A 142114-nucleotide genomic window follows, 5' to 3' on the forward strand; every position below is an offset into this window, starting at 1 on the left:
GCTATCAAGCAATGTCCAAAATTGGTAGCACTTCCCACCTATCATCCCTTTTTTGAGGTGGCCAGATCTTTATGGGCTATACAATGCCATAACTTTCTGGCCCTCCAAGTGCCAGACCCCAACCGATACACCACAGAGGCCCAGAGCACAGCCGATGAAAGGAAATGCCATTCCTATCTGATAACCTGATAAACTTCTCCAATCCAATGGCTGCCTTGGTAGATGAGTAAGGCTTCTGACACTGTCTCCCATAAAACAATCACAGAGAATCTGCTGAAGCAGAGGCTGGATGAGCAGACAGTGAGGTGGATTGAAAAACTGGCTGAATGGCCGGCCCCACAGAATGGTGATCAGTGGCACGAGGTCTCCCTGGAGGCAGGTCACCAGTGGTGCACTGCAGGGGTCAATACTGGGTCCAGTCCTGTCCCTTCAAACCTCAACTCTACTGTAATTTTGTGGTCCTATGATACCCTTTGAGGAAAATCAGTGCTGCCGGGCACCTCTCTAAGGTGTCAGTGCCTGTGAATCAGCAGGCCTTCTCCATCTCCTAGGCATGCACACAACATGGAAAAATCTCTTTCATCCCTGACTTGCAGAAGAGGGGTCTTCCTTCCTGACATCTTCCGAGGACACACCTCCTCCTCTTCCCCATCCACAGACATCCACTGCTTTCCATTTCTGGGCTCAGATAGGGTTTAAGGATTTGCTAAAGCCATCAGCCACCTCCTTGTTTCTCACTGACATCCCTCGACCCTCTCTCTGAGCCCTACACATGGCCAATCACTGCTGCTCAGAGCCGCTCACTCTTCAGAAGAGGCCTTGATATTCTCACATATTCCTGGTGCTCATTAACTATCTTCCTGACTCCCTGCAGAGCTCATGGCAAACGTAGTTGTCTACAACAGGGCCTTTATGACCATCTTTTATGAAATGATTGTCTTTTAAAGTCTTCTCTGCAGAAAGAGTAGTTACAGAAAAGCACCAAATACAGAAAGGCAGAGTCTGAGTGAAGTGCCAGTAAGAACCAAGTGAGCAATACCCAAGGCTGCGGCTTCCTGGCAAGGAGTCTCTCCTGTTTGTCACCTTTTTTCATGAAAGAACCAGGAAAACTGTCCATCCCATGGAGCTCTGCAGAAGGAAGTTGGAGCTGTACGTTGTGCGAGGTGATACAAGCAGGATCAGCAGGTAGAGAAGACTCCTGTAGGGAAGGCTTTACGAGGGAGCACCCTGACCTCACCCAGATAAAAAAGAGACCAAGTAGAGTGCTGACATGATGGTTAGAAGTGTCCTGGGATAAAAGAGTGTGGATGAGAGAATGTGGGAGAGATTTGGTTTACAGTGATTTGAGGTAGTACTACCCAGGTCTGAGCAGTCTGAGGTTTGGAGCTGAGGAAAAACAAAGAAGCTCTCAAGGACCTTTTGGAATTAGTGGAACTATCACTACTAGCAGTAAGAGGACAGTGCTGAAAGGAAATCCCTTGTTGTCTCGATGTTGAACTAAAGCTTTTTAATTTTCTTTTTACTTGACAGAATAGCTCTAAGTTCTCCTGCGATGAGCCTCTGGTATGCAATTCTTAGAACAAGTGTCCATGATGGCACCTCCTGGCAGCTGCTTCATGGCCCCTGTCAGCACCCTGTTCTTGTGCTGGCCCAGCCCGACTGCCCATACATAGTCCCACTCTACAGCCACAGCATGGGCAAGGGGAGAGTCGGGGGTGGGGTAATTTCCCCAATTTGTGATCCCAGTGGTGGCCTTCAGATCATAGCTCCCCCATGACCCTCCTACTTTTGCAGCCTCCCCCAGCACCCGACCCCTCCCCTGCCCCAGCCTTGTCCCAGGTGGGGCTTTGCAGAAAGCTCTGCTCCAGGGTCTGCCAGGGTCTGGGGAAGGAGAGAGGCTGGGCAGGGCTGTCCCTTCCCCCACACCAGCCTTTGGAGCACCAGGAAGATGGAGGTGGCCTCACAGGAAACCTGTAAACCTGGTGACGTGCGGAAAACAGACTCCACAATCAGTGAGATTGTAAAGTAGGTATGTTCATTCAGCGCTGGGCAGCACGGGGGTTCGTCCCACCAAAGTCGTGCGCGCCTGACTCGGCAGTTCATTTCAAATTTATACAGTCAAGTGTTACATATTCACAATATGCCTATACATATGCATGACCTTTCCCCGCTTCATATATAAAATTACCTCTGAGAGGTCATTTCCATAGTCTCCTCTCAACTGCGCTTGCGCAGTGCCTCTTTATGGTGGTCGTCTGGTGGTCGCAGAGATGAAGATAGATGACTCTTCGTCACCGCTAGTAACCTCTTTTCTTGCTCAGGCTCAGTGGTTTCTTGGTATTTACCCAAGCCACAAGACCAGTCTTAGCTGGCTCTTGGGGCCTGCTCCTGCTTCTTATCAGGAACTGTCTCTGCCTCATTGGCTGGTTCTTGGGACCAGCTCTTCTTATCAAAGACTGTCCCTGCCGCAGCTAATTTCAACAATGTAAGTGCTAAACATCATCTCTCATTCCCCTTTATTATGTCTACTGGGAGTCTTTTGACTCCCCTTGTCTCAGTGGGATGACTGGCAAGTGATGGAAATGGACAAAAATTGGGATGATAAAGGCCCCAAGCCACCTTCGCAGTCTGTCCACACAACCAAGGGCACAGACCAGCCTCCTCCTCTCTCCTGCACCTGCATGTCTTCCATGCTTGCCACAAGCCCTGCCTCTGCACAACGAACCCCTGGTGTCAGTCCTCACACTGCATGGTCACACACTGCAAGCTATACAGTGATATTTTTCTCTCCTGGGCACATTCCAGCCCAGACCAGCTCCCCCTAAACTCTCCCCACTGCCCCTGACCTCCCTCCAACTCCCCTGCCCTCTCCCCAGCACAGCCCAGTCTGGCATGGCCCCACAGCAGTGCCCACCACAGGGTGCTGCAGAGCTCTGGGCACTCACCCCACAGCCCCAGACCCTCTGAAGGGCACAGCAGCTCCTCGGGGGTGGAGAGGGGTGAGCCCCAGGGGTGGGGAGCATCTGTGGCACAAGGCCTGAGGAGATCCCCTTGTATGATGGAAATGCTGCAATGGAGGCCAGCTCTGTCACACAAGTGCCCACTGCCTGTCCTTGCCTGCGGCCACAGGCCTGCCACACAGCACGACTGTAACCATGCTGGAAGAGCACTCAGGCCTTCCACCAACCAAAGGGTTCAAAAGGAAAATATGGAAGTGGGAAGAGAGCAGCTCGGGAAAGACCAAGCGCTGGTGCTCCCTGGCAGTGCTGCTGTGGCGGGACTCTTTTCTTCTTCCCCTCTGCACACAGGCACTGCTCCCTGCAGCTGCAGAGAAGGTCTTGGAGGAAGAAACTTGGAAAAACAAGTCACTGCAGGGACCTTTATTTTGTTTAAACTCACAGAGGGTATGGCTCATCATTTGCACAACCTCCAGGTCACAAAAAACCTGGATATATTGTGAATTAGAAACCAGAGGAATAAAGACATTTCTTTGTGGAAAGCATTCAGATAAGTAAAATAAAACAAAACAGCAAAAAAAACCCCAAACCAAAACAATTAAAGAAGCCATGAAACCCAAAATCTTCGTACAAGAAACACCAGAAGAGGCTGGGCCTGTGATGAGATATATTATGAGTCCTATGCAAAGGACAACAGGCAGTTTATTCCTTCTCAAAAGCATCCAGTGATGAGTTTTCTCAGGGCATCCTTGATCTCATGGTTTCTCATGCTGTAGATGAGGGGGTTCAAGGCTGGAGGCACCACCGAGTACAGAACTGCCACCAGCAGGTCCAGGGATGGGGAGGAGATGGAGGGGGGCTTCAGGTAAGCAAACATGGCAGTAGTTAAAAACAAGGAGACCACGGCCAGGTGAGGGAGGCAGGTGGAAAAGGCTTTGTGCTGTCCCTGCTCAGAGGGGATCCTCAGCACAGCCCTGAAGATCTGCCCATAGGACAGCACAATGAAAACAAAACACCCAAATCCAAAACAGACACCAACTACAAGTACCCCAACTTCCCTGAGGTAGGCATCTGAGCAGGCGAGCTTGAGGATCTGGGGGATTTCACAGAAGAACTGGTCCACAGCATTGCCTTGGCAGAGGGGTAGTGAAAATGTATTGGCAGTGTGCAGCACAGCATAGAGGAAACCAGTGCCCCAGGCAGCTGCTGCCATGTGGACACAAGCTCTGCTGCCCAGGAGGGTCCCGTAGTGCAGGGGTTTGCAGATGGCAACGTAGCGGTCATAGGCCATGACAGTGAGAAGAAAATACTCTGCTGAGATCAAAAAGATTAACAGAAACACCTGTGCAGCACATCCTGGGTAGGAGATGGCCCTGGTGTTCCAGAGGGAGTTGGCCATAGCTTTGGGGACAGTGGTGGAGATGGATCCCAGGTCAAGGAGGGAGAGGTTGAGGAGGAAGAAGTACATGGGTGTGTGGAGGCGGTGGTCACAGGCTACCGCGGTGATGATGAGGCTGTTGGCCAGGAGGGCAGCCAGGTAGATGCCCAGGAAGAGCCAGAAGTGCAAGAGCTGCAGCTCCCGCGTGTCTGCAAATGCCAGGAGGAGGAACTCAGTGATGGAGCTGCTGTTGGACATCTGCTGCCTCTGGATGTGGAGGACAGAACAGGGAGGCAAGGACAGTGACAAGTTAGGGCATTATTCTCTGAGTAATATCAAAGACATTTCTCACACTACATACTCACTGCACCTTTTTCATTTCAACGAGATCTATTTTGAGCACCATTGCTGGAGCTCTGGATGGTGCTGGCTGAGTGTGCCATGAGGATCAGGACCTCTGCCTACTGCCTGCCAAGGAATCAGCCCTGCTCTGCAGCGATGGGTTTCTGGGAATGGTGTCAGGCAGGGGGTTAGTTCTGCTGTTTGAATTGGTCAGATGAAAACACTCCTAATATAAAAGTGTTTGTCAACATCTGCACTCCCAGTGCTAAGAAACCACAATCAAAGCATTGTCTGAGAGGGGTTGTTTTACAACTCTCCCCCATCTCACCTGGTAATAGTCTTGGATTTCAGAAACCCTCATCTTTTCTGCTGCACTCAGAGAAAATAAAGTGGGTCCTGCGGGGAAAGAGTAGTGCCTGCACCGCAGTGCAGAGCGAGGGGAGCTGGTCTGTCACTCTGTCTTGTTGCCAGCTACCCTGGGCTTGCTTCTTTCTGAGACGGGGGGTAATCACACACCCATGTTAACCTGAAAAGACTCCAGGCACTACTGAGAGCAGAGAGACCCACTGTCCAACACCAAGTGACTCCCCCTTTCTCAAGGTCTCTGCACCACACATCTTGCCAAGGACACACATGGTTCATTTCACAAACCCAGCAGCATTTCCTCAGTCGTGGTGACTCTGTGCTTTTGCATGGGGCATTCAGGTAACACCAAGACGCTATGGGACAGACCTGCATCCTGGAGGGCAGCTCACAGCTTGGAAGGTCACCCCAAGAAAATAGCCAAGTGTCCTGATGATGGTATCTCAGGAAGGGAGAGTCAGGTCATTTCCTGGGGAATGACACAGGCTGCATTGCCCACAGCTTGGAGGAGAGCTTGGACACCTGTAACCTTGTTCCCATGGACACAGCTGCATGGGAGGACCCACAAGATCAGTGTGTGACTCTGCAGCTGAAACTCCCACCCCCAGAGAGCCTGACAGCAGGAACAAGGTAACAGTAGCAATAACACAGACTAGTGGAGAAACAAGGAAAAAAAGAGTGAGGATCTGGCTCAGAGAGGCAAGGGAAGAGGCAGCCGGGCACTCAGGAAAGAGTTACCCTTACCCAGCTGTACATGCCGCCTCCCAGACACCAACAGAGCCAGGCAGTTGTTCTCAGTCCCTGTGCTCTACTTCAGGAGGTTCGTATCAGACTGACTGATCCCTCAGAGTTACAGCTCAGGAGTCTCAGTGACTTGTTCAAGCATGACAGCTCCTTTTCCATTTCTCCTGAAAATTCCCCAAGAGTAGGAAACATAATGTACAAACTCAGGAAAGCTCCTTATGTTTATAGTAATCCCTGCTTTGACCTTGCCCTTGAAAAGTGCCCTTGGAGATGTCTTGGGGATGATCTGGAGCTGTGAGCAGCCTTGACCCACACAGCACCCTCTTGTCATCAGAAGGACCCTGCCCTGCTGCAAGTTGTTTTTCCACCCACAGCTTCTCCCCACTCTGCTGTTAGAGCTCCCCAGGCAGGCAGAGTACTTACCCTGACCAGCGGCAGAGTCCCTGCCCCAGCACACAGCCCCCTGGGGTGCAGGGACCCTGCTCAGAAGGACAGCCCTGGGCACCCCTGGCTGCACACCCAGCTTCACACTCCGCAGCCATCCCCGGGTGAAGGCAGCTGACATGCCCTGTCCCTCTGAGGGTGCAGCAGGGAAGCTGTGCTCCAAAGCGCGTCCTTTTTCTCTACACTGCACAAACTGTGAGAGTCCTCCTGAGAGATCTGCTAGGCTGTGGGATGTGCCAGCTTCAGGATATCATTCCAGGAACCACAGCTACATTGCCCTGCAGCAAGACGCTTACCCTGTCAAGGGCTGTGAGAAATTGTCTCCAAGTGAGCTCTTCTCTGTCCTCCCACCCCAGACTGCCTTTAACATCTCTCTCTGCCTCACTTCTCTCCCCTCGGTGCCTGCAGGCAGTGCCCTCAGCCCTGCTGCGCTTTGCAGAGGAGCTGCTCCTGGGCAGAGCTGTCTCTCTGCAGTGCTGCCTGCTTGCCATGAGCTCCCTCCAGCCCAGGAGCCCAGCCCAGCTCAGCAGCAGAGGACCAGCCCAAGGCAGCACTTGCTCTGCCCCCTCTGGGCTCCCTCTGAGTGTCCCTGGGGCGCCAGGGGAACCTGCTGGAAAACAGGCTGAAGCAATCACTGGTGTTGCCTCCCTCAGCTGGGGAGAGACGCTTCTTTCAGCAGTGACATTTCTCCTCTCTGAAAGAGTGTGGTACAAGAATCGCCTTTTAATTCTCCCTTCTTTAGACAGGAAGAACATCACACTGGGGTCACCACGCATATGCCTGCACTTTCAAACTTCTGTTTTTTCTCTCCTCCTACATTTACTCACCCCCTTGAATACATAGTCAAGGAAATGACCAACAGTTTTCACAGGGGGCCTGTCAGTAGCACCTTGTCATTCCTAGAGATCAGCATCAGCTCCACCTACGGCCCTCAGGGGCAGCAGAGCCACCACTGACAAAAACCCCATTCCCTGGCAGGGCTGCCCTTCCCAGCCCTTCTTCTTTCTGTCCTTGGGGATAGCAGAGTTTGCTCACTGTCTTGGCATCCAGTTTCAGCTTTATGTTTCCATCCGCCCACCACTCCGGCATGGCTCTGAAGCCAAGCCTTTGCACACACGGGGTCTTAGACGCTTGGACCAGCTTCCCTAAGACAAGTCAGAGCCTGGCCTGGTGTTACAGCTGAGGTGCTACAGCCCAAATGTGCAATGATGCCCTCAGCCAGGGGTGCAACGAGGATGAGCTGGAGCCTGTGCTTTTTGACATCCATAAAGGAACTGCCAAGGCATGGTGGGACAAGCGACACAGCTTGGGGTGCTGCAATGGATGGGTACCAGTTCTCAGGAGAGACAGGCTGGAAGGATCAGGAGTGGGGTTCCCTCAAAGTGAAGAAGTTGCTTGGATGTATGGAGCTCCTTACTGGGGCCAGTGAGAAGTTGGGTCAGCCCTTGTGAGTGAGGGTCAGAGGAGGGGCCAGTAAAGGTGACATTGTGGTTGGAGTTGAGGAACCCACAGTCAGGGTGAGGAAGTGGGCACGGTCTTTTCTAAGCACCCAAAGGAAGTCTCTGGATGTAGAAGCCTGGGCCTCACTGGGGACTTTAACGACCCTGGCATTTTCTGGAAGGGGAACACAGCAGCATGCAAACAGTCCAGGCAGTTTCTGGAGTGTCTTCGGGGAACATCTTCACACAGCTGCCAGATGGGCCAACAAGGGTAATGCAAACCCGGATCTGATACTTGCCAGCAAGGCAGAGCTGGCCAGGGAACTGAAGGTCAGTGAAAGCCTTTTCAGTAATGAAAATGAAATAGTGAGGTCCGAGCTCCTGAGGGCACTGAGGAAGGAAAATAGAAGACTGCAGATGCCGGACAGTAGAAGAGCAGACTTTGGCCTATTCTGGGGAGTTTTAGTGGGGTCTCATGGCCACCAGCACTGACGGGCAGCAGAGCTTCATACAGTGCTCCTCAAGGACAGCATCCTCCAAGCATGGCAATAACCTATATCGACACTGAGTTGAAACTTGAAAGTAAATTCAAGGGCACCATAAAGAGCTGTTATTACTTCAGGGACAGATAAAGAAGAAGTAAAGATTATATGGGATAACTCCTACGTTTAGTAAGAGTATGTATAGATAGATCTGAGAGATTTTATGTGCTCTTATCACCAGCAAGGTCGCCCAGGCCTTGGTGCCTCAAGGCAGGACTCTGGTGGAAAACAGGCAAAGGTGGATAGGAATCAAATCAGGGGCTACTTGAGCAAACTCAAATGATACTATTCCAAAGAGACTGGATGTATAAATATGTATTTACATAGAGGGAGAGAATGTGTCATCAGCTTACTGGTCCATATCCACGGCCTGTGAAAAAATAATGAGAATTTACAGGTCAGTGTCAAGGTTGTCAAAAAGAATACTTACACACGTATTACACGACATCTTTTCTGCATGTTTCAAATTCTGCCTAAATCTTCTTTCAGGGGTTGACGCAGTTGCCCACATAGAGATGGCCACAGCCTCCAAGATTCCCAGGGGTAGCTGAAGACCCCACACGGCACTGGGAAATGTGAGCCAGGGCTGTCAGGAACCTTTCTGGAGCAGGAGCTGGTGGACAGGCAGGGTAGGCCAAAGCATCTCAGTTGACACAACTGATTTTTCTCCCTTGAGTAGAAAGGCAAGCCTGGAGAATTGCACCCGACGTGTCCAGTGCTGGAGAAGAATGAGAAATGAGTGGGTCTAGATGCTGCAGACTCTACTTGATGATGCTCTTGTAACCCAGATATGTTGTGTTTACTGCAGATTTGGCTATTCAAAAGATAACATTTTGTTCACTTTGTCTCTTTACTTCCTTCTGTGAATAGAGGGAGCTCCTGACTTCAGCGTGTGACTCAGTGTGAGTGAATATGGACAAACAGAGCCTGGGGCAGGGAAGTCTTTTGGGGTTCTTGGGATCTGTGCTTGACACAAAAATGTGTTTTCTATTGCTCTAAGACCATCCACTGTGGAAAGCAGACTTCAGATGAGGTAAGGTGGACTTAATACACAGCAGAGGAGGGTGGTTTATTTTTTATTGAACCAACCTTCCTTTGGTTTTGGTTTTTGGCAATTAAGAAACATCCTTCTGTGTCTGTGTGCAGCCTGTTCTCCAAGTGAAGCAGGTGTCAATGGGCTGAAACATGCAGCTACAGACTGTAGTGGAGAAAGCTCAGAATTGAGCAAAGGTGCTGTAAGTCCCAGGTGGCTGATGAGAGAAGTGTTGGGGTTGGAGGCAGGGACAAAGACTGCCCATAGAGTGTCTGACATAGAGGGTCTTGGCTTCTCTGCATATTCAGAGTCCATTAGGAGATGCTGAGGGTCAGTATCAGTTGGAGTTTGCTGGTTTCCCTTGATGTGTAAGCAGAAAAATAAGAAGTGGAAAAACATGAAATTGTTTCTTACTGATATTTGGTATTGAAACTTTTCACTTGGACTGCACTCCAGAAACCTCTTAAACTAACCCCGTAAGAACTGAGGAAGGAAGGAAAGTTATACCCAGAGGCTTGGCTTGTTAGGGCATTTGGCATGTTAATGAGCCCTCTGGTCCCAAGTTCCTGAACTGCGGATACTGAAAGAAGATTTCACTGGCCTCTAGAGAAGCACAAGTCAGCAGCACGTCTCCAAGTTCCTGAAGGTGTTATTTAGTCCCACTGAGGGCCATAGTGAAGCGATCATGGAGGGAATGAGATGACAAGGTGACTGTCCCTGGGGGCTGGTGAAGCAGGGACGCAGACGCACTGGTTAGAGGTTGAAAATCAACCGTGCAGGCAGCTGTGAATGGCCTTGATGTGTTTCATCAAGCAGGATGTTCAAGCGCTGACCCCCATACCCTAGGAATGGGGATCCTTTCCCTCACGGCATGCTCAGGACTCTTGCAGGGAGCAGTGAGATGTGGGGGTGTGCGATGATGCCAAGTGCAGGACAGCGATAGGACTCCTCCCAGGCTCTACAAAGCGTGGGGGTTGTAAGGAACTGGTGTCCTCTCAGGGGCTACAGTGGAACAGTCAGCAGCCAGAGGCAAACGGACAAGGATTTCCGTTCTGCTGGGGTATCCCTGACCCCACAAAGGGGCCATCCCCACCACAGCCTGTCCTACACTGTTCTAAGCCTGTGCCTCTTTCGCTGCAGATTTTAACCCCCACTCCTGCTTCCTCACCTCGCTCTGACCCCATAATGTCCCAAGCTTTAAGGATGACTTTCTGTCCTCACTGACTATTCCTTCAAACACAAAGCTGTGGTTTTCTGAGGTTTTGCCAAAGGCTGTGCATTCTTGATAACCTGTGCAGCTTCTTCCAGAGCCCTGCTAATGCTCCTCAGTCACTCAAGATGTCCCAGCCCCCAAGCTCAGTTGAATCCTCTATTTATTTCCACATCCTGTCAGTAAACTGCACATCCTCCTTCTGCTGCCTCAAAATCAAAACTCAACCTATTTCACTACAGCATGACACCCTCCCATTCCCCGCTCTTTCACGGCATCTTCCTGCCTTTAACACACAACCCCCCCACTCTCTCCCTGCATGCCCTTGTGTCTCAGAAACCCTTCCTCTTCCCCTGCAGTGATGGGACATCAGCCCAGGAGGTCTGTGCATTCTCCAGGCTCATGGATGTTTTCTGGAGGTCCATCCAAGTGTGGGAAGTGAAGGAAGAAAAGAGATCCTGTCAGCTCGTGGGGCATTACTGAGCACTTTCACCCCCAGCAGTGGGCATTGCCCTTCTGCCAGGCTGAGCCATGCACACCAGATGGAAAAGTCTCTATCATTCCTGTTTGCAGTGGAAGGGCCTTCCTTCCTGCCATCTTCCCAGGACAATCTTCCTCTTCTTCTTCATCCACACACAGACATCAACCCTTTCCATTTCTGGGCTCAGACATGATTGTAAGGATTTGCTAAAGCTATCTGTCATCCCCTTGTGTCTCCCTGACATCCCTTGACCCCCTCCATTGACCCATGGATCCCTTCCCTCAGCAGGAGTAAGGGAGATCCCTGCCTTTCACTCTAAGGGTATCCTGTCTAATTATAAGACCCAAAAGTTGGCATATAGATGTAACATTGTCTCTGAGAGCAGAATTTTATTTCTGGAAAGAAGTGTCTCTCCCCAGCTGAGGGAGGGAACATCAGGGATACCTTCAGCCTGTTTCTCAGCAGGTTCCCCTGTGTCACCACCCAGACTGGACAGACCAGGGAGTCAAAATTCCCTTGGGCTAAATTTAGGTGAAAGGACACCAAACGATCAGTTAAAGATTTTATTCCTGACAGAAGCAAACTGAACTGGGGAGGCATGGTAGGAGGTGGCCGGGTTTCCCACAACAGGAATTGGCATAAGGCTATTTCTGTAAACCGATGTAACCCAGGGTAACCATATACATCAATTGAGGGAATAAGGAGATCCCTCCCATTGAGTCCTGAGGTTCAGAGCAGACCCCCTTGCTTTCTAGACTCCTCCTCAGAGAAGGGCCCAGGGGCAGCTGGATCCACTCTTAGTCTCAGACTTGGTCAATGGTTTATGTCTTGAAACGGATGAGATGTAGGGATTGTGGAAAAGGAAAGAGAGAAGAAGACAGAGAGAGAAAAAGGAAGAGAGAAAGATTTCACCCGTCCTGGGTCCAGCGTTGGTTCAGTCAGCCGAGGGGTCCCGTCCCGGTGGGCTTGCCCACCCGGGGCTTCAGTTTCTGTCCTTTTATCATCCTTGTCCCTCCTTCGGGCGGGCACCAGAACTCATCAGGTTAATGAGCAGTTTTTGAGCCTTTGGGCTTGGGGGTCATTTGTGGAGTAACTACTCCTTCCCTGCAGATGTGGCCATTGTTTGATCTTTGTATCAGAACAGCTTATCAGAACAGGGAGCTGAACACCCTCCAGCAGGCCCTCTCCCTCCTGTTGCTGATGCCTGAGCTGATGGGCTTTTCACCTTGTTTCCTTGCTGTGCAGGCTTTGTCTTTGAGCAGAACTTGCCCCACCACAATGTTTGAGACATTAACTCTTTCAGTCTCTCACACAGTACAAAACCAGTAACTCTTTTTATTGTAGTGCCCTGCAACTCCTCATGCCGTTCTCTTGTGGTGATGGCTCACCACAACCAGGGTGAGCCACCTCCATGCAAACATTAAGAGTGGATAAAATGGAACTTCAGTCCAGGGGCACCTTGAGAAACAAACTCTGGGAGTCAACCAACAGAAACCTCTTAAGTTTTACAAGAAGTGACTGGTCCTGCACTGGGGGAAGCATAACCCCATAAACCAGAGGCAACTGGAACCTGAGTGGGTGAGCAGTGACCCTCAGGAGAATGGCCTGGGCACTAGAAGGGACACCATACAGGCTAGTGGTGAGCACTCACCGTGAACAAAGCCAGCTGGTTAGGTGAATGTAGTAGGATGAGCGTGGCCACCCAGACATCTGGAGTTTTCATCCCTCTCCAGGGAGCATTGGTGTGGCCACACCTGGACTAGTGTTTCCCTTCGTGGGAATTCCTGCTGTAGGCAGGTGGGGATGGAACAGAAGTGTGCCCAGAGGAGGTCTGAACATGCCCTGCTGTATTGTGTGGCAAGGTTTTGGTAACAGGGGGCGTTACAGCGGTGGCTTCTGTGAGAAGCTGCTGGAAGCTTCCCCTGTGTCCGACAGAGCCAATACCAGCCGGCTCTAAGACAGACCCACTGCCGGCCAAGGCCGAGCCAATCAGCGATAGCGGTAATGCCTCTGTGATAACATTTTTAAGAAGGAAAAAAAGTTGGGACAGACAGAAATGGCAGCCGGAGAGAGGAGTGAGAACATGTAAGAGAAACAACCTTGCAGACACCAAGGTCAGTGAAGAAGGAGGGGGAGGAGATGCTCCAGGCACCGGAGCAGAGATTCCCCTGCAGCCTGTGGTGAAGACCATGGTGAGGCAGATTGTCCCCCTGCAGACCATGGAGGTCCACGGTGGAGCAGATATCCCCCTGCAGCCCGTGGAGGACCCCACGCCGGAGCAGGTGTTTTCCCAAAGGAAGCTGTGACCCCGTGGGAACCCCGAGCTGGAGCAGGCCCCTGGCAGGACCTGCGGATCTGTGGAGAGAGGAGCCCACGGAGCAGCTTTTCTGGCAGGACTTGTGACTCCGTGGGGGACCCACGCTGGAGCAGTGTGCTCCTGAAGGACTGCACACCATGGAAAGGACCCATGCTGGAGCAGTTCGTGAAGAGCTGGAGCAGTTTGTGAAGAACTGCAGCCTGTGGGAAGGACCCACATTGGAGAAGTTTGTGGAGGACTGTCTCCCGTGGGAGGGACCCCACGCTGGAGCAGGGGAAGAGTGTGATGAGTCCTGCCCCTGAGGATGATGAAGTGGCAGAAAATAACGTATGATGAACTGATCATTAACCCCATTCCCCGTCCCCCTGCGCCATTGCGGGGGTTGGTAGAGAATCCGGGAGTGAAGTTGTGCCTGGGAAGAAGGGAGGGGTGCAGGGAAGGTGTTCTGAGATTTAGTTTCATTTCTTATTACCCTACTCTGGTTGATTTGTAATAAATTGAGTTAATTTTCCCCAAGCTGAGTCTGTTTTTGCCCATGACTGTAATTGGTGAGTGATCTCTCCTGTCCTTATCTCGACCCACAACCCCTTTGTTATATTTTCTCTCCCCTGTCCAGCTGAGGAGGGGGAGTGATAGAACGGCTTTGGTGGGCACCTGGTGTCCAGCCAGGGTCAACCCACCACACCTGCACTTTAGGTCCTGAACCCCACTTTTGAAGACCACTTCCATCTCCACACAACCCCAGGAACATGCTGACACTGGGCAATCACCATGCTCTCCAGGCAGCTCCAGATGCCCCTCCTAGAGGATGGCTGTCTTCAACATCACCTGTGGGAAAGCCCTGGGTACATCCCTCAATTATACTCATCACCTTACCTGTCACCAGACACTGAATGGTGACTCCTAAATCCAGTCCTATGTCTTTAAAAGGCTTCAAACCTGGAGCTTTTTACTCCAGAAAACATGGAGGAAGAGGAACTTCAGAGGTGCAGTTCCTCAGGCATCTTTGTGGAACGAGCCTCGCCCGAAAGCAGTGCACCGCGGGCATCCCATATAATTACAGAGATGCTATGAAAGAGGCCAGCTCTGAGCCACTCTTAGACACTTTTATGAGGGAACCAGGTGAGACAAAGTAGGTTCATGCCTCCGTTGAAGTGACACAAATCCAAACATTTGTGTATTAACATAATAACCACGAATGACAGTAATAACAGCCATAGTGATAATAATAATGATATTAAAAACAAAACAACAGAACAAAACAAACAAAAAGAACAAACCAAGAAATCCCACCCTAAACAAACAAACAAACAAAAAGAGCCCAAACCAATCTGGAATCAGACACTTTGTGAATCATTTGTGGAGAGAGGTAGTAGTTCCACCAACCCCACCCTTCTTCCACCTTCAGCTTTGGCAGCTGCGTGTGTCTGGCCTGCCCACTTGCCTTCACCACTCACCTTTGTAACTGAGGCCCCACACATATCTTGGCACTCCCACTGTAAGCTGGCACCCACCCCACACCTGGAGTCTACCTGGCCATGGAGGCAGGGAGAGGCCAGGTCCCCTCTGCCCGGCGCTGGGCACAGCTTTTCCCTGGGAATGTCCCCAAGGAGCTCTCTTCATGTGAGTGTCAGCCTGTGGCCTGGCAGGGGTGGAACTGGAACAAGGGCTGCTGGGGCAGGGCTGAAGTAGCTCAGCTGGGAGAGCGTTAGACTGAAGATCTAAAGGTCCCTGGTTCAACCCCGGGCTTCATCAATGATTTTCTCCTGTAGATTTTTGCAGACACTGCCTGCCTGCCTTCTTCCAGCCTGCCCTGGCCCTCCTTGCTCCTTCACCTCTTGCCAGAGCACTGCCCATGCACTGTAGCTGCAGATCTGCAGGTTAGAACGAGCCTTCCTCTTGCACTGCAAGCCCCCAGCCTTCCCCTGGACAGGACTCTCCATTCAGTGCTTCTTTGGGGTGGTCTCCAGCCATCCCTCCTTCCCTGCTCCACAGCACTTGGCATCTCTCCTTCACGGGGTCTCTGCAAAGACCCTGTCTCTCTCCTCTTTGTCATTCTCGATGGTGCACAGACTGCTCCCCTTGTCATAGATGCATCACGGGAGAAGAGCGTCTATCCTGCTGGCAGGCATCAAGGGGATGGAGCTCAGTGGAAGAGCGCCCGCTTCACGTGTGGGAGGTCCTGGGTTCAATCCCTGGCATCTCCAGGCAGGTGTGGGCTGGAGCTTGGGCACTGCTCCTCTCCAGGCCCTGTGGGCCTGCCCTGCCCACCCAGGGCTTGGCTGTGAGCTGGGCAGGGCTGTGGGACTCTCAGCTGGAGTTTTCCTTCCACCATCGCCACTGGCTTGAGCAGAGTCTCAGCTCAGGAAACCTGGATCTGCTGAGGTCAGGCACAGCCCTGCAGAGGTGGGACTGCTGGGGTTGTTGCCCACCTCTTCTTCCTGTGGTGTTCGGCGACTCCATCTACCCTGTGCTGGTAGGATCAGGGAGTCACAGGTCTGTCCACAGCCATGCACAGGCAGTGAGGGCCAGGAGATGGTGCCTCGGCTGCTCCCTGGCAATAACCCCCACAACCAAAATGGGGCATGAGACATGGACTTTCACTGCAGCGTGCCCAGCACCCTGGTGAGCCAAAACTCAGAGAAATAAGGCTGCTCTCCTATGGGCTTTAAACAGCCAAGCTCTGCCCAGCATGGGGCCTGCAGTGCTGAGACTTGGGGGTCTCACTGTGACCCCCCTCAGGCAGGTCCTCGGGAGCTGCAGGAACAACCACAGATCTGGGCTACAGCGACAATCTTGCTTTGCTGCAGAGAATGGACCCAGCCTGCAGGGCCAGACTGTTCAGGTCCCCAAATGCCATGAAACAGGCTCTTCCTGCTCAGGCCTGCTGCCCCCCTCAAGCACACACAGGCCTGTGGCTCATCTCCCCAAGGAGGAAGAGGAAAATGTCTGCCAGGTGCCAGAGTAAGGGAGAAATATTGCACCTGTGGGAGGGCAGAGCTGGCAGCAAGGTGGCACAGGACAGGCACTGGGTTCCTCTCCCCAGTCCCCACTTGGAGCACCTTGAGTCTGCACGTCAGTGTCCATAATGTCCATAGCCCCCACCATCCTGTGTTCAGACGATAACACCCCCCCCTTCTTTACTTCACTTTTATACCTTCCTTCTCTGAGATGCAGGACTGGAGCTTGCCCCCATGGGAGTTTTCCAGGGGCTGGAGGCTGTGTTTGCAGTGCCCCTGTATGTCACGAATCATCATGGGGGTCTCACCCTGGGAATGCTGCTCTCCAATGGGGTCTGCCAGCAGGAAAGCTCTGGGGTATGGGGCAGAGGGATACGTGTGCCTGGGCTTCTCCCAGATCCCCCCAGGATCACTCCAGGGGTGGAGGAGCTCCCAGCAGGGAATGGGGCAATGCTGAAGTGGGAGAGGATGTTGGCGACAGGCACCTCCTCCCCGCATCTCCTCTAGGGCCAGATCCTGCTGCTTGCAGCAGTACTGAGCTCCAGCAACTCCCCACAGGGAATCCTGCCACAGACAGCCAATGCACCTTCCAGCCCACAGCAGAGGAGCCTTTTGGGGAAGTGCCGGAGGGGTGTGGAGACCCACCAGCAGGAGCAGGGAGGGCAGTTTGGGTGCCACGTCCTGCCCAGGTGTCACTGGCTGCTACATAAGAAGTTTCTCTGCCCATGGCCACTGGGCAGGTGAAAGCCACAGCCAAGGGAGAGGAACCCTGGCTCAGCTCCCAGCAGTGCCTCTTCTAGGGGAGGGACACAAAATCTCCTCTGCCATGGAAACGTGCCCACGTGAGCATCCTCCCAGATGAGCCCTTCTCCAGGCCAGGGACTGGACCACAGCTTTTGGCTGTAGCACACATCTCCGGGGGATCTTTTCTCCTCCCCCTGGCCCTCCAACAGTGCTGGGGGAAAGGTGCCCCCGTCCCCCCCTGCTCCCATCCCTCTTCTTCCTGCACACAAGTACCGTGCTGACACAAACCCAAACTGACATCCCTGGCGAGGCAGCAGGAGGGTGGGGGTGGGGGCTGGAGGAGAGCAGGAGGAGGGAGTCCCAGGGCTGCCGTGGGGCCTTACAACCTCTGCTGAGGAAGATGGCAGCTCAGTGCCTTGACAAGAGTGCTCAGGGTCTGCACGGGCCCAAGGCAGCAGGAGCAGCCCATGGAGACTGGGGTCCTGGCAGAGCATGAGGAGAGGGAATCCCAGCCCCGTGTGACCCAGAAAGCGGCTCTGCACCCTGTGCTGGGGCAGTGGGGAGCAGAGCTGCCTCCTAACCATGGTGGGAGGTAATCCATGGGCCATGTTCCCCCCTGGGGCTGGCTGGGGTGTTCAGGGCACTGCGGCCACCTCAGGGCTCACTTCTGTGGGGCCGCAGGACAGGGCTTACCCTGACACGGCAGCTCTGTCATGGCCTCTGCACTGTGGGACCAGCCTGGGGCAAAGAGCAGCTGGGAAACCCTAGGGCGAGGAAATGGGTGCTCCCACTGCAGTGCATCACGGGACCTATCAGAGAGCCATTTTGACTAGAAACTGCCTGTGGCCAGTAGGATGGAAATGTCTCTGTCAGCAGGATTATTCCCCAGCGACCATGGGCTCTCGCAGCCCCACAGCCTGACCCCAAGCCTGCTGTCCCTGAGACATGCCCATTTCCCCACCTCTGTGACTTTGTTCTCTTCTCCTCCTTCTCAGCCTCAGGAAGATGCCCTGACACCTGGGCAGGCAAGCACCAGCTCTGGGTCAAAGCTGAACACAGCTGTTGTATTATGAACAAAGATGATGCACAGCATAAAAATGGGAATAAAAATAGAGGAAACTCCAGGCGGTTTCTGCTGCCAATGGGACAAGGGACATGGTTCCCTGGTGCTCACGGCTCTCCCAGCTCCACAGACCTCTTCTCCCTCCTGGCTGCACCCAGCTGCACAGCAGGGAGGGGCTCTCATGGCCTGGGGCTCTGGGACTGTTGTGCACAGAGCTCCGGTGTCACAGCCCTTGTGTCCTCAGGGGGATGTGCCAGAGACACCTCTTCAGCATCATCATAGCCCATGCTCCCCAGGGACAGGGGCCACGTGTCTCCTTCAGCTCCAGGGACCCCAGCACTTCTCTGGGAGTGCAGGCTGGGCCCTGCAAGCAGCAAGGCAGGACAATGCAGTTCACCCCAGGGGGTCTATGCATCATCTTCCTCCCTGCTCCTCACCACATTCAGCTCCTTCTCCCACCCCTAGTCCCTCCAAGGAAAACTCCCGGGACAGGTTCCCCCTTCCCAGGAGACTGGGGTCTCAGGACAGCAGAGAGTTGAATGGCACCAGGGATGGCACCCCAGGAACCAGCAGTGCTAAATTTGCCTCTCACCTCTGGGGGCATCCCTGGGCTCTGCACCCTCCTCTGGCTCCCTGGGCATTTCCCTGCCTCCCTGCCCAGAGGCAGCATCCTCCTCCGGATGAGAAACCTCCCTGGCATCATCATAGCCATCCGCTGGGTCACCTCCAGGTGGGACAAGAACATCTGAAAGGAGAGGGGAGCTGGTGACAGTGAGAAGATACGTCCTGCGCAGCAGAGGATGGGAAGATGTGCAGGGACACAGGTCTGGGACACTGGTGTTGGCAGCACCACAGGAGACCCCCATGTCCTCCCCATCTCCAGCAGTGACACTGAGTGACACTTCTGTCCATCACATGTCTTCAGGGAGATCAACTCCTTCTTGCCTCTGTTACCTGGTGCTGATCCCAGACCATCCTCCTCCTCGCTGACCCCAGGGTAGGGCTGCAGCTGGGTCAGGGACTCCTCTGAATAGGAGCCTGGAGAGATGCACGGTGGGTATTATGAAGTGAGCCCCACTGACCTGGCTCGTGGTCAGTGCTACTGAGGAAGGGGGACCCACAGAGGTGGGGCTGCATGGGGAGGAGGGCTGGGAAATCACCCTGCCTCCCTGGGGCAAACCCTGTCTCAAAGGTGCTCCCAGAGCTGCCCTAGGACAGTCCCTTCCTTCACTCCACGGGTGTCAGATGGGGTGCAGGGGCAGGAAGAGAGGGGATGTCCAGCGGGACAGGAAAAGCTGGTGGGGAGAAAGGTCCCCTCCCAGGCCCAGGACCTGGATCGTCTCCCCACAGACCACATGGCCCCAGCGTCACAAGGACCACGGGTCGGGGGAATTCAGGGAATCAGCCCTGGGTTGGGGCCAGGGAAAAGGGTCCTGCACGTGTGCCTCCAGGGAGGACCCTCACCCACCTGAGTGACCAAACCTCGCCTGCTTCTCCCACACTGGGCTGTAACCAATCTCCTCGTACACAGCCTCAGGGAACATCTCCTGAGCACTCCTGGAGCCTGGGGACAGAGGCAGGGCTGGCAGAGGGACAGGCAGAAGGGTAATGGAATCACACTGCGCTCCCCCAAACCTGTTCCTTGGGCCAGCCCAGGACTGGTCTGACAGCACAGCCCCACTGCACTGTCCAGGCACATCTGCCACATCCCCAGTGAGGGCAACATCTCTGTGGAGATTGTCTGGGGCAGCGTCCCCCTCCCATCGTCCCTTCAGAGACAGTGCTCATGCCCCTCTGGCCCCAGGGTCATGCACCCCTTGTCTGACCCTGGAGCAGCTCCCATGTTTCCTCCACCTGGAGCTTTCCCCTATCTGCCCCACGGGTCTAGAGTAGGGCGCATGTCCTGCCAGGGGGTGGGCAGAGGGGACAGCCTGGGGGCCTGACACCGCGGGGATGGACCCTGCTGCCCTGCACTCCTCCCATCATCTCCCTTGTCCCAGAGCCCCCCCCCAGCACTACCCAGACCACTGCCAGCCTTGGCCATCTCCTCTCTGCTCACATGTCCCCCAGCCCCGCTCTGACATTTTTCTCCTCGTCCTATCATTACATCCCCCCACCTCTGGGCTCTCTCCACCCCTTGCTGCTGGTGCCCCATGGCCAGGCAGTCAATGGGGTGGTGCATGGGACAGGTGGCAGCACACGGTCTCATCCCCCCAGCTCTGCCTGTGCCCCTCACTGACACCCTGCAGCCCTTCCAGGAGGTATCTCCCCCTGGGACCGCTGTGGAAAGACCAACCTCTGCGCCCAGCCCTGGTGCTTAGTGCTTGCCCAGCCAGGAGGGCCAGGAGCAGGCAGAGAAGGGCCCCCAGGATGATGCAGATGATGACAGGCACTGAGACTCTCCTGCTGCCAGTTAGACGGCCCCGGGGGGAATCTGTGTGGGCAAGAATACGGAAAGGCCAGCACCAGGCCTGGGTGAGGTGGAAAAAGCACCATTCCTGACGCCCATCACACAAGGCAGCAGGGGGTGGATGGCCCCAGGGATGAGCGATGGAGAAGCTTCTACCCTGATGAGTAAATTACAACCTTCCCTAGCCCCCTCACCACCAGACCAGTGCCTTCTCCTGGGAGTTTCACACCTCAGCAAGGAGCCCCATCCACCCAGCTGTGGGTCACAGTCTGGCCCTGGGGATACCCAGCCGCAGGGGGACATCAAGTTACCTGCTTGGGGTGGGGATGCTGCTGTCCTGGGTGTAGCTGAAGAAGAGGAAAAGGAGAGCTGGGCTGAGAAGGTGGGTGTGCGAGTACCGGGGAGCCTCCTCCCCAACACACTGTGTGTGTGTCTGTGGATGTCCCTGACACATCCCACCCAAATTGCCCCTCCTGTAGTGCTAGAAAGAGAGGCCAGGAAAGGGCTCAGTGCCTCTGCTCCGGGTGGCAGGCAGGAGGGCACAGGCAGCCCAGGGGATAACCCTGGGGCTGCAGGACCCCACGGGCAATGGCCAGAACACATCCAGTTCCACCGAGGCTGCTCCCACTTGGCACCAGGCTCCTGCACTCTGCAGGAACATTCTTGCTCTTGGGAGGTCAGAGGCCATGCCAGGACCAAAGGGGCAAAAGGTCTTCCCCAGCACCCTGCCAATACCCGAGCAAGGGGTCCCAGTCCTGCCACTCACCTGAGCAGTTCACCGCAGCATCTTCCTTATGCCGGCAAGCACCACCATCCCCAGGCCGGGCCCAGCAGTCCTGCAGAGACAGCTCTGTCCCCCGGCACTCCACCTGCTCCAGCCAGATGGGGCCCGTCCCCATCCCAAATGCAGCCTCATGCAGGGCAGACACCGCGGGGCCGCAGCCCAGCTGCCTGCACGCCACCTCAGCATCCCGCATGTCCCAGGAGTCGTCGCACACCGTCCCCCAAGAGCCACGGTGCCAGACCTCCACTCTGCCTGAGCACCTGTCCTCACCTCCCACAGCACGAATCTTCTCCCTGTCTGGAGAAGGCAAAGACCTCCCATGGCACTGAGACAGCAGGCAGAGCCCTGCCAGACAAGGAGCATCCACAGAGGAGCAGCTCCCTACCTGTGCACCTCGTGGAGTTGGGGCACGGGGCCAGCGGGATCGAGGGCATTTCTGGGCGTCTCCCTGAAGAAGGAAACACTGTGGTGAAAGGGCTGGTTCGGGAGATGGTGCAGAAGAGAGCAGGACTGATCTCTGCTTGTGCCTCCCTCTGCCATCTCGATCACGGCAGCAACTGAACCCTGCTCATTGAGGGGACATGCACAGGACTGTGGGGGGACCCCAACTGCTCAGCCCCAAAAGGTCCCTGTTTAACAGAGCAGCAGGAGCGTGTGTGTGAAGGGGAGGCTCTTCTGAACCCTGTCTGGTCTTTTCTGAGACCTCACCTGCAGATGCCTCTGCCTCCCCCAGGCGCTGCTGGCAACCTGGGTGGCAACTGCTGCTGGACGTGTGTGGCTGTGATGGCTTTTCTGCCACCAGCAGCAGAAGGGACTGACATGGAAAGGAAAAGCCCCTCCAAGCTCTTTCTCTGCATTTGCCTGTGCTCAACAGGGAACAGGAGCTGGAGTGACACTGGGGTGCCCAGGTGGCTCAGAGTTACCATTGCAGGTGATGTGGATCTCCTCTCGTGGGTCTTCACATGACTGTGGGTTCCAGGGAGCAGAGGGACACTGCCAGAAGGAGCTGGTTTTCTCCCCACACTGCATGTTATCCAGCCACGTAGGGCCAGACACCCTTCTATAAGGCAGCTGTGTTTCCAGGGATCCTCCGTCCCCACAGCCCAGCTCCTTGCATGCCAGCGACACCGTGTCGAGAGTCATCAAGTTGGAGCAAATGCTGCCCCACGTCCCGTTGTAGAAAACCTGCAGGCGCCCGGAGCAGCCATCACTGTTCTCCAGCCTCAGGGCCACGAACTCTGGGAGGAAAGGCACCAAGAGGGAACAGGCTGGTCTGGGGCTGTGGGAGCCAGGACACCTCTGCACCCCCCAGGCCCACAGCTGGGTAGGGCCATGGCCAGTACGTCCCCCTTGCACCCAAGGGTAGAGAGAAGCCCCTGATGGACAGACACCCTGCCCTTCCTGCTAACCCTCGGGGATGGCTGAGCTCCCCAGGGACCCTCAGTGGGACTGAGGGTACCCGTGCATGGGTGACCACAGGACATGCTCTGGCAGGAGCTGAGAGGCAGCCAGGGACAGCCTTGGCCATGCCCGTCTCTCCTTGTGTCCTGGCCTCCGCGAGAGCCAGGCTCCCACTACAGCTCCCACCACAGACCTGAGCAGATGACTCCCGCATCCTCTTTGTGCCCGCAGTCGTGCTGCCCCCAGGGCCTGGCAGGGCAGTCCCAGAGAGCAGCTTCGGCCCCAGAGCAGTTCACGCCATCCAGCCAGATCTGCCCGGAGCCTTCCCCGAACTGAGCGGAGCCGGCTGCCTCCACTGCCCCTCCACAGCCCAGCTGGTGGCAAACGACGGCGGCATCAGACAGGTCCCAGCCATCGTCACAGACAGTCCCCCAGATGCCCTGGTAGTAGATCTCCACTCTCCCAGCACAGCACCTGGACCCGTTCACCAGCCGGACCCTCCGGCTCCCTGTAGTGGGCAGAAACCCCAGTTGCTGTCAGGGGCCGGCTGCCCACCCACCCCATCACCTGGGGGGCCCGTGCAGCGCCGCTCACCCCAGCAGATGACTCCCACGTCCTCCACAACCCCTGCCGCCGGTGCACTCTCGGGCAGGGAGGTGTTGCAGAGGGCCAGGCTGGCCTCGTGCCCTGCGCACCGGACCCCTCGCAGCCCCACAGGGCCGGTCCCTCGCTCAGGCTTTGGGGGGTTGTAGGCTGTCCCTGCCTCTCCGCACCGCAGCTGCCGGCACACCACGCTGGCCTCCTGCATGTCCCACTGGTCATCCAGGACTCTGCCCCATGTCCCGTTCTGGAAGATCTCCACTCGTCCATCGCACCGGCTCCCTCCACCCACCAGCCGCAGGGATGCAAAGCCGGCTGAGCCTGGGGAGAGCAGAGATGCCACGGCCATTGGTGGCACTGGGGAGCATGGCATCCTTCAGGGAGCGGGGCGAGGGGGGATTTTCCCACCAAACACAACAAGATTGAGCCTTTTGCTGATGAGAAGCGAGGGCAAAACCTGGGTCCCCTCTGCAGCTCACAGCCAGGTCTGCTGCTGCTGGGGGCACCCAGGCACCTGCTGCCTGGCTGGTGGGATGAGGCTCTGCAGAGCTCTCTCTGGGGATGGGATGCAGTTGTCTGCAGCCAGAGGGATGGAGCACAGCCCTGCAGCCCTGCTCTGGCCTTGTCCCACAGTAGGAGAATGGAGGAGCCCAGGCCTGGTGGAGTGCCGGGGCCTAAGCCACTGCCCTGGGGGCAGATGCCTGCCTCCGTTCAGCCCTCAGCTCTCCCAAAGTAGAGCGGTCACTCTGAGCAGGCAAAGCCCTCCAGATGGCTCCTGGGGAAGCCAGGGTTTCTCCAGGAGAAATTCAGCCTTGCACTGCTGTGGGACCCCTGCTTTGGGTGGCCACGTCACACACAAAGGGCAAATGGTGTTATGCAGCATTTTTCCAGCACTCACCTGCGCAAACGACAGCAGCGTTGTTCCCGTGGGAGCATGGTGAGGCCCCCAGGGTGATCACTGGGCATTGTCCCAGATGGGCTTCTGTACCGTCACAGTGGAATGAGTCTCTCCAGACAGGGCCAGTCCCTCTCCCAAAATGCTCTCCTCCAGGAACGGACTCAGCAAACCCGCAGTTGAGTTGACGACAGAGAACGTGGGCATCCGAGAGATCCCAGTGGGAGGCACAGAGGGTCCCCCAGGTCCCCAACACCTGGACCTCTACCCTCCCTGCACACGCTGTGCTGCTGTTCACCAGCCTGAACCCTGTGTATTCTGGGGACAGAGGAGGAGGAGAGAGGGTGGATTGGTGCTCCTGTACCCTCAGTAGCTGGCGGAGAGGCTAGATGGACAGCATGCCTTTCTTCTTCTGCACTATTTTCATGCTGCAGACAATCCCATCATCCCTCCTGTCCTCACACCTGGCCCAGCACGGTCCTTGATCTGTTCCCCAACCCCTGGCACAGCCCTAGTGTTCAGCACCCCTCCCTGAGTCCTTACGTGTGCAGGTGACAACAGCGCTGTTCGCGTGGGTGCAGGGCTGGTCCCTGGAGGACCCTCTGCGGCAGGAGAAGAGGCGGGATTCATTCCCCACACACTGCAGCTCTCCATCCCAGATGGGACTGACCCCTTCTCCAAAGTGAGCTGGGCCAGCGACAGGCAGGGCCACGCCGCACTGCAACTCCCTGCAGACCACATCAGCAGCTTTGGGACTAAAATGTGAATCACAGACACTTTTCCACTGGTCCCTGTCTTGGATCTCCACACGTCCTGAGCAGCGGCTCTTCCCTTCCACCAGCCGGACAAATTCTGGAAAAAAACCAAAACAACTGGGAGTTCCCAGAGCCCTCTGGCAGTTAAATGCCCAAGTCTCACATCACCGCCAAGCAACCTATGACCAAACTGCCCATTGCACATTGCAGAGAAAGTTGTTGGGGGAGTGTTTGTGACATAGGCACATCCAGACCCCCACGCACCCCATCTCTACACAATCACAGCACTCATGGGCATGTGTCTGTCGCAGACTCACAGCCACAGGCACTCCTCAGACAAACTGCTTCCACTCAAGGTCCCCTGCGTTGCCTGGTGTGGTCTCCCCAGCACTGCAGTAGTGTCAGCAGTTTGGATCCAGGAGAACTGGCCCAGATGATAATGACTGCTGCAGCCTGCTCAGCCTCTGCAGAGATTGGGACCAGGCAGGACCATCACCCTGATGCAACCGGAAGCACCCCCTGATCCCAGGGGTGTTCCTGGGGTGTTGGAACGATCATTTTAGGCAGAAGATGTCACAGAGCACAGAAATGGTGCAGCTGCCATCATGCCTGGTGCCTGTCCAGATCCCTTTGATGTCTGCTCGGGGGGAGGGTGTCCTCAGTCAGGGACACAGTGCTCTGCCTGGAGGTGTCCACAACCCAGATGGATGGCCGGACAGAGGGGCAGGAGACTCCCACTGGGTCCATGCCAGCTCTCAGAGACCAGCAGGCACAGATGAGGATCAGTAACTGCTGCCAAAGCCCCCATGACATGAGGCAGCACGGGGAACCATGGGCAGGCAGGAGGGCTTGGGCAGTTCATCAGTGCTGCCTGCACAGGGTCATGTCCCCACAGGACTACTCATAGCCCCAGGGATGTCTCAGTACCAGCCTGTGCATGCAGTGGGTAGGCTCCCTCTGGGCCTTCCCCAAGGACTGGGGACATCAGCAATGACAGTCCCAGCCTGGCAGTTAGACCAGCATCACTGGGCCCTACTCCAGTGTCCACTTGCTGCTCCCTGAGGGCACAGCCATGGTCCCTTCGCCCATCCCAGAGCCAAAGGTGAGGAACAGGCTGTCCACTTACCTGAACACGTCACTCCAGCATCGAGAGTGTGTTCACAGTTATTTTCACCCCATCCTTTGTGTTTGCAGTCAGACAGGGCAGACTCGGTGCCATTACAGCCAACATCATCCATCCAAATGGGGCCAGATCCTGGCCCAAAGTGTCCATACTGAGGAGCTCCAACAGCAGACCCACAGCCCAGCTGCTTACAAACCACTGCCACATCGGTCATGCTCCATTCGTCACCACACACCGTCCCCCACTGGCCCTGTTGTTTCACCTCCACTCTCCCAGCACAGCGCCTGCCACCATCTGCCAGCCTCACCTCCACAGCACCTTCAAACACTGACACAGGACCAGTTAGAACAGCGCCAAGCCCCAGCAGTGTGCGTCTCGGGGAACCCCCGCCCGGGTGGCATCAGAGGTGCCAGGGTGGGAGCCCACTCGCCTCCAAGTCTGTCCCCAGGGCAGTGCAGGGGTCCCTTCTATCCTCACGGGTGCTGCAAGGCTGGGGGCTGCAGTTCTGGCCCTGCTGGGTCATTTGTGGCCCCACAGCCTTTGGCACCTCCTTCTACCCCAACAGCCAGCTGCCACCTGCCCCTGGCCCATGCCCACCTAGGGCACCTGCTCCTCCCCTGCCAGCACCCTGAGAAGAGACCTGCCCCACCAAGGCTCCCCCAAGCACACACTGCTGCTTCTCCACAAAGCCCCCAGCTCCCCCGGACCACAACCTACCCTCCCCTCCTCCCAGCTTATAGTCTGCCTTCAGGCCTTTCTGTGTCCCCTGTGGAACAACACGATGATCCCAGTGAGCCCTCCCAACCCATGACCCCTCCTTGTCCTTGGGCAGCAGCCCAGCCCTGCCCTGTATAGGATCCCCCAGGAAGGTCACCTCTCTGCCAGCCTGTGGGAACAGACAGCCCACTTCTCTTGTCTCAACAGGCACAACCTGTCCCCGCTCAGGCTGGAGCTCACCCCAGCGTTCAGCACCCCTCCCTGAGTCCTTACGTGTGCAGGTGACAACAGCGCTGTTCGCGTGGGTACAGGGCTGGTCCCTGGAGGACCCTCTGCGGCAGGAGAAGAGGCGGGATTCATTCCCCACACACTGCAGCTCTCCATCCCAGATGGGACTGACCCCTTCTCCAAAGTGAGCTGGCCCAGCGACAGGCAGGGCCACGCCGCAATGCAACTCCCTGCAGACCACATCAGCAGCTTTGGGACTAAAATGTGAATCACAGACACTTTTCCACTGGTTGTCATCATGGATCTCCACACGTCCTGAGCAGCGGCTCTTCCCTTCCACCAGCCGGACAAATTCTGGAAAAAAACCAAAACAACTGGGAGTTCCCAGAGACCTCTGGCAGTTAAATGCCCACGTCCTACATCATCGCCAAGCAAGCCGTGACCAATCTGCCCAGTGGCCATGCCAGACGAAGTTGTTGGGGGGTGTTTGTGACACAGGCACATCCAGACCCGCACGCATCCCATGTCTACACCATCACAGAACTCAAGGGTATGTGTCTGTCACAGCACCAGGCACCACTCAGACAAACTGCTGCTGCACTGCACTGTCTGACATGGTCGCCCCAGCACTGCAGTAGTGTGAGCAGTTCAGGTCCAGCACTGGCCCAGATGATAATGACCGCTGCAGCCTGCTCAGCCTCTGCAGAGCTTGGGACCAGGCAGGACCATCACCTTGATGCAGCCAGAAATGCACCTTGCTCCCAGGGGTGTTCCTGGGGTGTTGGAGGTTCATTTTAGGCAGAAGATGTCACAGAGCACAGAAATGCTGCAGCTGCTATCATGCCTGCTGCCTGTCCAGACGCCTCCAATGCCTGCTTGGCATCCTCAGCCAGGGACATAGCGCTCTGCCCGGAGCTGCACTGGTCCCAAGCCAACAGCCAGGTAGAGAGGCAGGAGTCCTGTCTGCCCACCTGGCCTCACACTGGCTCAGACAGTGTCGTGGTTTAACCCCAGCCAGCAACTAAACACCACGCAGCCGCTCACTCACTCCCCCCCACCCAGTGGGATGGGGGAGAAAATCAGGAAAAGAAGCAAACCCCGTGGGTTGAGATAAGAACGGTTTAATAGAACAGAAAAAGAAGAAACTAATAATGATGATGATAACACTAATAAAATGACAACAGAAGTAATGAAAAGATTGGAATGTACAAATGATGCGCAGTGCAATTGCTCACCACCCGCCGACCGACACCCCGCCAGTCCCCGAGCGGCGAATCCCTGCCCCCACTTCCCCGTTCCTATACTGGATGGGACGTCACATGGTATGGAATACACCGTTGGCCACTTTGGGTCAGGTGCCCTGGCTGTGTCCTGTGCCAGCTTCTTGTGCCCCTCCAGCTTTCTCACTGGCTGGGCATGAGAAGCTGAAAAATCCTTGACATTAGTCTAAACACTACTGAGCAACAACTGAAAACATCAGTGTTATCAACATTCTTCACATACTGAACTCAAAACACAGAACTGTACCAGCTACTAGGAAGACAGTTAACTCTATCCCAGCTGAAACCAGGACAGACAGTAACAGCAGGCACAGATGGGAGCCAGTAAGTGCTGCCAAAGCCCACGTGTCATGGGGCAGTGTGGGGAACCATGGGCAGGCAGGAGGGCTTGGGCTGTGGGTCAGTGCTGCCTGTGTGGGGCTGTGGCCCCACAGGAATGTTCACAGCCCCAGGGATGTCTCAGTACCAGCCTGTGCATGCAGTGGTGCAGGAGGAAGCAGCCAGAGTCAAGCAGCTGCCAAGCTCCTAACCCTCAAAAATGCTGGTCCACACAGCCGAGCCCTGGGCACAGGCAGCAAAGGGCTTTGTGGCCACCCTGCTCCATTCCCCAGGGCCCAGCACTCATCCTCTCTGAAAAGCCCATTTGATTCAGTTGAGGTAATCACTCCTGTGAAGGGGAATGACCCAGGAGGATCAGCCATCTCATGCCATTCCTCCAAAGCGTGGCGTGCCAAGCAAGTGCCCCCGGGTGTTTCCAGCACAGGCACCCTCAGCATTGTTGGCTGCAAACTGGCAGAATGGGTGGAGATTGATGAAGCCCAATGGACACCCCAGGGAAGGGATGGAGGACTCATCTGCAGCCCAAGACACTGACTGAGGGTGACTGAGACACTCTGGCAAGGTCAGATCACCCTGGGGTAGGATCTCTCTGGGCCTTCCCCAAGGACTGGGGACATCAGCAATGACAGTCCCAGCCTGGCAGTTAGACTAGCATCACTGGGCCCTACTCCAGTGTCCACTTGTTGCTCCCTGAGGGCACAGCCATGGTCCCTTCGCCCATCCCAGACCCAAAGGTGAGGAACAGGCTGTCCACTTACCTGAACACGTCACTCCAGCATCGTAAGTGTGATCACAGTCATTTTCACCCCATGGTCTATGTTTGCAGTCAGACAGGGCAGACTCGGTGCCATTACAGCCAACATCATCCATCCAAATGGGGCCAGATCCTGGCCCAAAGTGTCCATACTGAGGAGCTCCAACAGCAGACCCACAGCCCAGCTGCTTACAAACCACTGCCACATCGGTCATGCTCCAGTAGTCACCACACACCGTCCCCCACTTGCTGTTGTGTTTCACCTCCACTCTTCCAGCACAGCGCCTGCCGCCATTCACCAGCCTCACCTCCGCAGCCCCTTCAAACACCAACATGGGATGGGTGAGGAGAGTGCCAAACCCCAGCACTGCAGGTCTGGGGGAACCCCCTACCTGGGCCGATTCAAAGGTACTGGGGCAGGAGCCCTCTCCCCTCCAGGCTGTCCCCAGTGCAGTGCAGGGGTCCCTTCTATCCCCAGGGGCCGTGCAAGGCTGTGGGTGCCCAGTTCCAGCCCAGCTGGGTCACTCGCCATCCCACTGTACAAGGCAGCTCTTTCCACCCCATCAGCCACCTGCCCCCACCCACACACTGCCCAGTGCTGCGCTGGGCACCCGCTACTCCTCAGCCCGACAACCCCTGCACAGCCCTGTGTACCCAGGCCTGCAGCTTCCCATGAAAACCACCTGCCCCAGCACCATCCAAACCCACCCCTACCCCCAGGGTTTTCCATGTTCCCAGGGAGCACTGAGATGACTCTGAGGATCCCCCAACCCATGTCCCCTCCTCGCCCCTGGGGTCAGCCCAGTCCCTACACTGGGCCAAGCTCCCCAGGAAGGATGTCTCTCTACTGTAGATGCCCCAGTCCCCTTCTCTCTGTGGGGTCCAAACTGCTCTCATGGAGTCAGGGGGCCCCTGGACCAAGGGGGCAGTGAACAGCACACAATCCCTCTGAGGTATCCTAGGGCTCGGCAGTGCCCTGGGCATCTCTGGGTGCTGCCATCACCAGCTAGGCCACCACCAGCTGCAGAGGTACAGTGCTGGGGAAGAGGGGATCCCAAAGGGGTACCCCAGGACAGGGTGTCTATGAATCCAGCCAGGCACAGGCTGCCCTGAACACTGGAGCCCTGGAAAAGGAGATATTCTTGCCCACCCAGATGGGCACAGGGTCCATGGACCTGAGCACCTTCTGCCCCTCATCTCAGGAGCACCTGCAAAGAAACCCCATTCCCAGACAAATCCCAATGACCACACTGGTACCTGCAGGCCCTGGGCTGTGGGACAAAGGAGTCGGCACTTACCCCTGCACAGCTGTACCCAGAGGAGCAGCCACAGCACCTGAGGGGACAGGAGTCCCTCGGTGCCCATCCTGAGCCTCCTGCCCTGCCAGCACATCCCTGCTGCGCCACACTCCCTGCCACGGCTGCTGGGGACTCATGGGGACAGTGACGACGGGAGGGCAATATATCTCCGCAGATGCCAGCCCAGCTACAGGAGGAGCCAATCGAAGCAGCAGCACCTTTTTAGACATTATCGGGAGCGATCTCCCCTCCGACACAGCCCAGCCCTCCAATGAACTTCTCCAGCGCCATTCATGACCATATATGAGAGATGGCTCCGCTACAGGTGTCACGTCACTGTGGTGGAGGGCCGTCACAAGACAGGGCCAGTTGTGGGGGGGGAACAGGTTTTTCACCCCCTGAACCGTGCCATGTGGACTAGGAGCACTGAGCACCTCCTATACCGGGCACATCCAAGAGCCCCAGGTGAGAGTGTCCAGCCACCCCTGTGCCATGGGAATCACAGGGCTGAGACTGCACCAGGGGCTGTGTCAGGAAGGGAAGGAAACAGCCCCTGCCCCTGCTTCAGACCCCGCTCTGCTGGGAGCAGCAGCTGGGAAAGGGCCTTAGCCCAGGCCAGAGCCCCATCCCAGCAGCGCTGGCTCGCCCCTCCCTCCCTGGAGAGCCCCACGGAAGGTCCCTTCCAATGAGCTGGAGCTGGGACACGTCTCTGTCCCGGCAGCAGACATGCAGCCCAGAGGCTCAGACACATCCCTGACTCTTGGCATGTCACCGAGGGGCCGTTATTCCCCGCGGATGGCTCGGGACCTGCAGCCTGCAGGTGCACAAACCACAGCCCACGTGACCTCGCAGCGCTCCCCGCGCTCCGGAGGAAGTCTGTGGTTTCCTCCTGGCGCCGTGCCCAGGCACATCCCTGCGGTGCCCCCGAGCCACCCCTACCCCGACTGCTCCAGCCAGGGCTGCAGGGGCTGCTCCTTCGGCCTCGCAGACACGGGGCCGGGCGGATCCCATCCCCTCTGATGCCCTTGTGACAGCACACGGCCGATCTGCGCCGAGTCCCGCAGCCATGGGGTGCCATCTGTGACGTGAACACTGCCATCCTCCCACGGCCACTGCTGTGTGCTCATGATTTATAGTGACAGTGACCTCACACCCCTCCTACTGCCACCACTGCGTGTGCCTGAGTTACAGTGCCACACGTGTGTGTGCGGTGTATGGACTTCTGCTAACGATGGTTCTTCCAAAAAGCCGTGTTTGGTCGTGGTCTGAATATTATTTTGGTGACACCAGAAGCACCTACCCAAGCTGTGTGCCAGCTCCTGGCCTATCAGCTCTCCAGGCACCAGTGACATCACAAGTTCATCATACACAGCCATGTGCATACTCCTAGCCTATCTGCTACTCAGTCACAGGTGACGTCATGGTATTTGCATCTGACATGGGCCTGCTCCTGGCCTATTGGCTATTCAGACACCAATGACCTCAAAACCACTGACACAAACTAGGGGCCTGCTCCTGCCCTAGCAGTTACTCAGGCACCAGTGACCTCACACGTACGTGTACACCCATTTGCCAGGTACTTGCTGTTGCAGTAGTCTGCCTCTGGTGACCTTACAAGAACCTATAAGGGCCATGCACATGGTCCTGGCCTATCAGCTCTTCAGCCCAGAGTGACAACACAAGTACATACCCAAGCCACGTGTCTCCCTCTTGCCTATCAGCTACTCAGGCACCAGTGAGCTGGCCACCACATAGCCACCTACTTGCTATCTGCTTGCCTGTGAGAGGCAAAGGCACAAGTGACCTCACAAGCTCTGACACAAGCCACGCCCCTACTCTTGGCCTATCAGCTACTCAGGTATCAGTAATCTCACAACCACTTAGACAAGGCATGTGCCAGCTCCCAGCCTATGATCTACTCAGGCACCAGAGACCTCACAAGCACATACCAGCCTATTTTCTATGTGCTCGTCTGGTGGGGTGACCCCATGTGGCAGCCCCCACCCAGTCACTTGCTCACTCCCACCAGGGGGTTGGGGGAAGAAAGTGGAAGGACAAAAGTGAGAAAAAAATCTCATGGGTTGAGATAAAGACAGTTTAGTAAGTGGATTACTTCTTCTACTTTGAAGAACGCCAAGCACTCCCCTAGTTCTATTGCTGACCATGACGTCATATGGTGTGGCATATCCCTTTGGTCCGTTGGGGTCAGCTGTCCTGACTTTGTCCCCTCCCAGCTTCTTGCCACCCCCAGCCTCCTCACTGTCGGGGCAGAGTGAGAAACAGAGAAGGCCTTGATGCTGTGCAAGCGCTGCTCAGCAGTAGCTACAATGTCAGTGTGATATCAGTCGACACTCTTTTGACCACCAAGGCAAAACTCGGCACCATAGGGGCTGCTAACAAGAAAACTAACGCCATCCCAGCCAAACCCAGTACAATCTTCACACCTTATTCCCTCCGGTTTACATCCTGCTCAGGTCCTACAGGATTCAATACTTTTACATCCACCGTCACCACCCCCTTCCCCAGCCTATGACATGACGTACACACAGCAGAGTGGATTTGGCTGGTGTGGCTCAGGTGGACCTGGACAAGTGCCAGCACACTCCTGACCTCTCCCCTCTCTCAGTCAGACAGAGCGGTTTGAAACATTCAATCAGGTTGTCAACCTAAGGACAAGGAAATGTGTACAGCACTAGTCTGCACCCCACAGTGGTCTTACAGGTAGCTGTGAGATCCCCCACAACCCCATGGGGAAAGGGAGTTCCCCACTACCACCCTCCCTCTCTGCTTGGAACCTCGAAAGCCGCTTTGCAGTTCCTGGGCTCACTGGCTAGTTCCTCTCATCCACATGGTCTTTTTGGAGATCCTCTTTGGGTCTTTTCCATATTGTCCCCATGCACGTATTCTTCTGAAGTTGGAATTTTGTCCTGCTTTTCCATGTTTGCAGATGGCGTTGCCTGTGTCTTGCATCTCCGAGGAAAGCTCAGAGTCTTCCCCAGTAACCCTGCATGGCCATCCTGCTGGGCTGGGCTGGGATGTGGGGGCCTCACAGGCCGGTTCACAGGATACCGGCGTAACCGTCAGCAGCATTCAGTCAGCGGCGAGGTCACCAGAGGCAACGGTAAATCTGTGGCTAAGCACTAGATTGAGGCAGACTGGGAGGTTCACGAGGCCCAGGACCCCCAGGGAAGAGCAGAGGGACCCATCCAGAGCCAGCAGCTCTCGTGAGAGAGGCTGACACGGCGGGGGTGTTGCCAGGGGGAACTGCGGGAGATTTGAACGGCCCTGAGGAGCGCCAGTGACCAGGAGCGTGGCGAACCGGGTGGGCAAACAGGGCGTGGCGCGGCAGAAAGGGCGTGGCGCTGCAGTTTGTGCGTCTGTTCGCGCAGGCAGGGCGCAGCCCCCCCCTCTTCCCAGCTCGAGAAGGCTACTCAAGCGGTGGGCATCGGCCCAGAGGGAGACCCAGGGATGGTTGCCACTCAGGTGAAAGCCATTGCTAGGAAAAATGTGGCGACGCAGGCAGAGCTCCCATGCAAACGTGCAGCTGTCCAGGTCTCTGGCTGCAGGGAGTGCCTGAGTCTGTCCCTGATGACGGAGGGCAGCGGGGGCACCTCTCGTGTGAGGTGTGACCAGGTGAATGATCTGCTCAGCCTGGTGGTAGAGCTGAAGGAGGAAGTGGAAAGGTTGAGGAGTATCAGGGAGTGTGAGAGGGAGATAGATTGGTGGGCCCACACCCTACCATCCCTGAGGCAGGGGCAGCAGATGGAGGCTCCGCAAGAAGCGGAGGTTCCCCTGCCCCCTTGCCACCAGGCAGGAGGGCACCTAAGAGTTGGAGGGGAATGGATACAGGTCCCTGGTCAGGGAGGCAGGCGAGTCCCCTCCCAGTCTCCCTCACCTTCCCAGTTGCCCCTACTCAACAGGTATGGGGCTCTGGAACTTGAGGACCAGGTCAATGAAGATGAGGGTGTAGATGAAGAGTGGTGCCTAGGTTCAGTCGGGCAGCCCCACACATTCTCACATCCTCTGAAAAAAGAAAAAGGAGGGTAATTGCCGTAGGCGACTCCCTTCTGAGGGGGACAGAGGGCCCATTATGCAGACTTGACCCATCCCACAGGGAAGTCTGCTGCCTCCCTGGGGCCCGGGTAAAAGACATTACCAGGGAACTCCCTGGTCTGGTTCGGACCTCTGATTATTACCCATTGCTGGTTGTGCAGGTTGGCAGTGATGAGACTGCAGAGAGAAATCCAAAGGCAATCAAAAGGGACTTGAGGGCACTGGGGCGATTAGTGGAAGGATCGGGAGCACAGGTAGTGTTTTCCTCAATCCCTTCGGGGGCAGGGAAATACACTGAAAGGAACAGAAAAACACACCCGGTTAATACGTGGCTCAGAGGCTGGTGCCATGGGTGGAATTTTGAGTTTTTTGACCATGGGGAGGTTTACACGGCACCGGGCTTGCAAGCGACAGATGGTTTCCAGCTATCTCAACCGGGTAAAAGAATCCTCGCTCATGAGATGGCAGGACTCATAGAGAGGGCTTTAAACTAGCTTTGAAGGGGGTAAGGGATAAAACTAGGTGCACCAGAGATGAGCCTGGGGGCAGCATGCCGATGTTAGGGGTGGATTCGAGAGGCCAGCTCAAATGCATCTATGCCAATGCACACAGCATGGGCGATAAACAGGAGGAGCTGGAAGCCATCGTGCAGCAGGATAGATATGACTTAGTCGCCATCACGGAAACATGGTGGGATGACTCCCATGACTGGAGTGCTGCAAGGGCTGACTACAAGCTCTTCAGAAGGGATAGGCAAGGTAGAAGAGGTGGTGGGGTGGCTCTCTATGTTAGGGAATGTTTGGACTGTACAGAGCTACACGATTGTGATGACAAGGTGGAGTGCTTATGGGTGAGGATGAGAGGGAAAGCCAATAAGGCAGATGTTGTGCTGGGAGTCTGTTATAGACCACCCGACCAGGTTGAAGAGACGGATGAATCGTTCTACAAGCGGCTGGCAGTAATCTCAGAATCGTGTGCCCTTGTCCTCGTGGGGGACTTTAACTTTCCAGACATCTGCTGGAAATACAACACAGCAGTGAGTAAACAATCTAGGAGGTTCCTGGAGTGTGTGGAAGATAACTTCCTGACACAGCTGGTAGGTGAGCCAACCAGGGGAGGATCCTTGCTAGATCTATTGTTTACGAACAGGGAAGGAGTAGTGGGAGGTGTGATGGTCAGAGGCCATCTTGGGCTTAGCGACCATGAAATGATAGAATTCTCAATTCTTGGTGAGGCAAGGAAGGTGGTCAGCAAACCACCACTATGGACTTCCGGAAGGCAAACTTTGGCCTCTTCAAGGCATTGGTTGAGAGAGTCCCTTGGGAGACGGTCCTGAAGGGCAAAGGGGTCCAGCAGGGATGGACATTCTTTAAGAGGGAAATCTTAATGGCTCAGGACCAGACTATTCCCATGTGCCGCAAGCTGAACCGCCGAGGAAAATGACCGGCCTGGCTGAACAGGGAGCTTTTGCTAGGAGTCAAGAAAAAAAGGAGAGTTTATCATTTCTGGAAGAAAGGGCGGACAACTTGGCAAGAGTACAGGGATCTTGTTAGATCATACAGGGGGAAAATTAGAAAGGCAAAAGCTCAGCTAGAACTAAATCTGGCCACTATTGTAAGGGACAACAAAAAAAAGGTTTTACAAATATGTTAACAGTAAAAAGAATCCCAAGGAGAAGATCTATCTTTAATGGACACAGAAGGGAACGTAGCCACCAAAGATGTGGAAAAGGCCGAGGTACTTAATGCCTTCTTTGCCTCAGTCTTTAATAGGGAGACCAGTTATCCTCAGGGTACTCTGCCCCCTGAGCTGGAAAGTGAGGATGAAGAGCAGAATATACCCCCCTTAATCCAGGAGGAGATAGTTAGTGACCTACTATGCCATCTGGACACTCAGAGATCTATGGGACCTGATGGGATCCATCCAAGAGTACTGAGGGAACTGGCGGAGGTCCTTGCCAAGCCACTCTCTATCATCTATCAGCGTTCCTGGTCAACGGGGCAGGTCCCAGAGGACTGGAGGCTTGCCAGTGTGACTCCCATTTACAAGAAGGGTCGGAGGGAGGATCTGGGGAACTACAGGCCTGTCAGCCTGACCTCGGTACCGGGGAAGATTATGGAACGGTTTGTCTTGAGAGCACTCACATGGCAAGTCCGGGACAAGCAGGGCATCGGGCCCAGTCAGCATGGGTTTACAAAAGGCAGGTCCTGCTTGACCAACCTGATCTCCTTCTATGACCAGGTGACCCACCTAGTGGATGAGGGAAAGGCTGTGGATGTTATCTACCTTGACTTCAGCAAGGCCTTTGACACTGTCTCTCATGGCATACTCCTTGAGAAGCTGGCGTCTCATGGCTTGGACAAGTGTACTCTTCACTGGGTGAAAAACTGGCTGGATGGACGAGCCCAGAGGGTTGTGGTGAATGGGGTGAAATTCAGCTGGCGGCAGGTCACGAGTGGTGTCCCCAGGGCTTGGTGTTAGGCCCCGTTCTCTTTAATATCTTTATCAATGATTTGGATGAGGGGATTGAGTGCACCCTCAGCAAGTTTGCAGATGATACCAATTTGGGAGGCAGGGTCAATCTGCTTGAGGGTAGGGAGGCTCTACAGAGCGATCTGGACAGGCTGGATCGATGGGCTGAGGCCAATCGTATGAAGTTCAACAAGGCCAAGTGCTGGGTCCTGCATTTCGGTCACAGCAACTCCATGCAGTGCTACAGGCTTGGGGAAGAGTGGCTGGAAAGCTGCCCGGTAGAGAAAGACCTGGGCGTGCTGGTTGACAGCCAGCTGAATATGAGCCAGCAGTGTGCCCAGGTGGCCAAGAAGGCCAATGGCATCCTGGCCTGTATCAGAAATAGTGTGGCCAGCAGGAGCAGGGAGGTGATTGTTCCCCTGTACTGGGCACTGGTGAGGCCGCACCTCGAGTCCTGTGTTCAGTTTTGGGCCCCTCACTACAAGAAAGACATTGAGTTGCTGGAGCGTGTCCAGAGAAGGGCAAAGATATTGGTGAGAGGCCTGGAGCATATATCTTATGAGGAGCGGCTGAGGGAGCTGGGGCTGTTTAGTGTGGAGAAGAGGAGGCTGAGGGGAGACCTTATAGCTCTCTACAACTACCTGAAGGGGGGTTGTAGTGAGGTGGTTACTGGTCTCTTCTGTCAGGTGGCTGGAGATAGGACGAGAGGAAATGGCCTCAAGTTGTGGCAAGGGAGGTTTAGGTTGGATATTAGGAAAAATTTCTTTACTGAGAAGGTTGTCAGACATTGGAATAGGCTGCCCAGGGAAGTGGTTGAGTTACGATCCCTGGAGGTATTCAAAGAGCACGTAGACGGGGTACTCCAGAACATGGTTTAGTGGGCATGGATGATGGTTGGACTCGATGATCTTGAAGGTCTTTTCCAACCTAAATGATTCTATGGATCTATGATTCTATGTTGAGGGCTTTCAGCCTTGCCAGAGCCCTCAGCTGTCTCCACACAGGAAGTCCTATGGTGTCCCACACCTGGTCAGGTCCTTGCTGGTCCTGGTGTATGGGCTGATTCTCCCCCCAGTGCAGGACTGGCCACTTCTTTTAAAACTTCAAGAGGATTCTATTGGCCAAATCCCAGAGTTTCTCAAGGTTCCCCTTGAGCGAAGCTCTGTTTTGTCAGCTGTTAATGTTTGTGTGCAGATGGAGCACCCTGATGGAGGTGTCTCACACAAGATAACAGCATAAGGAATTGCAGGGCATTACAGACAATTAAAGGAGGTACTAGCTCAATGGAATTTCTAACCCACGTGAGAACTACTGTGACAACCATCTCCGAAACAGCAAAGGGGGACACAAAGCAAGCAAAGCTAGGGCCAATGGAGAAATGGTAAATGAGAGTTGGGCTGTCTGCATGCTAGGCTGTTTAGTGTAAAATGAATACCTTTTTAGACACACAGATGTTGACGCGGAAGTCACGGACACTGCACACAATCAATATGATCAAGCAGATGCCACTTTATTGCCAAGATAGCTCGGTTTATATGCTCATTCTAGTTATTGTTCACGCATAAGCAAATTAGAGATTGGTTAGCATGTGCTGTCCACGCGCCTAGTTACACCTAATGATTGGTTATATCAACACTGTACATGCGCATAAACATAAGGCATAATTGGTTGTATTAACTAAAACATGCAAAACTTGTCTCAGGCTAATTGGTCAAGATAAGCTGCCAAATTGAGGTTCTTTGTGCCAAGTTCCCTTTATCATTGAATGCTCACCTGTGTTCTTCTAATTGGCATCTTTCTTTTTTTGTCTTCTTGTTTATTCTGTTCAAGGCCTTCTAAAGGCGTCTGGAATGCTCTTGCGACCGTTAGCTAAATATGTGTCCACAAGCAAAGCATCCTTGAAGCCTGCTGCCTACAAAACATCCTTAGCTCACAAATTGATCAATTCCATCGTGTCTGGATTGTTCACTATGTGCCCATTACTTTCCAAGTATCCCACACACAGACAATATGGATCCCTCCAAGGCTGGTCTTAGACATGCTGTCTAGCCACTTAGACACTCCATCTATCTGCCTTTTACATCCCTGACCAGTTCTTCCATTTTGAAAGTACGAAGTCCCGCAGGCCACCTCACCTCATCGCCTCCTCTGTCACCCTAGTCAGGAAGACATCATCAACGAGCTCCAAAAACCTCCTGGATGGCTTTCATCTCGCTATGTTGCCCCTTCAGCAGAGGTGGTAGGGATAGTACAAGCCCCCCATGAGGACCAGGGCTACAAACATGAGACTTCTTCCTGAAGAAGGCCTCATTTACTTCCTCTTCCTGATCAGGAGGTCTGGAGCAGACATCCACCCACCACAGCATTGCCCATGTTGTTCTGCCCTCTCACACTGACCCTTCAGCTCTCAGCTGACCCATTGTTTGTCCCCAGGCAGAGCTCCACGCATTGCTGCTGCTCTCTCATGTAAAGGGCAACTTCCCCTCCAGGTCCAGAACTATGGCCTTACCAGTACCAGACACCTAATACCCTACAGTTTTCCCATGAGGTGGTTTGGGCCACCTTGTCCTTCCAGTAGCCAAGTTGCAGACCCTCTGGGTTCTCCAGTGTCCAGTCCAGACTTAGGGTCTCTAAATACTGGGCTCCCAGGCTGCTGCTTCTACTCACTGGATGCTCTGGTTTGATGTTTGCTAGTGGTTATGCCCACTGACGTACACAGCAATGTTATATGGATGCTCTCCAATCGCTGTAGTTTCTGGGCTCCCGAAGAACAGGAGCCTGTATGACTTATGGTTCCCACTCTGGTGGCTGGCCATTGGACCTCCATCCATACACAAAACCAGAGATACTGCTCACCCCAGAAAATTGTGGGAAATTGGAGTTTAATAAGAACACAAGACAGACTGGGGTGACCAGTTGCAGGGCATGGCCAGACAAGTTTACTGACTGGCCACCTCTTTACATGTCATCAGCTCCTCTTATCCCCTTTTCTGTCAATTTTCCCACACTTGTTCCTCCCCAAACCACCATGATCCCTCCCTCTCGCTGCCCTTGATCCTTTCCTACACATTCGAGGTTGGTGAGACACCGGAACAGGTTACCCAGAGATGTTATAGATGCCCCATCCCTGGAAGCATTGAAAGTCAGGCTGGATGGGATGTTGAGCAACCTGATCTAGTGAAAGATGTCCCTGCCTGTGACAGGGGGTTTGGACTAGATGACCTCAAAAGGTCCCTTCCAACCCAAACCATTCTGTGATTCTATGACTCTGTGGTTTGTCGGTGCCTGCAGAGTGCCTTGACTAGTGTATAAAGTAAGCAACCATGACCAGGCCAAAGAAGACAGTCACTAACCTGAGGTATGAGGAGCAAGTAGAAAAGGCTTTGTGTCTGCTCAGAGATGAAGGCATTTTCAGAATAGCCCTGATAATTGCACTGTAAGAAATGACTACCAAGGAAAAGGGAAGGACTGCGAATACCAGGATGGTGGTGTGCAGTGTCACTTGGTTCCAGGAAGTGTCTGCAGAGACCAGTTCCAGCAGAGGGAGTGTCAGAGAAGAAGTGATGAAGGTCAGGGGAAGCCCAGAAGGGCAAAGTGAATACCTGATAGGTCTGCCCTACTTGTATTAGTATGGCAGCCACCTGTGACCTCACTACCAGTGTGACGCAGAACCCCCCACTCATGAGGAGGCCATAGTGCAGGGGGTCACAGATGGCAGATGCTAGAGAGGGGGCTCAGCCTCCCCATCAGCCCCAGGTCTGGAGGCTGGCAATGGCCTGAGCAATTGGGTCAGTCACTCTTGGTGTTTCTTGCCCTCCTGTCCAGGACAGCCCCCAAGAAGCCTGCGCCCAATCCTGTCCCTCCACACCGCCCCACCATTCCTCTGTGACATAGGAGCTGTCCCAAGCTGGTGCACAGAAAGAACTGATTGTCCTTCTCATATCTTGTTTCTCACAGGCACATGGAGTCCTGCTCTTCTCCAGAGACATCCCTGCTCTCCAGAGAGCCTTTTCCCAGGTGAGCAGGTCTGTGCTGTCCCAGCTGGCTGTTCCTGGCTCCCTTCCCGTGGTCCCTGCAGCGCCCCGAGCTGGAGGTGCTGCTCTGCAGAGTAAGGGGGCTGTTGTGCCCTGGGACCACAGGGTGACCCCAAACTTGCTGTGCTGGCCAGATGATTTCTCCTGAGCCCCTTCCCATGTTCTGCTTCCTGATGGGTCTGTGGCCATAGGAGGTGCTTGGTATGACCATGGGACATTTGCAATGTAAAAGAGGCATTTGGGCATTGCACTAGAGCTGGCATCTCATGTTAGGCAGCTAAGCCAAACATCTCTTCTCAGGACAGACTCATTGCCAGAAAGACACAGCTGTGAGGGTAGCTCACCTGGTTCTTACTGGCAATTCACTCAGCATCTCTTCTGATACATTTGGTGCTTTTCTCTGACTACACTTTCTTCACAGATGATCATAGAAAGACAACCAGTTCCTAAGAGATGGTCATAAAGACCTTGTTATGGCCAAGAAAGCTCACCATGAGCTCTGGAGGGAGCAAGTAGGATTGTAATAATCACCAGGAAATCCTCCTCCAAAGAGCGAGTGGCCCTGAGCAGCAGTGATTGGCCACACGTGGGCCTGGGAGAGAGGGTCAGGGATGTCAGTGAGAAACAAGCTGATGGCTTTAGCAAATCCCTACAACCATGTTTGAGTCCAGAAATGGAAAGCAATGGATATCTGCAGGCAGAGGAGGAGGAAGAGGGTTGTCCTGAGAATAGAGCAGGAAGGAATGTCCCTCCTGTGCCAATGACGGATGATACAGACCTTTCTACCTTGTGCGCATGCCTCAGCCTGGCAGATGGGGAATGCCTGCTGCTGGGGGTGGTTGTGCTCTGTCATCTGCGTGAGCTGACCTTGTTGACCAGCACCCTTGGATGCATCCTCTCCAGTCCCATGGACTGGTCAAGATGTAGTTTGCCCAAGTAACCCCTGGGTCGATCCCCATCCACCGCTGATTGTTCCTTTCCAGAGTCCTGCCTCAAATCTCAAAGGCCCGGGAGACCTTAATGGCAGTACCTGAGGCAAAGAGGTCATTGACTATCTCAGATCTGTCTACACCTACTCTTACTAAATTCAGCAGCGATCCCACATGCTCTCTGTTTCATCTTTAGCTGTTCCTGATGTAGCAACAGCTCATCTTGGTTCCTGTTGCATTCCCTTTTCAGTTTCAATTGAGTTCTTATAAGCATCATTGCTGTGCTTGGAGGATGCTGTCCTTGAAGACAAGATGTATTCAGGCACATTGTGAAAACGATTGGTGTGTTCCTTGACTGTATCAGCATGGGTGTAAGCAAAGACCCCAGTGTGGCGTGCTTCGTGTTCATGCAGTGCCTGCAGCTATTGGGTAGAGGAGGACCTCTTTGACAGCATCTGATGACTGATGCCTCTGACTGGAGGTAGCAGTCAATGGCACGCAGGCAGCAAATTGCACTGCCTGCAGTGCTGGCTGGGGTGTCTGTCATGCACCCGCTCGGAGTGGGAATGGCTTTCCTGTAAGTCCTCTGCTGTTCCTGCAAGCCCTGGCATCTCAGGTAGCTCTCTGGGCCTGGATTTGAACACTAAATTGAGTAGCTGCCCTGAATTCTGTAGGCATTGTGGTGTTGAAAATGAGACAACTGCCAGTGTAGTCAGTGGAGATCTGGTAAACAGCTGATGGAGAACGGGAAAGAGAGAGGCTGAGCTCTCCCTATGGCACAGGGCTCCAATTGTTCTGATGACTAACTCTATGAGCTGCCCTGAACATAATAAGTTCGGCTGCCCTACATTTGGGCATCAGCTGTCATTTCAGATGGCCAAAGGAAATTCCCAAGAGCCTCCAAGAGGATGCCTCCAGTTGCTGCCCTGTCTCTATGAACTGCTCCATTTGAGTTTGCAGGTGCCTGCACATACCTTTTACCACCTCTGACTCCTCAAATGTAACCAGACATTTGCATCTCACTCCTAGCATCCCTCTCCATTGATGAGCGAGGGAGCTGAGATGAGGAGCTTACATGCAGGTGCCTATCTGGTGCATGCCTGAACTGAGGCAAGAGGAATCCCACCTCCTGAGGGTTTGTGGCAGGCATAGGAGGGAGCCGAGTCCACTTCCAGCACCAGGACTACATACCCAGGATGAGATGCCTCCATTGACTCAGCTGAATCCCTTTGCTCAGAGGGGCAAAGGAGCTCCCTGCCTGTCACTGTCTGGGTGTCCTGTGTAACGATGGAACAAGAAAAGGTGATTCTCATGTCCAAATCTTTTCCTCATAGAGAGGAATTTCTCCTCATAGGAGAAATTACAGTGCTGGGAATAAGTGTGTCTCCCCAGCTGAGAGAGGGAACATCAGTGTTTGCTTCAGCCTGTTTCCCAGCAGGTTCCCCTGGAGCCCCAGGGACACCCAGAGGCAGCCCAAGGGGGCAGAGAAAGTGCTGCCTTGGGCTGGTCCTCTGCTGCTGAGCTGGGCTGGGCTCCTGGGCTGGAGGGAGCTCATGGCAAGCAGGCAGCACTGCAGAGAGACAGCTCTGCCCAGGAGCAGCTCCTCTGCAAAGCACAGCAGGGCTGAGGGCACTGCCTGCAGGCACTGAGGGGAAAGGAGTGACACAGAGAGAGTTTATAGGCGGTCTGGGGTGGGAGGATGCAGAGAGCTGATTCAAAGAGAATTCTTCACAGCCCTCTGCGCAATAAGTGTCTGGCTGCAGGGAAAAGCAGCTGTGTTTCCTGGAGGGATCTATTAAGGGTGGCACATACCACAGCTTATGGGATCTGTAAGTACAACTCTCGCAGTTCGTCTATTGTAGAGGAGCAGGATGTGCTGCAGAACAGGGACATTCCACTGCACCATCAGAGGGAGATCAAGAACATGATGGCTGCCTTCTCCCAGGGATGGCTGCAGGGGTGTGAAGCTGGGTGTGCAGCCAGGGGTGCCCAGGGCTGTCCTTCAGAGCAGGGTCCCTGCAGCCCGGGGGGCTGTGTGCTGGGGCAGGGACTCTGCCACCTGCCAGGGTCAGCACTCAGCCTGCCCAGGGACTCCCCACAGGCCTGTGGGGAGAAGCTGTGGGTGGAAGGAGCAACCCTTGGTGGGGCAGGGTAGGGCAGAGTCCTTCTGCTGCCGAGAAGGTGCTGCGTGGGTCAGGGATGCTCACAGCTCCCAATCACCCCCAGAATATTTCAGACAGGATGTTTCAAGGGAAGATCAAGGCAGGAATTATAAAGATAAGGAGCTTTCCTGAGTCTGTCTTCTCAGTTTCCTATTCCAGAGGGGTAGGGAGGGAGGAGGGAAAAGGAGAAGTGGAAAAGGAGCACTCAAGTTTTAACAAGTCCCTGAGACTCCTGAACTGCAACTTTGAATGATCAGTAGGTCTGCCAAGAGCTTCCTAAAATGCCTTCAGCCACTCCTCTGCCCATGGACAACACCAGTATCACCTCTTGCTGGACCTCCCAGTGTTGTTCTGATCTGCCCTTTTCCAGCTGCAAAAAGGAGCCTGTGCCTGGCCAGTGCCCTGCAAACAGGCAGGTTTCTGTAGGGCCAGGAGGAGTGCACACAGATTGGGATGTGATCTGCGAGTGCTGACAGGGAAAAGAAGTGGCACAGGGAAACACCTCCCAGGAGGAAAATCTCCAGCCAGCAAGAATACGTTCAAGGAATGAGAGGAAACAAAACCCAGAAACGTTGTGGGAGAGAGAATACAGAAAACTCCGTATAATCCCCTCCAGTGCAGACCACTTCCTCTGAGCAAGCCCCCTTGGCTTCTCTCCCTCCCAGCAAAGCCTCTGCCCTCAGAGCTGGGGGGTCCAAGGCATGAACCATCTCCTCAGCAGCCAGAGCTCCAGCAGAGCCGTGGGTGCAGCTCTCCAGCCATGTGCCCATTTCCCACTGCAGAGCTCAGGGGCTGAGAACATCTGCCTGGCAATGTTGGTGTCTGGGAGGAGGTCTGAACAGCTGAGTAAGGGTAACTTTCTTGAGTGCCCAGCTGCCTCTCTGCTTGCCTCTCTCAGCCAGACCCTCACTGTATTTTCCCATGTTTCTCCAGTTGTCTGTGTTGTTTCTATGGTTATTTCATTCTTGCTGTCAGGCTCTCTGGGAATGGGAGTTTCAGCTGCAGAGTCACACACTGACCTTGTGGGTCCTCCTATGCAGGTGTGTCCATGGAAATGAGGTGTCCCAGCTTTCACCTGTGGGGCTGTGGGCAATGCAGTCTGAGGGGCTGGGGAATGAACTGATTTTCCCTGGATTAGATGTAATCATTAGGACATTGGCTTTATGTCTTTGGGGTGGCTTTCCAAGCTGTGAGCTGTCCTTAAGCATGGAAATCTTTCGCATAGCATCTTTCTGTTATCTGAAAGCCCACAAAGAGAGGTGCGGAGATGCTATGACTGAGGAAATGCTGTTGGGTTGATGAAATGAGCCGTGTGTTTCCTTGGCTAGAAACAGGGTGCTGAGACCTTGAGAAAGGGTGAGATATTTAGTGGTCTGCAGTGGGTCCCTCTCCTTTCAGTAGTGTCTGGAGGCTTTTCAGGGTAACATGGGCAGCCTCCATCTCAGACAGGTGTAATCTCAGGGCAGCTGGGAACAAGACAGAGGGACAGACCAGCTCCCCTCCTTCTGCTCTAAGATGCAGACAATCCTCTTGCTTTGCAGCACTCACTCTGTTCTCCCTGAGTGCCGCAGAAATGCTGAGAGTTTCTGATGTCCAAGAACACTTCCCGGGTGACATGGGGTAACTGTAAAAAACCCTGCCTTTGCCCTCCCCATTCCTTAGTACTGGGAGGTCAGATGCTGACAAGACCACCTGTGTTAGGAGCAGTTTCATCTGACAAAGTTGAACAGCAGGACTGGTCCCTGCCCCCACGGTTCCCATGAACCCACTGCTGCAGAGCGGGACTGTCTCCTCGGCATCCTGTGGGCAGAGGCCCTTCTCCTCACTGCACACTCAGCCAGCATCAATCAGGGCTCCAGCCAGGGAGACGAGGAAGGTCTCCTGGAAAAAGAAAAGGGGGTGTGTGTAGCAGGAGGAATATCTATGGGAAATAGCTTGGATTCTTCTCAGAGAAGTCTCCCCTACCTTACTGTGTTTTCCTCCTTGGACAGGTCCCTATGCCCAGATGAAGCAGATGTCCAACGGCAGCTCCATCACCCAGTTCCTCCTCCTGGCATTTGCAGACATGCGGGAGCTGCAGCTCTTGCACTTCTGGCTCTTCCTGGGCATCTACCTGGCTGCTCTCCTGGGCAATGGCCTCATCATCACCACCGTAGCCTGTGACCACCGCCTGCACACACCCATGTACTTCTTTCTCATCAATCTCTCTGTTCTTGACCTGGGCTTCATCTCCACCACTATCCCTAAAGCCATGGCCAATTCCCTCTGGGACACCAGGGCCATCTCCTACCCAGGATGTGTTGCACAGCTCTTTCTGTTTGTCTTTTTGATGTCAGCAGAGTATTTTCTTCTCACCGTAATGGCCTATGACCGCTATGTTGCCATCTGCAAACCCCTGCACTATGGCACCCTCCTGGGCAGCAGAGCTTGTGTCCACATGGCAGCAGCTGCCTGGGGCAGTGGGTTTCTCAATACTGTGCTACACACTGCCAATACGTTTTCGGTACCACTCTGCAAGGGCAATGCTGTGGAGCAGTTCTTCTGCGAAATCCCCCAGATCCTCAAGCTCTCCTGCTCAGAGTCCTTCCTCAGGGAAGCTGGGCTTCTTATTTTAAGTTCTTTTTTAGCTTTTGTATGTTTTGTTTTCATTGTGCTGTCCTATGTTCAGATCTTCAGGGCTGTGCTGAGGATCCCCTCGGAGCAGGGATGGCACAAAGCCTTTTCCATGTGCCTCCCTCACCTGGCTGTGGTCTCCCTGGTTATCAGCACTGGAGTGTTTTCCTACCTGAAGCCTCCATCCACCTCCTCCCCATCCCTAGATCTGGTGTTTGCTGTTGTGTACTCAGTAGTGCCTCCAGCAGTGAACCCCCTCATCTACAGCATGAGGAACGAGGAGCTCAAGGATGCCCTGAGGAAATTGGCAACTGAATGGTTTTCAGCAGCCATAGACTGCCTACGTTCCTCTGCAAGTGACTCCCAGTGTATGTCATGACAGGCCAAGTCTGCCTTTCCTTCTTTACTTGTTTTTCCCTTTTTCCACTTTTGATGATGTTGTCTTCAAATAAATATAATTTTTTATCCCCTTAAATATCCACCCTCCTTGTGTGACACTGAGCCTTTGTAGAAATGGGAAAGCATGTTATTTAAGCAAAATACATGGACCTGTAGCAACTTCTTTGTCTAAGATCCATCCTCTGCTTAGCAGGAATGAATGGGAAATAAAAACACCTTTCTGGCTGCACGGGCTTGGGGCAGGCTGCTTTGTCCCTGGGGGATTAGGAGCTCTTGAGGACCGCAAGGACTAGGGCTCTTGTGCTAGCCTGGGGAGATGGGATGGCACAAAGAGGCTGCAGACCTCTCAGGATATCCTGAAGAGGAGAACAGGGGGCACAGGGTGCCACTGACCTCCTTTTCCTTCTGCCCACCTATCTCTTGGCTGAGTCCTGCCCTACAGAGGGGCTGGGGCTTTGGGGTGAGTGCCCAGAGCTCTGCAGCACCCTGTGGCAAGTAGTGCTGTGGGGCCAGACCAGACTGGTCTGGGATGGAGAGAGGGCAAGGGAGGGGGAGGTCTTGGGGGGAGCTGGGCTGAGCTGGAAGGTTCCGGGGAGGGAAAAACATCTGTGTAAAGCTTGTACTGCGTGACCGTGCAGGCTGAGGCCTCGCATCAGGGGGTTTGTGGTGCAGAGACAGGGCTCCTGGATGGGGGCTGAGACATGCAGGTACAGGAGAGGGGAGGCCTGTCTGTGCCCTTGGTGTCATGGATGGACCAGAAAGGTGGCCCAGGGCCTTTGTCACCCCCCAGCCTCCCTCACCAGCCATTTCTAGCACTGGCTGTCCACCCGGTTTATGCTAAGTCTGGCTGTGAGGTTATCTCCATCCTCTGGTTGGGCTCAGTGCCTGCAATGGGGAAAATGGCCAGCTCTGCCCAGCTGCTTCTGAAGAGTGAGTGGGGCCCCGAGCAGCAGTGACTGGCCATGTGCACGCCTGGGAGAGAGACTCAGGGCATGTCGGTCAGAAACAAGGTAATGGCTGATGGCTTTAGCAAATCCTTACAACCACGTCTGAGCCCAGAAATGGAAAGCAGTTGATCCGTGTGAGTGGAGGAGGAGGAGGAGGTTTGTCCTGGGAAGATGGCAGGAAGCAATTCCCCTCTTGTGCACGTCAAGGATAATGGAGATATTTCCGTCTTGTGTACATGCCTCTACCTGGCAGATAGGGAATGCCTGCTGCTAGGGGTGGCTGTGCTCAGTCATGCCTCATGAGCTGACCTTGCTCTCTTCTCCTCCTTCACTCCCCAGACTTGGATGGACCACAAGAAACATCCATGATCCTGGAAAAGGCAGAACCCTCTTGCAGTGCCATAACTGCAGGGGAGGCGGGAAGTCTGGATTTGTGAGACACATGGCAGTGCAGGGAGAGAGCGGTGTGTGCATAGCAGCGAGTGTGGTAAAGGCAGGGAGAGGACCTGAAGTAGTGATTTTGAGGCAGCAGAAGGAGGAGGACGTGCATTTCAGTGCTGGGATACAGAGCCAAGTACAGGAGCAAAGCAAGTCAGGGACTGGGATGTTTTGGGTGTGAGAGGAGCATTAGCAGGGTACTGGAAGAATTCAGACAGTTTGTGGGGAACTCCCAGGCATTGTCAAATCCTCAGGTAACCACAGCTTTGTGTTTGATGGGACAGCCAGTGAGGACAAATTAGCATGTAAAAGTCACTTATTCGCTGGCTTAGGAGGCAGACAAGGATGCTTAGCAGAGAATTACCAAGGTAATTTATTCTCTCATTTTAGCTGTGCATATAGTGGTGCCCCAGCCTAATGCATGGAGGACCCCAACACAGAGGAAAGCAGGGTTTGCATCTGTTCCAATACAGTTGTAGAGACCAATCCAATTATTCATGTTAAGGGATGACCCCATCATTTATTAGTGCTCACGTAATTGGTGTGTACTTGTCCCACACGGGATCAGTACACGCTTGACCTGTGCAGGTGATGCAGAGGTATGGTCAGTGGTGTGTTAATCGTCATTGTTCTAAACTGATGGCCGGTGCAGGTGGGGGATGTTTATCCTGGATTCTGGTCGATTGTAGTTCATGCCTGGTTCATGGCTACATGCCTGGTTTTTTGAAAGGTAAATCTTCTGTGCTTTAATTGTCGTTATGGGGTGTTCTCAGTCATGAAGAGCTGACTTAGATTGGGTCTACAGGTCACATTGACCTGAGGTAAAAGCTCATAGTGTCAGATAGTGTTCATTCTCCTAAGCAAGTTGTACTGCAGCTAGCGTCTTGCCTTTCACAGGCATCAGTAAAGCTTGGGAGATCGCAAGGTCAGGGTGAGGTGGGGAAACAGGGGGAGGCAGCTAAAGTCTGCAGGGAAACTGGCACAGGCATAGGACAGTGTAGGACTGTCTGTGGTGCAAACAGGGCCCTTGTGCGCTGCCCCCCTCCTCCGTGCCAACAGAACTGAAGTCCTTGTCATCTCCACAGTGGCTGCTGTCTCTTCCACTGAAGCCCTTGCGAGGACACCGGTTCCTTACAGCCCTAGGCCCTTGTTCCCTCCTCACTGACCCCCAAAAGAGCCTGGGAGGTGTCCTACCACTGTCCTTCACTCGGCATCACCCCCCCCCCCCATCAAACTGCTCCCGGGAAGAGCTGTAAGCATCCCATGAAGGAAAGGGTCCCCCTTCCCAGGGGGTTGGGGCTCAGGCCTTGGCCATCCTGCTTGCTGAAACACATTTAGGGCTTTCACAGCCACCTCCACAATTGATCTGCCACCTGTAACCAGTGTCTCTGACTTCCTGTTTCACCAGCCCCCAGGTGAAACCTCCTTGTCTGGTCATTCCCTCCACAGTCTCTTCAGTGGTGTTCCTCATTGGAGCCCAGCAACACCCTCAGAAACTTGCAAGTTTGATGCTGACTTTTACTTCTTGAGAGGCTTGTTCAATCTTTCAGGATCTGCAGTTCAGGAACTTGACACCAGAGGGCTCATTAACATGAAAACTCCCTAATGAGCCAAGGCTCTGTGCATAATTTTCCTTTAGGTCTTCAATTCTTATGTGGTTAATAAGAGATTTCAGGAGTGTAGTCAAAGTGGAAAGATTTCAATACTAAACAATAAGAAAGAATTCTTTTTTTTCCCCCACTTTTCTTTATTTTTCTGCTCATGCACTATGTGATATCAGAAATCCTCAATTCATATTGATCCTCCTAATGGAGTTTGAATGTATACAAAAATCAAGACCCTTTACGTCTCTAATAATCTATGGTCATTCTTCATCCCTACCCCCAGCCCCACCTTTCCTCTCAACCACCTGGCACTTACAGCAGCCTTGTTCAAATCTGAGCTTTCTTCACTGAAGTCTGTAGCTGCATGTTTCAGCCCGTGGACACCAACTCCCTCCTGCTTGGAGAACGAGCTGCACACAGACACGCGGTGATGTAATACACTCAACGGCTGTATATTAAGTCCACGTTACCTCCTCTGAAGTCCACTTCCCACAGCGGATAGCCTTAGATGAACAAAAACCACATTTTTGTGTAAGCAGAGATCCCAGGACCCCCCAAAACACTCCCTGCCCTGGACTCTATCTGTCCATATCCGCTCTTTGCACACAGCAAGTCACACATTGAAGTCACGAGCTCCCCTGATTCACAGAGGGGGAAAAAAGAGACAAAGTGAATGAAATGCTCTCTTTTGAATAGGCAAACGGGCGCTAAGCCCAATGTATCTGGGACACAGGAGCGTCTTCAAGCAGACTCTGCTATACCTAGACCCACTCATTTTTCAGTCCCTGCAGGGTAAAGTACCTGTGACTCCATTGTCAGCAAAGGCAGAAATGAGAGTGATCCCTTCTAATGTTGGACACCTCGGGTGCTGTTGCCCAGGCTTCCTTTTCTACCCGTATTAGGTAGTTATTCATTACGATCCAAAAACCCCCATGGCACTACATCTAGCTGAGGCTTGACTATCTCCATTGTGGACATCCCACAGCCTTTCTGGGTGCATGTTCCCAGTGCCTGACAGACCTTATAGTGCAGATGCCTTTCTCTTAAGCCTCGTCAGAATTTCCCATGGCCCAACTTTTTCCCATGGCTTCTCATCTTTCCACTGTGCCCACCTGGGAAGAGTCTGACTCATTCTCCTCTGCACTATCCCATAAGTTAGCTGTAGACAATGACAGTATCTCCCCTAGGCCAGCCTTGAATTTCTGACAACCTTCTCTTTGGCCCAATGATATCGACCAGTCTTCAGCAGACTCCCCATTTCCAGCAGTTGGAGGGTGTTGGACTTGTGGGCTTAAACCTGTGTCTATAACCGCCGTGCTCATCCCCACCAGGTCCCACTCAAGCTTCAGGAGATAACTAGGGATGTGAAGTCAAGGGTCACCCACCCCATTCCAGGGGTATTCATGCCATTGAGAGAGACTCTGTCCTTGTTATGGATGGACGACCAACCAAATCCAACAGGTGTTAAAACTCAGATTTATTCTTCAGCAAAAGTTAGTTAGAAGTCCGGTAACATCTTATAAAACCACAGGCTCAATGACGTAAAGAGAATTAGTACTACACAGCCGACTTAAGAATTCCCAAGATTTAAAGTGATGGCTCAAAACGCGCGTATCACTCACCTAAAAGCTGAGGGCTCTCTCCCTCGAGGAGTTACCTCGGGCTGTGCCCTGGCCCGAGGGGAAGTCCCCGACTGCTGACCTGCTGCTCCGAGGAGGACTGCCAACGTGTCCTCCGGCGTGACCCCGTTTATACCCCGGTCGAATCTGACCTGTGGTCATTTAATTCTATTGGCTAGGAGGGTCACCTCTATGTACCTGGCTCATCTTGATTGGCCAGTTCAAATTTCAACCTGCAGCCGCCAGAGTTTTCTTCCCCTTCTCCCTTCCTGGAGAAGTTTTGATGCTGCTGGCAGGATGGGGGGGGGGGGGGGATGTACTGCCACATAGGGCTGAGCTGCGCTGCACCTTGCTGCGTGTACAGCACGACCATCAAACCTGTGTTATGCTGCACAGATCCCTTGGCCACAGGACAACCTCAGCAGCATGTTATCACACAAGAGCCTGCAGGCAGGTCCCACTCTGTACTGGACATCATGCCTCCTGCGTGGCCTTGCCTGTATCTAACAGTGCAGCAAAACAGTCTCATGAAAACACTATTTCTGTTTGACTGTTGAGATGATGAGTAGAATTGATCCTTGTATGAAAATCCTACAGTAGCCTGAATGACCAAAACAGGAGACAGAGTTCTATGGATGGGGTCTGCATGGTTTGCTGCAGTCAGGTAGAAGGCCCATTCAATGCTACACCACCTGGGGTTCCCACCATCTAAAGGGGCCTAAGATGATCTGCATCACACACTCTCAGCACCCTTGGATGCAGCCCCTATGGTTCCCAGGGACTGGTAAGGGTGTAGTTTGCTTGAGTAACCCCGAGCTTGATCCCCATCCACTGCTGGTTGTTCTCCTCCAGAGTCCTGCCTCACAGCTCAAAGGCCTGGGAGACCTTGCTGCTATTAACCGAGGCTGTGACGTAGAGTACCTCAGATCTATCTAGAGCTACTCTTCCTCATTTCAGCAGTGGTCCTACCTTATCTCTTTTTCTTCTGTAACAGTTCCCGAAGTATCAAAAGTTCATCTTGGTGCCCTTGAAACTTTTTTTGAGCTTCCACTGAGTTTTGATATGGATCATTGCTGTGCTTGGAGGATGATGTCCTTGAAGACAAGATGTATCCAGGAACACTCTGAAAATTCTTGGTCTTTTCATTGATTGGATCATCAACGGAGTGAGTAAAAACCCCTGTGTGACATGCTTCATGTTCATGCAATGCCTGCAGCTCTAGCGTGGAGAAGGAGCAGACCTTGCGTCCCTGATGGCATCTGATGACTGATGCCTCTGACTGATGGCTTTAGTGTACAGCAAACAGGCACCAAATCACAGTCTCTGTGATGCCATCAGGGAAGTCTATGACGCACCCAACCCTGAATGGGAATTGCTTTCCTGCAGCTCCTGTGAAGTCCCTGCCAGCCTTGGCATCTCGTGTAGCTCTGTGGCCCTGGATCTGGACATTAAACAGAGGACATGCCCTGAATTCTGTTAGGCAGTGTGAGGACGAACATGGGACACATGCCATTACAGTCAGTGGAGGTATAGTAAATTCAGCTGATGGAAAAGAGAGAGACCCAGCTGTCGCTATGGTATATGACTGCAGTCATTCACATGAATACCTGTATCAAGTGCCATGAAGATAAGGAGTAGGAAAAGGTTCTTTTGGCCTTTAGTTGGGCATAAGCTGTCATGTCACTTGGCCAAAGGAATTTCCCACCAGGCTCATACATGTTTCCTAAGATGTTGCCCTGTCTCTGTGAACTTCTCCATTACAATTTGCTGTTACCTACATGTATCTTGGACCACCTCTGGCAGTTCAAATGTCACCAGGGATTTGCATCTGAACACCTGACTCCTGCCTTTCGTCTCCATTAATTCAGATGGGAGCTGAGACAAGGAGCTCACATGCAGGTGTCTATTTTGCTCACACCTGAACTGAGGCAAGAGGAATCCCACCTCCTGTGGCTTTGTGGTGTGCATGGGAGGGAGCTGAGCCTCCTTCAAATGCCATGAGTAGAAACGCAGGGTGAGATGCCTCCATTGACCCATGGATCCCTTCCCTCAGCAGGAGTAAAGGACATCCCTGCCTGCCTCTCTCTGGGTATCCTGTCTAACAATACGACCAAAAAATGTGGCATGTAGATGTAACTTTGTCTCTGAGAGGAGAATTTTATTTCAGGAAAGAAGTGTCTCTCCCCAGCTGAGGGAGGCAACACCAGTGATTGCTTCAGCCTGTTTCCCAGCAGGTTCCCCTGGAGCCCCAGGGACACCTGGAGGGAGCCCAGAGGGGGCAGAGAAAGTGCTGCCTTGGGCTGGTCCTCTGCTGCTGAGCTGGGCTGGGCTCCTGGCATTGAGGGAGCTCATTACAAGCAGGCAGTACTGCAGAGAGACAGCTCTGCCCAGGAGCAGCTCCTCTGCAAAGCGCAGCAGCTAAGCACCACACAGCCTTTCACTCACTTCCCCCCTCCCAGTGGGATCGGGAGAGAGAATTGGCAAAAAAAGTAAAACTTGTGGGTTGAGATAAGAACAGTTTAATAGGAAAGAAAAGAAGAAACTAATAATGATAATGATGACACTAATAAAAGGATTGGAATATACAGATGGTTCACAATGCAATTGCTCACCACCCTGCCAATCGACGCCCAGTTAGTCCCGGAGCGGCGATCCCCCCACCCCTGTTCCCCCTAGTTTATGTACTAGATGTGACGTCACATGGTATGGAATACCCCGTTGGCCACTTTGGGTCAGCTGCCCTTGCTGTGTCTTCTCCCAATTTCTTGTGCCCCTCCAGCTTTCTCGCTGGCTGGGCATGAGAAGCTGAAAAATCCTTGACTTGAGACTAAACATTAATGAGCAACAACTGAAAACATCAGTGTGTTATCAACATTCTTCTCATACCAAAATCAAAAACATAGCACTGTACCAGCTACTAGGAAGACAATTAACTCTATCCCAGCTGAAACCAGGACAACACCTCAGCCTGGCTTTGGGTCCCTCACCCAGCCCAGCTCTGCTGCCCAAAGTTTCCCCTGAGCCTCCCATTTCAGAGTGGCTACAGGACAATACTGTGGCTGCTCCTTATCTCATCACCAAGGGAAACCACTCCCTGACAGGGAGTCCTTCTCTCTCTGGCATTCCTGCTTCCAGCCAGTTTAACCCCTTCTGCTGTTGGGACTTCTTGCCCTCCATGCCAGATAAATGCTTGGTCACAAATTACCACTGCTGAGCAGTCATTATCTGAATTTTCACTTTAGGTTTCCCAGAAATGGCACACCTTGCTGCAGTGTCTAGGATGTGGCAGGACAGCTCTCAGGGTTTCTTTAGTGTGGAGGAGGACATGCTCCAGAGAAGAGCTTCCCTGCTGCACCATCAGAGGTTCAGGGCATGAGGCTGCCTTCTCCTGGGGATGGCTGCAGAGTGTGAAGCTGGGTGTGCAGCCAGGGGTGCCCAGGGCTGTCCTTCTGAGCAGGGTCCCTGCACCCCAGGGGGCTGTGTGCTGGGGCAGGGACTCTGCCGCCTGCCAGGGTCAGCACTCAGCCTGCCCAGGGATCTCTCCATGGCCCTGCGGGGATAAGCTGTGGGTGGATGGAGCAACCTGCCAGCAGAGCAAGGCAGGGTCTTTCTGCTGCTGAGAAGGTGCTGCATAGGTCAGGGCTGCTCGCAGCTCCAGATCACCCCAGGGGGACTTTTCCAGAAGCACGTCAAGGCAGGGGCTACTTGGGAGGAAAGGTGCTTTCCAGGGTCTGTGCTCTCAGTTTCCAGCTGTGGTTGTGGGGGAAAATAGGAGATGTCGGTGTGTATGTCAGTGGGTGAAACCACTAGCAAATATTAAACCAAAGCAGCCAGCAAGTATAAAAAGAGGCCTGAGAGCCAGTTATTTTAGAGACCATAAGCCTGGACTGCATATTGGAGAGCCCTGAGAGTCTGTGAGTTGGCTACTGGATGGATAATGTGGCCCAAAACACCTCCTGGAGAAACTGAGGGGTTTGGGGGGGTCAGGTGCTGATAAAGCCATCGGTCTGGACCTGGAAGGGAAGTTGCCCTTTATGTGAGAGAGCAGCAGGAATGCATGGAGCACTGCTGGATACGGACAGTTGGACAGTCCGCATGAGAGGCCAGAAGAACATAAGCAACATTGTGGTGGGTGGCTGTGTGCTGTAGACCTCCTGATCAGGAAGAAAAAGCAGGTGAGGCCTTCTTCAGACAACTGGAAGAAGCCTCCTGTTTGCAGCCCCTGGTCCTCATGGCAGACCAAAACTGCCCTGAAATTTGCTGAAGGGGCAACACAGCGAGGTGAAAGCCATCCAGGAGGTTTTTGGAGTTCATTGACAGCATCTTCGTGGCAAGGGTGCCTGAGGAGCCAGTGAAGGGGAGTTTCCTGCAGGACGTCATCCTTGGAAACAAGGAAGAGCTGGTCAGGGGTGAGAAAGTAGAGTTGAGGCTCCTGAGAGAAGGGAACAAGGCAAAGAGCAGCACTTTGGGAGAGCAGGCTTTGGTCTGCCAAGGGACATCCTTGACAGAATCCCATGGGATATGGTCCTGCAGAGAAGAGGGGAGAGCTCTTTGATGGTCAAGGCTTTCTTCTTCAAGCACCAGAACAGTACACCCAGACAGGCAGGAAGTCAAGCAAGCTGGTATGGATGAGAAAGGACCTCCTGACAAAAATCAATATTCCTAGGCTGGATATTAGGAAAAATTTCTTCACCAAAAGGGTCATCAAGCATTGGAACAGGCTGCCCGGGGAACTGGTTGACTCACCATCCTTGGAGTTATTTAAAAAATGTCTAGATGTGGCACTTAGGGCCGCGGTTTAGTGGTGGACTCGGCAGTGTTAGGTTAATGGTTGGACTCGATGATCTTAAAGGTCTTTTACAACCTTGCTCCAGCGCAGTTTGTGCAAAATAGGTGCCCGCAGGCCAGCCCCTGCCCTGAGCTCCCACTGGGATCCATGGGGATGCAGGGTGGTTGTCAGCTGCTCACACAGAAACAGCCAGTGGCGTTTGAGGTGCCAGGGGTGGTCAAAAACTTGTGTACGTGTCTGCAAGCTCTAGTGGAACATAGCTGGGGACACCCACAACTGCCTAAGCATCAGCTGTGGGGTTGTGGAAAGGGGTCCCTTGGTGACCTCAGATTACACCCAATGTTTAGGGCACCTGAATGTCAGTTAGACTCACATTTCCATGGGCAGCTGCTGGTCTTTCAGATGACCAAAAGGAGGCATGCACCAGAAGGATGCTCAGATCTCTGTCTAGGCACCCTCCACTGCACTCACTAGAGCTCAGCTCACTGCAAAACTCAGACATGAGCATATCCCTGCATGGCAGGCACTGATATTATGTCAAGGCTCTCTTTTAAATGGCATAAGAATGGCCTCTAGTACCATGGCAAGTGCCTGGGCTACCTAGTACAGTGGCATGTGCCTGGCAAATATGGCACAGGACCTCAGGAAAGCCATGTTCCACCGAGAGGGAACTGGAGAAAAACACCAGGGCCTCCCAAAGGGTCTTGTGTCTTTTTGCCAGCACCTGAATGCCAGCATCGTGGCAAGGTCCATCTTGTCTACACCAAGGGGCCCTGCATGATTGGGAGGCACATCACACCGGGGTCTCCACTCATGTCCCTGTACTCTCAACCCCCGACAATTCTCTTCTCCCTTGTCCTCTACACACCTAATGATGCTATGAAGAAAACACATGCCACTGATGTCCAGGGCCTGGCTGGATTGCAGGCTTATCTCACCCAGGGACATTCTCAGGGGAACCTTGTGTTCCTGGAGATTGGCACAAGGTCCTGCAGAGTCACCTCAGGCAGCAAACTCCTCTCTTGCAAGCCCTGGCATGGCCCTGGCCTGTTTTTCTCCGGCGTTGCAACTGCAGGGGCTTGTTGTCTTTGTAAGCATCTCATTTCATCACTACATTGCCACCTGCCATCCTTCCCAGCAAGTGTTTGCTCTGAAGCAAGGCCTTTGCATACGTGGGGCCCTGGGGTGCTTGGTTCCAGTTTCTCCCATGAGAGAAGTCTTTGGTGAGTGGCTGCAAACCAAATGTGCATCTAGGCCCTCAGTTTGAGACACAGGGGGGAGGATCTGGAGCCCCTTATTCCATCACAGAGCTTCTGAGGGAACCCCTGTGGTGACGTGGTGGGGCAGGTTGCCACAGTTTTGGGTGCTGTGAGGGATAGAGACAGGCTCTTTAGGAGACACTGGGGATGGTTGGTAAAGGTGGGAGAACGAGGCTGGGCATGGCCTCTGTAAAGGATGGGGCAACTCGAATATGTATGGTGGGGTAGACAACAGGTTGTGCAATCATTACTGGGTTAGGAACAGATGACGCACCACTGATGGTGACATGAAGGTGGGAGTTAGAACCACTCAGTCAGGGTGAGGAAGTGGACAAAGTCTTCTGTAGGTAATCTGAGGAAGTCTCCAGATCAGCAACCTTGCCCTCACTGGACAGGCAAAGTGACTGGGTGCAAACAGCCCCATTGGGTCCTGGAGAGTCTCAGGGTCGAATTCTTATCACAGCAGCCGGGTAGGCCAAGAGGCTGAGTCAGGGACGTTAAAGTGTCAGCCTTGGCTGCAGTGACAATGAATCACTTGGTCCCAGTTCTGAAGGGAACTGAAGCTGGAGAGTAGCAGAGCTCAGGTTTGGGATCCCAGAGAAGCAGACCTTGGGCCTGCTCAGGGCTCTGGTGGTAGTGGGAGACCCCATGGGAAGGCAGCTCTGAAAGGTAGAAGTCTAAACTCGCTGAGAGGCCTTTAAGGACATCTTCCCCCCAAGCACAGGAAGGATCTGTCCTGATACTAAGGAAAACAACCCTTCATGTCCAGAAACCGCTGGGCTAAACAGGAACCTCAACGCCAAGCTCCAGTGCCAAAAGGCAGCACACAGGAGGTGGAAGCAGGGACAGGCTACAAAGGAGGAGTTTAGAAACGTTGTCTGGGGAAACAGGATTGTGTTCGGAGACTCAAAGCTCCCCCAAAGTTCAAGCTAGCAAGGGATGTCAAGGGCAACAAGATGAGGCCACTACTGCTTCCTTAACACTTGAAAAACAAAGAAAAGTAAATTGAGCCACTACTGAATTTAGAAAGAGTAAATGCAGGTAGGTCTGACGTACACTATGACTTCTTTTCCTCTGTCTTCCCCTGCAAGGTCTCCCACGTCTCTGTTGCCCTCAGGCAGACTCAAAGAGGAGGAGAACCAGCCAGCAGTGGATGAGGACCAAGTCAGGGGCTACCTGAGCAAATGCACCCCTTTAGACAGCCTGCATCCAAGGGTGCTGAGAGAGCCAGCCAATGCCATTGTAAGGACACTCTGCATCATCTTGGAAACAGTCATGAAGACCAGGGGGAGGTCCCAGATGACTTGCAAAGAACAAGAGATGCATGCATCTTCCAGCAAGGTCCAAAGGACCAGCTGGGGAACTAAAGGCTGTTTCACCTCACTTTGGTGAGGGGTGTGTCACAGCCTTTGTCCTTCTGAATCCCATTTCTGGGAACATGAAAGGGAAAGTGATTTGAATTACCAAGGGGTAGGTCATGCCTGAGCATCCTAGCATCTTTCTGTGATGAAGAGGACTGCTTTTCTGGATGAGAGGAGAGCAGTAGCTATCATTTCCCTGGATTTCAGCAAGGCTTTCAACACTATTCCCCAGTATATGCTTGCCTATTCTGGTATTCAAGTAAAGACATTACAGTCTGGATGGCTGGTTGGATGGTGGGGTTTGGAGGGTTGAGGTGAATGAGTGGTTCTCTGCCTGCTGACCAGTAACACCTGGAGAACTGTAAGTGTGCGTCCTGGCATCTGTCCTGGTTAATGTCTTTACCAATGCCCTGGAGCAACTGATGGAGTGCACTCCTGTCAGGTTTGCAGATGCCACTAAACCATGGAAGGAATGAGTCAATATGCTGGAGGGCACTACTGCAATCCAGAGAGACCTAGAGAGGCTGGAGTGTTGTGGTTAATCATAGTAGGCAGCTCAGCCCCACAGAGCCACTTGCTTACTCGACGCCAGTGGGATGGGGGAGACAATCAGAAGGGTAAAAGTGAGAAAACTCATGGGCTCAGATAAGGACAGTTTAATAGGTAAAGCAAAGCTGTGCATGACCACCAAGCAAAATAAGGAATTAATCCACTCCTTCCCATCTGCAGGCAGACGTTCAGCCTTCTCAAGAAAGCAGGGGGTACATCAGGTGTAACGGTTACTTAGGAAGGCAGACACTGTAACTCTGAATGTTCCCCCTTCCTCCTTCTTTCTCCAGTTTTTATTGCTGAGCGTGACATCTAATGGACTAGAATATCCCTTTGGTTAGCTGCGGTCAGCTGTCCCAGCTGTGTCCCCTGCCAAATTCTTGTGCACGCCCAGCCACCTCAATGGTGAGGTGGTGTTAGAAGCTGAAAAGGCCTCGATGGTGTGCAAGCACTGCTCAGCAGTAACTAACATATCCCTGTGTTATCAACACTGTTTTGGTCACAAATCCAAAACACGCAGCCCCATATGAGTTGCTATGAAGAAAATTAACTCCATCCCAGCCAAAACCAGGACAAGCTTCCCCTCTTATTCTATACCGCTTACAGCATGCTCAGGTCTCACACTATCCAATACAAACTCAGTAACCATCACTCCCCCTTCCCAGCCTTTCATTTAAACACACATATCATTCCCTTACTCTAGGGACCAGCCCTGTAAAATGGCCACAAAAAGTCCATCGAGTTCATTTAGTCCATGTCTTGGGTTCTGTCTGTTATGGTGCTCTGTTGGGAAAGTGTTGGTGTGACTTCTGATCTTGACCCATGAGGTCACAGAAGGTCCATCAACCTGTCCCAAGGCAGAGACCCATGCATTCCCACTGCTCTCTCTATCGTAAAGGGCATCTCCCCCCTCTCCCCCTCCTTGCCTTACAAACCTGTCCATCCCTGGCTGCACTCCTGCTGTGTGCTCTCTCACACCGTCTCTGCTATCCACATGAGACTGTCGCTCACTGTAACCACACACAGACAACTAATTCCTCCCTTTTGTTGAGCACACTGCGCACATCAGTGCACTGACAATTCAGAGAGGTGTCCGGTAGCGCTGATTTCCCTGAAGGATATCACAGGACCACAAAATTACAGTAGAGGTTTGAAGGGACAGGACTGGACCCAGTACTGACCCCTGCAGTGCACCACTGGTGACCTGCCTCCAGGGAGACCTTGTGCCACTGATCACCATTCTGTTGGCCCGGCCATTCAGCCAATTTTTCAGTCCACCTCACTGTCTGCTCATCCAGCCTCTGCTTCAGCAGCTTCTCTATGAGGATTTTATGGGAGACAGTGTCAAAAGCCTTACGCATCTACCAAGGCAGCCATTGCATTGGAGAAGTTTATCAGGTTATCAGATAGGATTGGCATTTCCTTTCATCGGCTGTGCTCTGGGCCTCTGTGGTGTATCGGTTGGGGTCTGGCACTTGGAGGGCCATGATGTTATGCCATTGTATAGCCCATAAAGATTTGGCCACCTCACAAAAGGGATGCTAGGTGGGCAGTGCTACCAATTTTGGACATTGCTTGATAGCAAAGAAATAATAGTGGGCTCTATCTAAGCTCTCCAACCCCCACTGCTCTCAGCTCTGTTTAGATATGAAATACAGATGTCAAATGTTTTAATATAAACTTGTCCTGAGAACAATTGCGCCATTCAAAGTCTTCATAGGGAATGAATTTCAGAAATGACTGTATAAATCTAGATTTATGTAGAGGGAGAGAAAGTGTAAGGACCTTGCTGTTCCATGTCAATGGCCAATAGATAAAGCAATAATGAGGATTTATAGAAAACCCTCAAAAATCTGAAAATGAAGACTTCTTACACACTTATTACACCAAGCTCTTTTCTGCATATGTTTCAACTTATACCTATCATCTCCACTCACGGGTTGATGCAGTTGCCCACATGGGGGCGGGCCACTGCCTCCAAGATACCCTGAGGTAGCTGAAGACCTCATGCGGGACAGAGAAACGCGAGGCAGGACCAATGGCAGAACTTTTGGAGCATGAGCTGGTGGACAGGCAGGCTGCGTCAAAGCCTCTTGGCTGAGACAAGTGATTTCTCTCCCTTGACTAGCAAGGGAAGCCTGGGCAATTGCACCCAAGGTGTCTAGTGTTAGAAGTGATCGCTCTCATCCCTGCCTTCACCTACAAGGGAGTCACCTGTAATTTACCATGCAGCGAATGAAAAATAAGCGTGTCTAGATGATGCAGAGTCTGCTTGAAGATGTGCCTATAACCCAGATATGTTGGGGTTAGTGCAGATTTGGCTATTCAGAAGGGAGCATTCCATTCCCTTTGTCTCTTTGCTTCCCTCTGCGAGTCGAGGTTGCTCGTGACTTCAGTGTGTGATATGCTGTCTGCAAAAGAGCGAGTATGGACGGACAAACAAACAAAGTCAAGGACAGGGAACTTTTGGGGAGGTCCTGGGATCTGTGACTAAACAAAAAATGTGTTTTCTCTTGGTCTAAGGTTATCCTCTGTAGGAAGCAGCCTTCAATTTAGGTAATGTGGACTTAATACCTAGCTGTGAATGTCTTTTATTTTTTATTGAACTCTGCCTTCCTTTGGTTTTGCTTGTTGGCAATTAAACACCCTTCTGTGTCTGTGTGCCTCTCATTCTCCAAGTAAAACAGGTGGGAATTGGTGCCAACAGGCTGAAACATACAGCTACAGACTTCAGTGGAGAACACCCAGATTGGAACAGGGCTGCTCCAAGTCCCAGGTGGCTGATGAGAGACATGGTAGGTTGGGGGTAGGGATGAAGACTGACCATAGGTTGTGGAAGATGAAGGCTCTGGATTTTCATATCTATTCAGACTACATTAAGAGATGCACAGGAGTAATATCAATTAGAGACTGCTGATATCAATTCATGTATAAGCAGAGAAATAACGTGGAGAAAAAGAAACCCTTTCTTTTTGGTGTTTAGTGTTCTTATCATTTCACTTTGATTACACTCCTGAAACTGCTCTAATTAACCCCATCAGAATTGAAGGCTTAAAGGAAAATGATGCAGGGCAACCGGACTTGTTAGGGTGTTTTGCATGTTAATGAGCCCTCTAGTGCTGACTTCCTGAACTGCAGATCCTGAAAGACTGAAGAAGCCCCTGGAGAATTAAAAGTCAATAGCAAGCCTCCAAGGTTCCGAGCGTGTTAGTGGGCTCCAGTGAGGGCCATCCCTGAAAAGGCCATGGAGGGACTGACGAGAAAGGGGACCATCCCTGGGGGCTGGTGAAGCAGGAAGTCAGAGGCACTGCTTAGAGGTGGAAAAATGAAGCGTGGAATGTGGCTGTGAAAACCCTTGATGTGTTTCACCAAGCAGGACAGCCAAGCCCTGAGCCCCATTCTCTGGGAAAGGGGTCCCATTACCTCCTGGGATGCTTGGGGCTCTTCTAAGGAGCAGTGGGGGTGTGCAATGCTGAGTGCAGGACAGGATCCACAGAGGGTGGGTGAGGAGGCAACAACGCCCTGGGGCTGTAAGGACCTGGTGTCTTCTCATGGGCCTCAGTGGAAGAGACAGCAGCCAGGGTGGAGAGGATAAGGATCTCACTTGTGTTGGTTGGTAGTGAGCTCACCTGCTGCAATGCCCTTGATCATCCCCATTGCAGGCTGTCCTACACTGTCCTATGTCTGTGCTGGTTTCCCAGCAGACTTTTGCTATGTCCCCATTTCCCCACTGCACTCGGACCCTGGGATCTCCCAAGCCATACTGATGCCCTTCTGTCCTTACTGGCTGTTGCTTCAATAACAGAACTGTGGTCAGGCAAGGATTGGTCAAGGTCTGTGAGTTCCCCACAACCTGTCTGCCTTCTTCCAATACCCTCATCATGCTCCTGTCACACCCAAACTATCGCAGCCCCACACTTGCTTGAATCTTGTATTTCTCTCTGTATGCCAGCCCTGAAACACATGTCCTCCTTCTGCCACCTCAAATTCAAAACTTAACTTATTTCACTTCAGCAGGATGCCCCACTACCCCTTCCACTACTTCAAGTCTGCTACCATAGATGCAGAATGCTGTCTTACATAGATTTTTGTTTTGGAAGATGAATGACTTGTTTCTCTTCTTTCTTTCTTTTTTTTTTTTTAAATAGATACTGGTAGTCCTGCGGAAATCACACAAACACCTACTGAAGGATTCTTGATATGGTCAGAGCTGTATGTATGGGGGCATGTATAAATCAGCCCTGCACCTGATGTGAATTACTTCTGTGGCTAGGGACATCCTGAGAGCTTTCCCTCATTTGAAAACATGAAGGGGAAGGAAGGACAGCATCTTTCAGGATGGAAGGCACCTCAGGAACTTTCTGGAAAAAACCTCCTGCTCAAAGCAGGGCTAGACCAGATTACTCAGGGCTTTATCCAAAGATGCTTTGGTCACTTTCTGGGATAGAGCTGGCACAAACTCCCTGGGAAACAGCTTCCAGCCTTTGCTATCCTCATGTTGGAAATGTATTTCTCTATATGTGCACTAATCCCCTTGTTTCAGCCCATTGCCTCTTGTCCTTGTGTCTTCTGCCATGGACACGAGCCTGACTCAGTCTTCCTGGGAACACTGCAATGCTGCTACATATATCACCCAAGATCTTCCTTTCTCCAGGCTGGACAAGCACAGCTCCCTCAGCCTCTCCTCACAGGTAAAGGCTTCCTGCCTCGGAGCATTCCTGCCCTTTGCTAAAGTGGCTCCAGCGTGCCGACATCGTTCCTATATTGGGATCTGAAATCTGGACACAGTGTTCTGTAGAATCTCTTCCCTCAATCACCTGGCCGTGCTCCTGTTCATATAGCCCAGGGTGCTCCTGTCCTCCCTTGCTTCCAAAGCACACACATGCATCCTGTCCACTGCACTGTCCACCAAGACTTTTCCAAAACGCCTCCTTCCAGCCAGGCAGCCCCCCACCTGTGTCATTGCCAGGGTTAGTCCCCTGCAGGGACAGAAACTGGCATCAGTCCTTGCGGGATTTCCTGACTTTCCGGCCAATGCATGCTCTCCTCTTCCTTGAAGCCTTTCCCTGAGCACAGGGGCCTGGAGACCATTTCAGTAAAGACTCAGGCACAGCAGGCATTCATTCCTTCAGCCCCAGCTGTGTCTGCTCTTCTTAAATCACCTTCCCCATTCAGCAGCAGCCCTGCATTTCCCTTGTTCAGCCTTGGTCTCTCAGAAGTGACCAAAGCTCTTCTGTTTGATTCTGAATTCCCTTGCAACCAGCATCTCCAGATGAGCTTTTCTTTTCCTACACACATACCTCCACAATAAAGGCAATATATAGCAATTCCTGCTTTGTACCTGTCCTTGCTGAAAACTGGCAGCTGCTTCTGTCCCTGTTCTGGCGCAGCCCCACTTCCCATACACGGTCCCACAGCTCCAGTGTGCAGGCACAGCATAGGAGAGGGTAGAATCAGGGGTGGGAAAGTTCCCCCCATTGTGAGCACTATGACAGCCTTCAGATCACAGTTCCCCCATGACCCTCCTACTTTTGCAGCTACCCAGCACCCGACCCCAGCTCTGCCGCAGCATTGTCCCATGTGGAGCTTTGCAGACAGATCTGCTCCAGGGTCTGCCAGGATCTGGGCAAGGAGCAGGACTGGGCAGGGCTGTCTGTTCCCCCAAACCAGCCCTTGGCCCAGCAGGAAGATGGAGATGGCCTCACAGCAAAACTTACCTGTAAACCTGGAATAACTGGCAAGTGCTGGAAATGGCCAAAAAGAGACGTTGGGAGTAACAAAGACCCCGAGCCACCTTCCCAGTGTGTCCACACCGCCAAGGGCACAGACTGGCGTCTTCTGTGCTCTGCACCTGCATGTCTTCCATGCTTGCCACAAGCCCTACCTCTGCACCACAAACCCCCAGTGTCAGTTCTCACCCTGCATGTGTGGGATACTTGGAAAGTAATGGACACATAGTGAACAGTCCAGACACGATGGAACTGATTAATGTGTGAGCCAAAGAGGCTTTGCAGGCAGCAGGCCTCAAGGACGCTTTGTTAAGGATAATTGTTGCTACAATTTTGACGGAGCAAGCACAAAAAAGCAGGACAAAGTTGGGCCTACGTGACGGAAAGAAGGTCACAGAACAGGGTACAGGCGGAGGGAATCATTCGCGTGATCAGAAAGTCTTATCCAATCAAACCATTGCTTTAGACGTGTGGACAGCACATGCTAACCAATCTTTAATCAGCTTATGCGTGATTGGGAACCAAAATGAGTATATAAACCAAGCTATTAGGGCAATAAAGTGGCATCTGCTTGATCACATTGATTGTGTGCAGTGTCCGTGACTTCCGCGTCAACAAGTGACGCCCGAACAGGGACCCTCGGATCGGCGTTGAATTCTACGACAGGAGCCGACAGAGAGAGGGTGCGGGAGCCGGCCGTAGGTGAGTGCTGCCCCGGCACTCGGGAAAAAACGGTACCGTCGTGGAAATCTCGCCCTGATCAGGCGAGCGGCCGGGGAGGAGATGGGGTCCACTATGTCCAAGGAAGAGGCAGCAGTGGTTAAGCTCCTCCAACATATGCTCTCTGCAAGAGGGTTAAGTTATGACTCGTCTACCCTGAAAGCCGTGTTACTATGGGTGAGAGAAAAAAGCTTATTCCCTACCTTCGGAGATGCTTTTGCCATCCCTACTTGGGAAAAGATAGGGCAAGAACTATGGCAGAACATAAGTTCGGGTTCAAAAGAGGCGAGCAGATACTCCACCATGTGGAATTTAATTATAGAAACTTTAAAAGATATGAAAGCAGAACGTTCGGCAGCAGCCTCTGCTTTTCTGCACTGCAGCCCAAAGGGTCACAAGGGATGCCATCCCCAGCGAGCTTCACCTTTGCGCCACCACAAATTCCAGCCGTTGTTCCAACCCATGTATCCGGGGCAGGGGCTAGTGCAGTCAGGAAATCTGCAGTAGCAGATCCAGAGCCCAGAGATCAGCCCTTGGAAAGAGCCGACAGCCTGGCGGAATTTCCACCACCACCAGCAGAAGAGACGGAAAACAATTTAGTCTCTAATTCTCGTCCTTCATCACCTAAACCAGTTGCCTCATCCCTGTATCCACCACTGCCGCCATCCACTCCTCCATCCCCGCTCGAGGGAAGGGAGGAACGGGCGATAGGTTCGGGGAATCCGCAGTTAAAGGAACTGTTACACAGACTAGAGACTCTCAAAGCCCAACTGGAGCCGTCAGTGAGGCCCGAGCCGGCGTCTTCAACTTTTCCTGCGCCTCCACCACCTCTCAGCGACAGTTTGTTGCCGCCACCTCGGACGAATCCTTGTGTTTCACAGGACATATCGGGTAAGATCGGTGCCATGGCTCCTTTGCCACTGCCACCTCCGATGACCTTATTAGCAGGAGGTGGGGTGGGAGATCCGGCAAAAAGATGGAAGGGGGTAATCAGAGATGCTTTAATTGAAGGGGAAATTATTCCATCTGCATTCCCAGTTGTGGCAGGGGCACATGGGGGTCCTGTTTGAGAAGCGTTAGACTGGAAAGTTTTAAAAGAAGCTAAGGCAGCAGTCACTCAATATGGGTTAAAATCACCATACAGTCAATCTGTTATTCAACATGTATTTTCTGCACATTTATTGACACCATACGATGTTAAAATGATTGTGCAAATGTTACTGCTTCCATCCCAACAGATCCAATTTTATCAAAGCTGGCAAGCAGCCTGTGAAAATGCAGCCGCTATCCCACGACAGAACGGGGATCCTTTGTTTGGAGTGCAAGCTCAAATGTTATTGGGGGCAGGTCCTTATGCCAGTTCAGGATGGCAGGCACAATTTGCCACAGAAGTTTTACAACTCAGTCAAGACTTAGCTTTTAAAGCATTGAATAGTGTACAGGATGAAAAAATTAAACATCCCTTTACCGCGGTGAAGCAAGGTCCCACGGAAACATTTTCAGCCATTATAGATCAATTGCATGCTGCTATCGTGGCACACCCTGATTTGGATCCTGACATGAAAGTCAAGTTTTTGGATATGCTCGCTTTTGATAATGCAAATGAGAAAACCAAAAAAGCTCTTAGTATACTGCCAAAAGGTTCTACCACCGCTCAGCTGTTGGAAGCTGCAGAGCGGATGTTAGAATCAGAAAAAGCAACAGTGATGGCTGCTGCGGTAGGAGCAGCTGTAAAACCACTATTATCAAAAGGCAAAGGAGGACGAAAAGATAAAAAATGTTTTCGTTGTGGAAAAATGGGACATTTTAAAAAGGATTGCAGGAGCCAAACAGCTGTTGGCTCAAGTGATTCCAACCCGAGTGACTCACAGAAAAATGGTGTGTAAACTGTCAGCGAAATAATCATAACACCCAAGAGTGCAGGAGATCGGGAAACAAGTTACAGAACGCGACTCACCCACACGCGACGACACAAGTACAGGGTGTCTGGACCACTGCGCAGCCGCAACCAGCGGAAGCTCAGGGGTGGACTTGGCAACAGCAGTAGACACTACACTGATAACCTCTGAAGTACAACTCATAAATTCTGATCAAAAAGGACCACTGGGACATGGGTTAAGTGCATTGCTATTAGGTCATTCTTCTGTTTCTCAGAAAGGCATTTTTATAGTGCCGGGACTTATTGATGCAGATTATTGTGGTGTGATAAAGATTATGGTCTATACACTGACTCCTCCTGTTACCATACCAGCCCAATCGAAAATAGCCCAGTTGGTACCATTTCATGCATGTTGTCCTGGTTTCAGCTGGGATAGAGTTAACTGTCTTCCTAGTAGCTGGTACAGTGCTATGTTTTGAGTTCAGAGCGAAGAATGTTGATAACACTGATGTTTTCAGTTGTTGCTCAGTAGTGTTTAGACTAATGTCAAGGATTTTTCAGCTTCTCATGCCCAGCCAGTGAGAAAGCTGGAGGGGCACAAGAAGTTGGCACAGGACACAGCCAGGGCACCTGACCCAAACTGGCCAACGGTGTATTCCATACCATGTGACGTCCCATCCAGTACAGAAACGGGGAAGTGGGGGGCAGGGATTCGCCGCTCGGGGGACTGGCTGGGTGTCGGTCGGCGGGTGGTGAGCAATTGCACTGCGTATCATTTGTACATTCCAATCCTTTCATTATTGCTGTTGTCATTTTATTAGTGTTATCATTATCATTATTAGTTTCTTCTTTTCTGTTCTATTAAACCGTTCTTATCTCAACCCACGGGTTTTGCTTCTTCTCCCGATTTTCTCCCCCATCCCACTGGGTGGGGGGGAGTGAGTGAGCGGCTGCGTGGTGTTTAGTTGCTGGCTGGGGTTAAACCACGACAGTCCTTTTTGGCGCCCAACGTGGGGCACGAAGGGTTGAGATAACGACAAACCTGACCAGAGCTTGTTAAAACAAATTTGTTATAAGCATTCATTATATCGGTCTAATAGTTGCTGGTCATTATGTTGATTTATGTGTTCTTAGAGTTGTTGCTCTGGTTTTTAAAGTTCTGTTATGTATCACCTCGCTTGCTGTATGTAGTCCCTCTTCTGCTGCTTATCATCCGTGGGAGGTGGATTAAGGTTTTCGCTTTGATGTATTGTATAACACTGGTTTATGGTATGATAAAGTCGTCGGCTGTGGGATTAATCCGGTACTTGCACCCAGCATTGTCACCTTTATACTGTGGAAGCCATCTGTGGGAAACTATTAATAATTATACCATTTACCTTTCCTCCTTGGAAAACCAGTCTATGGGTGGGATACCTTTCTTCCCCTCTCCTTTCTCCTTCAGTCCAGTTACAATGGTGTTTGAGAATTTTGAAAAATTTGAATACTCTTGGGATGTTGGGACCAGCACGGTCCTAGCCCTACTGCTAGGAATTAGCATGCTTCTGAATGTGGTTCAGCTCTCATTTAAGGTTAAACAACTATTTAAGAAAATCACCCAGAGATCTGCCCCAAGGCTGGATAATTATGAGTGGCAGGGTGTGTGGGGTAGTATGGGCAAGTACCTAGAAAAGTGGGCACCTCCAGTGTTTTGGAAATTCACCCCTGAACAAGTGCAGAATCCAGAAGAACTAGTAAAATATTTGGAAAAGGTATGCTGTCACCCCGGCAGCTCCAGAGAGATACAAATTACTGCAACGTGCTGGGGCCTGGCCCATGCCTATCGAGCCCTGTTCGACACCACTCAGTACCCTCAAGGGGAAGAGAAGGTCTCTGGACCTAACAACAAAACGATGAGCACTGTGGCTATCCAAACCTCAGCAACGGGCACTGCAGCCCCTCCAGCCTCGGCAATGAGCACGGCAGCTACCCAAACCTCGGCAACGGGCACTGAGGTCCCTCCAGCCCCAGCAACGAGCACAGCAGCTACCCAAACCTTGGCAACAGACACTGCGGTTATCCAAGACCCGGCGAGCGGTACTGCAACTGAACCAGTGGACCAACCTGCACCAGTATCAGTTGCCCCCGTACAGAAAAAGAAATATACAAAAAAATCAGTTCGCTTAGCGAAGGATGAAGGCGAACCAGGGTCATCACGGGAACAGGAGGAAGAGGCAGAACCAGAGGTAATAACCCGGTCCCTATCCTTGAGTGAGCTGCGGGATATGCGAAAAGATTTTGGCCGCCGTATAGGTGAGCATATTATCACCTGGCTCCTCCGATGCTGGGACAATGGGGCTAATAGCTTGGAATTAGAAGGTAGGGAAGCCAAGCAGCTGGGATCGCTTGCCAGGGAAGGTGGCATTGACAAGGCAATTGGAAGAGGGACACAAGCCATCAGCCTCTGGAGGCGACTCCTGTCAAGTGTGAAGGAAAGGTACCCCTTTAAGGAAGATGTTATATGTCAATCAAGCAAGTGGACAACCATGGAAAAAGGTATCCAATATCTGAGGGAATTAGCTGTGCTAGAGGCAATTCATCATGATCCGGACAACCCACAATTACCCAAAGATCCAGACGAAGTCCAATGCACACGACCCATGTGGCGGAAGTTTGTACGGAGCGCACCATTGTCCTATGCCAACTCACTGGCAATAATGACCTGGAAAAGACGAAGAGGCACCGACAGTGGATGAAGTGGCTCGCCAACTCCGTCAATACGAAGAAAATCTCTCCTCCTCCCTACAAGCCTGCATTTCGGCTGTGGAGAAGCTGTCCGAGGATTTCCAGCAATTCAAAGAGGAGATGTCCTGTTGCCCACCTGTAAGGACCAATGTCTCAGCTATTAGGAGTGAGCGCTCCTCTGCCCAAGAGAGAGAATATAGAAGGTACACACCGCGAGGTGCCCTGTGGTTTTACTTATGTGATCATGGAGAGGACATGAGGAAATGGGATGGAAAACCTACCTCGGTCCTAAATGCACGGGTACGTGAGCTGCGAGGAAAAAACACCACAAAAGGGGATTCTGCCAGGAAAAATGCCGCTCCGGTTTCCAAACAGAGTAGAAGGGCTGATCTTATTTCTGATCCTCTTGAAGGGACTTCTGAGCCAATTTTACGAGAAGTGGGTACTGGATACTCTGACCGGAATTAGAGGGGCCCTGCCTCCAGCCAGGTGGAGGAAAGGGATAACCGGGTCTATTGGACTGTGTGGATTCGATGGCCTGGCACGTTAGACCCACAGGACTATAAGGCTCTAGTAGACACCAGCGCACAGTGTACTTTAATGCCATCAAGTTATGAAGGGGCAGAACCCATTTCTATTTCTGGTGTGACAGGGGGATCCCAAGAGTTAAGTGTATTAGAGGCGGAAGTAAGCCTAACTGGGAATGAATGGCAGAAACACCCCATTGTGACTGGTCCAGAGGCTCTGTGCATCCTTGGCACAGACTATCTCAGGAAAGGGTATTGTAAGGACCCAAAGGGGTATCGATGGGCTTTTGGTATAGCTGCCTTGGAGACGGAGGGCACGGAACAGCTGTCTACCCTGCCTGGTCTCTCTCAAGACCCTTCAGCTGTGGGGTTGCTGAGGGTTGAAGACCAACAAGTGCCAATTGCTACCACGACGGTGCACCGGTGGCAATATCGCACCAACCGAGACTCTGATTCCCATCCACAAGTTGATTCGCCAACTGGAGAGCCAAGGAGTGATCAGCAAAAGTCGCTCACCCTTTAATAGTCCCATATGGCCAGTGCGAAAGTCTAATGGGGAGTGGAGACTAACAGTTGACTATCACGGCCTGAATGAAGTTACGCCACCGCTGAGTGCTGCTGTTCCAGATATGCTAGAACTTCAATACGAACTAGAGTCAAAGGCAGCCAAGTGGTATGCCGCAATTGACATTGCTAATGCATTTTTCTCAATCCCTCTGGCAGCAGAGTGTCGTCCACAATTTGCCTTTACTTGGAGGGGTGTCCAGTACACTTGGAATAGGTTGCCCCAGGGGTGGAAACACAGACTCACCATTTGCCATGGGCTAATCCAGACTGCACTGGAAAAAGGTGAAGCTCCAGAACACCTGCAATACATCGATGACATCATCGTATGGGGTAACATGGCAGAAGAAGTCTTTGAGAATGGGAAGAAAATAATCCAAATCCTTCTGAAAGCCGGTTTTGCCATAAAAGAAAGTAAGGTCAAGGGACCTGCACAGATCCAGTTTTTAGGAACAAAATGGCAAGATGGACATTGACACATCCCAATGGACGTGATCAACAAAATAGCAACTATGTCTCCGCCGTCTAATAAAGAGGAAACACAGGCCTTCTTAAGTGTTGTGGATTTTTGGAGAATGCATATTCCAAATTACAGTCTGATTCTAAGCCATCTCTATCACGTGACCCAGAAGAAGAAAGATTTTAAATGGGGCCCTGAGCAACAACAAGCCTTTGAGCAAATTAAAAGGCAGATTGTTCATGCAGTAGCCCTTGGACCAGTCCAGGCAGGACAAGATGTTAAAAATATGCTCTATACTGCAACCAGGGAGAATAAAATATGTTAGGGAAGACAGTCTGGGTTACTCCTGCCTCAGGCAATGGTAAACCCAATCATGGGATTGCTTTTGCTCAAGGGCCTGGGTGCACTTGGTGGGTGATGTGAAAAGATGGGGAAGTCCGATGTGTGCCTCAAGGGGATTTGATTTTAGGTGAGAATAGCCAGAATGAAACTGTATGATATTAGTTGCTATATAACCCTGCTGCTGTACATTATCATTGCTATAATTGTTCTATGCTATATCCATAGTACTACAGTAAGAATCACTTACATCAAGCAAGAATGAACTGTGATAAAACTGAGCGAAGCGCAGTAGTGATGGAACCAGAACTGACTCCAGCATGCAACAACCCAATGGTGCCCACCATCCTCCTGCTGCATCAAATGTCACCTGCTCATCACACCGCACTGAAGCCCAATTCTGCTCTGCCGACTGAGAGGACTTTGCACCATTCCTTCTGCCCAGAAAGACTGGTATGACAGATGGAGCCCAGAGTCGGGAACTAAATGAACTCAACGAACATTTTATGAAGACACCCATAAACTAAAGGAATATCTGTGTGTGTGTATACAGATATACAGAGAGATATATATATCATTGTTCATATATCTCAAAGGGACGGAAAAGGTGATGATGATTGACCGGGATGTAACTAAAGGTATGGGAACTGAGCATGACGTCAATGGTATAGAATAAGGAGTGGATACTATCCTGGTTTCAGCTGGGATAGAGGTAATTGTCTTCCTAGTAGCTGGTACGGTGCTATGTTTTTGAGTTAGGTATGAGAAGAATGTTGATAACACTGATGTTTTCAGTTGTTGCTCAGTAGTGTTTAGTCTAAAGTCAAGGATTTTTCAGCCTTTCAAGCCCAGCCAGCAAGAAAGCTGGAGTGACACAAGAAGCTGGGTGCGGACACAGCCAGGGCAGCTGATCCAAAGCGGCCAATGGGGTATTCCATACCATGTGATGTCACATCTAGCATATAAACTGGGGGGAGTGGGAACGTTTCTTCTTTTCTGTTCTATTAAACTGTTCTTATCTCAACCCACGAGTTTTACTTCTTTTCCTGATGTTCTCTCCCATGCAACTGGGTGGGGAGGGAGGGAGTGAGCAGCTGCGTGGTGCTTAGTTGCTGACTGGGGTTAAACCATGACACCTCCCAACTTCTTGTGCCCCTCCAGCCTTCTTGTTGGCTGGACATCAGAAGCTGAAAAATCCTTGACTTTAGACTAAACATTACTTAGCAATAACTGAATCCTTGTGGATGTCAGAATTAAGGTGAAATGACACCAGGGGAGTTGAAACAACAATCAACACTTATTCAGCCTAGCTAACCTTGCCCAAGTACAAGTGAACTTATCAATACGAAACTTGCATCATGTCATTACGCCGCTGTTTGAAAAGAGAAGGGAGGTGTAGAAAAAGAAGCAGAGAAAGGAACATGAAACTGTGTCAGAAGGAGAGCCCTCCCATTGAGTCATGAGGGGGTTCAGAATGGACCCCCTTGCTTTCTGGACTCCTTCTCAAAGAGGAGCACAGGGGCAGATAGATCCACTCCTAGTCTCAGACTTGGTCAACAGTTTATGTTTAAAAGGATGAGGCATAGGGACTGTGGAAAAGAGAGAAGAAAGACAGAGAGAAAGAAAGATAGAAAGAAAGATAGAAAGAAGGAAAGAAAGACAGAGAGAAGAAAAGGGTTTCACCAGTCCTGGGTCCAGCGTTGGTCCAGCGAGCATAGAGATCCAGTTCTGGAGGGCACGCACTAAGAACTTGTCCTCCCTTCTTTTATAGTCTGTGGTCTCAACATGCGCAGTTCATGTTCCCAGAGTTCTCTGGAATCGGTCAGTGAGCTTGGGGGTTCATTGGGGAGTTGCCATGATGGCATGACCACTTAAGATAGAAGCACAGTCCCATCTTCTGTGGGGCCCCCTCATCCAAGTGCATATGCTGTGCTTCTTCTCATGGTCACTTGAGACAAGGAATTGCGGCTTTGGAGAAGCGCGGTTCCACCCTCCATGGGGCCCTCTCCTCCGGCCACATTGTCCTGTTCACACAACTCCAGCGCTTTTACAGAGGCCGTCTTCTCCACCAAAGTTCTTTAATGAATGTTTGAGACATTGACTATAATTTGTCAGACCGTCACAACAACATCTTAGACTTACAAGTATTCCTTAATATGTACCCATGCCACCTTTCTTCTGTGTTACTTCTATCATGGCCAAGACATAGTGTTTTACTGTTCATTATCCACTCTCAAATCTTCATATTCACATGCTTTACTGATAGTTCCCTCAACCTTTAACCACTTCAGTGCTGATCACCCTTCATCCGTTTCCTTTCTGTTTGAAATCTTTTACCTTCTTGGTAACCCTCCTAGATCCTTTCTGTCCCCCCACTCACTACACAGCAGATGTATGAAAATGAAAATGGTCTCAGTAGGTCTACCTGTTGCTCTTCAGGTAGGGTTATTCTATCATTGGAGCACTTCTCCAGAAGTTATCTGGGATAGATGATCATTTCTCTTAAGAGCACTAAAAGTTACATTCATCAGTCTGAACTGTTTATTTTAGTTAATTTCTTCTTCCTAATTTGAGACTTTGACCACCTGCTGAATTTTGCAGCAGTTTTGGTGCTTGAAGACACTGTGGCTTTGTATTTTCTCATTTTCTTTTTGGTTACTATGCCTTCAGGGCTCCTCTCTGTTTCTGACCTTCTTGAGCTTAGCCTGTACAGCAGGAGAGCCTACATTAATAATCTATTTTTTCACAGCTTAGAGTTCTTCCACTTCAAAATTCAGTTCTTCTCTCTTATTTTATATCCCTTTCTTCTCTTAATCAATTTACTTCTTGAGAGTAGCCAATTGGTTGTGGTTGACTCTGATAGGAAGGTAAACACCACCTTGCTCACTCAGGCCTCCCTGCTGCAGCAGGATTGGGGAGAGAATATGAAGGGCAAAATTGAGACATACTCATGTGTTGAGTTAAAGACGATATAATAAGTGAAGAAAAGCCGCATATGCAAGCAAAGTAAATAAGGAATTCACTCACTTCTTCCCATAGATAGGCAGATGTTTAGCCATCTCCAGGAAAACAAGGCTGCATCACATTTAATGGGGACTTGGGAAGTCAAACACCATAACCATGAAAGTTCCCTCTTCCTCCTTCTTTCCCCCAGCTTCTGTTGCTGAGCACGATGTCGTATGTTATGGAATATCCCTTTGGTCAGTTGGGATCAGCTGTCCCAGTTTTTTTCCTTCCCACCTTCTTGCCCATTCCTAGCCTACTCACTGGCGGGGCAGCGTGAGAAACTGAGAAAGCCTTGACACTGTTCAGCAATAGCTAAAACATCATTGTGTTATCAACACTGTTTTGGTCACAAATCCAAAACACAGCACCATGCTCTGAAGAAAGTTAACTTCATCCCAGGAAGACTCAGTACACCACATCTCCCCTCCCATGGCACTCCTAGTAGCAGTTCTGTCTCATTCCCGGCCCATTGCAGAGCAGTCATCTGCAATATAAATGTGGACACTAAATGACCTTTTCCCAGAGCCTTGCTCAAGCATTTAGGCCTCAAGGAGCACAGAGGTGCCTCAGGGATGTCCTGTCCTCCCCAAGAGAAGCTTCCTGAACTCGTGTTTTTAGGAGCCATGAATGGTGAATGGAGAAAAACAGTCATCCCGAGAGGCTAAGATGGAAAGCCTGAAGAGTTCTTATCAGTTTGCGATTAGGCAGCCTTTCACTACTTCAAAAGGGGCTTTATAAGAAAAATGGAGAGAGACCTTATTACCAAGGCCTATACTGATGGGGCAAGGGGCAACAGTTTTAAACTGAAAGAGGGCAGATTTAGATTTTACATAAGTGTCCTGGTTTCAGCTGGGATAGAGTTAATTGTCTTCCTAGCAGCTGGTACAGTGCTATGTTTTGAGTTCAGCATGAGAAGAATGTTGATAATGATGATGTTTTCAGTTGTTGCTAAGTAGTGATTAGTCTAAAGTCAAGGATTTTTCAGCTTCTCATGCCCAGCTGGAACAGCACAAGAAGTTGGCACAGGACAGAGCCGGGGCAGCTGACCCAAACTGGCCAACAGGGTACTACATACCATGTGACGCTACATCTAGTGTATGAACTGGAGGGAGTGGGGGCGGGGGATTGCTGCTTGGGGACTAGCTGGGTGTCGATCAGCAGGTGGTGAGCAATTGCACTGCGCATCATTTGTACATTCCAATCCTTTTATTATTGCTGTTGTCATTTTATTACTGTTGTCATTATCATTATTAGTTTCTTCTTTTCTGTTCTATTAAACCGTTCTTATCTCAACCCATGAGTTTTACTTCTTTTCCCGATTTTCTCCCCCCCTTCCACGGGGTGGGGGGGAAGTGAGTGAGCGGCTGCGTGGTGCTTAGTTGCTAGCTGGGGTCAAACCACGACAATAAGGAAGAAATGTTTTATGATGAGGGTGGTGAGACACCAGAACAGGTTGCCCAGTGCAGTGGGTTAACCCTGGCTGGATGCCAGGTGCCCACCAAAGCTGTTCTATCAGTCCCCCTCCCCCAGCTGGGCAGGGGAGAGAAAATACAACAAAGGGCTCGTGGGTCAAGATAAGGACAGGGAGAGATCACTCAACCAATTACTGTCACGGGCAAAACAGACTCAGCTTGGGGAAAATTAAGTCAATTTATTGTCCATCAATGAGAGCAGGGAAATGAGAAATAAATAGAACCAAATCTCAAAACACCTTCTGTCGTGGTTTAACCGCAGCCAGCAACTAAACACCACACAGCCGCTCACTCACTCCCACCCACCCAATGGGATGGGGGAGAAAATCAGGAAAAGAAGCAAAACCCGTGGGTTGAGATAAGAACAGTTTAATAGAACAGAAAAGAAGAAACTAATAATGATAATGATAACACTCATAAAATGACAACAGTAATAATGAAAGGATTGGAATGTACAAATGATGCACAGGGCAATTGCTCACCACCCGCCGACCGACACCCAGCCAGTCCCCCGAGCGGCGATTCCCCACCCCCACTTCCCCGTTCCTATACTAGATGGGACGTCACATGGTATGGAATACACCGTTGGCCAGTTTGGGTCAGGTGCCCTGGCTGTGTCCTGTGCCAACTCCTTGTGCCCCTCCAGCTTTCTCGCTGGCTGGGCATGAGAAGCTGAAAAATCCTTGACTTGAGTCTAAACACTACTGAGCAACAACTGAAAACATCAGTGTTATCAACATTCTTCGCTCTGAACTCAAAACATAGCACTGTACCAGCTACTAGGAAGACAGTTAACTCTATCCCAGCTGAAACCAGGACACCTTCCCTCCACCCCTCCCTTCTTCCCGGCCACAGCTTCACTCCTGGATTCTCTACCTACCCTCCCCCAGCAACACAGGGGGACGGGGAATGGAGTTTATGATCAGTTCATCAGACGTCATCTCTGCCACTTCATCATCTTCAGGGGCAGAACTCATCACACTCTTCCGCTGCTCCAGCACGGGGTCCCTCCCACGGGAGACAGTCCTCCACAAATTTCTTCAACGTGGGGCCTTCCTACGGGCTGCAGTTCTTCACAAACTGCTCCAGCTCTTCATGAACTGCTCCAGCATGGGTCCCTTCCATGGCGTGCAGTCCTTCAGGAGCACACTGCTCCAGCGTGGGTCCCCCACGGGGTCACAAGTCCTGCCAGAGAACCTGCTCCAGCGTGGGCTCCTCTCTCCACAGATCCGCAGGTCCTGCCAGGAGCCTGCTCCAGCACGGGCTTCCCACGGGGTCACAGCCTCCTTCAGGAACCCACCTGCTCCGGTGTGGGGTCCTCCACGGGCTGCAGGTGGATATCTGCTCCACCGTGGACCTCCATGGTCTGCAGGGGGACAGCCTGCCTCACCATGGTCTTCACCACAGGCTGCAGGGAAATCTCTGCTCCAGCACCTGGAGCACCTCCTCCCCCTCCTTCTTCACTGACCTTGGTGTCTGCAGGGTTGTTTCTCTTACACGTTCTCACTCCTCTCTCCGGCTGCCATTTCTGTTTGCCCCGCAACTTTTTTCCTTCTTAAATATGTTATCACAGAGACATTACCACTATCACTGACTGGCTTGGCCTTGGCTGGCGGCGGGTGAGTCTTAGAGCTGGCTGGTATCGGCTCTGTTGGACATAGGGGAAGCTTCTAGCAACTTCTCACAGAAGCCATCCCTGTAATGCCCCTGCTACCAAAACCTTGCCACAGAAACCCAATACACCCAGAGAAGTTGTGGATGCCTCATCATTGGAAGTGTTCAAGGTCAGGTTGGACGGGGCTTTGAACAACTGAATCCAGTGGAAGATGTCCCGTATCATGGCAGGGGCGTTGGGGTAGATGATCTTTAAAGATCCCTCCCAACCCAAACCATTCTATGATTCCATTATTCTATGATTCTTATATCCCCAGGTTCTTTTCTGCAGAGCTGCAAGTACCTACATACCCCACGTAGGCATTTTGATCTGTCCTCATCCCCCACGCTTCCATAAAAGAGAAAGAATTGCCATTTCAAGGACGCGAATCACCCTGTTTTCAGAGAAACAACTGAAAATCTCAAAGGATAAAGATTCATTCAAAGGAAGATCCAACATATCTGCATGAGAGATTCACCGGGTGGGTCAATGGGAGAGCCCCCTAGGATGACCTTGCCAGCTGAGGATGGGTGTTTCTGCCTAGGGGATCTGTCATGGATCCTGATTTAGGATCCTGCCAACTGTACCAATTTGTTGCAAATGGGGGATTTAGGCCACTTAAAGAACCATTGTCGAAGGTATCACCAAAAGTGGTTTTATTGAAATGCAATGTTGTAAAAATGCAACTTAACAAAGCTTGATTGCAAGGTTCACTCTCTTATTGTACTGCACAAAGGATGTAACAGTGATTCAAAACTACCAAGACAGAATCAAATTTACTGAGACAAAATCTTAGTACACTATAATACCAGGTGATGCACAATATTGGTCATTTACCAAAGATGTGCGGTTGGCAAGAGGTTTCTCTGCCTTGAGGAGCAACCTTAAGAGGCGTCCCAGCTCAAGGGGAGCTCACTGCCATGCAGCCAGCTGCTTAGCTGGGAGAGTTCAAAGGCGGCTCACTTAGGCTGTCATATTTATGGAATAAAGTGGTTGGCTCATAGTCAAATTACATGCGACGGGAAAGGTATGGATGAGACTGCTTGTACCCACAGCTTGCTTTGTTCCTTGATAAAGGAGTCTTGGAAAAGCTGCCTGCTATTCACGTGTTAATCACATGGTGGGTCTTCCAACCTCAAATGTATCGATACTCACTCTGTCACTCTGTTCCTTTGTGGGTTTTCAGCGAACAGATTGGAACTAGAGAAGTTCTTGGCCTGGTTATGGTTTAGGCCTTTACCTCCTTTGGAGCCTGTACCAAACCTTTACCTCCTTTGGAGCCTGTACCAAACTACCGCTAGTTTGGTTAAGGAGTCGAGTGCATGTGTCACAGGGTCTGAGACTCCTGATGGGATGCCAGAAAACACATTTTTGGATTGTTCAAGACTTGGTATGGGATGTCTAGGAAAAGAACAAAAGCAGGAAAAGGGAGCGTTCAAGGTGTTTTGGGGTGGAACAAGTCAGGGAAAACAGAGAGAAACATGGAAAAAAGAAGGTGGTCACGTTTAAACAAGTGGCTGTTCAGTACACGTCTTGCTCTGTCCTGCAACTGATCACCCCAGCCTGTCCTATTTTCTTAATAAACTCCATTTCAAACAGCTTTCTGGGGTGAGGGGGCTCTCTCTTTTGGTAGCCATTGAAGTGGGAACCACAAGTCACAGGCTGAGGGGTGGCCTCATCACAGTCTACAACTTCCTCAGGGGGGGCAGCGGAAGGGGAGGTGCTGATCTCCTCTCTCTGGTGATCAGCAGTAAGACATGTGGGAATGGAACGAAGCTGCATCAGGGGAAGTTCAGACTGGACATGAGGAAAAGGTTCCTCATGGAGAGGGTGGCTGGTCACTTGAACAGGCTCCCCAGGGAAGTGATCACAGCACCAAGCCTGTCAGAGTTCAAGGAGCATCTGGACAATGCTTTTACTCATATGGTTTTGTTTTAGATAGTGCTGTGAGGAGCAGGGACTTGGACTTGGTGATCCTTATGAGTCCCTTCCAACTCGAGATATTCTATGATTCTCTGGGGGGCCAGCAACTGGAGAGACCGGTGGGTGATCATGTCATGTTGGTGTATATGTCAGTGGGTGTAACTACTAGCAAACATCAAAGCACAGCAGCCAGCAAGTAGACGAGGCCTGGGAGCCAGAAGGTTTTGTGACCTTAAGTCTGGACTGGATACTGGAGGGCCTAGAAAGTCTGCAAGTTGGCTCTGGAGAGAAAATGTGTCCCAAACCATCTCCTGGAGAAACTGTAGGGCCTTGGGGGGCTGGTACTGATAAGACCATATGTCCGGATCTGGAAGGGGAAATTGCTTTTTCTGTGAGAGGGCAGCAGGAATGCATGCAGCTCTGCCTGAGGATGGACAGTCAGAGGGGCAGCATGAGAGGGCAGAACGACATGGGCAACGTTGTGGTGGGTGGATGTCTGCTGTAGACCTCTTGATCTGGAAGAGGAAGTAGATGAGGTCTTCCTCAGACAACTGGAAGATGCCTCATGTTTGCAGGCCCTGAAAGAAGAGAACAAGGTAAAGAGCAGGACTTCAGGAGAGCAGAGTTTGGCCTGCTGCAGGACCTGCCTGGAATAATCCTGTGGGATACAGCCGTGTGGAAGAAAGGGGTGCAGAGAACTGTTTCATGGTCAAGGCTCACATTGTCAGAATCTAGAATTGTCCACCCTGACATCAGGAAGTCACACTAAGATGGCAGGACACAGCAATGGATGAGAAAGGAGCTCCTGACTAATATCAAGCTTGAAGAGGAAGCACGGAGAAGGTGGAAGCTGGCTGCCTTCCAGCCTCAATGATTCTGAGAGTCTGTGGTGGAGAAGAACCATTTGCATATGTGTGTGTTTGTCGGTGCATGGGGGAACTGGGGAAATGAGGGGGTTCTGGGGCTATCTCCCAGATAGACAGAGGGTCTAAGACAAGCTCCTGGAGGAAAACATACTGTCTGTGTGTCTGTATCAGTGTATGTCTTTAATGTGGCCTACCATACATACAGCCCAACCCTTGATTTTCCTTTCTACAGCTATCCATGGTTTTGCTTGGCCTAGAGACCTGCCAGGGTCCCTTCCAGGATGAGCGAATGATCCACCACAGGTCTTCCCTTGTGATGACAAGGAGAGCACTCAGGTTCCCCATGACCATGGAAGGAAGCAGACATAAGTTTGGTCCACTCAGCTGTGGCTATTTTGTCCCTCTCAAGTCATTGACTCAAGGCAGGTAACCCCAAACAGGCCTCATCACATCCTGAGCTGAACCTTTGGTTTTCATTTTTCCTCTTTCCCACTCCCAAGTTCTTCTATTTAACATCCTCACACATTCCTCTACAAACAGACCAACTCTGCTCTTCTCCCACTTGCCCTGGCTTTGCTTGCTTTGTAGGCTTGTACGGTGTTTGTACCAAGGTTGTGCTGATTCCTACAATGGTCAGTACAAAACTAGGAACTCTTTTTATTGTAGTGCCCTGCAACTCCTCATGCTGTTATCTTGTGGTGATGGCTCACCACAACCAGGGTGAGCCATCTGCATGCGAACATTAAGAGTGGACCAAATGGAACTTCAGTTAAGGGGGACCTTGAGAAACTCTGGGATTCAGCCAACAGAAACCTCTTAAATTTTACAAGGAGAAGTGACTGGTCCTGCATCGGGGGGAAGAATAACCCGATAAATCAGAGCCAGCTGGGACCTGACTGGATGAGCAGTGACCCTGAGGAGAATGACCTGGGCACTATGAGGGACACCATATGAGCCAGTGGTGAGTGCTCACCATGAACAAGGGCAGCTGAATAGGGGGATGTAGTAGGATGAGTGTGGCCACCCAGACATCTGGAGTTTTCATCCCTCTCTAGAGAGCACTGGTGTGGCCACACCTGGACTAGTGTGTCCTTTCACGGGAATTCCTGCTGCAGACAGGTGGGGAGGAACAGAAGAGTGCCCAGAGGAGGTCCGGACATACCCTGCACTTTAGGCCTGGAACCCCATCTTTGCAGAACTCTTCCATCTCACAAAACCCCAGGAATGTGTTGTCCCTGGAAAACTGCTGTGCTCTTCAGGCAGCTCAAGATTCCCCTCCTAAAGGATGGGTGTGTTCAACATCACCTGTGGGAGAGCCCTGGGTATATTCCTCAATTACACTCATCACCTTGTGTGCCATCAGACACTAAATGGTGAGTCCTAAACCCAGTCTTCTGTCTCTAAAAGGCTTCAAACCTTGAGCTTTTTACTCCAGAAAACATGGAGGAAGAGGAACTTCAGAGGTGCAGTTCCTCAGGCCTCTTTGGAGAAAGAGCCTAGCATGAAAGCACTGCACCATGGGGATCCCATGTTTTAGAGACACTATGAAAGAGGCCAGCTCTGAACGAAGGTTAGACACACTTTTATAAGGGAACCAGGTGATACAAAGTAGGTTCATGCCTCCGATGAAGTGACGCAAATGCAAACATTGGTGTAGTAACATAATAACCACAAATGACAGTAACAGCCATAATAATAATAATGATATTCAAAACAAAACAAAAGAAAACAAAAAGCAAAAAACCCCAACCCCCAAAATGCAAACAAAACCAAAAAAAGCCCAAACCAATCTGGAATCAGATACTTTGTGAATCATTTGTAGACAGAGGTTGTAATATTTTTACTATTGAAAAATGCTCATGGAATCAGTTTCTTAATGGCATCTTTGAGCTTCTTGTTCCTCATGCTGTAGATGAAGGGGTTCAGGGCTGGAGGCACCACCGAGTACAGAAATGACACCACCATGTCGAGGGTTGGGGAGGAGATGGAGGGGAGCTTCAGGTAGGCAAATGCTGCAGTGCTGACAACCAGGGAGACCACGGCCAGGTGAGGGATGCAGGTGGAAAAGGCTTTGTGCTGTCCCTGCTCAGAGGGGATCCTCAGCACAGCCCTGAAGATCTGCACATAGGACACCACAATGAAAACAAAACACCCAAAAGCTAAACAGACAGCAACTACAAGTACTCCAGCTTCCCTGAGGTAGGCATCTGAGCAGGCGAGCTTGAGGATCAGGGGGATTTCACAGAAGAACTGGTCCACAGCATTGCCTTGGCAGAGTGGTAGTGAAAATGTATTGGCAGTGTGCATTACAGCATAAAGAAAACCACTGCCCCAGGTGGCTGCTGCCATGTTGGCACAAGCTCTGCTGCTCAGGAGGGTCCCGTAGTGCAGGGGTTTGCAGATGGCAATGTAGCGGTCATAGGCCATGACTGTGAGAAGGTAAAACTCTGTTGAAGCACAGAAAACGAAAAAAAAGACCTGGGCAGCACACCCTTGGTAGGAGATGGCCCTGGTGTCCCAGAGGGAGTTGGCCATTGCTTTGGGGACAGTGGTGGAGATGGAGCCCAGGTCGAGGAGCGAGAGGTTAAGGAGGAAGAAGTACATGGGGGTGTGGAGACGGTGGTCACAGGCTACAGCGGTGATGATGAGGCCATTGCCCAGGAGGGCAGCCAGGTAGATGCCCAGGAAGAGCCAGAAGTGCAAGAGCTGCAGCTCCCGCGTGTCTGCAAATGCCAGGAGGAGGAATTCTGTAATGGAGCTGCCGTTGGACATTTGTGCACTCTGGGAATGGGGGACTGTTGAAAGAGGAGAAGACATTGACAAGTCAGGGCAGATTTCTCTGAGCCGATCTTGTGCCATTTCCCATAGATATACCCTCAATGACTTCTCTTTCTTCAGGCGACATTCCTTCAGTTTCTTTTTGTGAGTTCAGGTTTGTACTGCTGAGTGACGAGCAGGGGCACTGCCCATGGGCACTAGAGAATTTAGACCTGTGCTATTGCAGTGGTGTCAAAGAGTCCGTGCATTTGGTAGCCGTTCCTGGCAATGGGTGCCTTCAGTTAAGTGAGATGAATTTGCACCAGTGACCATGTGAGAATTGTCCCTATTTATTACAGTGCAATGGAGTCAGCTCCCAGGCCATCTGCCTCTGAGTGGGAAGAGCCTAGGGAGGGACCCAACCTTCCAACTCTTCTCTCCTGAACAGGAAATTCTGGGTCTGAATCACTCACAGCTGAGACAGAACCTTTCTCACATCAATTTCCCATCTACAGCATATCTCCAGACATGATAATAGCAGTGTTCATGTGGGGGAGAATGTGGCTGTCACTCTGTTCCCATCCTCCCCTGCTGAAGTGAACCTAGCATGGGGGAAGGGCACTTCAGCATCTTCCCCCAGGGAGGTGCTCAGGTGCCTGAGAGACAGTGCCCAGTGTCTCTTGAAGGGAGAGTCGTCATGTTTCCAAGTCCCACACACTGCATTGCCCAGAGCCAGTGTCTGAAATGCACCCGAGACACCAACCACTCCCCCAAGCCCCACAACCCAAAGCTTCCACAACCAAGAAGAGAAGCAGCAGGAACAGGAGGAAAAAAAAAAAAAAAAAAAAGGAGCAATACGCTGATCCTTCTGCAAATGGGGAAAAGGAGAGAAAGACAGCCAGGCACTCAGTAAAGCCTTTTTACACAGCAGAGCACACCACCTCCCAGTTGGTGACATCCCAGGCTGGTTGCTCTCAACCCCTTTTCTCTGCAGAAGAAAGCGGTTTATGTGTCAGGAGAGATGCACCATTGCTTTACTGGAGCTCTGGCTGCAGAGGAGGCAACTCCTGCCCTGGACCACACAGCCTTGAGGGCAAAGGGTCTGCTGGCTAGGAGGGGAGACCAGGGAGGCTTGCTGGGAAGAAGGCGTCAGTATTGGAGGGGATGACAAGGAGCTTTCCGAATTCCCGCTGCCGTGACATTTCTGGTTTTAGCTTTCTCCCACTCTCTGCCCATGTCTCTGCTGCCTGGACCTGTCCCTGCTGGGAGTTGTTTCCCTGTCCCTTTATCCCCTCCCTGTCAGTTCTCACAGACCTCATGCCCCCTTCTGTGTGCTCAGCTCTGCCCTGCAGACCCCTCCTGGCAGCAGAGCACCGCCCAGGGGCATCTCCATGGTTGCAGGCTATGACGGGAACATCAGCTCAACAGTGATGAGGCTGGAAAGGTGATGCTGGGGCTGTCTGTAAGTGAAAGGTGGTTTATTTTTGATACTCTCAGATCTAGAAATCTCTAAGAGAAACAGATTTGGAGTTTCAGTGCCTCCTCCTGAACTGAGAGAATAATTTCCATGCCCAAACCCTCCCCCCACTCCCGAGATCACTAGGAGTAGAAAACTAAAAGCACAGGCTCCTTCCCTTTAAGGTAGCCCCTTCCTTGATCTCCTTCTTGAAAAGCTTCCTCTGCCAGTGTCCTGGGGATGATCTCGAGCTGTGAGAAGCCCTTATCTGCACAGCACACTCTCGACAGCAGAAGGACACTGCCCTGCCGGGGGTCTCTCCTTCCACCCACAGCTTCTCCTCGCAATACCATGGGGAGTTCCCTGAGAAGGCTGAGTGGTAAGCCTGGCTGGTGACAGAGTCCCTGCCCCAGCACACAGCCACCTGGGGCACAAGAAGCCTGCTCTGAAGGACAGCCCTGGGCACCCCTGGCTGCACACCCTCCAGCCATCCCCAGGAGAAGGCAGCGATCATGCTCTGTCCCTCTGGCAGTGTAGTAGGGAAGCCTTGCTCTGGAGCCCATCTTCCTCCTCTACATTGGAGAGACATCCCGTAAGTTACACACATTTAGGAGATCCTGCAAGGAACCACCGCTGCATTGGTCTGCACCCAGAGACTTACTGTGTCAGAGGCTGTGAAGATTTCTCCCACAGTGAGCTCTCAGCTGTCCCCCAACTTTCAACTGCCTCTAACCTCTTTCTGTCCCACTCCATCCCCCTTGGTGCCACATGCAGCACCCTCAGTCCTGCTGCACTTTGCAGAGGAGCTGCTCCTGGGCAGAGCTTTCTCTCTGCAGTGCTGCTCACTTGCTGTGAGCTGCCCCCATCCCAGGAGTCTGGCCCAGCTCAGCAGCAGAGGACTAGTCCAAAAGCATTTTAATGACCCCTCCAGTGGGTTTGGTGCCTAGTTCATGAACCTCAGACACTGAGAGGAAGTTGAGGAAACCTCTCAAGGAGTGAAAGTCAGATGCTAACGCCAAAGTTTCTTGGAGCGTTAATGGGTCCCACTGAGGGACATTACTGACAAAGCCTCCCTGGGGGACAAGGGCTGGTTAAAGAAGAAAACTAGAGGCAGTGAAGACAGGTAGGCAAAGGCAAGGAAAAGGTGGCCTTGGTGCTGAGTAAACCTAGATATGTTTTACCAAGTCAAAAGGCCAAGCCCTGACCCCCAGCCCCTGGGAAGGGAGATCCTGTCCCTCACACACTCCTTGGCGTTCTTCCTGGGGCAGTGTGATGGGGGGATGCGCAATGCCAAGATGATATGCTTCTGGGTTTCTCCTAGGTGGAGTGAGGAGGCAATGAGGTGCTGGTGCCTTAAGGTTAAGGAGTCTTCTGGTAGGCCTTGAGCTGATTGAGATAACAGCCATAGCCAAGGGGAAAAAGGCCTCAGCTCTGTTGGGGGTTTTAGTCTTCCAGGGCCCTTTACTTTCTCCACCAAAGGATGTCCTACAGTGTCCCACGCCTGCTCTTGACATTGCACAGTGCACATCAGACCATCCCCAGGAGAGGCCTGAGCAACATGTGAGGGACATATTCTCCCCTCCCAGAGGCTGGAGGTCATGACCCGTAGCCTTAATGTAACACATCCAGGTTTACTCAGCGTCAGAGCTACCTTTAACTTGCCTTTGCCTACCTGGGACGAAGAGAGCTCATGGCAAGTGGGCAGTGCTGCAAAGAGCTCTGTAGGGTCACAGTCCTCCCAGAAGCACAGAACCAATGAGGCTGGAAGGCAGCCAGCCTCCACCTTTTCTGTGCTTCCTCTTCATGCTTGATTTTAGCCAGGAGCTCCTTTCTCACCCATGCAAGCCTCCTGCCACCTTATATGTGACTTCTGGCATGTCAAGGTGGACCATTCTGGATTGTGAAGAGGAGATCCTTGACCATCAAACAGCTCTCTGCAGCTGTCTTCTCTGCAGGGTTGTATCCCATTAGATTCTTCCAGGCTGGTCCCTCAGCAGGCCAAAATGTGTTCTCCTGAAGCCCTGCTCTTTGCCTTCTTCCCTTTTCTTAGGATCCTCAACTCTACCTTGTCACTCCTGACTTTTACATTCCTGACCAGCTCTTCCTTGTTTGTAAATGTTGTGGGTTAACCCCAGTAAGAAAGTAGGCACAATGCTGCAGCTTGCTCACCCCCCTCCCCCAACTCCAGTGGGACAGGGGAAGAAGAAAGGAAGAGTAAAAGCAAGAGAACTTGGGGGTCAAGATGGAAAAAAACCAAAAATAATAAGGGAAGGAGAAGTGAAAAAAAAGAGAGACAAAGAAGGAACAAACAATAGAGGTGATGCAAAGGCAATCACTCACCACCTCCTATAGGTAGACCGTTGCCCAGCCAGTTCCTGATGGCTACCTTCGCTAAACCCCCTCCTCTCCCTTTTTATTGCTGAGCAGGACGTTGTATGGCTTGGAATATTTCTTTGGTCAGTTGGAGTCACCAGCCTGGTTGTGACCCTTCCCAACCTCTTGCACCTCCACCCCCCCAGTCTATTCACTGCAGGGGCACAGTCAGAAAGAGGCACCCTTGATGCTGTGCAAACACTGTTCAGCAATAGCTAGAACATTAGTCTGTTCTCAGCATTGTTTTGGTTACAAATCTGAAACACAGCACTGTATGAGCTTCCATGAAGAAAAGTAACTCCATGCCAGCCAGACCCAGTCCAATCTTCACCCCTTATTCCATACCATTTCTGTCACACTCAGGTCCCACACTATCCAAAAGATCCTCATTTACCACCATGCCCTTCACATCCTGTGATTTATAGACAGCTATCATTCCCTTATCTATGGGCCAACCCTGTCAAATATCCATAAAATTGTCCATCAAGTGTTCACTGAGATCAAGTAGTGCATGACTTGAGTTCTCTTTGTTATGGTGGTTACTCAGGACAAGAGAGGCACATTGTGTGGAGTTACTGGACATGAAAACTAGCTCAGGTTGGGTCATTGCTGCACTTGCCCAGCTTTTTGCAGGGTTCATTTAGGTGATATCTGCTGTAGTACTTCCTAAAATATACAACTCAAATCATGGGTTATTTCCCACCGAGGTTAAATCTTCTGGAGGTACACATCAGATTTTCCCGTCATCCCACATGATCCACCCAGTGTACCTGGGTTCTTGAGCAAAAGCAATTGCACAAACAGGTTTGCCTTTTCCTGTGGGAGGAGCAACCCATGCTGTCTTTCCCAGCCAGTTCCCTACATGCAATATGGGGACCTTATCTCCTTATACAATACATAGGGTTTTTGTCTGGGGAGAGCTGGGTCAGTCAGCTGATCCTCTGGTATTAACTAGGCATGTGGCTTCTGCTAAGTCTGCATCTCACTACTTGTATTTTCCATTGCTCTCAGTATAGTCTTTAACAATCCATTCTCTCAGTCAATCTTTCTGGATGCTGGTGCGTGGTAGGGGATGTGGCACATCCAATCAATGCCATGTTCCCTGGCCCAGGTTCTTATGCGATTGTTTCAGAAATGAATCCTGCTGTCTCACTCAGTTCTTTCTGGGGTGCACTGGAAATTGCTTTTCAAGGCCCAGGATGTTGTTTTGGGCGGTGGTGTGGGTCACAGTGTATGTTTCCAACCATCCTGTTGTTACTTCCACCATAGTAAGCACATAGTGCTTGCCTGGCAGGGCAGGTTTGTGGCAGTGTGATATAGTCCACCTGTGAGGCCTCTCCATTTTGCTATCACAGCCACCATCCTTTATACCAGAGAGGCTTTACATGCTTGGATCACTTGATTATGGCGCATGCTTCACATTTGTGAAAAACATGTGCAATGGCTTCAGTGGTCAAGTCCACCCCTTGATCTCAAGCCCATCCATACATTGAAGGTCTCCCTAGATGTCCTGACCTTACGTGGGTCCACTGAGCTATGAGTAGTTAACTCTTATGTTACCTGTCTAGGTCCACCTGAGCCACTTCAATTTTTGCACCTGGTCTACTTGCTTGCTGTGTTGATGTTCCTCAGTGACTTCCCTGTTAATTCCCTGGTCCCTAGTGACCAATTCCAGCTGTTGAGCTTCCTCACCCTCTAACTCCTGACTGTTAGCCCCACCATCCCAGCATCAGAGCAGCCAGGCACCAATCTGTTTGCCTGTCTGGCAGCTGTTATATTTTTGTTTTTCTCAAAGTTCTCTCAAGTTCAGTGAACAGGTAGTTTTGGCCTCTTGGGTGATTTTTCTCAGTTCTTCCTTCTATTTCCATGCCAAAGGACCAAATTCCTGATGAGACCCTTCTCCTCCTCCTCCTCCCTTACTAATCAATGATGCGGACCTGTCCGCCTCTGTGTCTAGGTTTTCTTTTTTACTACTGGGGTGATTATTCCAGTTAGTTGGGGTTTGGGTCCCTATCTCATCCCTGGTATCCTCTGATGTGGTTTGGGCTCTCATCCCAACCACGGTGTCTTCAAACGTTAAGTCTGTGTCACAATCATGGCATCCTCAGAGGTGGCTTGGGTCCCTGTCTGAACCATGCTCTTCTGCTACTACTGAACAGTGGCTTGATAGCCACAGGCCAAGACCCAGCAGAGTCCTAAGAGCTGCTGGGTTTCATTGGAGTAGGCAAGGCACCCTTCTAATATGTAGTGTGTCCATTAGCTATTAGTGAGCAGGATTACAGGCCTTTTCAGGCTTAAAAAAAGAGGCTATGGGAGGTGATAACCCACCTAGGCACCTGCCAAAATCCTTCCACACACCCTGACACCCAGGGACCTGCTGCCTCAGGGCATGTTTCAGTACCTCCTCACCAACAAGTTGTCTCCTCTGATGCCAGAATTCCACAGCAGATTCCACAAACTGTGATATAAATTATTGAGACCACACAGTCATTAGGAGCCAAGAACAGTATTAGCATATAATTGCTGCATCATTATCTTGAGACCCAAGACTTACAACCTACCCTTACTAAGATGAACAACTGATCAATGTCCTGGTTTCAGCTGGGGTAGAGTTAATTGTCTTCCTAGTAGCTGGTACAGTGCTATGTTTTGAGTTCAGTATGAGAAGAATGTTGATAACACTGATATTTTCAGTTGTTGCTCAGTAGTGATTAGTCTAAAGTCAACGATTTTTCAGCTTCTCATGCCCAGCCAGTGAGAAAGCTGGAGGGGCACAAGACACAGCCAGGGCAGCTGACCCAAACTGGCCAACGGGGTATTCCATATCATGTGATGTCACATCTAGTATATAAACTGGGGGGAGTGTGGGCGGGGGGAATCATTGCTCTGGGACTAACTGGGTGTCGATTGGCGGGTGGTGAGCAATCGCACTGCGCATCATTTGTACGTTCCAATCCTTTTATTATTGCTGTTGTCATTTTATTAGTGTTATCATTATCATTATTAGTTTCTTCTTTTCTGTTCTATTAAACCGTTCTTATCTCAACCCACGGGTTTTACTTCTTTTCCCGATTTTCTCCCCCATCCCACTGGGTGGGGGGAAGTGAGTGAGCGGCTGCGTGGTGCTTAGTTGCTGGCTGGGGTTAAACCACGACAATCAACTAGGATAAGGAAACCTCTGTTCTCACAAAATTAACAGAAGGATCCATATCTAAGAGAAACATGAGTTGCTGATGATGACTTTGCAGAAGTCAGTGATGGAAACATCTGGTTTAACAGCTAAGCCACAAGAATGCTGATGGATGACAATGCTTCAAGACCAACAAAGACATGCTATACTGCATTTATGATTGGATAACTATAAATATGCATTAGTAGGCAGTTGGATGATTCATATCATACCCCTGTAGTATAAGGTACAAAACCCCTCAAGAATAATCCCTTCGGGTGTGCCCATTCTGGCTGGGACACCTCACACACAGAAAAAGTATTTACCTTTGTAATTCCTACTTTGCATCTGTGGTGGGTTTACCCTGGCTGGACACCAGGCTCCCACTAAAGCCATTCTATCACTCCCCCTCCCCAAGTTGGACAGGGGAGAGAAAATACAACAAAGGGCTCGTGATCGAGATAAGAACAGGAGAGATCACGCAACAATTACTGTCACGAGCAAAACAGATTCAACTTGGGGAAAATTAACTTAATTTATTACCAATCGACCAGAGTAGGGTAATGAGAAATAAAACCAAATCTCAAAACACCTTCCCTCCACCCCTCCCTTCTTCCCAGGAACAACTTCATTCCTGGATTCTCTACCAACCCCCCCAACAACACAGGGGGATGGGGAATGGGGTTTACGGTCAGTTCATCAGACATCATCTCTGCCACTTCATCATCTTCAGGGGCAGAACTCATCACACTCTTCCGCTGCTCCAGCATGGGGTCCCTCCCACGGGAGACAGTCCTCCACAAACTTCTTCAATGTGGGTCCTTCCCACGGGCTGCAGTTCTTCACGAACTGCTCCAGCATGGGTCCTTTCCACGGCGTGCAGTCCTTCAGGAGCACACTGCTCCAGCGTGGGTCCCCCACGGGGTCACAAGTCCTGCCAGAGAACTTGCTCCATGGGCTCCTCTCTCCACAGATCCGCAGGTCCTGCCAGGAGCCTGCTCCAGCACGGGGTTCCCACGGGGTCACAGCCTCCTTCAGGCACCCACCTGCTCCGGCGTGGGGTCCTCCACAGGCTGCAAGGGGATATCTGCTCCACCATGGACCTCCATGGTCTGCAGGGGGACAGCCTGCCTCACCATGGTCTTCATCACCAAGGGCTGCAGGGGAATCTCTGCTCCGGCGCCTGGAGCATCTCCTCCCCCTCCTTCTTCATTGACCTTTGTGTCTGCAGGGTTGTTTCCCTTACATGTTCTCACTCCCCTCTCTGGCTGCCATTTCTGTTTGCCCTGCAACTTTTTTTCCTTCTTAAATATGTTATCACAGAGGCGTTACCACTATCACTGATTGGCTCGGCCTTGGCCGGCGGCGGGTCCATCTCAGAGCCGGCTGGTATTGGCTCTGTTGGACATAGGGGAAGCTTCTAGCAGCTTCTTACAGAAGCCACACATGTACAACCAGATTCTCTAGCTGGGACACAGTATCTTGCCACAGATGGGTTTACCTCTGTGCTGCCAGTTGCTCTGCTTCCATTGCTCCCCCCGTGGTTCCCGATGTACCCACAAAACATTGGGACATTTATGCCCCTCTGCCAATCCCCCACCTCACTATTTCATGTCTTTTTCCTGCCTTTAACACGCTCACTTCTACCCACACTCTACTCTCTTGCTGCACTCCCATGTGTAAACCCTTCCCTCTTTCCCTGCAGTAATGGGACCTCACCCCAGGAGCCTCATGGATATTTCCTGGGGTCCATCCAAGTGTGGGCAGTGAAGGAGGAGAGGACAGCAAGATCAGCTCGTAGAGCATGACTGAGCACAGCCACTCCCAGCAGAAGGCATTCCCCATATCCGAGACTGAGGCAAGCACAGGAGATGGAAACCTGGTACCAGGAGATTGGACCTCTTGAGTGGACAGGCTTTGCTTCACAGCAGAGGCATGCTGGAATGGGTGGTGGGTGGCAACACACTGATGAATGAGGTTCCCACAGAGAGAGCAAAAGCTGCAGTCCACAAAGTGAGAGAGAAACAGGCCTGGGCTGTGCAGGGAGAGGGGTTTGCTGTCCCAGGTGACTCTGCAGCACTGTGGGACCTGTGACAGAGCTGAAGCCCATCTCCAAGAAGGACAAGCTGCTGCCAAGAATGGCCCTGGGGAAGGAAAGCCTGTGATCTGACCACACTGTGGACATTATTCTGGGGGCTGACCAGCTAGATAGCAACTCTGCAGAGAAGGACCTTAGGGTCCCCGAGGACAAGCAACTGAGCATGAGCCATAAATGCACTCCCGCAGCAAAGGCAAACAGCCTCCTGAGCTGCATTAGGAAAAACTCTGCTGGCAGATGGAGGGAGGTGATCCTTCCCCTCTCCTCAGCACTGGTGAGACCACAAATGGTTTAAGGGACTGCAGCATCTTCCATAGGAGGAAAGGCTGAGAGATCTGGGACTGTTCAGTCTACAGAAGAAAAGGCTCAGAGGGACCTTATTAAAGTATATAAACACCCAATGGGAGGACATGAAGACGAGAGAGCCAAACTCTTCTCAGTAGTTCCCAGTGACAAGACAAGGGGTGATGGACACAGCTAAAATCACATGAAATTCCATCTGAACCCAAGGAAAGAGCTCTTAATTGTGAGGATGGTCAAACACTGGAAGAGGTTGCCCAGGGAGGTTGTGGACTTTCCATCAATGGGTATATTCAAAACCCACTGAGACAAGGTCCTTAGCAACCTGCTCTAGCTGACCCTGCCTCAGCTGAGGGTTGGACTAGATGATCTCCAGACGTCCCTTCCAACCTCAACTATTCTGTGAGTATAAAGGAGAAAAGTAAGACAGAAAGAAATGAAAAACACATAGCCTTGACCAGAAATACTGTGCGAACCTGTGGAGAGGACCCACACTGGAACAGAGGAGAAGAGTGAGGAAGAGGAGAGGCAGAGATGAACTGTTATAAACTTATTGAACCTTCCCATTTCCCATCCCCCCTGCAGCTCTCAGGATTAGGGTGGGTAGAAGAATTGGGAATCAAGGAGTAATCTGAGCCTGGGAAAAAGGAGTGGGGTGGGGAAATGTTCTTTAATATTTCTGTTATAGTTTCTCTCTACCCAAATCTATTTAATTGACAATAAATTAAATTTATCTTCCCCAAGTCAACTCTTCTTTGCCTGTGACAGTAGTTAGTAAGTGATCTCCCTGTCTTTATTTTGACCCATGAGCTATTGCATCTTATTTTCTCCCTTTGACATGTTGAGTAGGGGGAGTGACTGAGTAGCTGGGTGGGTGTCTGGCTGCTGGTCAAAGTTAACCTACCACGGGACCACATCATGACTGCTGTGTCCAGTATGGGGCTCCCCAGCACAAGCAAGAGCCTGACAGAGTGAAGTGAGTCCTGCAGAGGCCAGAAGGATGGTTGGGACCTGGAGCATGTTATGGACAAGGAAAGGCTGAGAGAGCTGGGGTTTTGAGAAATCCCTCAGAGCCAAACACTGCAGCAAGGACCCAGGCAAGTTGGTGAGATCTTAATCAATGGAGATTTCAATATTTGTTGAGACAAGGCCATGAGCACCTGATCTAGCTGGCATTGTCTGAGAACAGTCTTGGCTGAGAGTCCAGCTGTGGCAAGAGCTATGGGGCTTGGTGTGTAATGAGTGTCAGTAGGAAACTGGTTTCCTTTCTGTTAATAATGGCTGTGGAGTTGGGTATCAGTGAGCCCTGGAGGAGGACAGAGGTGACCATGCAGCAACAGTCTCTCATCAGGGTTGGGGTGTATGGTCAGAGATGGAAATGGCTGGTGAATGGGACTCGTCTGGGACAATTCTCCTGGGGCAGATTCCCCCGTGTGTCCCCGGAACATGGCACAGACTAGGCCTCTCTCTTCTGCACTTTGCTGCCTTGTGTCCTTCATCATGACGCCTGGCTCTGAACTGGGTGGGAAATTCCCTTGGCAAACTGAAATGGCAGCAGATGCCCACATTAAGGACAATAAAACCTGTCCCTACTCTATGTTCAGGGCAGCCTGTAGAGGTATTCATCTGCCCCAATAGAGTTATTTTGCACAGGGAGAGCTAAGTTTGTCCCTTTCTCTTCTCCATCACCTTTCTTTATTAGATCCCCATTAACTATAATGTCTCATGGTCTCCCACCAGGGCTGTGCAGCCCAGGCCTTCTTCCCTCTGGATTTGGTGAGAGCAGGGTGTGTTTACTTTCTGGGCACATCATGTCATCTTTCTCATCATCTACATCTACATCTCATATCATCTTTTACATTGCCATCTACAATTGCTTCTGAGCACCTCTCTGCTATGAAGCAAAACCTTTACACATATGGGGTCTTGGGACTTGGTACCAGTTTTCTTTGTGACAAGTCTGAGGTTGGCCCCGGTGTCACAGCTGAGGTGCTGCAGCCCAAATGTGCATCAATGCCCTCAGCTTTGGGCACAGACAGGAGGAGCTGGAGCCCCTTGTGCCATCACAGAAGTGTGACATTGATGGAATAACTGCTGAGGTGTGGTGGGACAGCTTGCACAACTCAGGGGATATGCAGGATGGATACAGGCTCTTCAGGAGACACTCATGGTCTGTTTGATGGAGCTGCTGGGAAGTATGGAACTTCACTATGGGATGGGCAACAGGTTGGCTGGGCGCTTGTGAGTGAGGGTCAGAGGCAAGGCCATTGAGGGTGATGTTGTGGCGGGACATAAGGTAAGTGCAGTCAGGGCAAGGAAGTGGACAATATCTTCTTTAAGCAACCTGTGGATTTCTCAGGATCAATGACACAGGGTCTTACTGAGAACAGAGCACAGTACTGAGCACTGTACAGCTCCATCAGCAGTCAGCAGAGCTCAGTACAGCTGGTCTTTATGGACGGCCTCCTGCAATGGCCCATGTGGATATTCAGTTGACTCTGTCATGGGAATACAATGGCACCAAGATGAGCTGTTACTACTGAAGTTAGAGTTAAAGAAGAAACAAAGTAATGTGGGGCCACTGCAGAATTTAGGAAGGGCAGGTGTAAATAGGTCTGAGATACTCTATGTTGTCTCTGTCTCAGTCTTCCTCAGTAAGGTCTCCCAGGCCCTTGTGCCTTGAGGCAGAACCCATGGAGAACAACCAGCAGTGGGTGGGGATCAAGTCAGAAGTCACTTGAACAAACTCAACCCTTACCAGTCCATGAGACGGGAGGGGCTTCATCCAAGGATGCTGAGAGAACAGACCGAAGTCACAGTGATGCTGTTGTATGTCATATTGGACAGGTCATCAGTTTAGCAGAAGCCACTCAGCTGGTAAACACCAGAGGATCTGCTAACCATCCTGGTCCTGCCCAAACAAAGCCTGTACATACTGTGGGAGGAGATAAGGTCCCCATAGTGTACACAGGGAAGTGGCTGGGGAAAGCAGTGTGGGCTGCTCGTTCCTTGGAAAAAAGCAAGCCCATATGTTAGATTGTCTTTGCTCAAAGACCTGGGTGCCCTTGGTAAGACATGCAGAAGGATGGGAGATCTGGTGTGTACCTAAGGAGGTTTGACCTTGGGGGAAAATAATCCATGATGTAAGTTGTATGTTCTAGGAAGCAAGGCAGCAGGAAGCACTCAAACCAACGGAGGTCAATCCTCATGAGGAATGGGGTGAGTGCAAAGGTGATCCAGTCCAATCTGGTCTTGGCAGCCAAGGATCCAGCACACTACTTCACCTGTCCTGAGTGATCACCTTGACAGATGGGGCCCAAGTCATTGGCTGCTCTCATGGACACTTGCAGGGGTGGTGCTGCAATGGGTGAATAATATAAGTGTATGTCAAGGAACAGGGGACAGTGGTTAATGAGGGTGTATAAACATGACTCTTGGAAGTAAGGATCATTTAAGTATGTAGTACAAGTTGTAAGTGTTGATAAGAGGGGATTTGGGGGACTGAGAGAGAAAGGAAAGGTTTGAGTAGGGTGTAGAAATGCAACAACATATAGGAATGGAGTGCTTGTGTATATATTAAATGTGTACAATCAGGTGTATCAGTCAATGTGGGTCCTGAGCATGATGGAAAAGCTATGGAATAAGGATGAAGACTGTACTGGGTCTGGTTAGGATGGGTTAACTTTACTCATAGCAGCTCCTATGGTGCTTTGCATTGGTGGCCAAAACAGTGTTAATAACACTGCCATATTTTAGCTGTTGCTAAGCAGTGCTTGCATAGTGTCAAGGCCTTCTCTGTTTCTCTCTCTTCCCCCTCAATGAGTAGGTTGGATTTCTTGACAGTGGAAGAGCAGGGGATGTCATTTAGCAAGGCCAAGCTTCTTGCTCTATGTTGGTGTCTGTGTCCACGTTTTTGGTAGCAGATGGGCAGCAGGAGCCCCTGGGAGAAGAGACAATGGGTTATCCCATGCTGGACACAGCCAAGTCCAGCCAGCTCTGCAACAGACCTACTGCTGGCAAAAGCTAACCCATCAGCAAAGCTGGTGGCACCTCTGTGAAAGTGTATTTAAGAAAGGGCACAAATTGCAGAGTGGGACAGCAGTAAGGAAAACAAAAAAGAGTGAGAAAAATTCCTACGAACAGCAGGGTCGGTGAAGATGAGGGGGAGGAGAAGCCTCAGATGCTGCAGAAGAGATTCCTCTGCAGCCCGTGGAGGGCCCACAATGGAGCAGGTGCAGCCTCTGGAGGATCAAATGCCAGGGAAGTTGGATATTTCCGGAAAGAACGGTAGCCTGTGGGAAAAATGTGACAGGAAAAGTGTAAGGAGGGAGCAGCAGAGGCGAACTGTTAGGAACTGACTGTAGTCCCCACTCCCCATTGCCTCTTTGCTGTGGTTTAACCCCAGCCAGCAACTAAGCACCACACAGCCACTCACTCACTCCCCCCACCCACCCAGTGGGATAGGAGAGACAATCGGGGAAAAAAAAAAGTAAAACTCATGGGTTGAGATAAGAACAGTTTAACAGAACAGAAAGGAAGAAACTAATAATGATAATAATAGCAATAATAAAATGACAATAATAACAATAAAAGGATTGGAATATACAAGTGATGCACAATGCAATTGCTCACCGCCCACCGACTGATGCCCAGTGTCACGTGAAAGGGTAAAGTAATTTGGCAGAAAATAAACCCCCTTGCATTCCAGTTTATCCTCAGATATCAGAGGCGCTGGGGGTGGCTAGGTTTAGATGCTGACTGATATCCAATTTGCACTATTAGTCCGGTCGCGTTCAACTTATTGAAATGTTATGATTATGGATGCACTAACACCACACTGCACTTTCAGGTTAGTTGCACTCCATGGACTCACATGGCCAGAATTAAAGAGTTTGGTGTCGCCCAGCGAGAAACTTTTATGGCTAGCTTAACAAATAGTGCAGTTTATTAAAGCAACAGATTTACAGGTTCTTATGGATTGCCAGTGATAAATACACTGTCTGCACAAGCACGTGCAAACATTAAGATTATGAATAATACAGCACGCAAAATCAGAAAAGCAAATCTACATAGAGAGATTTCTAAGTTTTCTGAGAAAGCACTCTCTATAGTACGGATCTTACCCAAAAGTGTGCCTATGGGGGGGAAGGGAGGCTCAGCCCATCGACTGATCCCAGGAGACAGAGGTAATCTACAATGGTATCTTCCATGACTTGTCTTAGATGACACCTTCCCTAACATTCTCCCTTCCTTAGGCCATTTTTATAAAATTCTTTACTTTAAGGTGGAGCTTGAGTGACTCTAGTCATACATACCTTTATTATGATTGGTATAAAATTCTCTCACTTCATGTTTAAAGGTATAGATTAACAAAAATTTAGAACACAGGCTCAGTGAGGGGGTGGTTGCACCTTGGAGGTGTGTAGTCTTTGGGATGGAGGTGTGTTTTGGTATTATAATGACATTATAATGAGCAAAGTTCACACAAAGGACAGCATTTTGTCAAAACATGACAGGCTGTTGTCCCAGGGGGTCAAATATGCAGTTTATCAGTACCATAGTACCATGAAGTTCCCATTTCTGCAGTGATTCACAGAGCCTGGCCACGGAGTCTTCACCCCGTTCCACCCTCCATGCCAGTATGCAGGCAATGTTGTCTAGGGAACCACTATGGAATGGATTCCTTGCATACCCATTGCATTCCACCCTGAAAGCTTCTTTGATGTTAAACCTTTCCATAATGTGTGAACAATACCATACCTTTAATATAGGTTTAATTTCTAAGTCACCTCCAGTAATTGTTCCAAGGTCCTGTGTGGTTCCTGCTAGCCTTGGCATCTCAGGTAGCTCTGTGGGCCTGGATCTGAACATGAAACAGAGTACATGCCCTGAATTCTGTTAGGCAATGTGGGGATGAGCATGGGACAAATCCCATTATAGTCACTGGAGAGCTAGTAAATTCAGCTGATGGGAAAGAGAGACACCTAGCTGTCCCTATGGTACATGACTGCAATCGTTCATATGAATACCTCTCTAAAGTGACATGAAGCTAAGGAGTAGGAAAAGGTTCTTTTGGCCTTTATTTGGGCATCAGCTGTCATTTCACTTGTCCAAAGGACTTTCCCACCCCGCTCATATATGATCCCTGAGATGTTGCCCTGTCTCTATGAATTTCTCCGTTACAGGTTGAAGTTACCTGCATGTATCTTGGACCACCTCTGGCAAGTCAAATGTCACCAGGGATTTGCATCTGAACATCTCACTCCTGCCTTCCGTCTCCAGTAATTCACATGGAGCTGAGACAAGGAGCTCACGTGTGGGTGCCTCTTTTGTGCCCACCTGAACAGAGGCAAGAGGAAGCCCACCTCCTGTGGCTTTGTGGCAGGCATAGGTGAGAGCTCAGTCTCCTTCAAATGCTAGGAATAGAAACGCAGGATAAGTTGCCTCTATTGACTCAGCTGAATCCTTTCCCTCAGCAGGGGTAAAGGAGATCTTTCCCTGTCACTGTCTGGGCGTCCTGTCTAATAATAAGACTGAAACCGGTGATGCTTAGATGCAATTTTGTCTCAGAGTAGAGAAATGCCACTGCTGGAAAAAGTGTGTCTCCCCAGCTGAGGGAGGCAACACCAGTGATTGCTTCAGCCTGTTTCCCAACAGGTTCCTCTGGAGCCCCAGGGACACCCAGAGGGTGCCCAGAGGGGGAAGAGAAAGTGCTGCCTTGGGCTGGTCCTCTGCTGCTGAGCTGGGCTGGGCTCCTGGGATGGAGGGAGCTCATGGCAAGCAGGCAGCACTGCAGAGATACAGCTCTGCCCAGGAGCAGCTCCTCTGCAAAGCGCAGCAGGGCTGAGGGCACTGCCTGCAGGCACCGAGGGGAGAGGAGGGAAAGAAGGAAGAGAGCTTAAAGGCAGTCTAGGGTGGAAGGAGAGAGGAGAGCTCACGTGGAGAAAAATCTTCACAGCCCTTAACAGGGTAAGTCTCTGGCTGCAGGGCAACGCAGGGGCAGTTCCTGGAATGACCTCGTAAAGCTGGCACATCCCAGAGCCTATGGGATCTGTCAGAAGGACTTTTGCAGTTTCTCCACTGTAGAGAAAAAAGACGTGCTTTGGAGAACAGCTTCCCTGCTGCACTGTCAGAAGGACAGGGCATGTTGGCTCCTTTCACTGGGGAATGGCTGCAGGGGTGTGAAGCTGGGTGTGCAGCCAGGGGTGCCCAGTTCTGTCCTTCCGAGCAGGGACCCTGTACCCAAGGGGGCTGTGTGCCAGGGCAGGGACTTTGTCTCCTTTGTCTCCTACCTTTCCCTAAATCTGGGACAGAAGTTTCTAGGCCCAGACGACACATGCGCTTTAGGCTAAAGGGGGTGTGGAAATTGATTTTCCTGCTGCGTATGCAGACCCTGACTCCGGTGGACCAGGGCAGCAGACCGTGTGGACCACAAGGGCTGCAATCGCTCAGCTTTGTATTGCTGAAATCGTGGGAAATAATGGATCATATGTTTGTGATGGTGCCGATTTATTATGCGGCCTTGATTTTGTTAATTGTTACTTCAATCGTTCTTTTAATACTTCTTTTCTGTCCTTGTAAATGCCCGTCTTCTAATTACCCATGTAACCTATCTTCTTCTTCTTCTTCTGATCCCTCAGAACCATAAAATCCGACTACAGCATGTTCTGGTTTTGTAAAGTTAGTTAAATTTAAGCATGATATATTTGTTAACTGATGTTAATTAGATGTTGTTAGTTATTGGATGTTGTTTAACTTAGAAATGTTAGGAAAATGTTGTTAAGTAGACTTGAAAATGTTATAGTTAGAAGAAGATGTTTGTAATTAGCATAACCATCATGTGATACTTTTATTTGTTTTCCATATTTGTTTTGATCATTTGAATCTTCCATACCGGTGAAGAGGGAGCCTTGGAAAACCAGGCCACTTATTCTATATGCAATCTATCTCATGCGCTATTTCTTTCCTTTCTTTCTCTCTCTACCTCTATCTTTCATGCTACCATGGAGAACCATCCCTGAGACAGCAACATCGAGCCACGGGGTGGTGTAAGAGACTGTGTCGGTTGTTTGTCTCAACATTGCTGGAACATTAAACCACCAACTGACACCACTGCCATAGCAACAGAGCAACAGTCGGGACCGCAAGACCAGAGGTCTCCTGTCTTCTTAGGAACCTGAATGTGGAGCTAATTCTAAGAAACTTTAACCTAACCCCTGCGCATGCGTCCAGACCTGGGGTCTGCAAGACAGAGGGGCCTGGAGACCCTTAAAGACCACCTAAGACTCCTTGAGAACCCCCAGTGACGATATTGGGCATGCGCACCACCACCGGGTGGTAGGCGTGGTTAAGCAAAATGGCTATTGGAATAAGAAGAATGAATATACAACAAGGCAACCCAATAAAAGAGCAGAAACAACCAGCATCGGATGGAATGTTCTCCCACTGGACTTGAAGACGAATCGGACTGTCGGAATGCCGCAGATCCGTGGTGGTAGCTGTTGCAACTAACTCTTTCTTTCTTTTCTTTATTTCTCTCTCTCTCTTTCCCTTGCGTTTGTGAACCTGTTGTCAGGCAAATAAAGTTACTTGGGGCTTGACTCCGTTTTGAGTCTTAATTCTGTTCCTGAGAATACGAGTAAAACCTCACCCCAGTCTTTGACTGGTGTGCGACATTTTAATTGGCGTCACGTACAGGATTCTCAGAGAAACAGAAAGTGCCCAGTTGCTTTGTCAGAGACTCTTGTGTGTGTATGACTGAGACGCATAGAATTGAATGAGTGATGAGTCTCTATGGAAATTTTAAAGGTGTGACCTCCTGAGAGCGAGGCGGGGGAGGGGAATAGTGGTAGCAAATTTACGGTGAGACCCTCTCAGGATGAAATAATCCCTCTTTGGTAAAATGAGTGCCCGCACATCTATAGATGTTCATGATTATTCCCCCACAAAAGTATTGAACAGGGTTTTAGATAAACTGGATGACTTTTTCGGAACCTATCATGCTCACCCGTCTCCCCAGTGGTGACAATGGGCAAAAAATCATTGGTTCCAACCACAGAGTATAGTGGATAGGATCATAATCTTGCAGAAAGAGGCTAAAGTTGGGTCAGGGAAGGGAAAATCTATAATTTGTGCAGTTTTGGGAGCGCGTTTGGCAGCGGCCGTGGAAGATAGGAGGCAGAGAGTGTGTCAAGATGATGCCATGATAGACTCCTTGAAAATGGCAGTTAAATCGCTACAAGAGCAGTTAAAAGAGACCAAGCAGCTGTTAGAGGAGGAAAGAAACCAGAATGTTAAACTAAAGGAAGCATTGAGAGAAGAATTGTGGAAAGCAAGCGACTCGTGTGGAAAGGTGGAGTCAAAGTTAGGAGAGGGATTAGGCAAATCTATCCCCAGGAGGACTTACAGAGAGCAAAAGAGGCTTTAGAAAATGCTCCTCATATGTATCCCCTGGTTAAAACTGAGTATTTGTATGAGGCGGATAATGACGTTCGTCCCCAAGTTATTACTAAACAGGTTCCATTTACAGTGACTGAGTTAGCAAAATTAAGGAAGGATTTTGCAAGGACTCCAAAGCAATCAGAAACAGAATATGTTTGGAGAGTATCATTGTCAGGAGGAGATGGAATCTTGTTGTCAGAGAAGGAAGCAGAAGGATACTGGGGTGCAGGTGTGTTTCTAACTACCAGCAATTATCAGGCCTCATGGTCATTGACACAGAGGGCAGCATATCGGGCCAGGGGGCTGAACCCTTTGGAGATGGGAGACCGCTAGCTATAATAGGTACAGTAGATCAACTGGTAGAAAATGTGCAAAAGGCGGCTTGTTTGCAGATGATCTATGATAGGGAGCTTAAATCTAACCAGGGCTCTCCAATGATGATGCCTGTGGATCCAGAATGGATGACTTCTCTAATCCGAGGACTTCCAGATTCTCTAAAACCCATTGGGATCCAACTACAGGGGAAGATACAAAATACCCCTGTAGCAGACAGTTACAGCTGCTCTAGAGGGAGTAATGACCCCCAATCACTGGAGGTAAGGGAGAAAAGTGTGGACGTGGGGGGAAGTAGCCCAAGAGCTAATTAGCTTTGGGAGGAAATATGGTCCCATTGGTGGATCCTGGCAAAGACCTGAAACCAGGGCCATACAAGCCGCGGAAGAAGGTGAGGGGTGGTCAGCACTGGTCAAGAGAAGTCAGGATTCGAAATCGGTCCGATTTACTGATCCTGGGAGAGGGAGGTCCCTAAGCTGCCAGCAATGGTGGCAACTGGGGCTCCAGAGAGGTGTTCCCCGAGATCTAATGGATGGGCTTCCAACCCAGAAGTTGGAGAAACTTGTACAAAGATGGTCGGGGTGAAAAGTCAATTTTGAACCAGCCCCTAGTGCCCTACCATGGATAGACCTCGGGGAAGAAGCTGATGAAGAAACAAAGGCAATGGGAAACCAGATCCTCCATTCCCTGAAGGTGAGGGGGGAAATGGATGATGGATGTTTATAAGACAACCCACCTTAAATTTGAGAGGGGATTTATTGATTAGAGTGGCTGTAGGGCCATAGAAAAAAACAGTAAGCTTTTTAATTGATATGGGGGCACAAATCACCGCACTGATGTGGACTGAGGCAGAGCAATGTGGAATTTCGACTTTGTCTAAAAACCTAATTATCTTAAATGCTTTGGGGGAAACCCAATTGGTACCTATGGCCTTGGTAACATTAACGCCTTTGGGATGCAGTTACCCGGGTCAGTGATTGTTGGGGGATAAATGGCTGCCCCTAACTGAATGCATTTTGTCCTAAACCCCTGACTTAAACCCCAGAGCCTCAGACTCTCAGTGCTCCCGGAGAACCAGCTTTTTCTCCTGGACAGCCAGTACTGGTAGAAGTGCCAACCATTGGAGCTGTTCCTTTCGTGCTCGCTGAACACCTAAATAAATATGCTAGGAAAGCCGAGGATGCTCATGGAAAAGAACATAAAATCAACACCAGGTGGATTATTCCATCCTTCTAATAACAATCTGCTTCTGGTTCCTTAGAGCAAACTGAATCTGTTTGTCTTTTTTTTCCAGGTGAAATCTCTGAAGTCTGCCTGCAGAAATACATGAAGCTGCAGATTGTCTGCATGGTTTTGTCAGTGATTCCTTTGTTGATATTTATAGGATGTTGTTACAGATGCACGCATAACCAAATCCAGCAGGTGTTAAAGCTCAGATTTATTCTTCCATAGAAAAGTTAGTTAGAACTCCAGTACCATTTTATAAACCACAGGTTCAATGATGTAAGGGGAATTAGTACTATGCAGCCGACTTAAGAATCCTTGAGATTTAAAAGTGATGACTCAAAATGCGCGTATCACTCACCTAAAAGCTGAGGGCTCTCTCCCTCGAGGAGTTACCTGGGGCGGTGCCCCGGCCCAAGGGGGAGTCCCCGACTGCAGACCCGCTGTTCCGAGGAGGACTGATTCCAAAATGTCCTCTGGCGGGACCCTGTTTATACCCTTGTCGAATCTGATCTGTGGTCATTTAATCTCGATTGGCCAAGAAGGTCACCTCAGTGTACCTGGCACGTCTCGATTGGCCAGTTCAAATTTCAATCTGTGGCCTCCAGGGTTTAGGGGTTTTTTTCCCTTTCTCCCTGCCTGGAGAAATTTCATTTCTGGCTGGGGTGGGGAGTGTACTGCCACACTCCCTTAGCAGATGCTTGTGCTCCTCTCTCAGCCCCGAGATCTGATGCATGCCTTTCCCCCCACCCAAGCTGTGCTGCCGGCTGTTGCGAGTCCTGATTTAGGATCCTGCCGACTGCGCCAATCTCTCGCCAAGGAGCAGAATGCACCTCGCTCAGAAGGAGAAAAGCATCAATGTGTTTTATTGAGGTAAAATAATAATTTGACAGAGTTCAATAAATTTATGGAATTTAACAAAGTTTAACAGTGGTTTCCCAAGCTTCAGTAAGTTGGATGACAAGGTTCACCTTATTAATTACTGCATGGAAGAAACGTACAAAGGAGAATTGAGTTAGAATTGAGCTGGAATGATTCACGCAGAGACCAGAGACGCAAAAGGGTAAGGAAGATCCTCCCGCTGAGTCACTAAGTTCAGAGGGGACCCCCTTGCTTTCTAAACTCCTTATGCAGCCTAGGTGCGGCTAGGTCCAATCTTAGTCTCAGACTTGGACAACAGTTTATGTCTAATGGAATTATCTATACAAAGTTTACAATAGTTAATATTAAGCAGCTACATGGATTAGTAATGCTTCATTAGTATTAATTCAGCATGCTATCAGTCACTTAGCAAAGATCTGCCATTGAGAACAGGTCTCTCTGCCTCGAGGAGCAACCTTGAGAGGTGTCCCAGCTCAAGGGGAGATCACTGCCGTGCAGCCACGCTGCCTAGCAGGGAGAGCTCAAAGAAGGCTCACTTAGGCTGTCATATTTATGGGATAAAGTGGCTGGCTCCTAGTCAAACTACATGCAATGGGAAGGGTATGGATGAGACTCCTTGTACCCACAACTTTCTTTGCTCATTGATAAATGAGTCTTGGAATAGCCACCCGCTATTCATGTGTTAATCGCATGATGAGTGTTCCAAGGTCATATTCGTCAGTGCTCACTGGGTCACTCGGCTCCTTTGTGGGTTTTCAGAGAAGAAATTGAAACTAGAGGAGTTCTTGGCCCAGCTATGGCTCAGGCCTTTACCTCCTTTGGAGCCTGTACCAAACTACAGCTGGTTTGGTTATGGGGTCGAGTGTGCCCGTCACACCGGCTCTTGGGAAATGAGGGTACATGTGACCCAGTGTGAGGTCAAGCTAGAACATGCTTTGCAATTTGTGTATTTACTGCAGCGAATTTTCTGCTCTTCCTGGCTGTCTTCTGTGGTTTTCAGCCTGCTCTCACCTCCACAGAAAGAAATACTCTGTGTATGAAAGAGTCCGTTATGAATCTTCCCTTTGGAGGGGGGGGGTTGTGCTCTGCTTCTGAATTACAATCCGTATTATTTATGCCAATGTTCAAAATATCTTTCTAATTCCCTAGTTTAAGTATTCTGACCCTACTCCAGCTACATTTTACTATGCACAACTCCCACCAACCATCAGGTTTTATTTCAAGTCGTTTTTCATGAAATAACACACACTGCATCCAGAATCCTGTGTTGCTGGTACATGGTTTTCTTTACAGTTTTCCAGCTGTATTCTTCCTCCCCATGATAAACAGTGTTGCCAGTATTTCTTTTTATCTTAGAATACACATGGTAAGGATGGTTGCTGGATGTCTCATCCTTTTTAAGGCTGTGAAGACACATTTCGACAAGGCCTTTTCCCAGTCCCAGGTATTCAGGGACGCAAGACATGCCTATCCCCATCAGCTCTGTGGAGCATTTAAGAGAGATTGTGCACCTGAAGGTTAAACAATGCTTCTGTGTCAGAAGCTGAATTTCAGCAAGCAAAAGCAACTTCCCCAAATCTTAAGTTGTGTGTCATTTTAATGCTGCAAAATGTAAATAATCATCCTTGCATACATCTTTCTCAATTAAGCCTACAGTGGATGTCTTCTCCTTCAACTAGTCTGGATCTTAAAAATCATCTTAAAAATACTGGATAGTGTAATTTTTGCTGCACATGCCTTCAGTCCACTTGGAGGAAAATTGGATTGGTTACACAAGTCTTAATGTAAGGCACAAAGAAAGCCTAAGGTTTTGAGTGCCCAAGGATGCTCTTTTCGGGTAAGTTAACAGGCACATATACACCCTGTAATCATGTAAGGACTCCCCAGAACGTCTTCAGGACAGCTATATTTTACGTAAACCGCTGTTTTCATGCAACCTCAGCTAGCGTTGTGCTGCTCTTTACAGGATGGGGTGAGTGGTGTTGACTTTGGCTGTGTGGGCTTAAATGTGTTTCTAATGTGCATGTCAAATAATTACCTGTTAAACAGACTGCCAATCTGGCTGAAGCCAGTGCTTCCGAAGAAGATGAAATAAAAGCTTTGGTGATACAGTCCTGCCATGAATATGATCCAATCAAGTAAGTGTTGATCATGTCCAAACTGTTCTTTGAAGATTACGGATAAAGTGCAGAGACGTGTGTTTTAACAACAGAGACATGTGCCTACTTTTTTCTTTTTTTCCCCCAAAACTTTTAGTTACATGAAGAAACCCTTGGGTCCACCTCCACCATCATATACTTGCTTTCATTGCGGAAGACCTGGCCACTACGTAAAGAACTGCCCAACAAATGGGGTATGATTGTGGGGGACTTCTGGTGTTACTCTATTTGTTAATTGTTTTACCTTGGCAGTTACGTAACAAATACATGAATACTCATATTAAGAATCGTTTCTCTTGGGGTGAAATGCAGAGGTTATATGGCAATGTTGCAAAGTCCTTCAAAATTCAAGGGGAAGCTGGAATTATGAAGGTGAAATTTTCTTTCTAGGTCGTAGACATTAAATATGTCCATAGATTTTTCTCTGTGAACTTTCACGCCTATTTTTATATACTTCATTATTACTGGAAATTTTTCTGTTTTCCACTCTTTTTAATGACAGTTCACAGTTTTTATTATTTTGTATAAAACCAAGACATTTCTCTTGACCCCATCTATTGAATATTTGCATGTTTTAATTACACTAAGTCTCTGGTTGAGTATTGATGCCATTTCCCGTTAGTCACTAAAGGTATACGCGTGAGGTATGAATTCAACCTTCACCTATAGACAGTGAATGTAGGTTTCTCAAGTGACTGACTCAGAGCACCGGATTAAGCTCTCACTCTGAATTGTGCTTTGGAGGAGGAGCAGCGGGTTTGTGTCTCTTCTCTGAGTGGATGGTGAGCTAAGGCATATGTCAGCCTTAAGGAACCTGAATTTAAGCCAAAGAATGTCACTCGAGTTCAAAACTCTGCTCAAGCCTTTGGAACATCCTGGCTATATTCATTTAGAAGAAGCAGTATTATAGTTGAGCAACCCTTACGCTAGGTAAAAGGAGAGGATTCAAGGCTTTTGCTGCTTAAAATAATCAGGGAAATGTCATTCTAAGTGTGGGTCTTGAGGTACATCTGCCTCTCTTTTCTTGAACAGGACAAAAATTTTGAGACTGTTCCCAGAATTAAAAAAAAGCACAGCAATTCCACGGAGTTTCATGATAGAGGTGCCCAATACAAAGGGTGCTATGCTGACAAACACTGAAAAAATATGGAATACTAACTATTAATGCATAAGTATGGAATTAAGTGGACTGACCAAAAAGTGAAGGAGAGAAACCACACGTAAATATCTTGAGTGGCAATGCAACCAAGTTGGCCAGCATCTGTCATTCCAAGGGAGGAAGCACTGTCATTGTATCTTAACCTGAAAATCTGTGATACTTGCTAATATTAAAAGAGGGTGATCCTCCTGCTCATGCCCCTCGAAGTTGGTTAAACTTGTGGTATGCTAAGAATCTGCGTTTCTGCAAAACATTTCAGTAGTGTTTACAGTGGAGTCGTTCTTTTTGAAAGCTCATTTTCCTTCTGTTTTCTGTTTCAAAGGCTTCTTGCCAAATTTAGCAGGTAGCTGTTGGACTGAGATTTCCTCCCTCTCTGACTTTCATTAAATCCCATGTGTGAAACAGACGGAAGTCTTCCTGTTGCTATAAACTAAGAAAAAACTACTGTGTGTTGACAGGAGTGGCTGTTTTAAAATGCACTTGGTAGCACTTCCATTTTTCCCTCACGGATCTTCTTTTGTAGAAGCTGTAACATAGGCTTATTCCTTTTAGAAAATGTAATTACTGGGAGACTACCTTTATCCTGAGCCTGCAATTTACATTTATCCTCTGGCAAAGGAGAGGTGGGATTCATTTTGCCTGATTTCTAGCTGTCAAAAATTACTTTTCTAGTCTGAGCTTATTTCTTAGTTGATCCAATGAATGGGAGAGTTCTGCAGAAGGAAAATTGTTCCCCCCTCCCTCTTCTAGTGTTGTGGCTGTAGAAAAGTAGTTTAAACTAAGTGCCTATGTTTTAGAAGGCTAATGTGGAGTGAGAAGAATTCCATCTCCTATCTTCCTTTGATAAAATCCAGAGCTTGGAAAAGTTTTCCTTTACCCATCTTTAACTTGTTTCTTTTTCCTTCCCCACCCCTCCTCCAGGGAAGCTTATGCTAGAGGAAAGAAGGAAGAGCCTCCCTTTTTACCAGAGGAGCCATATTCCTCCTCCTCCTCCTCCAATGATCCTGTTCCAGATGAGTTGTTATGTCTCATTTGTAAGGAAATAATGACTCGTGCAGCTGTTATTCCCTGCTGTGGAAACAGTTATTGTGACGAATGTAAGTGTTACTCCCATGTTTGTTAATTCAAAACATCACATCTGATTTTCTGAAAGCAGAAAGAGGAGATAATGAAATTACTTTGTTAACAGTTCTATTTAATATTTAAGTATACGCTCAATATGAAAGCGCTCTTCTCGTATAAAGGGAAAAAAAAGCCAGGAAGCTTTTTCCCCTTTTTACGTGTCTAGTTAAATCTTCTTGACATGTGGAAGGATGAGTATGAGAAGAGTAGCTAATTCTGCAGGTGATTACAGTGTTAGATATTGAATGAGTTTAGTTTGTCCACAGCCCTTTCTCTCATACTAAATTATATAGCCAACTCTGGGGACTTACGGTGGTCTGCAACAAGCGGATAGTTAGGCATTTAATCCACATTCTTCTCCATGGAAGAGTTGGCTAAAACCTTCAGAACTCAAACCTACTAATGTTTTTTTGAGATGTGTTTTATTCATTAACCTTGAGGTTGGGGACTTCTCGCTGTACTAGATAGTGGGAAAAAGACTAGTTGAAACATCAAGACACAGCCTATGCTACATCTTCAGATGTTACAATAGTGAAATATCAAAACTGTATAGTTATTTGCTGCATACTAGAAATTTTTTTCACTATTGAACATTTCTAGCTTCATGCTCTCAATTCAAGACCATATTCACCTATTAATCATATATGTGTTTTTATAATTAATTAGAACCCCCAAAACTTCCTTAGTTTGGCTAAATACAGTTTTGATTATTCTAATTATACACAGTTATTAGAACAGCATTACTGGAATCTGAGGAACATACATGCCCACTGTGGCATCAGACGGATGTTTCGCCTAATACTTTAATTGCCAACAAGTGCCTATACCAGGTAACATGATGACATTTACATAAAGTGCTTGTAAGAAAAGGCTATTTGTAAAAAGCTGAAAGGGAAGAAAATACTAATTTACATCTCCTTAAACAAGGCGTAATTGAATAAGGCTAAATTTACTTTTCAAATACATTATCTGTTGTTGTCACAGAAGCTTACAACTCTTTAGAGACAATCTGGCAAATTCAGGTCACATTTTTGTTTAACATGATTGCCTCGCTTTCAAATTCGGCGTTAACACTGAAGTACATTACATACAGTTACTCTGAGTTACCAGTCATTAGTATCAGTGTTTAATGTGATGTGTTCAAATATCTGTATGTTGGTTTCTTTTAGAACTGACAGCGTTTACAGGAATACACAAGTAATTTTCCTCTTTGAAGGCTTTTGTTCGTATATCTGCTGAAGTTTCATCTTACCTTTTTTGTAAATGTTTTTCTGCTTCTAGGCTGTGAACAACTTCAAGAGTGGAGCTGGCTACGCAAAAAGGCTCCGTCAACAGATTCAGCAGCAACAGCAGCAGCAGCTGCCACCGCCTCCACCACCACTCAATACTGTTATACCTCTTGCTGCTCTGGTTACTGCTGCTGAACCTTCTACATCTTCCTCTCTGTCAACCAGCAGTTCGTTGGAAGAGAAGGTAACCTTTATTTGCAGAGATTCTTATATTTTAGTAGAGCTTATTTTCCAACTGTCTGCGTTTATTCACAAGGGCTATCAGGTTCCTGTGTGAAGACAGCCAGCATTAGCAAGTCGTCTGGGCCCCCAAGGACAATCAATATCCACCACTGGTAAGGAACTGTAACTTTAGAATGTCTTTTAAAAAATTATCTTCAGATAAACCGAATGGGATTTTTTGCTTTTTCCTCTCTCCACTCCAAAAGGTCATCCAGCGAGAGCCAGTACAATTTGCTCAGCAGGTGGCAGAGCAGGCTGGGGACTCTAAGTATTCTACAGAAATCCGATGTATTACTCTTTGTAAGCTGTTAAACGAGGCCATAGCACTTAACTTCTGCAACAGCTGATTTATAATGAAGTAAGTATGCAGAAGATAGTTGTGGAGAATACAAGCAGTCGTTAATTTTAAAATGGCCTAATTTGAATTGGTTTTAACAAATGGGATCTGTGCTTGCAGTAACATTATTTAAAATAAAACTCAAGTACCTGATTGAAAAGAGGACTCTGAAAAAGGAACTCTTTGGGAGGAAACCATAATTACATATCAGAATTAAAAACAATTAAAGGCTCAGGTGGAAAGCCACCCTTTTGATTTCTGGCTGAACAGGGCTGTAGAAATTGATTTCCCAATAGAAGTCAGCCTCCAACATTCTTTTTCTAACAACTTAGTTGACACTGATTGAGCAAACTCTTGGAAAAGTCAACACTGTTATTTTATGTCAATTTTGAGTCTCTTCATTTTAGTCAGCCCAAATAGCCAAGCTGCTTTCTCTCAGTTGGAGAGAGAGGAGTCTGTTATATCTATTATTGCAGTGTCAGGTCAGTCCTTCCTTTTGGAAGATATGTGTTATCGATAGATTGTCAGGGTGCACTGTGTTCATAAAATCTTAAAGATAAACCAGAACAAAACCCAGGATCCATCCCACAGATTGTCTAAAATCTCCAATTCAGGAAGCAACAAAATGACAATTCAGGGACAAGAGCAGGCCAAATACATCATTATGAGGCAACAGCATAGGAAGCGTACATGGAAGAAAATAAAACAAGTTCGAGAGAAGATGAGTTATTATCTGTGCTATATGGGCTGCTGGTGGCTGTGGCTTGGCACTGCTCTCAGGCTACCAACCCAGCTTCAAGGCGGAAAAAAAAGTGGCTTTCTCTGAATGCTGGCATGAGGAACAAGGTGCTTTAACTTGCCAGCAGGTGTCTGCAGGCTTTTATTAGCATGAGTTTGTGCAGTAGGAATGGAAGGTGTAGCTGGTGTTACTTCAGTGAAGGTCACGGGGTTTGGGGGTTTTTTTGCTTGGTTGGATTTGGTTTGTTTGTTGTTTGGGGGTTTTGTTTTGTGCTATCAATTTGGGGGGTTCAGGAGCTGATTTCCATTCATTCCTCCTCCCAAGTGGTGAGGGTAGAAAAGGCTGGAGTGATAAATTTCTACCCGGCTGGAGGCAGGCTGACCTCATGAGTCGGAGAGACGCATTCACAGTGAAGGCTCATACACCGCCCTGATGGCTGAAGGCAACTCCCTGAACTGTAATAGTGTGAACTTATCCGTTGTCTCTCGGAGTATGCAGGAGAAATGGCTTGCAGCTTTGTGAAGCTATAAACAAGTGACAAAGCTTGGAACAAATCAGTTTAACTTCTTGTATAAAATTAGGATCTCTTGGAACAGAAGTATGTTGGAGCTGTTCACTGTGGTGGATAAATCATAGCAAGAGTTGGCAAAATATTAAACTGCCAGAGACGTCTCATTTAAACAGAAGTAGATGGATGAATAGGTATTATGCCACGCATGCTACTTTCTCTCTTAAGATCTCTTCTTTGTATATGCCAGGCAGTCTGGTACAGTTGAGAGAGAAAAGTAAGATTATTTATTTATTTATTTATTTAATTCCAAGAGAGGAACAAATTCTATTGGGCATAAGTCACTCTCAGTAAAGCCTTCCAAGTTCCAACTTTCCTCAACTTTTAAGTTGTGAGATCAAATTTTCAGTAATACATGCAGGCAACTGAAAAATATCTACTCTTGACTAAGAGAATTTGCTGTTAATAATATCTGCTATATCTAATTGATATTGTCCTTTATGTCAATCTCTAATTATAGCCTCTGTAGGAAGAATGGGGCAACAAAAGGCAGATGGTGGCCTTCTGTATACTGGAAAGATCTTGGATGCTAGCAAAGTCTAAAACCCATTCTTGTGTTGTGCAAACTTTCTGAAGTGTAAGTTGTACACTGCAAGTAATGCGTAAAACATGTAAGAAGTTGCTGCTGTAGGTGTTTTAATTTAGATGTAATGCACAGCAATTAAACATAGGCTTTCCTTCTGTATTTGTTATGAAAATGGTATCATAAGAAGGCAAATACTCATTATGACTATTTTTACTTATGAAGTGGAAGTTGACAATGCCTATAAACAAGGCAAGGCAAATTAGGTCAAGGCCTAGTTACACTTGCAAGTAAACAGCCGTTCTGACTAGGGAGACTAGTTGATAGGACTACAGTCCTACATACCCCCCGCTCCAGCTTTTTGGAAAATGCATAGAAAAGTTTGAAAAATGACCTCGTAGAGAAGGGGGGTGGGGGGAACCCACTAGATGACTAAAAGCCATGTCTGTAGTTGGATAAAGCTACTCTGAGAGAGAGAAATCCATCTTCCCTCAGTGGAAGAGTAAAGGCAACAATTAAAAATAAGGAGCTGCAATAAGGTACCTTTTTAAAATCAAGTGTTGAAGCTGTCCTTTGAGCATTTCCTCATGCCATTCCAGCCAAAGCGGGTCAGATACCTTAAATAGGTCTAAGTGTCTCTTGACTAACCCAGCTAATATTTGAAGTTGTCCGCATGTGAAGTAGGAAAATGTCCTGTTTGAATAATGGCATCGTTAATCCCTTTAGTCTTAGGGTCTGGATATGGATTCTTTGACAAGCATGATGAGTTGTAGAGACCTTTTTAATGTGTCTCCCCCTTTTGCTACTAGTGTTTCTGTAGAGACCCTTGAGACATTAAGTACAGTCCTTACCTCCTGTCCCACTCCTTTCTCTCTCCTGGTTTCAGCTGGTAATGCAAAGTAGGGGTTTCCTTCTCCATTTTTCCCTTTCTAAAGCAAGGGTTCTATGGTGTAAAAAAAAAAAAAGCTCATGCTGCTTTTAATTTAACGTTGTCCTGCCATGTCAGTCCTGTGCTGCTTCTGATTGCAAAGAAGTCTGAGCAGACAGGGCAAGCGGAGGGTTGGAGGCGAAAATGATGCCTTGCTGTGCCTGGAGTTCCAGGGGCAGTAACCTTGTGGGCCTCCAAACCCAGGTGCCTGGTGTCCTGCTCAGCCTAACTGGGCAGTGAGCTAGCTAAAGCAGATTTAAGCACCTTCTATAAACAGAGCTTAACTTGTGCTGCTCTGCCTGCTGACATACAGCTCTTGGATTTAGATTAAAACAGATGAATGTACAGCTAAGCCTCTGAACTATAAAAATCGAACACTGTGTTAGGAGCACAAGGCTCTGCTAGCAACATTAGCTGCAGATTGGTTGATGTTTTCATTCATCCTCTTCCATAAACAAAACCAAGGGAATGCTGAATTTGCTGCAACAGCTCTAACAGACCACTTTGTTATATGTCCTTCCTCTACAATCAACTATAATGTCCTTCCAGAATCAGTAGAAGCACAGCAAAGACATTGAACGAAAAGAAGCCAGTGTTAAATTGTCTTGTTTAATGTTAGCAGGAAGCTGATGGGAATATCCTTAAATCAAAACTGATATGAAACACATTTCATGTTTCCAAAACTTGTGCTGTATGTAGTGTCACCCTTCATGGATTTCAAACCTTTTCACTTCCTGGCAATCAGTTCTAACTCTCTAGCGCAATGCAAATAAGCTGTCTTAAGAGGGTAGCAACTTGGATCTTTTCTTATATCCACAAATTTTTTTTAAAAAAGTAGTTGTGACTTCTAAGTTAGGTCAAGTTATCTAAAAACCATAAGCAGGATCTTTTTTTCCTCATTTATGTTAATGCTGGGCAAAAGAGCAGAAGCTGATTTGGAAACCTGTTAAGTGGAAGGGTGTTTTCCAGTAAGGTGGTTGGTTTGTTTTTTTTTTTTCTTTTATGGAGTCTTCAGTATTTTATTGTCTCCCACAGTACTCCTAGGCTGCAGAACCAGCCTCAAAGGCACTGTGGAATTACTTCTCCAATTAGCTTGGCTCCTCCTAAGGATGTAGATTGCATTCATACTCAGAAGCTGGTTGAAGCGATGAAAACATTTGGGGTATTTGAAGATGAGGAAGAACTGAACCACAGGTATAACAAGACTGTAAAATTTGTTAATCTCCTCGGGGGGGGAAGGAGGGGCGGTTAGGGCAAACTTAACATGAGTTTTCTTTACAGGCTGGTCGTTCTTGGTAAGCTGAATAACTTGGTCAAAGAATGGATTTCAGAACTTGGTGAGAGCAAGGTAAGGATTTTTGATACGTTCTTATCAAAACAGCTGAAGCCTTTTTGTTTCTTTTAAAGGTGATACTACTAGGATTTATGCTGAAGTTGAACTTTTAACTTTCTTCTTAAGTATCAAGGAGATCCGTAATAACTGTCATTGAAATAAAGTATAAAAGATACTTCAGATCAAGCTCTTCAAGTCCTTGGGGCACTGAATACATTTGTGAATTGGCTCCATCAGTTGACTTGTAGGAGTTAACAAAGCTGAAACAACATATTGTGGGGTGAGAAAGATGGTAAATGGGCAGTAATCTTGCCCCAAACAGCCTACAGCACTCAGTCTAGTTTGACATTATTACACTAGACTTGCCTTTGGTATGGCTCTTAGATTGTGTTAATTTATGTGGGCCTGCTGCAGGGAAGACTGATAGTAGGTCTTAATTTGTTTAAATTGATGAAACGACTACTATATTACTCATCTTTTTTTTGTTTTGTTTGTGAGCTGCAAGCACTCACTTCAGAAAAACAGTATCAGTCTATTAGACTAACAACTCAGTACGGGAGGGAGAAGATATTGTTTACGGAGGCTGTTGTAGTCTTTCTAAATAACTTACATGCTAGTTAAACTTGCACGTAGGTCAATGTGTATTTTACATTCTACAGAAAACTCTTTCTCTTCTACCCACAGAATCTTTCCCCTTCAGCAGTAGCGAAAGTTGGTGGCAAAATATTTACGTGTGGTTCTTACAGGCTTGAAATACACAGTAAAAGTAAACTTTTGTTGTCTGGTCATAGTTCTAATGTTTGAAAGTGTCTCCCAACGGTAACAGAAGAAATGGAATCTCTTTGCAGGTGCTGACATAGATGCTCTTTGTGTTGCTCCTAGACATGTAGAAAGATAGGATTTCTTTCAGTCGTTCTTTGAAAAACTCAAACATCAGGAGGAAATAAAAAATCCAAGAGTGAGTAAGCTCTCTCCTTGACAGACTGTGCAACTCCTACAATAAGAATATTCATGTTGAAGACCCGTATTGGTAGTTGTTGTCTTACAAACCAAAATTAAAAAGGGAATTGTTTCTGAGCACCTTCTAAAATACTGTTTACGCAGCATGAAAACGTTGAAGTCAAGCTTTTGGTTCCCTTCCCCAATGACTGTACATCACATAAGACTCTTTGTGGTTCACTTCTTCCCTACCCATGGTTTGGGAATGAGTTGGCTATAGTACCAAAAAGCAAGATTGTCCCTAGGAGCCTTGCTTTAACCTTAGATGTAGTAAGGGGCTTGGAAATAAGGTAACTGCATGCAGGTAGAGGAAGGGGCAGCCTGAGATCTAAGGAGGTTGAATGCGATGTGGAAAGGTTTCTGTTGGTACCTTGGCCATGGTGTTCCTCTGGATGTACTTTAGGACCTCTAATTCATTCTCCTCTGGTCATGTTCTCTGGCTACTCAGCCTGAGACTTTGTAGAAGAGGTGCACAGTCAGCTTTACATAAAGTTAATAGGAGCTGTGCTGCGAACGTGCAAAACTGCCTTGTAAAATCACCCTCGGGTGCCTATGTTGTGTACCTTGCGTATAAAACCAAACTCCTGAGGAGTGTTTCTGTCAGCCTAGTCTTCCTTGTACAGACATTTTGAAAGACTTCATATGCATAGCTAATGAGCCTTCGTTTAGATGACTGTCACCTGAAAACAGACTCAGTGGGCTGTGGCACAGCTCTAACAAGTAGTCTACAAAACTGAAAACTGTCCCATAAGGTAGGTGATAGCATCTCAGGCATGGTAGAAAATAAAAATACAGGAGGCTTGTGCACGCTGTCAAATGTGGACAGAATTTTCTAGATTTCTCTGGATGTTAACCAGTAGTAAGATAGCTATGGAAATCTCTTGCTTTTCTTCCTCACCACCAAGGTAAGTACCTTACAACCTCTGATACTGATGGCTCATTGTGCTCTGTTTGTTCATTACAGTCCGTGATCAGCCTCTGAATCTCTTGGCTAAATAACTTCTGAATGCTAGTATTAGTACTGTATTAGTGCTATACTGCTTGCAGCTTATTAACAGGGTTTTTTGGTTTGGAAGCAGCTCAGTCTTTATACTGAGTAGTTAGCAGTGTAAATTCTGCATTTGATCGTAGTTTAGGAGAAACATTAAAGTAGCAAAACATTTTTTCTTACACAGTTATCCTCTCCTTTACAGGCAGTTGAAGATCCATATGTACCACTTGTCAAGTTTGAGTTTGATGGCATTGAGGTAAACATTTTTTTTTTCTTTAAGTGAGTAAATTTTTTTCGTGCTTTGGAATAGGATAACTTTTCCAGGGACCCGTGACTGTGCTGTTTTGGACCACAACCTCTCCCAGGAGAATACATTGCAGTAGAATTGGAGCTTATAGGAAAATAAGCCCCTAGGAAACCTGACAGGCATGGGAGCATCAGGGACATTTTTTTCTAAACCTGTGCTGTAGACCAGGGTAGCCTGCTTGAATAACATTTATCTCTAGGATCATGCAGAGTGGGAGCAGAGGCAGTGTCCTTGCTAACTCTTCTTAGCTCTGTGTCGTGGTTTCAGCCCAGCCGGTAACAAAGGACCACGCAGCCGCTCGCTCACTCCTCCCGGCCCCCTCCGGTGGGATAGGGAGGAGACGGAGGAGAGAAAAGAAAAAAACCTGGAACCTCGAGGGTTGAGACAAGGGCAGTTTACTGGGACAACACAAAAAATGGTTACAACAACAACAACGGTACTAATGAAAGAATATACAAAAAGAGTGATGCACAGTGCCACTGCTCACCACCCGGAACCCGACGCTCCACCACCGAAAGTCGAGAGCCCTCCCCCCGGCCCGCTCGCCATTTATATACTGAGCATGATGTCACATGGTATGGAATAGCTCCTTGGCTAGTTCAGGTCGGCTGCCCCAGCTATGCCCCCCCCCCCACCTCCTAGGTTCCTGTAAAAATTAACTCTATCCCAGCTGAACCCAGGACATTATCCACCCCTTATTCTATACCATCTACATCATGCCCAGATCTTACATTTTCCAATCAACTACTACCACTTTCCTTGTCATATATATATATATGTATATGGACACCCCCCCCCCACACACACACACAAATAGTATTCCCTTAGTCGATGGGCTATCCCTCCAATGTGTCCATCAATTTTATTTAGTCCATGACTTTGGGGCTCCATCTGTTGTAACAGTTCTTCAGGATAAGAGAGATGGTGTGAGGTGTTAGGTTGTTGTATGCTGCCTCTGGAACTTGTGGCTGGTACATTTGGTGCAACCCACACCCTTGGCCTGCAGGTCGAAGAGGCTGATCTTGAGGAAAATTGCTGGGCGCCAGTTCAAGTTCTATCACTGTTGTACTTGGCTCAGTTTCAAAGTCCATCCTTCAGTCATTTGGGTAATTCTTACAGTAATACCCTTGATATGGCATATAGACACTATAGATACAATGACATACATTGGCAGGTTATTTAGCAGTTAAATATCATACAGCCTAATTCACTGGCTATTCTCTCCCAAAATCAAATCTCCCTGAGGTACACATCGAACTTCCCCATCCTTCTGCATCACCCACCAGGTGTACCCAGGTCCCTGAGCAAAAACAACCCCTTGGATGGGTTTGTCTCTGCTTGAGGGGGGACTAACCCAGACTGCCTTTCCTAACATACTTCTCATGCGCACTACAGGGACTTTATCCCCTTCTACAGTATGTGGAAGTCTTGGTTGGGCAGGGCCAGCCCGATTGGCAGATGCTCTAGTATTAACTAACCAGGTGGCTTTTGTTAAATGTGTATCCCAATGTTTGAAAGTTCCACCCCCTATTGCTCTCAATGTAGTTTTCAGCAGTCCATTGTATCGTTCGATTTTTCCGGAGGCTGGTGCGTGATAAGGGATGTGATATACCCACTCAATGCCATGCTCTTTGGCCCAGGTGTCTATGAGGTTGTTTCGGAAGTGAGTCCCGTTGTCCGACTCGATTCTTTCTGGGGTGCCGTGTCGCCATAAAACTTTCTCTTCAAGGCCCAGGATAGTGTTCTGGGCAGTGGCGTGGGACACAGGATATGTTTCCAGCCATCCAGTGGTTGCTTCCACCATTGTAAGCACATGGCACTTGCCTTGGCGGGTTCGTGGGAGTGTGATATAGTCAATCTGCCAGGCCTCCCACTGTTTATATTTCAGCCATCGCCCTCCACACGACAGGGGTTTTAACTGCTTGGCTTGCTTAATTGCAGCACATGTTTCACATTCATGGATAACCTGTGCAATAGTGTCCATGGTCAAGTCCACCCCTCGATCACGAGCCCATCTATATGTTGCATCTCCTCCCTGATGGTCTGAGCCGAGCCATAAATAGCTCACCCCTATGTTGCCAGTCCAGGTCCACCTGAGCCACTTCAATCTTGGCGGCCTGATCCACCTGTTGGTTCTTTTGATGTTCTTCAGTGGCCCGACTCTTGGGTACATGAGCATCTACGTGACGTACTTTTACCACTAGCTTCTCTATCCGAACAGCAATATCTTGCCACAGTGCGGCCGCCCAGATGGGTTTACCTCTGCGCTGCCAGTTGCTCTGCTTCCATTGCTGTAGCCACCCCCACAGGGCATTTGCCACCATCCATGAGTCAGTATAGAGATAGAGCACTGGCCACTTTTCTCTTTCAGCAATATCTAATGCTAGCTGGATGGCTTTCACCTCTGCAAACTGACTCGATTCACCTTCAGCAGTTTCTGCAACTTGTCGTGTAGGACTCCATACGGCAGCTTTCCACCTCCGATGCTTTCCCACGATGCGACAGGATCCGTCAGTGAACAGGGCATATTGCCTCTCATTTTCTGGCAGTTTATTATACAGCGGGGCCTCTTCAGCACGTGCCACCTCCTCCTCTGGCGACATTCCAAAATCTTTGCCTTCTGGCCAGTCCGTGATCACTTCCAAAATTCCTGGGCGACTGGGGTTTCCTATGCGAGCTCGTTGTGTGATCAGTGCAATCCACTTACTCCACGTGGCATCAGTCGCGTGATGTGTAGAGGAGACCCTCCCTTTGAACATCCAGCCCAGCACTGGCAGTCGGGGTGCTAAGAGGAGCTGTGTTTCAGTACCAACCACTTCTGAGGCGGCTCGAACTCCTTCATATGCTGCCAATATCTCTTTTTCAGTTGGAGTATAGCGAGCCTCGGATCCTCTGTATCCCCGACTCCAAAACCCCAGGGGTCGGCCTCGGGTCTCCCCAGGTGCTTTCTGCCAGAGGCTCCAGGTAGGGCCATTCTCCCCAGCTGCAGTATAGAGCACATTTTTAACATCTTGTCCTGCCCGGACCGGCCCAAGAGCTACTGCATGAACAATCTCCTGCTTAATTTGTTCAAAGGCTTGTCGTTGCTCAGGCCCCCATTTGAAATCATTCTTCTTCCGGGTAACTTGGTAGAGAGGACTTACAATTTGACTGTAATTTGGAATATGCATTCTCCAAAAACCCACAACACCTAAGAAAGCCTGTGTTTCCTTTTTATTAGTCAGTGGGGACATAGCTGCTATTTTGTTGATCACATCCATAGGGATGTGACGACGCCCGTCTTGCCATTTTACTCCTAAGAACTGGATCTCCTGTGCAGGTCCCTTGACCTTACTTTCTTTTATGGCAAAACCAGCCTTCAAAAGGATTTGGATTATTTTCTTCCCTTTCTCAAAAACTTCTTCTGCCATGTTGCCCCATACAATGATGTCATCAATGTATTGCAGGTGTTCTGGAGCTTCACCTTTTTCCAGTGCAGCCTGGATCAGTCCATGGCAAATAGTGGGGCTGTGTTTCCACCCCTGGGGCAGTCGATTCCAGGTGTACTGGACGCCCCTCCAAGTGAAAGCAAACTGTGGCCTGCACTCCGCTGCCAAAGGAATGGAGAAAAATGCATTAGCAATGTCAATTGTGGCATACCACTTAGCTGCCTTTGATTCCAGTTCATATTGAAGCTCTAACATATCTGGCACAGCAGCGCTCAGCGGTGGCGTGACTTCATTCAGCCCACGATAATCTACTGTTAGTCTCCATTCCCCATTAGATTTCCGCACGGGCCATATGGGACTATTAAAGGGTGAGTGAGTCTTGCTGATCAGTCCTTGGCTCTCCAATTGGCAAATCAGCTTATGGATGGGGATCAGGGAGTCCCGGTTGGTGCGATATTGCCGCCGGTGCACCGTCGTGGTAGCAATTGGCACGTGTTGTTCTTCAACCTTCAGCAACCCCACAACTGAAGGGTCTTGAGAGAGACCAGGCAGGGTAGACAGCTGTTCAATCTCCTCCATCTCCAATGCAGCTATACCAAAGGCCCAACGGTACCCTTTTGGGTCCTTGAAATACCCCCTCCTGAGATAATCTATACCAAGGATGCACGGGGCCTCTGGGCCAGTCTCAATGGGGTGTTTATGCCACTCATTCCCGGCTAGACTCATTTCAGCTTCCAATACGGTTAGCTCTTGGGATCCCCCTGTCACACCAGAGATACAGATGGGTTCTGCCCCTTTATAACTTGATGGCATTAGGGTGCATTGTGCACCAGTGTCTACTAGAGCCTTATATTCCTGTGGGTCGGACGTGCCAGGCCATCGAATCCACACTGTCCAGTAGACTCGGTTGTCCCTCTCCTCCACCTGGCTGGAGGCAGGGCCCCTCTAATCCTGGTTAGAATATCCGTTACTCACTTTTCGCACACGTGAATCAGAAGTCCCTTCAAGAGGATCAGAAATGGCATCAGCCCATCTACTGCATCTGGGGGACTGCTCACGGGAAATTGGAGCAGCAGCTTTCCAAGAAGAATCCTCTTTTCTGGTTGCTTTTTCTCGCAACTCCTGTACCCGTGCATCCAGGACTGAGGTAGGTTTTCCATCCCACTTCCTCATGTCCTCTCCATGGTCACGCAGGTAAAACCACAGGTTAGCCCGTCGTGTGTACTTTCTCTCTCCTCTCTCTTGGGCAGAGGAGTGCTTACTCCTAATAGCTGCAATGCAGGCCTGTACAGGTGGGGAGGAGGACATATCCACTTTGAATTGCTGGAACTCTCGGGACAATTCCTCTACAGCTGAGACACAGGCCCGTAGGGAGGAAGAGAGACTTCCTTCGTATTGCCAGAGTTGGACAGCCAATTCATCCACCGTTTGTCCATAGCCTTCTTTCCAGGACATTACTGCCAATGAGTTGGCGTAGGTTGGTGGTGCACTTCGTAGAAACTTCCGCCACATCGGTTGTGTGCATTGGACTTCATCTGGATCTGTGGGTGACTGCGCATTTTCTGGATCATTATAAATCACCTCCAGCACAGCTAATTCCCTCAGGTACTGGATACCTCCCTCCATGGTGGTCCACTTGCCTTGGTGACATGTAACTTCATCCTTGAAGGGGTATCTTTCCTTTACACCTAACAGAAGTCGCCTCCAGAGGCTGAGGACTTGTGTTTTTCTCCCGATCGCCTTGTCGATGCCCCCTTTCCTAGACAGAGATCCCAACTGCTTGGCTTCCTTACCCTCTAATTCCACACTACTAGCCCCATTATCCCAGCATCGGAGCAGCCAGGTAACAATGTGCTCACCTGGGTGGCGGCTAAAATCTTTTCGCATGTCACACAACTCACTCAGGGATCGAGATCAGGTAATTATTTCAGGTTCTGCCTCTTCCTCCTGTTCTCACGATGACCCTGGTTCATCTTCATCTCTCACTAAGCGAACTGATTTCTTTGTGTGTTTCTTTTTCTGTACAGGGGTGACTGATACTGGCACAGGTTGGTTCTCTGGTTTAGCTGCAGTATCTGTCACCGGGGTTGGGGTAGCCACACTGCCTGTTGACGGGGTAGGGGTAGCCACGGTGCCTGTTGTCGGGGTAGGGGTAGCCACGGTGCCAGTTGTCCTGTTTTTCATCTTTTCCCCCTTTTCCCCCTGAGGGTGCTGCCTAATATCAAGCAGTGTTTGGTAGATACTGGCCAGGGCCCAGCACAGTGCAGCGAGTTGTACGTCTTTGGAATAGCCACAGCATTTTTCTTTCAAATATTCTACCACTTCATGAGGGTTCTGTAGTTGTTCGGGAGTGAACTTCCAAGCCACTGGAGGTGAGAAGTTCTCTAGATACCTGCCCATATCCTCCCACATGCCGTGCCACCCATGAATAGCCAGCTTTGGGGCACATCTCTGGGTGGTACTCTTAAAGAGCCTTTTTGTAGCCCTAAACAAGACCTGAAACATATTCAGGAGGCATAGCACTAACAGCACACTGGCTTGCGCATCCCAAGGATATTCAAAATTCTCAAAAGCTGTTGTAATTAGTCGGAAGGAGAGAAGGGAGGCAAACGGACAGGGGGAAGTATCCCCCCCTAACTTCCCCATGGATTGAGTGTAATTACCAATAAAATCCGATAGAAGGTGCCCGAAGTATGGAAATTATATCACTGCCTCATACAGATACCAGCTTAACCTCATGACCAGTGATGTAATCATTTCACAAGTCGACATTGCCCAGTACAGCAAAATGATAATCCCAATCACTCTCCCAGAGGTGAGAAACGTGACTACAGGCAATACATAGAGCACATAAGAACTTACAAAACGCCACCATGTAAACAAATGAATCAACATTGTGACTAACATCTATTTATCTAATATAAGAAATGCGTATGACAAATTTGTTTCAACACGCTCTGGCCAGATCTGTCGTTATCTCAACCCTTCCTGCCCCACGTTGGGCGCCAAAAAAGGACTGTCGTGGTTTCAGCCCAGCCGGTAACAAAGGGCCACGCAGCCGCTCGCTCACTCCTCCCGCCCCCCTCTGGTGGGATAAGGAGGAGGGAGGAGAGAAAAGAAAAAAAACTGGAACCTCGAGGGTTGAGACAAGGGCAGTTTACTGGGACAACACAAAAAATGGTTACAACAACAACAACGGTACTAATGAAAGAATATACAAAAAGAGTGATGCACAGTGCCACTGCTCACCACCCAGAACCCGACGCTTCGCCACCGAAAGTCCAGAGCCCTCCCCCCGGCCCGCTCCCCATTTATATACTGAGCATGATGTCACATGGTATGGAATAGCTCCTTGGCTAGTTCAGGTCGGCTGCCCCGGCTATGCCCCCCCGCCACCTCCCAGGTTCCTGTAAAATTTAACTCTATCCCAGCTGAACCCAGGACAGAGGAGGAGGCAATAAGAGACCACAGGAGAAGGAAAAAAGAGGAGGCAAGCGGAGGACTGTAAAGGGAACTAGATCTTAAGCCTCATTGTTTCTAACACAATTCATATCAGACGTATAACTAATGATTAGAGATTGCTTTAGATGTGATTAAGAGAATGCAGGTGCTTATAAAAAAATATGCATAAGCTGCTTATTTATCCTATGTGTCTCCCCCCACCCACGGCTGGCTTGAAACCCAGTCAAGCTGAATCAACAGAAGAAGGATCATACATCCTAGACCTAAGACATGGGAGTAAGTGATTAACTTTAGAACAAGATAAATTAATAGAATAGCCTGAGTGATTTTCAGAAATTCAAAGCTGATCTTTGATGTGTAAGAAGAGAAGTGATTGTGGTGACCCAAGACCTTCTGCCTACGACCACTAACTTCAGAAGAACCGGGACACGAGAACTGATGAGATAAATTGATGAATGATAACAACATGGGAACCGAGATCAACTGGAAAATTACAAAGATTTTGGACTGGGATAATGGGTGGTAAAAGGTATGTAAGACTGAGAAATTTTTGGAAGGTTGCCATTCACTGCGGTGGTGGCCCAACTCTGAGTTGTTTAATAAAGCAAACCTAGAGAAATCCATGACTGAAAATCCTTTAACAGAATTGGCGACCCAGATGGGACTCTGGGACACAAGAGAGAAAGAAAGCAACTGGATATTTCTCTGGACAAACCCGTTACCAACGCTCAATTGCCAGCAGAAATAATCAGGTGAGTTCACCTAAGAGACTTGGGCATGGGTAATTCCAGATAAAATTATCCTGGGAAACTCTTGTGTTTAAACTTGCAAAAAAATATTAAGAAAGATGGGGTCAGCACCCAGCGTTGAAAGGGGGACGCCCCTTGCTGCGGTTTTAGAAAATCGGAAAAAGATACCCTTGGCACAGGCATTGCAAAAAAAGGAAATTGATAATATTGTGCCAAGAGGAACGGCCGTTCCTGATGAGAAATAGAGGAGGAGGGTCAATGGATGAGTGGCCTCCTAAGGGAACATTTAAACCCCATAAGCAGAAGTTTTTAAGAATGATTTTGGAAGGCTCCAGAAGTCAAGATATTGCTTATTGGTATATTTGGTATAATTGGGCACAACAAAGGAGGGAAACTCCCTTGTTGAAAATGAGGAAAAGTTTACTTCCCTCGGCCCCTGAGGCTGAGGAAACTGAGCTTTTCTCTAAGGGTGTTGGCACGTACCCAATGTTTTTGGACTACATCCCAAACCCAAGAGCAGGACCGGGTGCACCTGCCGAAGTTTCTGCAGTAACTGCAGTAATGAGGCATGAACCTTGGAAGCAAGGTGATTTAGTAGCTTGGCAGTCGAAAATGCCTCGGCCGCGTGATGATACTGAAAAACGTGCTCAATTGTTATCGGGAGTTGTCACTGATTATACCCCTAGTTGGAATGATATGAGGACTCTGCTGCGAGAATTATTTCAGGCAGAGGAAAGAGAAAAGATTTTTCAAAAGGATAGAGAAATTGCTCAGAAAGGTCAGGGGTTAAACCCATGGCCTGAACAAGATCCGGAATGGAATTTCGCAACCACAGAAGGAACTAGGGCTCACCAAGCTGCCATTCAACAATTAATAGAAGCAGTTGGTGAGAGAGTAACTAATTGGAAAAAGGTTTTAGAATGTAGGCAGAGACCTGATGAACAGCCAAGTGATTACTGGGGACGACTGAAGGCAACTTGATTGAAATACGGGGGCGTGACCCGTGACAATTTCCAGGAGCCTTTAGCTATCAGTGGTTTTGTAGATCAATCTGCTCCAGACATAAGTATATATCTGAAGAAACGTATGCCGGGTTGGCAGGGTGAGACATTAGCTAAAATTCTAAGTATTGCTGCCTTTGTTTTTGATGGAAGAGCTGAAGAAAGACAAAAACAGGAAGAAGAGAAATTAAAAATCGAAAGAAAGAGAGAGCGGAAAGAGGAGAGAGAAATTGGGCTGTTAGCTGCAGCAATTAGTCAGAATTTTAACCTACAAATGAGAGGTCGGGGATTTTCTCAGGGGAGATTTAGGGGAAGAAGGGGGCAAAATAGAGTTCCCCATTTCCCAACATGCTAAATCTTTGGAGTGTTTTTATTGTGGAAATTTAGGACATACGCCCACTGAGACCTGTTGCAATCCGAGGAGGACTTCCACCTGCCCGACCCCCATGACCTCATTCGCAGTAATAATGGTACTCCTCTTCTTTGGAAATTAAAAAGCAATGGAACCTGTCGGAATCAAGGGAGATGAGCGCGGTCAGGTTTCTGCAAAGGTAAACGGTATTCTTGCTACTTTCCTAGTAGATACGGGAGCGACATTGTTAAATTTTTAAATCCCCCAGATGTCAAATGAAGCTGTAATAATACGGGGGGGGGTGGGGGAAGAGATAAAATATTTGTCTACTCCTCTACCAGTAGTCTTGAATGGAAAATTAGGCTTGGGAAGATTTATAATTTCTCCAGACTCTCCCGTTTCCCTTCTGGAACGAGACCTCTTGCAGGAATTTGGCATGTTTATCTCTTTGGCGCCTACAGGGATCCGATTAATTGTAATGGGTTCTGAAGTAATCCAACTTAAAGAACAAAAACAGAGTGATTCAAAAATACCACCCAAATTAGCTGGTGTTCCCAGAGAATTTTGGAGTACATCAGGAGATGAAGTAGGACTATTAAAATCTGCTGAACCAGTTGTGATAAAAACAAAAGGAGGAACTCCGCCTTCAATTCAACAATATCCCATTATAAATGAAGCCATTCTTAGCATTGGAAAACAAATTGTGCTTTTTTTAGAAAAGGGGATTTTGAAAGAATGCCGTAGTCCCTGTAATACCCCAATTTTGCCAGTGAGTAAACATAGGACAGATAAGGATGGAGATCCTGAACATAGATTTGTTCAAGATTTACGAGCATGTAATTGCTCTACACCCTGTGGTGCTGGATCCTAGTCTGATTTTAACCCAGATTCCAGTCTGGGCGCAGTATTTCACGGTGCTTGACCTTACCGGAGCTTTCTTCAGTATTCCAGTTGCTGAAGAAAGCCAATCAATTTTTGCCTCTACTTGGCAAGGGAAACAACTTACTTGGACCAGGCTACCACAAGGTTTTACCAGCTCACCAACGATTTTTTCTCAGATTTTGAAGAATGATTTACAAGATCTAGTTGTTCCAAATAAATCAATCTTGGTGCAATATGTTGATGATTTATTATTGGCAAGTAAAACTGAGAATGATTGTATTCGAGATACTGAGTATCTGTGTATCCGACTTGTTAAAAAGGGACACCGTGCATCTCCATCTAAATCGCAGTTTTGCAAACAGCAAGTAAAATATTTGGGATTTATATTAAAGCCCGGAAGGCGAGAAGTAGACCCTGAAAGAGTCCAAGCAATTCAAGAAATACCTAGACCAGTGAGAAAAAAACAGTTGAGAGGATTTTTAGGACAGGTAGAATTTTGCCATCCTTGGATTCCGGGATTCAGGGAAATAGCTAAACATCTACATGAAACAACTCAAAATGAGGAAATGGAACTAATTGTTTGGGGCACTGAGAGGGAGAAAACCTTTCGTACTTTAAAGGCTGCGCTCTTACCTGCCCCAGCATTAGGGCTTCCTGATTATTCAAAACCTTTTAAATTATATTGTGACAAAGCAAAAGGGGTTGCAAAGGGAGTGTTAGTACGAGGTTTAGGACCACATGAGAGACCTGTTGTTTATTTTTCTTCTACATTGGATCCAGCGACTAAAGGAACTCCTTTTTGTATCAGAGCAATAGCAGCTGCGGCTGAAATGGTTGAGAAAACCAGAACGATTGTTTTAGGTCAGCCACTAACTGTTTGTGTACCCCACGGGGTAGAATTTGTTGTTAAAGCAATATGCGGAGAAAGCTTTGTCTCCACAACGGGCACATAGATATGAAATAATTCTCTTATTGGCTGATAATTTGAAACCAGAAAGGTGCAATACTTTAAACCCTGCAACTTTAATGCCTTTACCCTCTGACGGAGAAAAAGATAACCGCAATTGTGTTTATCTCGTAAGTGGAACCAGCGAGCCGCAAGATGACCTGCGAGATCAACCTTTAGATAACCCTCATTTGAACCTCTTCACGGATGGTTCATCTTACTATGAAGAAGGTCGAAGATGTACCGGTTTTGCAGTCACCACAGAAACACAGGTACTGTTGCCTGTGCCCTTTTAGGTGCACAAGGAGCCCAAATAGTTGCTCTTACTGAAGCTGCTAAATATGCAATTGGAGTAAGAGTTACCATTTATAGAGACTCTTAATATGCCTTTGGTGTATGTCATGCTATGGGGACTTTATGGAAGGAAAGGGGTTTTCTGACTTCAGCGGGAAAAACTGTTGCCCACAGACAACAGATCAAAGACCTCTTAGAAGCGATCCAATTGCCCTCTGAAATATCTGTGATCTATACAAAGGCACACACTCAGAGACAAGACACGATCGCAAAAGGGAATTCTCTAGCCGACCAAGCCGCTAGAGCAGCAGCACGACAGGTCGTGTCCGTTCTGTCTCTGTTACAACATGAAATAACATTTGAGCTCCCAAACGTGAATAAGCTGTATGAAGACCTCCCTGAAGAAGAAAAACAGCAATGGACTCGGCTGGGAGCCCACCGGCGAGAAGGGCAGTGGATTCCGAATAACAAACCTCTCCTTCCAAAAAGGTATTTATTACCGATAACGCATGGCACCATGAGAGGACCCACGGGAGACCGGAGAGCCTAGCGCTCCGAATCCAGCGACTCTGGGCAGCCCCGGGAATTTATGCAGCAGCAAAAAGAATTTGTGAAGGATGTAAGCTTTGCAGACAATATGCTTCGGTGCAAATTAAACCTCCTGGTGGGAAAAGACCTCCAGCCACCTTTCCTTTTCAAAAACTCCAAATTGATTATGCAGACGTGCCAAAAACAATGGGGTACTCTTACATGTTAGTGATCGCTGATCAGCTATCAGGATGGGTGGAAGCTTTCCCAACCAGGAAAAATGATTCTAAGGCAGTAGTAAAAGCCTTATTGAAAGAAATCATTCCAAGGTATGGGGTTCCTGAAGTAATTGACTCAGATCGAGGGAGTCATTTCACAGCTGCTATCCTGATTCAGATTTATAATTCGGGGGGGATTTTTAATAAATTTCATCCTCCACATCACACCGAATCATCCGGTCAGGGAGAATGAATGAATAAGACATTAAAGAAGAAATTAGTAAAAGTTTGTAAACACTGGTTTGAAATGGCCTGAGGCCTTAAATTTAGTTTTGTGGGATATTAGGAATACTCCAAGGCAACCAATTGGAGTTTCTCTGGCAGAGATCCTTTTTGGGAGAATACTTGCTGTTCCAGGTACATACGTGCCAGCAAAGACTAGCCTCTTGGATGGAGATGAACAGGTAACACGATACCTTTTGTATTTGCAAAATCCCTTTTTCCAAATGCGTAACCATGCCTATTGGTATCAGGGACTGAGCCCTGAAATCCCAGTTCATGATATACAGCCAGGGGACAAAGTTTATATAAAGAATTTCAAAAGAAAAAACAGATTTGAACCAAAATGGAAAGGACCTTGTACTGTTTTACTAACTTCTTTTTATGCCATTAAGGTATCTGGGAAAGAAACTTGGATCCATCATTCGCATGCCCGCAAAGAATCTGAAGAATAATGGACAGTTGTAAAGTATTATTCCTTTTTGTACTTGTATTTTACCCCGGAGTGACACCTTGTGGACAAAATTTGCATTGCGATATCGAGATGCCCGTACCAATAGAACTGTTATTATATACAGCGATCATTCTTTTCAACTTTCGGGCCAAATCACAGGCCTACAGGCAATGCCTGGACATGTCATTTTTTCGGCTAGATATCCGAAGACCAGACAGAGAGACACCCCATTTACCCGGGTTTTCATTTTCTCGAATTCTGTGCTAATGTTAGAAGTAGACTTGAAAATTCGTGAGATATTTGGCCCGACGATCATGGCTTTTCTAAACAACGGTGGGGATATGGCAGTCCAAGAACTTATCCTGTATATCATATTCACCTTCAAGAACCAACATGGGGAATTGGGACGTGGTGCTTTGACCATCAAATGTGGGGAATTTATGGTAACGGAGACTGGTGCTGTCATCGATTCTAGTTATCGAGCAATCGTTTTACTTTCAAATTTAGGATTGTAATAATCAAATAGGGACTAATCTTGAGTGGAATTTTTGGCACCGTCACACGGATTATCCTCATTCATATTATAACACATCATCTCTGAATGTGTTAAAACAATTGGTACGGAAACCTAGGGATGTTCACCGAGTAGAAAATGCCTGGACCAACAATATGCATGTGTCATTGATGAAATCTTTTACTGATAATCTAAATTTAAGTGAATGTTGGATTTGTGTTGCTCTACCAAAGACAGTGAATCAAGGATTTCAGTTAGTAGGAATACGCATTCCTAAAAGTGCAAATTGGAAAAAAATACTAGTTTAATACTACTTTTTCCAAATCTTATGAAGAGCAAATTTGGGAAATTAGACTATCAAATTCAGGAGACTATCCACAAGCCCACTGTGTACAAAGGTGTTATTCCCCAAGTGTTGATAATCAACATTTATGCAAAAATCATTCATTTGTAGGAATTTGGACTCAATGCCAAAACACAACTTCTATCCACTCAGGATTGCGTTTAAGTTGGCGAGCACCTGAGGACTTAGGTATTTTTTGGTTATGTGGCAGCAAAGCTTATAAAGCTTTGCCTCCAGATGGGGGAGGTATTTGTACCCTAGGAGTAATGTCTACAGATTTGGAAATTCACCCAAAAACTGTAAGTGCAACATTGCACAGAACCTTTTTAACTCGAATTCGAAGAACTTTAAATCCCTTGATTGAAAGACCAACAGGAATCCATTCATTTGTTAGATGGTTAATTCTGGCTTTAGGAGTGAATTGGAAAAAGCAGTCTGAAATGTCTCTGGAGAAATTGAAAAATTAGCAAATTCAACTACTCACAGATTTTCCACTCTCCAGAAGGAGGTAACTGAACTTTCAAAAATAACTATTCAAAACCAAATGGCCTCAGACATGATTCTGGCTTCACAAGGTGGAGTTTGTACTGTCCTAAATACCAGTTGCTGTATGTATACTGATCGATCGGGAGAATTAATGACCGATGTCCAGAAAATTTGGGAGGTTAGTGCCACAATGCAACAAATTCAAAGAGATGACGTATCTTGGGGATTTTCTGACACATTCTCTTGGTTAACGTCTTGGTTTTCAAATCTGACTACTTGGGTAAAAAAAATTAATTGTAATAGTCGTTGTTGTTAGAATCATAGTAGTATGTGTGATATTGTTTTGTTTCAATGTTGTGTAGGTTGTAGCTCTAGGATAGTACAGAAGATAGAAAGACAAATGTGGAGTTATCAATAGGATCGCAGGAGTGCGATGAAAAACAAAAGGAGGGAATTGTAAAAGGAACTAGGCCTTAAGCCTTATTGTTTCTAAGACTATTCATATCAGACGTATAACTAATGATTAGAGATTGCTTTAGATGTGATTAAGAGAATGCAGGTGCTTATAAAAAAATATGCATAAGCTGCTTATTTGTCCTATGTGTAGCCCCCACCACGGCTGGCTTGAAACCCAGTCAAGCTGAATCAACAGAAGGATCATACGTCTTAGACCTAAGACATGGGAGTAAGTGATTAACTTTAGAACAAGATAAATTAATAGAATAGCCTGAGTGATTTTCAGAAATTCAAAGCTGATCTTTGATGTGTAAGAAGAGAAGTGATTGTGGTGACCCAAGACCTTCTGCCTACGACCACTAACTTCAGAAGAACCAGGACATGAGAACTGATGAGATAAATTGATGAATGATAACGACATGGGAACCGAGATCAACTGGAAAATTACAAAGATTTTTGGACTGGGATAATGGGTGGTAAAAGGTATGTAAGATCGGGAAATTTTTGGAAGGTTGCCATTCACTGCGGTGGTGGCCCAACTCTGAGTTGTTAATAAAGCAAACCTAGAGCTGAAAATCCTTTAACACCGAGGACCGAACGGAGGCATCTGACATGGCAGAAGGGAAGGCAAGAGTGCTCTGGGGCACAACGAAAGCCGGAGAAAGAGTTGTCTCCGAGTAAGAAAGAAACAAAGCCTGCTGCGGAACTCAAGGATAGTGACGGAACACAAGGACGCTCGCAGGAAGCTTCGTGACAGAAATAGAGGGGTGCTGAGGTGGCCAGAGGCACAGAAGAAGGCTCGAGGGCACAAAGGTACGCGGGAGAGGATTTGAACAGGGTACAGATGTCAGGAGGGAGACACTGACCCGCTGGAGGCAAGCGAGATGGAGGAGAGGACACAAAGATGCTCTGAGGAAGAGGAGATGTTCTGACAAGCCGAGAGGGGTACAAATAACACTCCAGGGATAAAAGCGCGTTGAGGAGACCCTCTAAAGCCTCAGGATGAACCATGGGGTGGGGAAGACATAAAAAGAAAATTTAAAAAGCGGCAGGCTACAGGACAGACAAGAACAAATTAAAAAATAAACACTGTTAATAAAAGTAGACATTAAATAAAAATTTTAAAAGCAAAAGTACGGGAGAGACAGGAAAAAATTAAAAAATAGCAATAGACAAGTTGATAAAAGTAGACATAGAAATAAAATTTCAAAAGTGATGGGGTACAGGACAGACAGGAAAAAAAAACTAAAAATAGGGACAGAAAACTAGATAAAAGTACACATAGAAACAAAAATTCAAAGTTGAAGGTGTTAAGAGAGGAAAAAATTAGAAAATAGGAATAACAAACTAAATAAATGGACACACAGGCCCTTGGAAGAAGGGGCAGGCAACTCAGGAGCACTACAAGGATGTCATGAGGTTATGGAGGGAGAAAATTAGAAGGGCCAAAGCCCAACTAGAACTTAATCTGGCTGCTGCTGTAAAAGACAATAACAAATGTTTCTATAAATACATTCGGAACAAAAGGAGGGCTAAGGAGACTCTCCATCCTTTATTGGATGGGGGGGGGGGGGGACGACATAGTGACAAAGGCTGAGGAAAAGGATGAGGATGATGTAATTAAAGCCATGAGAACAGATGAGGTTGAGAGGAACATATAAAAGGTTGCAAATCAACACGACTGCGCAACCTCCATGACCTTAGCTCAATGCTAAGCAGGTTGCTGCAGAAATCAGTGATTTCAGGGTTCTGCAGTGCCACCAAAACATATGTCTGTTATTACGAAAAGAAAGAAGTTTTACCAACTACCACCCCCCATCCTGACAAAAAAAAGGACCAAATGGCAGGAATATGACATTAAACCAGTGCAATAATTAGAAAAACATGGAGAAATGAGAAGACACTGAAGCAGACCTTTGACCTACTGTTAAAGCCTTGCCAAAACTTACTGCCGCCGTTGCCTCAGTCTTCAATAGTAAGACCCCTGAGCTGGACAACAGGGAGCAAAACGAAGCGCCCATAATCCACGGGGAAATGGTTAGCGACCTGCTACATCACTTAGACATGTCTGTGGGTCCGGATGGGATCCACCCAAGGGTTCCAAGGGAGCTGGTGGAGGTGCTCACCAAGCTACTTTCCATCATTTATCAGCAGTCCTGGCTAACCGGGGGACGTCCCGGTCAACTGGAGGTTAGCAAACGTGGTAACCGTCTACAAGAAGGGCTGGAAGGAGGATCTGGGGAACTACGGGCCTGTCAGCCTCACCTCGGTGCTGGGGGTTATGGAGCGGATCATCTTGAGTGCCATCACATGGCACGTACGAGGACAACCAGGTGATCCGGCCCGGTCATCATGGGTTTATGAAAGGCAGGTCCTGCTCGGCTAACCGGATCACCTATGGCAAGGTGACCCAGTTAGTGGATGAGGGAAAGGCTGTGGATGTCGTCTACCTGCACTTTAATAAAGCCTTTAACGCTGTTTCCCGCACCGTTCTCCCGGAGAAACTGGCTGCTCATGGCTTGGATGGGTGTACTCTTTGCTGGGTAAAAAAAACTGTCTGGATGGCCGAGCCCGAAGAGTGGCTGTGTACGGAAGGGTTAAAAGATGGAATTTTGGTCCATGGATGAACACTGAGTAAGAAGATAACTGAAAAACACAGTCAGAACAGGGAACAGATAGTTTATTGTCTATTATTTGAAATGCTGACCATGGGGATAAGGAGGTTGAGCAATGTTAGGGGATGTGGTGCATGCAATAATGGAGGAATACAAGGCATCACACATAATTTTGCTTACCTTGCAAAAGTCCTGCTATTGGTTAGAGCATAGTGGATGTGACTGATGGATTATGGTAATATGCCACGTGCGCAGAGCCCATGAACCAATAGAAGGGACGGCTATGGCACGTGCAGCGCGCCTGGCCAGCGGGCACATGTGCCATAGGCTCCCTATGTTGCCATCGAGGCGTGTTTCAGCATTCATTGGCCGCGAGTGTCAACACCAGTTCCTCCACAAATGTATAAAACGCTGGGGTTTTCCGAAGAGCAGTGGGCCGGTGTACGGCAAGGTCACTGTTGCCTCCGTGGGGACACCCACGTAAAGCCGGCACCTACCAAATGCTGGGCTGAGCTCGCGGCGCAAGACGGCACAAGAATGTACGGATGGTTCATCTTCGTCACAGTTCTTGGGTCGGTATGTTAATAGGATTTTTTTTTTTTTTTGCTTTGTAAGATACCCTTAGCATAACGCATGTGTGTAGTTAATAAAATGCTTGCTTTTTCCCTTATAGTCAGTGTGTGCGTGTTTACCTTCTCGGAAATCCTCAAAACCACCCTAAAACAGTGGTGGAGAATGGAGTCAAATCCAGTTGGTGGCTGGTCACAAGCGGTGTTCCCCAGGGCTCAGTTCCATTTAATATCTTTATCAATGATCTGACAAGGGGATCAAGTGCACCTCCGGTAACTCTGCAGATGACACCAAGTTCAGCAGGAGTGTTGATCTGCTTGAGGGTAGGAAGGCTCTACAGAGGGACCTGGACAGGCTGGATCGATGGGTAGAGGCCAGTTGCATGAGGTTCAACAAGGCTCAATGCCAGGTCCCACACTTGGGTCGTAACAACTCCATGCAGTACTACAAGCTGGGGAAAGAAAGCTGCCCAGTGGAAAAGGACCTGTGGTTTAACCCCAGCTGGCAACTAAGCACCACACAGCCGCTCGCTCGCTCCACCCCACCTGGTGGAATGGGAGAGAGAATCAGGAAAAAAAAAAAAAAAAGTAAAACTCATGGGTTGAGATGAAGATGGTATAATAGGACAGAAAGGAAAATAATAATAAAAGGATTGGAATATACAAAACAATGCAATTGCACAATGCAATTGCTTGCCACCCGCTGACCAACACCCAGTTAGTTCCCAAGCGGTGAGCCCTCCCAGCTCTGCTTCCCCCAGTTTATATACTAGACATGACATCATATGGTATGGAATACCCTGTTGGCCAGTTTGGGTCAGCTGCCCTCCCTGTGTCCCCTCCCCTCGAGCCTTCTTGCTGGCTGGGCAGAAGAAGCTGAAAAATCCTTGACTTCGTATGCACGCTACTTCACTACAACCGAAAACGTCAGTGCGTTATCAACATTCTTCTCATCCTAAATCCAAAACAACACTATAGCAGCTACTAGAAAGAAAACGAACTCTACCCCAGCCAAAAACAGGACAGGGTGTTGGTCAACAGCTGGCTGAATACAAGCCAGCTGTGTGCCCAGGTGGCCAAGAAGGCCAATAGCACCCTGGCTTGTGTCCGAAATTGTGTGGCCAGCAGGACTAGGGGAGTGATCGTCCTCCTGTGCTCAGCACTGGTGAGGCTGCGTCTCAAATACCGTGTTCAGTGTTGGGTCCCTCACTACAAGAAAGATATTGAGGTGCTGGAGCACGTCCGAAGAAGAGCGACAAAGCTGGTGAAGGGTCTGGAGAACAAGTCCTACGAGGAGCAGCTGAGGGAACTGGGGTTGTTTAGTCTGGAGAAAAGGAGGCTGAAGAGAGACCTTATCGCTCTCTACAACTACCTGAAAGGAGGTTGTAGCGAGGTGGGGGTCAATCTCTTCTCCCAAGTTAGAAGTGATAGGACAAGAGCAAACGGCCTCAAGTTGCACCAAGGGAGGTTTAGATTGGACATTAGGAAAAATTTCGTCACCGAAACGGTTGTCAAGCATTGGAACAGGCTGCCCAGGGAAGTGGTGGAGTCACCATCCCCGGAGGTGTTTGTGACAGTGCGCTCCCCACCTCCCAACCTGACCTTTATTTCCCATAATCCTGCTCAAGTGATAACCACCAGTGGGGGTCGTGATGGATGTGTCTGGTCGTGATGGCTGCGTCCGGCTCAAAGTGGATTCGGGGGAGACGGGTAACACCAGAGCACACGCCAACCGAAATACGGCTGGTACGCAAATATGACTATAAGTCAATCATCTTACTCCATAAATAGTAGATAGCCCAGAGGCTGTTGAGCTCTCCTGCATGGCAGCGGGCTGGGGGTTAAGGAAATAAGGAGAAATTAAGAAATAGCGACAGCAAACTAAGAGAGACAGAAAAACCTTTAAACGCAACAGGGTACAAGACAGAAGAAAAAAAAAAATATAGACAGCAAACTGGATAAAAGTTGACAGAAAAATTCATAAGCAATGGCATTAGGGAAAGACAAGAAAAAATGTAAAGAAAAGGATTCAGAGAGAAAGAGAGGAGAATGGAAAGAAAATTTTAAAAGCAACAGGGTAAGGAACAGACAGGAAAGAATTTTAAAGTGATAGGGAGCTTGATAAAAGGAGAAATAAAATTTCAGAAGTGGAAGGAGTAAGAAGAGAGACAAAATAAAAAATAGGGGCAACAAACTAAATCAACAGAGACATCGAAAGAAAATGTAAAAGCGACAGCATAGAAGAACAGAGAGGAAAAATTCAAAAGTAGGGAGAACAAACTGGATAAAAGTTGACAGTAAGAAAACTTTAAAAGCAACGGGATTGAGAACAGGGAGGAAAAAAAAATAAGAAATAGGCTCAGCTAACTAAATAAATGAAGACATTGAAACAAAGTTGAAGAATTGATGAAGTAGAGGAAGAAATAAACACAGAGAGGGGACTGGATAAATGTAGACAGAGAAAGAAAATTCAGAAAGCAAGGGGTACTGGCCATATGGGCAAGAAGTTAAATATCAGGAGGGGGAGCCCCAGGGAACGCAGATTGGAAAAGTGATGGGGAGCAGAGGGAGTCACTGAAAACAGACACAGGTCGCTGAGCAGAGGGAGACCTAGAAACGCAATTTTCGCCAACAACGGGGAAGAAGGCAGCGTGGGAAGAATGAAATAACAGCGGGTGGGGAGCCAGAAAGGGAGAAGCACAGAAAGGAAACGTAGAAGGCGACGAGGTACGGGGCAGCGTTGGCAGGAGTCGCTCTCCTTCGGGGAGCGGGACAGCCCGAAAGGGAGATGGAGGCAGGGACGGGCAGAGATGGAGGCAGGGACAGGCAGAGATCTGGAGAAGCACGGCAACGACGGGCCCGAACGCGCAACTCACCGCAGCTCCTGGCGTCGGCAGGAGACCCTCGCCGCTCCGAGGCTCCTCTCCTTGCCTCCGCTCCTTCCTCCTCCGCAGTGCCGGCTTGTCTGACCCTCCTCTCCCGGGAGTCTTCCCACCGGAGCTCCCTCTGGAACAGAAACCTCACAAGCTGCACCCGGAGCTGCCCCAGCCCACCCCAAAGCTCCTTACCCCCCCCCCCTCCAGACCCTGCCCAGGGACCTCAGACCCATCCAGGGGTACAGAGGGACAGAGAAATGTTTATTCACCCAGGGACAGGAGACATCAGCTAGCGGAAGGGGTAAAATTAAACACAGGAAAAAATTAAAAATATGGGTGCGGCACCAGATAGAGGAGATACAGGAAAAATGTCAATGGTGATGGGGTAGAGGGCAGCGCTGGCAGAAGAGGAAAAGGTTTGGGGAACTGGACGGATAGGTGGGCAGGTGTCGTGGTTTAACCCCAGCCAGCAACTAAGCACCACGCAGCCGCTCACTCACTCCCCCTCACCCAGTGGGATGGGGGAGAAAATCGGGAAAAGAAGCAAAACTTGTGGGTTGAGATAAGAACGGTTTCATAGAACAGAAAAGAAGAAACCAATAATGATAACGATAACACTAATAAAATGACAACAGCAATGATAAAAGGATTGGAATGTACAAATGATGCGCAGCGCAATTGCTCACCACCCGCCGATCGACGCCCAGTTAGTCCCCGAGCGGCGATCCTCCCACCCCCAGTTCTCCCAGTTTATATACTAGACGTGACGTCACATGGTATGGAATTCCCCGTTGGCCACTTTGGGTCAGCTGCCCTGGCTGTGTCCTCTCCCAATTTCTTGTGCCCCTCCAGCTTTCTCGCTGGCTGGGCATGAGAAGCTGAAAAATCCTTGACTTTAGACTAAACACTACTGAGCAACAACTGAAAATATCAGCGTTATCAACATTCTTCTCACACCTAACTCAAAAACATAGCACCGTACCAGCTACTAGGAAGAAAATTAACTTTATCCCAGCTGAAACCAGAACAGCAGGCAAAGAGGGAGACGGAGGCAGGGAGAGAACTGGAGACCTTCTGCAGACCTGCTGCGGTCACCCACCCCACGCACGCACCGCACGGGGCGGCTGTGAGGACCAGCCCAGCCGAAATCAGGACCACCGCAGCCCGCAGCCCACCGCAGCGGGGTCCTGCTCGGTGCCACACCACCTCCTGCGATAGCTACGCAGCTATCGGTCCCTTCGGCTGCAAAAAATTGTCTTTCCGACATCCGTACGGTTGGATAGGTTGGATATTAGGAAAAATTTCGTCACCGAAAGGGTTATCAAGCATTGGAACAGGCTGCCCAGGGAAGTGGTTGAGTCACCATCCCTGGAGGTATTCAAAAAGCGCGTAGACGGGGTACTCCGTAACATGGTTTAGCGAGCGTGGATGATGGTTGCACTCGATGATCTTGAAGGTCTTGTCCAACCTAAATGATTCTATGATTCTATAAATCACCCATCAAACATCTACCATGGTCCGCCAGCCCGCGGCTCAGGCTCCACCCATCGTGGTGGTCACCCAGGACAAGAGAGGCGACCTGGGGCCGGCTCCGGTGGGGACACGGCGGCACGTGTGCTACCACGGGTGGAAGCGTGGGTCGCGGCACCTTCAGGGCATCTCCACCGCTGTGTCCACAGCACCGGGCCGTGGGGTTTGACGTCGCAGCAAACGCTTCTCCTGGCCTCTTCTCTTGGAGGGGGGGGGGGGTTGTCCACAGGCCACCAGCCCTTTGGGGTGTCCCTACTCTGGTTTGGAAGGGATTTGGGGCATCCCCCGTCCCCCCACAGCTGCCCCACGTACATGGGGTGCTCTCCTGCCGGGGGGTGCTGCTCCGTGGCCATCAGCCCACGCGTATCCGTCCCCCCCCCCCCCGACAGTCGGCCCCTGCAACAGTCAGCCCCGCGTCAGTCGTCCCCAAAGTCCCCCGAGAGTCGTCCCTATGACAGTCACCCCCATATATCACCCTTCCTCGCCCCCCCCGGGGACGCCCAGACATTGGGGTTCCCCCCCCGCCCCGCTCACCCTTTCTCTCTGACCTCACCGGGGGGGGGGGGGGGGCCGATCCTGTGACCCGCAGCGGTGCCCCCCATCAATAAAGGCTCTGGTGGGCTGGTGACGGCGTTTTGGGGGGCATCCCGAGGGTTTGGGGACTCGGCCCGAGGAGGCGCCAGGGCAGGGTGGAGTGGAAAGCGTTTACTGGTGATGTGTGCTGGGAGCACAAGGGCCCTACTGGGAGCGCTGGGACCCATACTGGGACCCATACTGGGACCACTGTGGTTGCACTGGAGGTGCACTGGAAGCCTTGGGGCCTATACTGGGAGCACTGGGCCCATACTGGGATTGTACTCGGACAACTGCAGCCCAGGCTGGCATTGTAGTGGGAGCACTGGGCCCGTACTGGGAACACTGGTGCTCCTAATGGGAACATTGGGGCTTATACTGGAATCTTACTTTAACTGTAGCTCAGGCTGGCATCATACTGGGAGCAGTGGTGCTACACTGGGAACACTAGGGTCCATACCAGGAGTGTGGCAGCCCATACTAGGATCGTGCTTGAAGAGCTGTGGCTCAGGCTGGCATCATACGGGGAGCACTGGGCTCATACTGGGATCGTGCTTGGAGAGCTGTGATCCAGACTGGCATCGTACTGGAAGTACAGGTGCTATACTGGGAGCATTTGGTCCCATATTGGGATTGTGCTTGGAGAGCTGTGATCCAGACTGGCATCATACTGGAAGTACAGATGCTATACTGGGAGCATTTGGTCCCATATTGGGATTGTGCTTGGAGAGCTGTGATCCAGACTGGCATCATACTGGGTGCGTTGGGGCCCATACTGGGAGCACGGGGCCCATACTGGGATCGTGCCTGAAGAGCTGTGGCTCAGGCTGGCATCATACTGGGACCGGTGGGTCCATACTGGGACGGTAGTGGGCAGTGCTGGGCTGTACTGCTGCGCTCTGGGGCTGGGGGGGGGTCCCTGTCGCCCCCCCCCACCAGCAGAACCAGCCCCTCTGTCGGGAATTCCAGGTCTTACCCACGTCAAGGGCCTGACCCACAGCTGACCCACAAGTGCCCCCACTGCCCCCTAACTGCCCCCCCAATCCCCCCCAGCCGCCCCCCAACTGCCCCCCATCTCCCAGCCACCCCCCAACTTCCCCCCATTCCCCCCACCTGCCCCATAACTGCCCCCAATTCCCCCCAACTGACCTATAAGTG

The 142114-nt window shown here is 49.7% G+C and overlaps 5 protein-coding genes and 1 non-coding gene across 6 annotated transcripts; 3 read left to right on the plus strand and 3 right to left on the minus strand.

Annotated features, from left to right (window-relative positions):
• Nucleotides 1–3669: 3669 nt before the first annotated feature.
• LOC128138584 (olfactory receptor 14A16-like) lies at nucleotides 3670–4593 on the minus strand. The gene has a single exon (XM_052779789.1). The coding sequence runs from the start codon at nucleotides 4591–4593 to the stop codon at nucleotides 3670–3672; it is 924 nt and encodes a 307-aa protein (XP_052635749.1).
• Nucleotides 4594–15385: 10792 nt separating this feature from the next.
• Nucleotides 15386–15457, plus strand: TRNAV-CAC (transfer RNA valine (anticodon CAC)). Its single transcript has one exon. It is a non-coding gene; the product is annotated as a tRNA-Val (tRNA).
• Nucleotides 15458–15918: 461 nt separating this feature from the next.
• Nucleotides 15919–25131, minus strand: LOC128138561 (antigen WC1.1-like). The gene is made up of 12 exons (XM_052779763.1): nucleotides 25127–25131; nucleotides 24111–24409; nucleotides 23207–23533; nucleotides 22806–23120; nucleotides 22135–22449; nucleotides 21920–22003; nucleotides 21190–21556; nucleotides 20739–20764; nucleotides 20314–20451; nucleotides 19486–19581; nucleotides 16408–16545; nucleotides 15919–16007 (listed from the first exon to the last, which is right to left on the minus strand). The coding sequence occupies exons 1-12, from the start codon at nucleotides 25129–25131 to the stop codon at nucleotides 15919–15921; spliced, it is 2199 nt and encodes a 732-aa protein (XP_052635723.1).
• A 21107-nt stretch (nucleotides 25132–46238) lies between these two features.
• On the plus strand, nucleotides 46239–82646 carry LOC128138562 (olfactory receptor 14J1-like). The gene is made up of 6 exons (XM_052779764.1): nucleotides 46239–47232; nucleotides 59037–59161; nucleotides 67027–67169; nucleotides 81332–81422; nucleotides 81925–82118; nucleotides 82412–82646. Exons 1-6 carry the CDS (start codon nucleotides 46257–46259, stop codon nucleotides 82644–82646), a joined length of 1764 nt encoding a protein of 587 aa, XP_052635724.1. The 5' UTR covers nucleotides 46239–46256.
• A 903-nt stretch (nucleotides 82647–83549) lies between these two features.
• Nucleotides 83550–86603, minus strand: LOC128138563 (olfactory receptor 14C36-like). Its single transcript, XM_052779765.1, has 2 exons — nucleotides 86567–86603; nucleotides 83550–84487 (listed from the first exon to the last, which is right to left on the minus strand). Exon 2 carries the CDS (start codon nucleotides 84462–84464, stop codon nucleotides 83550–83552), a length of 915 nt encoding a protein of 304 aa, XP_052635725.1. The 5' UTR covers nucleotides 84465–84487; nucleotides 86567–86603.
• Nucleotides 85057–104204, plus strand: LOC128138564 (uncharacterized). Its single transcript, XM_052779766.1, is given in 7 exon segments — nucleotides 85057–85101; nucleotides 85444–85601; nucleotides 85789–85893; nucleotides 102873–103187; nucleotides 103226–103608; nucleotides 103611–103836; nucleotides 103838–104204. Coding segments are annotated over 7 exon segments (1599 nt in total).
• Nucleotides 104205–142114: the final 37910 nt, after the last annotated feature.

This window comes from Harpia harpyja, unplaced genomic scaffold (assembly GCF_026419915.1).
Source record: "Harpia harpyja isolate bHarHar1 unplaced genomic scaffold, bHarHar1 primary haplotype scaffold_55, whole genome shotgun sequence".
Classification (NCBI taxonomy): domain Eukaryota; kingdom Metazoa; phylum Chordata; class Aves; order Accipitriformes; family Accipitridae; genus Harpia; species Harpia harpyja.

What these genes read in the sequence shown, in the direction of transcription:
- LOC128138561 (XM_052779763.1), bottom strand. An exon ending in GGAGGCAGAGGCATCTGCAG is followed by an intron (nt 21,557 to 21,919) that starts GTGAGGTCTCAG and finishes CTTGTCTGGCAG; the next exon opens with GGCTCTGCCTGCTGTCTCAG. An exon ending in AGCATCCCCACCCCAAGCAG is followed by an intron (nt 20,452 to 20,738) that starts GTAACTTGATGT and finishes TTGCCCACACAG; the next exon opens with ATTCCCCCCGGGGCCGTCTA.
- LOC128138584 (XM_052779789.1), bottom strand. Translation starts at nt 4,593, where the DNA reads ATGTCCAACAGCAGCTCCATCACTGAGTTCCTCCTCCTGGCATTTGCA.
- LOC128138563 (XM_052779765.1), bottom strand. Translation starts at nt 84,464, where the DNA reads ATGTCCAACGGCAGCTCCATTACAGAATTCCTCCTCCTGGCATTTGCA.
- LOC128138562 (XM_052779764.1), top strand. Translation starts at nt 46,257, where the DNA reads ATGAAGCAGATGTCCAACGGCAGCTCCATCACCCAGTTCCTCCTCCTG. An exon ending in GAGAGCCAGCCAATGCCATT is followed by an intron (nt 59,162 to 67,026) that starts GTAAGGACACTC and finishes ACTGTTACACAG; the next exon opens with ACTAGAGACTCTCAAAGCCC. An exon ending in AAGTCATTGACTCAAGGCAG is followed by an intron (nt 82,119 to 82,411) that starts GTAACCCCAAAC and finishes CACCACAACCAG; the next exon opens with GGTGAGCCATCTGCATGCGA.